This window comes from Panthera onca, chromosome F1 (genome assembly GCF_046562875.1).
Source record: "Panthera onca isolate mPanOnc1 chromosome F1, mPanOnc1 haplotype 2, whole genome shotgun sequence".
In the NCBI taxonomy this organism is placed as follows: Eukaryota; Metazoa; Chordata; class Mammalia; order Carnivora; family Felidae; genus Panthera; species Panthera onca.
Window position 1 is genome coordinate 15,259,561 of NC_138355.1, and position 144,179 is coordinate 15,403,739.

A 144,179-nucleotide genomic window follows, 5' to 3' on the forward strand; every position below is an offset into this window, starting at 1 on the left:
AAAACCATCAGTTTGTATAGGAAACACCCTGTCTAACCTAACCTTTAAATTATTATTATTATTTTTTTTTACTATATTAGTCACTAGGACTATTTTCTGATTGCTATGGTAATAGACCATTTAAAACAAGGCTTTGGGGCGCCTGGCTGGCTCAGTCAGTAGAGCATGCGACTCTTGATCTCAAGGTCATGAGTTCAAGCCCCACATTGGGCATAAAGCTTACTTAAAAGTAAGTAAATAAATAAATAAGGCTTTATTAGGAATTGTCACACCATTGTGTCAGTCAAAACCACCAATGTTTGTCTTATTATTGACACTCAGGGAAACACCCAATTCCAAGAAGGCAAAGAGACCTCTGAACTTTCTAAATGTGGACTCTGAGCGTTCTGGTCTGAACGGAAGCAGTTTGGCAAGATTACCAACCATGGCCACACAGCAAATGGAGTCCCAGCTCAGACTTCAAATGGAAGTAGGAATGAGCCAGGCAAAGATGGATACAGAGGGGGAAGAGTACCCGAGGACAGAGAGCAATATATACAGAGTGGTAAATAGTGAAAATACAAGTCAAAGCCAAGAAGAGTTCAGAGGGAATCTGAAGAGTGAAGGATAAAGCTAGACAGATAAGGAAGCAGTGAGATGCGTGTAAGCCCTAGGTGGTAAGTATCCTGGACATTATTATCCGTGCAGTGGCAAACAGCTAAAGGGTCCTTTGCTCATCTATTCAACACACGTAGATTAAGAGCCTTTTATGTGCAAGATACTATCATAAGCACGAAGGACATAGCAGTGAATAAGACAACTAAAGTCCCAAGACCTCAAGGACCTGGCATTCCAGAGAGGGAAAGGTAGACAATAAACAAGTAAACATATAATTGCACAAGGTGATTTCAGACAATGATATTTCTTGTGAAGAAAATACAGGTCATGGACACTGACGAGGTGAGGGAAGAAAGTCTACTTAGCTTGGAATGGTTGGAAAAGGTCTCTATGAGAAGGTGAGCACATTTGAGCTAAGACCTGAAGGACACCAAGAAGCTAGGTGTGTAAAGATACGGGGACAGGAGTTTAGAGTGAAAAGTTAAGCACACACTCCTTGTTCAAGCAACAAAAAGAATGACAGTGTGCCTGTAGTGTATGAAGTGAGCAAAGAGGGGAAAAAATGGGATATGCTGAGGTTGGAATTATAAACAGGGCAGGATAATATAGTCCCTTATAGGAAAATTTATACAAATTTGTCATAGATTATTTTCCAGCAGCGTTTGAAAACCATTAGAGGTCTTCAGCTAGAGTGGGAGGTTTGATTTATATTTTAAAAAGATAATTGTGCAGAATCAATTATGAAGAGACAGGAATGAACTAAATAAGGGGCCATTTTGGGATTGGATTAGGATTGTAGCAGTGGAAATAAAAATGGCACGTATTTAAGATCTCTTTTGGAGGTGGAGCTAAAACAACGTGTTTGTGGATCATATGTGGAAGTAAGGAAAGGGGGGGGGGGAAATAACAGTGATGCCTATGTCTGTGCCCAAGCAACTGAATGAATGGGTGCTATGAACTGAGATAAGGAGGTTGAGAAGGAGAATGAGGATCACAAGCTTTGTTTTTGCCAAATATATCTTAAGAGGACGTTTAGACATACAAGTGAAGATTTCGATCAGGTACTTGCATATGAGCAGAGCTCGGGAGAAAGGAAAGAGCCAAAGAAAATACCTTGAGGGTCATTGGCTTATGCATGGTATTTAAAGCGGTAGGAGTCGATGAGATACTCAGAGTAGTGAAGAGAAAGAGGTGATGAAGGCTTTAGAGCTCTGGGTGCATTTAGACAGTTATCAGAGCAATATGAACTGAGAAAGGAGATTGAAATCGAGCAGGGAATGAGATGGGAGAAAAGCCAGGAAGGTGTAGCATCATAGAAGGCAAAGGAAGAGAGGGCTTTAACAAGGCAGTCATCAACTCCTGGGCAGTTATGTAATGTAAGGACAGAAAAGTACCATTGGATTTGGAAATATGAAGTGATCAGTCCATTGAGTGAAATGGTGAGACAGAAGTCCATTGAAATGGTGGAACAGAAGGAAGTAACGAAACATGAGAACAAATGAACTGTAAGTAGAGACAATAGAGACTCTTTTGTACAAGGGAATAGAGACATGGAGTCTTAACATATCTTCTTTGTCCATGGGAAATGTAAACAGTTTGGGACATCTAGACTACCTAGCATGCACCTATGCTCTTAAGTATATTCTCAATTCTTACTGGCTGAATGATAGGATGGGTGGGTGGATGAATACTTGTGATTTGCCACAAAAAAGGACACTGGTAACAGAATAAATAAACATTGTAGACGAGAGGCTTTAGGGCTTTGTTCTAACTTCCATATCAGTAAAACATGAAAGTAAGACATTGGGCGGGTCCCTGAAATTTGAATACATTGTTTGCTTAGAATTTTAAAATGTGATCATTGAAATTGACATGTTTTTGGTGGAAAATGTTTGGTGTTTCATTGGTTGTGGCTAATATCTTACAAAGTTGTTTCCTGTTCAGGATAGAAAGCTTGAAGTCCCATTTAGAAAGGTCCAAGGTTCACAGGGGTCCTTAGGATTAACTGTTTCCAGAATTCTGTCAGTAACAAGAAAATTGCTAATTTACTTGATTCGTCTAGACAACGGAAAAACAATCCTCAAACAAGATCTGGTTTAAGAAGACACTTTCCATAGCAATCAGACAATAGTCCTCAGTGACTAACATGGCAAGACAAAGGATGTAAGCTGTTTCCCCCAACCTCTTGCCTTATGTATCTTACCTCTCCGCCCTTTGTTCCCGAAATTGTGAAAATCATAAACTTACCAAGGGCTGAACAGCCTCTGGAGAATTGCTGTATAGTCAGCAAACTTACAATGGGCAGATTTATAAGCCATGATGGTAAGTGACTAATAGGAAATATCCTGAACTGAAAAATGAGGGTTTTTCATTTGCAAATGGAGTCCCTTTCACAGAGCAATTACTGCAGAAAATGTCACGCAAGCCAAATTAATATTTGGTGTCCCTCTTTGGGTGTGTGTGTCTTCTCCCTTCATAGCCTCCACAGGTGTCACTGTCCCTAGGGCTCACCTCTACACATACACACTAAAAAGTGGTTCAATAAAATAATTCAAATGAAACTATTAGTGTCCTAATGTAATTCTATTTTCAAAGGAATCCCGAGAAGAAAACACTGATGCAACAGCAGGCTCTTTACTCCATTTCAAATGTTTTGGACCTTGGGTTGGGAAGTATGCACGAATGACGGTTCCTGGGCCCCCTCCAATCATACCATCTGTGCGGGCATCTCCATGACACCAGATTTTAGACCAAAACTTCCTGGGTAGCGCTTCATCTATTATTGGATTACCTTCTCTGGAAAAGTGCAAGGGAAAACCACTCACGGTTGGCTTTAAGGGGATTATGGCTCTGTGTTGATAATATTTGCCCAACCAATGTTTACTTAACACGTGCTAAGTGCATCTTTCTAGGGACAAGAACCTGGTAAATGTGTAGCCCATATTACTTCATTTAATCCTCACAAAAAACCCATGAGATCAGTTTCATTATCCCCATTTTACAGATGAAGAAACCGGTGCTCAGATTCAGCTACCTAACTGGTTCAAGGTTATGCAGTTACTAAGGTACAGAAGTAAGAGTCAAAGCATGGTTTCGACCCAAAGCTTTTTCTGCTTCTCTGAGCTGCTTCTCTAGGTGAATGAGATCTGAGGTATTTCAGTAAAGAGAAGTGAGATAAAGCCAAAGGAAGACAAATTCTCAAGAAAAGGGAAATGTCTAAAATACATAGGTTTTCTGCTTCCCAGAATCTACTAGCTTAAGATATAAGGGAAATAATTCCATAAAGTTTAACAATTAAAAAATATAGAAAATATGTAGGAATAAGTTCAATAAATTTTTAGGGCTTATGACGAAATAGGGCCTTAGGAGAAAAATCTGGATAACCGGGGAGGTGTGCCATAATACTGAATTAGAATATTTAATATTCTAAGTCTTCCAACTCTTACCAAATGAATCTGTATATTTAATATAACATCAGCCAATATACCAAAGGAATAGTTTATAAATGGTCAGAATGATTGTAGAGTTTACCTGGAAAAAATAAACATATATGAATAGTGAATAACACCCTACCCCACCCTGCAAAAGAAAAGAGTTGAAAAGGAAAGTGTAAGGAAAGACTTTCCTGCCAGATATAAAATTGCATTATAAAGGTACACTGATGAAAACAGTTTGATACCTTTGCAAAAATAAGCCAAAACAATAAAGCCGAATAGAAAATCTGGAAGCATACTAAAGTATGCATAGAGATTTAAATTATGATAAACATGATATTTCAAATCATCATTGAAAGAGTAGCCCTAAATAGGGTTAAGATAACTAGCTAATCATCAGAGGGGAAGAAGAAGAATAAAAGTAGATTCCTACCTCACATTCTACACTAAGATAAATTCCAGATGGATTACCTTTAATTTTTTTAAAAAAGGGAAATCACAAAATACTTGAAAAAAATATGGATGATTAGACATATAATCTTTGATGGGACTTTTTTTTTTGACATCACACCAGTTGTCATAAATGAGAAGTTTTTTTTTTTTCATCTTTTTAATATTTATTTTTGAGAGATAGAGAGAGAGATTGAGAGTGAGAGCAGGGAAGGGGCAGAGAAAGAGGGAGACACAGAATCTGAAGCAGGCTTTGGGCTCTGATCTGTCAGCCCAGAGCCCAACAGGGAACTCACCAACCGTGAGATCATGACCTGAGCCAAAGTCGGACATATAACTGACTGAGCCACCCAGACGCCCGGAGAAGTTTTTAAAATACTGATTTTTAAAAATTAATTTATATCAACAATTTCTATAGACCAAGTTAAAAGGTAAGCAGCAAATAGAAAAAGAACTGAAGTATTTGTGGCATATATATATTTGTAAATACGTATGAACATAAATATATACAGTTGGAAAACAATGAATATTCCCAATAGAAAAATAAACTGTGGGGGTGCCCGGGTGGCTCAGTTGGTTAAGTGTCCAACTCTTGGTTTAGGCTCAGTCATGATCTCATGGTTTGTGGGATCAAACCCTGCGTGGGGTTTTGTGTGCTGTTGAGTGTGGAGCCTGCTTGGGATTCTCTTTCTCCTTCTCCCTCTGCCCTTCCCCCGCTCATGCTCTCTCTCACTCTCTTAAAATAAATTCACTTTAAAAGTAAGAAAAGAAAAACAGTGGAAAATGCAATTCGCAACAAAAAAAAAGTTTTTAAAAATCCAAATTATCATATACATATGTGAAAAGCTTCATCTCACTCTCAAAGCAATAAGCTCTGAAAGAAGGAAATATCCCTTTTTTTCCCCCAGAAAGAGGCAAAATATGTAAAAATACTAAGCTGTCTTTCTGGGGGAAGAAAATAAAACATTTCACGCACAAATGTTGGGCAGGTAATTGGTGCAAATTTTCGGGGTGGTAATTTTTCAATATGGATCAGAAATCTTAAAAAAATATTTATACAGTTAGACCTGATAATCTGGCCAACATCATTAGGAGTGTGCACAAAGGTTTATACACAAGAACATCTGTTGTGGAATTGTTTTTAATACTGAGGATACAAATGCTTTAAAAATATGGATTGAGACTATAAATTGTGGCACCATCACACAATTTATTTTACAAGACTGTTTTTAACTTTCCAACCCCTCTTCAAACTACAGCCTGCCCTAACAGCATTCTGTAAGAATGCTCTAGCATCAGGATTTTTAAAAATTAATTTATATCAAGAGAGCAATAGAGAGTCAGTGTTTCACAACACTTTGCTAAAACCTTAAGTTGTTTTCCATCGTCTCAAAGACAAAGGCAAAGTGTCTTAAGATTTTAGGATTTGGCTCAACCGTTTTCAAGAACACTACCTTCAGCCTTTCTTTAACAAATCTTCTTTACAGCAGTACCTTCTAGAAAGTGGCTTCCCTTTCTTTTTCAATCTAGCTGCTTCTACACCTCAAGACCTACCTCTGTGAAGCCTGCCCTAACCACCCAGACTCTAGCTTTTTTCTAGATTCCTAGAAAAATGTTTTCTCTCATTCACCAGCTAGATATAAAGGTTTTTAGTGCTTAGTACCTACCCAATACAAAGTCATACAAAGTATGTGACTTACACTCATATCAGACAGAGACTTGACAGAGTGGAAGTTTGGCAAAGGTAGTTGATGGGTTAGTCAATGTGCAGAAATTTTCAGAGCCGCCAGAGACCATACGTTATTTCTATCCTCATCAGCAATCAAAACTGAGGAAACAGCAATGCTCTAATATAGGAAAGCCTGAAGCATTGAAATGTGCACGGAAAAATCCCCCCAGATGAAACCAACCTACGTTTTTCATCTTGATCCAAGTCGGCAAGATGCAAAAAAGATATGAAATGCCAATGAGTGGGAAAGACTAGAAGGGTTTCTTATGAAGGACTATATCTCGACCAGATCACCTTCTTAGCACAGTTGGAGGCACCGTACGTGTGTGTTCACACTAATCTTTTATCTCAGGCAATGCACACCGTGCAAGGATTCTGCTAAGTGTTACTATCAGGGGTCTGCTGGGCAGTTCACAGATGCAGTTCTCATACAGATGAGTCACTGAACTCTATGCCATTGGTTTCTCTTGGCTAAATCCCAAAGCTATGTAAATCTCATTCTCTGCCTATTACTCTGTCTCCACCCCTGTGGCTGGTCATGGGTGGAGAAAAGCCACAAAATCTTGCTCACTGGTCTTCCTTTAAATTCATAAGTATGAACTTCAAGTGGTCCCTACACTGTCACCTGCTAATCAGAGTACATTTCCCAAGTTCTAGTCATTCCCCTACTGTCTAGATGACTGCTCACACCATTCCCTCTCTCCTCAGACTTCCAGTATCTTCTTCCCTGCCTTCAGTCTTAACGGATAACATTGCTATTTTCACTGAAAAAATAGGAGCCATCGAATGAAGATTTTTAAAAAAATTTTTTTTTAACATTTATTTATTTTTGAGACAGAGAGAGACAGAGCATGAGCAGGGGAGAATCAGAGAGAGAGGGAGACACAGAATCTGAAACAGGTTCCAGGCTCTGAGCTGTCAGTACAGAGCCCGATGCTGGGCTCGAACTCACGGACCGCAAGGTCATGACCTGAGCCAAAGTCGGACGCCCAACCGACTGAGCCACCCAGGTGCCCCCGAATGAAGATTTCTACAAAGTTCTACAAAGTTCTTCCCCGTACCATATACTTTGCATTTCCTCTTGTTACCATGGATGCACTCTCTGTGTTCGAAGGCCAACCCTTCCACATGGCTTTGAATATAATCTCTTGTCAACCAGGGCCATTGCTCCCGCATTTCCCTTCTTTCTTTCCTTCTCTTCCATCAAGTCATCCGGTGTTTTATTTTTTCCCCAGCTTAGGCAACTCTTCCCCAAATCCCACCTCTCCTTCCAGCCATCACCTTATTTCTCTTCTCCTCAAACTAGGCATACGTGATTTCTGTCCCTAGTTGCCCTCCTCTTGATTTCCTTTGAACATACTCCATGTATGCTTCCCTTTCATCATAATCACTCCACCAAAACTGCTCCTATTAATATCACCCCTGACCTTCACATTGCTAAATTCAACGGCACTCATCTTACTTGGCCAACCGATAGCACTTGACACTGGCAATCTCTCCCTCCACTCATCTGTCCATTTCCAAGATATCATACTCCCCTGCTTTCCCTCTTACCTCTCTAACATACTTGCCCAAGCTCAGGCTTTTTTTTACAGGCTTTTTTTTTTTTTTTTACAGGCTCTCTAACATACTTGCCCACGCTCAGGCTTTTTTTTACAAGCTCAGGCATATTGCTACCTCGTGAATGAGGACTGGCCACGGTCACTTAAGACAGTAAGTGGTCAGTTCCTTTTTAGCATAAAGGTGATTTCCTTCCCAACACAGGGCATGTTTGTACTTCCAATGTCATTCTTCATATTCTTGACCTTTATGTCAGTTGATCTACCATGAAGGAAACTAGACAAACATTTGCATTGGTATAAACAAACGTAGGTGGACTTTTGGCTTGAGTCTTAACTGGATTCACCAAAAGACAACTATGAAGGACCGAGGAGTCCCCTGGGTGTAGGTTTATTAGAATTAGCAGGTATAACAAACACAGGACATACAGTTAAATTTGGGTATCAGATAAACAACAAATTCTTTTTTAGTATTCATATGTCCAGTAAAATATTTGTATTTTTTCTGACAATCCTACCTGGGACAGGACTAATCCATTTTTTTTTTAAATTTGTTTTTTTAACATTTATTTATTTGAGAGACAGAGCATGAATGGGGGAGGGTCAGAGAGAGAGGGAGACACAGAATCTGAAACAGGCTCCAGGCTCTGAGCGGTCAGCACAGAGCCTGACGCGGGGCTCGAACTCACATACCGCGAGATCGTGACCTGAGCCGAAGTCGGACGCTTAACCGACTGAGCCACCCAGGCGCCCCAGGACTAATCCATTTTCAAGAAAGAGCTTGGTTCTGTAGCAGATCCTTAGGTGATGGGAAGAAGGTTTGTTTTCTCACTACGACAACTTCCTCCCAGTTCTGCACCTGCCCATATCTGTAATGAACTCATAACAGAGTCCAGAGGAGGTGGAGGTGAATGCCTTGCTAGAGGGAAGAAAAAAATTCTCAATATACCTGAAGAAGCTTTTGCACTAACAGGATATAGTCAAAAAAGTGGGGGAGGGGGGCAGAAAGTTCTGTGCGTATTCACATCAGAACAGCTTTGGTATCTTGGAGCTGTGCCCTCTGGAAAGTGTTGGTGCTTGGCAAGAGATACTGGAACCAGTGGTGCCCAATGGAAGCCCTGTCAGTGCCCACTAAAGAGAGTAGGGCCTTAAAGGAAGCAATGGTGCCCAGTAAGATATGGCAGTTCCTTAAAGAGGCCGTGCTTTATTTGATTCAGCATAAAATAACAATCAAAGGACATAATGAAGAATAGGCCAGATTTCCTTTGTTTCAGGCTTGGAAATAATCTTCTGAGAACTGACAGCGAAAAGAGTGCATGGATGGTCTACACCGGGCACAACTGACTAATCTGAAGGTCAGAGACCCAGAGGGTACCAAGGCACCAATTGCTGCATCATGTGCCTGTGTCTATCGGCTTGAGATGAAGGATCATGGTTGGTTACAGTGTGACTGTCCTATACTTCCCTGAAAATACAAGCAAGCCAGACCCAAGTAAAATAAAAAATAAAATAAAAAAATTATTTAAAATTCCACTTGCCAGTTTTTCATATATTATCGCCTTTTGCTAACTTCAGAGCAAAATTTGGCATTCAGATGGCTGGAGGACTTTTTTCTGTGCTCTCCCATCACTGGGAGAGTAATGAGCATTACTGTGACCAGGGGGCACTGTTTTGCACACAACAGTCCGAGTTTATACTTGATGTCCTAATTTATACCTGTTTATATCTGATAGCCTGTTATTAAGGCTGCCTCATTTTACTCTCAAGCGTCCCAGTGTGGGTGATAAATTATATGACCATTTTCATTTGGAGTTACGCAGCCATATTACAGAAAAGTTCAGACAAAAGAGCCAATATAGTGGATCAAAAGATTAGGATAGGCTTCACAGAGGGAGGGCTTAAGGTAGACCTCAAATGAGGGGTAGAATGGTAAAATCAAAGAGAAAAATGGGGAAACAGTGTGGAGGTTCCTCAAAAAAGGAAAAATAGAACCACCATACAATCTAGCAATTCTAATTCTGGGTATATACATACGAAGGAAACAAAATCACTATGTCAAAGAGATATCTGTAGCCCCATATTTGTTGTAGCATTATTCACAATAGCTATGATATGGAAACAGTTTAAGTGTCCATCAACAGATAAATAGAAGAAAATATGTTGTACACACATACACACTCACACACACGTACTCACACACGCACATAATGGAATGGTATGCAGCCACAAAAAAGAAAGGGAATCCTTCCATTATGACAATGGATCCTTCCATTATGGATCTTAAGAGCATCACGCTAAGCGAAATAAGTTGGACAGGAAAAGACAAGTACTATAAGATCTCATATGTGGAATTAAAAAAAACCTCATAGAAAAAGAGATCAGATTTGTAGGGAGTGAGAGAATTGGATGAAGAAGGTCAAAAGGTACAAACTCCTAGTCATAAGATGAGTAAGCGCTGGGGGTGTCATATACAACATGATACCTATAGTTAATTCTGATGTGTGGTATGTTTAAAAGTTGCTAAGAGCATAAATCCTAAAATTCTCATCACAAGAAAAAATACACTTTTCCTTTTCTTTCTTTCTTTTTTGGTATCTATATGAGATGATGAATGTTAGCTCAACTTGTGACAATCATTTTTCAAGGCATGTGAATCAAGTCATGCTGTGCACCTGAAACTCACGCAGGGCTGGATGTCAATTATACCTCAATAAAACTGAAAGAAAAAATAAAATTAAGAGTGAAAAGAAGAGCAGGTAGTCACAATGGGGTGAGTAACCTTTGATAATGAAAGATTGCTTTGGGTGGAATAGGTATACCAATATTTTAGAGACAGGACAGCAATGGTAGTTTTTGGCTACATTAAGCAGGATCTTGAATGCAGACTAAGTGATTACAACTTTATCCTTGAGATAATAGAGAGCTTCTAAAATTTCTTAGATAAAAGAGTGATGTGGTAAGACACTGGCCCCTTTTTCAGGCACTTAGAGCTTTTTTCCAGAAGTCTGTCAGGCAGTCTGCCCTGGGAATAACCAGTGGTACACTTTAACATTTTCCCTGGAAAGTCTTCCATGATGGCGCCACTTTTATCGTTCTTTATGAAGACTTCATGAGCGCTCTTTCTTAGAGACATGGTCTTCATGGTCCTGATGTTATATAAAGACAGAGACAGTTATTAGGGGAGTATTCAGAGATGGTACTAACCTCCTGGTGTGTCTTATACCATGGAGATAAATCAAGAATTAATTTCTTTTTATGTTTTACATAAAAAAAATGAATACACGTGTTACGGTCCAGTATTTTCTTCCTGTATTACAACATGGTGTCTTATATCCCCCCATTTGGGGATCATGGTCTTTGAAAATGGGAAGCGATTAAAGATTTTAATCAAGGAAGAGAAGAGATGAAATTAGTGTGCTGTGAAAACTATTGTGTGTGGTATGGGTCGAATGGATTAGCATTGGTTGAATTTGCATTGGGTGAATTGGGAAATCCTCGATTACAGAGAGATAAACAAAGGAAGCAATTAACTAAATAAAGGCAGTGGCAGCACTAGTAAAGTTTGTTTTAGTCAAATATGAGAACAATAAGGAAACATGAGTCAAGACCAGTGGTTTTAAAGACTAAGGTCACAAATTTATAGGAAACCTTAATATACAATATTACATTTGAAACTCAGTGGGGGATAAACAGAACAAATACCAGTATCTGATTGAGGACAAAACTATTAGGTCTTAGTCATTTGATGAAAGGCATGGCCACAGTTACCAAGGGCACAAGTCAGGTCTAGGACTCAGGTCTGTCTGACTTTTATTCCAGTGGCCTTTCTACCACACCACCCAGCCTGTTGCTTTCTTGGATGCTTATCTTGGCTCTGTGCTGCTGGTTCTGAGATGTGCTTAGTGATTAAGGAACAACAGAAAGTCACAACATACTGGTGTGAAAATGTCAGTAAGGTTTCTGTTGCTTTCCCTGAGAGTTTTATAGACATAGCAATCTCTCAGTCAACCAGACTAAATTAAGAGCCTGCGCCTAAGTTTCACTCAGAATACATCACGGTCACCTCCTTGCAAGAAACAAACGCACTCTACAGATTGATCATTACCTGTGGTAAGTGAAACCCAAAGGTTTATGATCAGGGATCTGTTACCGACTTAACAGATAGGATGGGTGGCATTTTCCTTGAATCTTGGGTGTAGGTTGTTAAAAGACTGAACTCACTCTTTAGAGAATTCCGTCTCAATCATACAATTTAAAACTAAAGTACTAACCTGCATGAGATTATTTTACAAGATGCCATTTTTTAAAAGTGTGCATAGAGCATATGGTTTACCTTGGTAAGATGAAGTTTCAAAGAAATTTAACTGATGGCGACCATTAACAGGAAAAATATTGACTTTCAAAGCTTTTATCAGTTTCTGAGCCAGCTTCACATCTGGCTAGGTCATGTAGCTCCATGATTTGGAGCTCTGCTTCTTGGGGTACCGTCCATAATCCAGCAGCATCAGCATCACCTGAGACTTGTTAGAAATGCAGACTCTTCTCCTGCCCCAGCACCTAGAAATGGCGGAGCAGGTGCTCAATAAATATTCAATGAATTAATGAATTAACATGCTCCCAGGGTCCAGTGCTTTTTCACAGACTAGTCCTTCCTGTTAGCACTCAGCTCTCTGCAATTCCAACCCCAGTCCTCAATGAGTCTGATGAAAATCCACTTATCTTTGAGTCCGAGGTCAAGTGTTATCTCTCATGAGAAGTCTTCCCTCACTAGCCCAAAATAATTTTTCCACTATGCTGGCACTAGCTCAACACTGACTGCCATTCTGGCCACTCTCCTGTTGCATGTGACTAGTTTGCTTGCATATTTATGTAAGGGAACTGGTAATTCCCCCTAAGAAAATAAAACCCCTGGCCTTTACGACTGTTAGAGTTAAAACCTAGTTACAACCTAGTTAGAGAAAGACTCTAGATCTAGAGATTGTTACGATCTAGCTAGAGAAAGACTCTAGATCTAGAGGTTGTTACGATCTAGCTAGAGAAAGACTCTAGATCTAGAGGTTGTTACGATCTAGCTAGAGAAAGACTCTAGATCTAGAGGTTGTTACGATCTAGCTAGAGAAAGACTCTAGATCAAGAGATTGTTACGATCTAGCTAGAGAAAGACTCCAGATTGAGAGATTGTTACCATCTAGTTAGACAAAGTCTCTAGATCAAGAGGTTGTTACAATCTAGCTAGAGAAAGACTCTAACTAGAGAGAGGAGGGGAGTGTTCTAGCATTCCCCTTCTTAGATATAGGTTAGTCATCTTCCACTTCTGGCTCCCCATAGCCTACCTCCACTTGGCAGAGGTCGTCTGCCCCTTCAGGACTGTCTTAATTCTTGAAGTTCAGAGCCAAAAGAAGAAAGGCAAAATTTTCTAACTCTGTGATCAATCTTCCAACTTCTGTTTGTGTCTGAAAATCTACCAAGTTGCCACCAGCTGATTGATACTGGGAAATAATCAATATCAATCCTTTCCCCCTTCCATTGTCTCCCTTGTACACCCCATTACAGGCATATGGTCTTCCTCTACAGCTCAAAGGACAAGCTTGTCAGGAGCCTACCCAGAATGTATAACATCTACACAAGAGGTTCAGTAATCGTGTCACTATTTCCACCCTAGATTGGAAGCTCGCTAGAAGCAAGTAACATATCATTTTATCTCATTTTCAAGCTCGGTGCAGTTTTCAAGCTTAATGCCTAACACATAATTGGAGGCTAATACTTACGGAGTGGTTTTTCTTTCAATTACAACTTACTCCACACCATTGTAAAGTTAAGGATAGTGTTGCAGTGGGTTGATAGAAATAGGCTCACCCAAATCGGTAAACTTTTGAGAGTGCAGGAATGTTATTTTATTTTTTATTTATTTTTTTAACATTTTTTAATGTTTATTTATTTTTGAGACAGAGAGAGACAGAGTACGAGCAGGGTACAGACAGAGAGAGAGAGGGAGACACAGAATCCCAAGCAGGCTCCAGGCTCTGAGCTGTCAGCACAGGGCCCGACACAGGGCTTGAACTCATGGACCGTGAGATCATGACCTGAGCTGGAGTCGGACGCTTAACCGACTGAGCCACCCAGGCGCCCCTGAGAGTGCTGGAACTTTAAACCAGACGGGACAACAGGCATAACCCAGGACTGCTTCAAGCATCCTGGGATGTATGGTCATTCTATGTATAAAGCTCAGCAGTGTAGTCCCATAAACCAACACTGGCTAGGACGAAATGCTGTGGCCACTGCAAGGTCATTTGGGCTGGCATTCAATGCTTCTCACTGGCTTCTTACCTTAGTCCCACAACCCAACCCTGTCCCTTGACTGGCTCCTCTGCCATGAGCCACCAGCAATTTCTCCTCTACTCATTCATTTAAAAGTTCAACTACTGGGCAAATTCCAGGCAACTCTTGACTCCCTGATTGTCTGAACTTTTTCCTTGAGTTCTGCCATCTTACCTTTTCCAGAACTCTCTCAGCTACTCTAAATTTTAATTCATGTAATTCCCTGTTTGTCTCACTATCATTCTTAATTTCTCCCCTCTCCTTCCCTGGCTTTGTTTGCTTATTTGCTTGCCTGCTGTCGTACATCTCTCTTCTTCTGAGTCTTGAGTCCAAAGCTACCAGTTATCTAGATTGTTCTGTTTCCTGTTAGTTCATCTCTGATCCCTCATTAATTAAATTTGACAAAGCCCCTTAATTAACGAAGGAAATGCCCAAGTCACAGTAAAAGGGGTACACAGAAGTCAAATATATTTGGGGATTTGTCTCTTCATCGCATCACTTCTATAAAGATCCAGGAGAAATGGGGTGTAACTGGAAGTATGTTCAGTTACTACATGACATGCAACCTTTCTTCCAAGCATTGCATTTCTTTAACAGGAATTATGATTTTTTAAAAAAATTTTTTTAACGTTTATTTATTTTTGAGACAAAGAGAGACAGAGCATGAACAGGGGAAGGGCAGAGAGAGAGGGAGACACAGAATCAGAAGCAGGCTCCAGGCTCTGAGCCATCAGCCCAGAGCCCGACGTGGGGCTCGAACTCGCGGACCGCGAGATCATGACCTGAGCTGAAGTCGGACGCTTAACCGACTGAGCCACCCAGGCGCCCCTAACAGGAATTGTTAAAGACACAAATTGTCTTCTCTGTACAAAGTAAGTACTTGGTGAATTCTTGTTGGAATCAGAACACATTAAGGCTTTAGAGTAGGGCAGAATGCTCTGTGATTTGCAAGTGTTGGAGAAAATTCAACATGAAGGGGTTGGCACCCAGGAGGGGTCAATTCTTCCTCTTGCTAAAATATTTCCAAGAGATAGAAAACTTGTGCATACATGTTTATATATGACCAAATAGTGGGCCCATTCAGGATGTCTTTTTAAACCATTTTGGGTAAACTAATTTTTATTCAGGCTTTCACATTTGGCTTGTCATTTATTTTAAGCAATTGAGTAAAATGTCTATGTGATAAAATGGATGACAGCAAAGTAAAATTACTACAGCCATGAAAATCTCTAATGATTTTCACTTTAACTAAGGTTATTTCTCTTTATGCTAAACTACAGGACTGCAGGAGACAGGGAAGGAGAATTTCTAATGTTGGGAGGTCACAGAATATGATCTTTTTCCCACTCTGGAAAAATAAAAAAATAATCGCAAAGTGAAGAGAGTGGTGGCTTAATGTTTAAAATACAGGTTTGAACATATTTCCTGTTAAAGGAACTAAAATTGAGAGCATTAGAAACATCTGTGCCACTCTTCCTAGAAAATGTTTCTCTGGGGTAGTTTCCTTAGAACAGAGAATCTTTCTGGTTCTTATTGTAAAAACTCCTGGAGAAGCTTGAAAACAGCAAAGGAAACAGGAAACACAGTTCAATTTGTGGAAAGCTCTGGAGAGAAATTCAAATCACTGAAAATGCGACTCCCTCTGAAGATTCTTAAAACACAGAGGCTGGATAATAAAAAAAAGCTGGCATAGAGATGGGTTAATGAGAATGTGGTGTGCCAGTGACCAATTGGGTATGGTTTGAGTTTGTAGGCTTTATTCTAACTTTTCACACAAATTCTCCCCTAACAAATGCCCCCTACCCCAAACAGTCTTCTTCATGCTATTAAAAACAAGTTCAGAATCAAGTTGGTAGAGATCCACCAGAAGTTATTTAGCCTAGGCTAGCAGAGACCTAGAAGAATTTTGAGTTCTAGACATTTTAGACACAAATAAAGAATCTGAATGAGCCAAGACCTTTCCCGCCTCAGATTTCCATGAACAGAATGAGGATAATATTTTTTTCTATGTATCTCTTTGACTGAGTAAATTTCTCAGAGTGGTGAGTTTATTGTCACGTTCTAAGGCATATTGACCTGTCCTTTGTAGCCTCAGATTGAGAGATGGCTGAATGATGAATGTCTGTTACACTGGGAGCAGGAGTTGGCCCTCGCTGGTGGCAGCCTGTTGGAGATGTCAGAGTGGGCTGAGGAAATTGCTAGACCTATACGTGTCCTTTATGGCTAGCTGGAGATGTTAGGTTTCCAGAATTGTGCGCCAGGGCAATAGGGACGGGTTTCAGTAGCCACCTGACTGCAGTGCCCCTTCGATGATCAGCGCTACAGTGTCCAGTGTCCAGGGGGAAGTCACATAGGAATACTTGTCTCTGTAGCTCTAACCACCGGTTCAAATATTTCAGATTCTGAGCAAGGGCCGAAAGCCATCTGTGCCGCTGTGGAAATGGAGCTAAGGATCCAGGCATGTCTGAAAGGGGAAATTTAAAGGCAGACACTGATTATGTGGGGCTGAGTTTTCAGAAACAACTGCACAAAATGTATTTTTCTTCATCCTTAAAGATCTGCAGTGTCAAAGCGTCCGAAGACAGGAACTTAGAAACTGCAAGGTGAGGGGGTGAGGGGTGAAGGGAGAAAATGGAGGTTGGAATGCTCAGTGCAAGGTCTGGAATTTACTTGTTTCTCCAAGTTCTGAACTGGGATTTGTAAACTGTAAAGGCACAAACCCAGTTAAAAAAAAAAAAACAACAAAACAAGAACAAGGCCTCATATTTGAGAAAACGGGATGACTAAATATTATGAGAATTTTTCAAAATAATAATTTCCGTTTATACAGGGAACCATTTGGAAGGAACCATGATAAGTGCTCAATATTAACTATTACTTTTAAAAAGAACTCTGTTAGGGAGACACTATTATAAACCCTGCTTTACAGATGAGGAAACTGAATTTTAACCCAAGGTATTGGACGCCAAGACTCATTGTCTTAATGTATATGCCTCTTTGGATGATTAAGTTAAACTCTTTAGATTAGAAAGCTTATTATGCATCCTTATCCTGAATTAGTAGCCGTAATTTATATCTTAAGTCTTTTTTGTTGTGATATTTACGGTAATGGTACCCCAGGCACTGGGGTACTACGTCTTCTCCGTCACTACACCTGTGCATTGACCTGATAAGATAAAAATTATTTATGACTTTCTTCATTATTGTTTTATATACATACATATGTGTATGTGTGTGTGTGTATATATATATATATATATATATATATATATATATGATGACATATACATAGGGATTTATGTAAATCTGATTTATTTATTTACATTCAAGTTAGTTAACATGTAGTATAGTATTGGTTTCAGGATTAGAACCGCTTACATATATGATTCATCTCTTACGTATGACACCCAATGCTCATCCTTAATGCCCTCCTTAATGCCCATCACCCATCTAGCCCATTCCCCCCCAACACCCTTCCAGAACCCTGTTTGTTCTCTGTGTTTGAGAGCCTCTTAATTTTTTTTTCTCTTAACATTTATTTATTTTTGAGACAGAGCATGAACTGGGAGTATCAGAGAGAGAGAGGGAGACACAGAATCTGAAACAGGCTCCAGGCTCTGAGCTGTCAGCACAGAGCCCGACGCGGGGCTTGAACTCACGGACCGTGAGATCACGACCTGAGCCGAAGTCGGACGCTCAACCGACTGAGCCACCCAGGCGCCCCAGAGAGTCTGTTAATTTTTAATGATGTGTGTAAATACGCTTAACTATGACTTCTGTTTCAGGATAATAAAAGGGTGCTAAGGAACATTTGTGATGAAAAACAGGCATTGAGAAGGTTAAGAGCACTGGGTTGGTGAAAAGAGAAAAGCTTTGAAGAAGATTTCAGTTACAGGGCACCTGGGTGGCTTAGTCAGTTGAGTGACCAACTCTTGATTTCTGCTCGGGTCATGATCTCAGGGATGTGAGATCGAGCTCCTGGTCGGGCTCTGTGCTGAGCGTGGAGCCTGCTTCAGATTCTCTCTCTCCTTCTCTCTCTGCCCCTCCTCTGCTTGTGCTCTCTCTAGCTCTTTCAAAATAAATAAATAAATAAATAGATAGATAAATAAATAAATAAAAATAAAAGATTTCAGTTAAGATTCTGGCTCAAGGTGAGGAATGATTGGGATCAAATCACCTATTTCCTTGAGTCTCAATTCCTTTATAAAATGCAGATAGTAATTATAACCTAGTTCAGGGATGTTATGAATATTAAGTGTTAGTCTATGTAAAGTTCTTCAGCCCAGCATATAGTAAATGCTGAAAACTACTTGCTAACTACCAAACTGGGGATGATAATATACTTCACAAGGTTATATGAAGCAAGATGGTATATAAAGTGCCTACCTGATGTCCGGTAAATATCATGTTTCATTGAGTCCAAGTTGTAGTTTTATTTTAGGTACAGCCAAGAAAAACAAAACAAAACACTTATGGTATAGTTATAGATAGGAAGGCAGATCCCAACTTCAGGAATGTCGAATGTGAAAATTTTCACCCTAGGACCAAAATGTGTTTGTCTCTTCTTTCCTATTTAACTAGTAAGGAGACCATGCTCCCCAGAATCTGGGGTTTTCCTTTGCTAGTCTTTTTCCCTCGGGTCTCCTACTTATTTGGCTATACGGGGTTAATCATAAGCATTACAAGTTTTTTTAAATGCTATTTAACAACAAAAAGGAAAAAAAGGAACAAACCATGGATGCACGCAATAGCCTGCATGAATCTATAGAATATTATATTGACCGAAATAAAGCCAATTCTGAAAGGTTACATACTGTAGTTCTATTTGTGGGACAGTCTTTAAATGACAAGTTACAGAGATGGAGAACAGGTCAGTGGTTTCAAGAAGTTTAAGGAAGGAACCAGAGAGGAAAGTGGGTGTGGCTTAAAAAGGGCAACAGAAGGAATCTCTGTGGTGACGATACTCTTTTATATCTTGACAGGATCAATGTCAGTTTTCTAGTTTGGATATTGTACTATAGTTTTGCAAGATGTTACCATTGGGAGAAAATGGGGGAACAGGTGAAGGTTCTACGAGATCTCTTTGTATTATTTTTCACATATATTTCTTGCATATGAATGCATAGGTATCAAAATTAAAAAGTTTGATTTTCAAAATCTTGCTTTAACACTGTGATACAGAGATTCAAAGGCCTAATTCTAAGTTCAATATATTTCTTTTTCTTTTTAAAAATTTTTTTCTTAATTTTTTTTTTTTTTTTTTGAGAGAGAGAGAGAGACAGACAGAGTGTGAGCAAGGGAGGGGCAGAGAGAGAGGGAGACACAGAATCCAAAGCAGTCTCCAGGCTCTGAGCTGTCAGCACAGAGCCTGACATGGGGCTTGAACCACAAGTTGGAGATCATGACCTGAGCCGAAGTCAGACACCTAACTGACTAAGCGATTCAGGCACACCCCCCCTTTTTTTTAAATGTTTATTTTTGAGAGAGAGAGCAAGCAAGTGGTGGGGGGAAGGGGTAGAGAGAGAAGGGGACAGAAGATCTGAAGCAGGCTCAGTGCTGACAAAAGAGAACCAGATGCGGAGCTCAAACTCACGAACTGTGAGATCTTGACCTTGACCTGCGCTAAAGTCAGACACTTAACCAACTGAGCCACCCAGGTGCCCCTCTAAGTTCAATATATTTCAATATTTGTTTTTATGCCTTTTAAGGTTGTAAGATGCTTTTCAGATGCATGGATGTTAGAGTAGCTATCAAGAAAAAGACAAGAGATAACAAAAGTTGGTAAGTGTGTGTGGTGAGGGTTTGTTAGGGATTCTACTGAATTGGTCAATTTGGGGAATTAACAATAGTATGTCTCCCAACCCTGAGCACAGTGTCTTTTCGTTTAGTTAGATCTTGTGTAATTTCTTTAAAACACGTTTCATTACTATAAGGTCATTAGTAATATCCCCTCTTTCATCATGGATTTTAATAATTTGAGACTTCTTTTTGTTGATTGGTCTAGCTAAAGATTTATCCGGTGTGTTGATCTTTTCAAAGACCCCACTTTGGGCTTTGTTGATTTTTTCCTATTGTGTTTCTATTCTCTACTTATCTCTGTTCTAATCTTTAGATCCTTCTTTCTGCCTCTGTTGGGTTTAGTTTGCTCTTCTTTTTGTTTTCTTAAATTTTTTTTTTTTTTTTTTTGCATTTATTTGTTTTTGAGAGACAGAGACAGAGAACAAGTAGGGGAGGGGCAGAGACAGACGGAGACACAGAATCCAAAGCAGGCTCCAGGCTCCGAGCTGACAGCACAGAGCCCGATGCAGGGCTCCAACTCACAAACTGTGAGACGAAGTCGGACGCTTAACCGGCTAAGCCACCCAGGCGCCCCTTCTTTTTCTGTTTTCTTAAGGTGAAAGTTTTGGTCATCAACTTGTGATCTTTTTGTCTTTTAAAACATTTTTTTAATTTTTTTTTAGTTTTCTGTGTCACTTTAATACTACCATGACTCCCCTTTATTTCCTCCACCTTAGTGTGAATTCAGCTGCTCAGCATTGTTATTATATGAGATAAATGAATATAAAAACAAAACAAAAACTTCTTCCTAGTTACCTAAGGCCTTCAGTCTAATATTTAGGTCCACTAGCATTTGGTGATGTGTATGTATGCCCTTAGAATGATGGGCATGGTGATCTGACCAGGCACTTCATGTAAACAGACACTAATGAAGCCTGGGAAGAAACTCAAACTTGAAATAAGAAGTGTCAGTTTTCTCTGAAAACAAATTTATGTAACGTGAAAGGTGGTAGAAAGGTCAAATAGAATGAAGGTGGGGACAGAAAACTTTCCCACAAAATAACCTCCTAGATCTCATCAAATGCTCGGGACACTATTTCTCGTCTCACTTAGTGACTAGAGTTAGTAGATAGCTGGTATATTACTTGGATAAGCAAACAAATATACTTTCAGAAAAAATAATAGCAAAGCAGAAATCAAACATTCAAGACAAGTTTTTGATTATTCTCTTTATTTCACTTAGGACACTCAGTGGATATTAACTGGGTTACTTAAAAGTCATTTCAATTAGGTATCTCTTTAGTCCTTCTTCAATTATTTCAAGTGTTCTAGTCTCAAATACATTCCTTTCTTCTACAAATTTCTGAAAGAGATGAATACCTCCACCTACACCAAAATAATGTGCTTTGCTGGCCAAAAGCACCCGTCCGTTTTTATCTAATAATCTGAGGAATGTCTGGTGCAAAGAACCATAGTAATCTGGGTTGTAAATGGTTTCTGAGGTAAGAATGAGATCATATTTTTCAAAGAATTCTTCACTACTTAGTACAAGCTTACAAAACTCAGACCACTCCCCTGAAAAGAACCGGCATTTACATAATTCTTGTGCTACTTTGGATTTCCTGCATCTTTTCACATCTGGTTCGTTGACATCATTTCCTTCTTCTTCCAAAGTAGAGTTAGCCACTACATTAGGTAAGGTTACTTCATCAATCACCATACTGTTGTAATCTTGAAAATGAATTTCTTTGGCCCCTCCCTTGAATGCACGTATACCCAGCAACCCTGCTCCACAGCCAAGATCCAACACTTTTTTCCCAGCAAATTTCACTTGGGCCTTTTTGCAATAAGCTAGCAGGTCAAAGGTACATTCCCAGATTTTTAAGCCTCCTTCATAAACACCTGTAATCAGATCAGAGTGAGAAGAACAACTTTGCGAAACTATGTTTTCTCCAGGGCAGTTCTCTCTCAACAAGACGGTTTTCACTACCGATACATTAACATGGGGGAGACCTGGTAACCTTTCTAGGACTTTATTTTCTAACACTTTCTTGAAATCTTCGGGCATAGCATGCTCTTTGGCAACTCTCATGCAGGGATGTCTTTCACATGGCTCTAAGTTACTTGAACTGTTAGCTGCGCTGAGTGAGTTCTCTGTGTCTTGAGAGGGAGCTGCATTTCCCACTGGCTTATGTTCCAACACATGATCCTGAGGCAAGTCAAACTGTTCGGTAGAACATTTTTTGTCCCTACCTTTTTTACTTTCTGAGACTGAAGACTCTTTGGAGGAATCCAGGGCCAAAACTCCATGTCCAACGGGTGTTAATTCATTTTCCAGATTGTTTTCTATAGTGAAATTAAATTGAAAAGTCATTCTCTCACGAAATGTACACAATCCTTAAATTCAAAGGAAGATTCTTCAGCTTCTGGACAGAACTGATGACACATACATAAACCTGCCTCAATTATTCAATTAGTTTTGCTGTGGGTTAAGTTTTCTTTAGCTGCTTATACACAGTTACAAATATTTAGAGATGTTTCCAAATGACTTCTTAGAGATCTCTGCTCTTCTTTTGAATTAGGTCTGCAGAAAAAAAAGAAAATTAAAAAGTAAAATGAGGAGTGCCTGGCTGGCTCAGTCCATAGAGCACGTGACTCTTGACATTGGGGTCTTGGGTTCAAGCCACACATAGAGCTTGCTCACTTTAAAATGAACAAACAAAAAGACTAAGAAAAGGTAAAATGCCATATTTCGCTAAAATTTAACATTAAACAGCCCCCCTCTCCACCATATAGCTGCTTTTGCTGTAAAAGCTGTGAACGGTGAGGGAGATAAGATGCTTTGGAAACACAGGGGTGCCCGGATGGCTCAGTGGTTAAGCATCCAACTTCAGCTCAGGTCATGATTTCACCATGCCTGACATCGAGCCTGGTGTGAGGCTCTGTGCTGACAGCTGGGAGCCTGAAGCCTACTTCGGATTCTGTGTCTCCCTCTCTCTCTGCCCCTCCGCAGCTCGCATGCTGTCTCTCTCATAAATGAATGAATGAATGAATGAATGAATAAATAAATAAATATTTAAAAAGGTTTGAAAACACAGACACACACCCTTCAGGGTCCAACAGACACACACCCTTCAGGGTCCAAAAAATGGAGAAGAGAATACACTGTAAAAACTGAAGGACAACAGATCAACAACTAGGGGGGAAAAAAAAAGTCCAAAATTCTCGGGCAGGAAATGACATGCCTGATTGAGTCTTCCACTTAATCATGACCTTGCCCAAACATGTTTACCTCCTATACCGCCAGAATCTCTTCACTTCAGTCTGTAACTGTTTCAAGTAACAGGTCTTCAAGATTTGATTTTGGCAAATGAGCATCCCTCATAAGAACACGCACAGGGAGGCTCTGGTGTGTGTCAATTCCCCCAAATGAGCCCCGCCTACAAACATTTAGCGAAGACCAGCAGCCCTGGGTGTACGGGAGTAGGAGAATTTTGGAGTACTTAGTAAAGATTCGTTTGGTGGTAGAGAAACACAAAGTAAGGGCACTGACCGGAGAGGCCCCTCGAAAGTGGAAGCAATGTACTGAGCCCCCTCACGGTATCTACCGCGCTGGGTACTTTATACACCATCAGCTTCAATTTGCACAACTCCGGCAGGCGGGGTCTCTGTCCCCCTTAACACAAAATGTACAAAGCCGGGCTGCCCCGCGAAGCGGGTAAAAAGGTGCCTGTTTCGACCCCACCGCGCCTTGGGGCTTGGATTCATTTCTGGCTGCAGGGCCCACGGCCACCCCGGCCGCAGGTGCGCTGTCTCCACGCCCCCGGGGGACAGACGCGAGCAAATCTGGGGGCTTCCGCCCTCACCTCCCCAAAGTGCCTCAGTGCAACGTTTCCGGCACCGCAGCCCTGAGAACGCTCACCGCCCAGGAAGGGCCCAGCTCGCGGCGCAGACCCTCGGGACCGAGAGCGGGCACCTGTGAGTCGAGTCCTCCGCGGGCCAGACAAGCCCGGCTCTGTTCCCGGCCGGGCGCGGCCCGAGCTCACCGCGGAATGGTAGCAACCCGCCTCCTCTCTATGGTCCTGGTGCCGGCGGAGAGCTCGCAAGGCCCGCCGGGACGGCGGCGGTTTCCGGTCTTGGCGTTGGCGGGACGGGTTTGAAGGCGTGTTCCTGGGCGAAAGATGTCGCAGGAACGCGCGGTCGCGGCGAGCGCCGTCCGGCTGGAAGAGTTAAGTGGCTGGTCGCAGGAGCTATGCCGCCGGGAACTGCCGTCTGTCCTGCCCCGGCTCCTTATATCCTTTGTCACCTCCACCTGGAATGGGGTGTGGGGCAGCCCTTCCAGCCTTTCTCCGGCCTCGTCACGTTCGCCGCCGGGCCGTGTTGTGTTCCTGCGGCCTGAACCCTCTCCTTTCCTCGTCGATTGGAGAGATGAGTGAAGGAGGGGGAGCCCAGGGGACCGGGGCTGCCCAGGCCGAAGGCACGCCTCCCTCCGGCACTGGAAGGGCTCGCAGTGGACCCGATGATTTTGGCAGTGGATGTGGCGGGTTTTTTTCCGGGCGTTTGTGCCTTTGGGTTTTTCTGTGCTCGTCACGTGTAACTAAATGTAAATACCTTTCCTTGGGGTAACGGGGGGCGGGGGGGAGGGCAGGTGCTCAGACCTGAGCTATAAGGTGAGCGCTGACTCCCTAAGAGGTAGATACTCTGACCTCCTGTCTCTCGAATGGATGGGGCATCGGAATACCTTCCCCAGTATTAGGAGAATTAAAAGATGTAGTTCTGCCATGGTGCAGAGTTCCAGTCATTAAACATGTTACTCTTCTCAGAACTCTGTTCCATTATTGCTGGTTAGGAGTTGCTTCCTTTTGTAATTGGCTTTCATCTGCCAGGCTCGAATTAGTTAATGCCTCCTTTGCGCAGGTGCATACTGTTTTGTAGTCGTCCTGCGGTTGTAAATGGCGCCTGGAATCCTACCCCTCTGTGTTGAAAGGTAATCTTTTTTTTTTTTTTTTTTTTTTTAACATCTTTGAGCTCACCTTCAACATAAAGCCACACTGAAAAGAAAAAAATGGGCTTCACTTTAGAGAGTCTCAAATAATTTTTTACAACTAAAGCCAAATGTAATGTATTACCATTACGCAGAAGTCATTCACATAGGCAGTGGCAAAATCCCACTTAGGTACCAAAGATCTTTCTTAGTCATTGTGCATTGCCATCCTCAAGGATGTTGACTTGGGAAATATAGCCATCCTCCCACCCCAGAACATCTACTGGGCACATAACACATACCCCGCCAGGGTGTTATGCTTTGGGGGAACAAAGATAAGGAACAGGGCTCCTCTTTTCCCCCTCAGGTTTATGGATGACGTCAATAATTGGAAGTCAACATTCCCGCTTGGTTTTGCATCTCAAACTTAACGTTCCAAAGAACCTAAACCTGTTTGTTCTTCCCCCAGTTTTCAACACTTCTTTTTTTTATTATTAATTTTTTTTAATGTTTGTTTATTTTTGAGACAGAGACATAGCATGAATGGGGAGGGTCAGAGAGAGAGGGAGACACATAATCTGAAGCAGGCTCCGGGCTCCGAGCTGTCAGCACAGAGCCTGATGCAGGGCTTGAACTCATGGACCGTGAGATCATGACCTGAGCCGAAGTCGGATGCTCAACCGACTGAGCCACCCAGGCGCCCCAGTTTTTAACACTTTTCAACAAACGAAAGTTAAGTTTTTAATCTATAGTCCCATCATCCAAACCTAATTATTTTCATGTTTTGCGTTTTACATTTATTTTCCAGTCTTTACTTGCATGTCCAGGTAAGCATAACTTATGTTTAATTTTGGAAGAGGCTGGAACCTTTTGGGCCTTTGCTGAAATTTTTCCATAAGACAAATCCAACCCTACTGAACTAAAATGGGTTGGGGGGTGCCTGGGTGGCTCAGTCGGTGGAGCATCCGACTCTTGGTTCCAGCTGGGGTCATGATCTTGTGGTTTGTGCATTTGAACCCCACCTCTGGCTCTGTGCTCACAGTGCCTGCTTGGATTCTCTGTCTCCCTCTCTCTCTGTCCCTCCCCTGCTCGCTCTATATCACTCAAAGCAAACGTTGAAGCAAGAAAGATTTAAAATGAGTTATGCCTCATTTTGATTGCTGCGGTAAAATCCATATATGCAAAGTAAGGTGTCAGAAGAATCCATTCTTGTATTAGTGTGATGGGATTATACTTTATTCATTTTTCTTGCTGACATATTCTTTAATTATTATTACGCAGTAAAACATTTCCAACAATTCTTGAGGGTTATAAGTGTACAGTTCATAATGCGATTATTGTTAACTTTTGTAATGAACATAGAGTAATTTTTGGTCACTTATTTGCAAGCATCTGCTGTGTGCAAAAGAATCTCAGACTGATCAGGTTGGTAAGATAGGTCCACAAGTAATATGAAAAGAAGGTAGAACGTGTTGAGTGGCTTTAGACAGGTGCAAATAAAGTGCTGGAGAGGTGCTCAGCAGAAGAAATTTCTTTCCTGTGTTAGAAACCAGAAGCCTATGGATTAGTATAGTATTGTTCCTCATCTGTCAAAGGTATGTCGACTACATGTAGTTGGAAAAGACAGTTTTATCCCTGAGCAATTTTGAAAATATTTCCTTGGGTACATTCATTATATTGTAGTTTATTTACCTAATAACATTACATTTTTAAAAGCAAAATTAGGGGCGCCTGGGTGGCTCAGTCGGTTGAGCGCCCGACTTTGGCTCAGGTCACGGTCCGTGAGTTTGAGCCCCTCGTCGGGCTCTGTGCCGACTGCTCAGAGCCTGGAGCCTGTTTCAGATTCTGTGTCTCCTTCTCTCTCTGACCCTCCCCCGTTCATGCTCTGTCTCTCTCTGTCTCAAAAATAAAATAAAAACGTTAAAAAAAAAAATTAAAAAAAAAAAAAAGCAAAATTAAGCCAGTCTAATTTCAGTTTGAGTCTAATTTCAATTTCTTACTGATCATTGCTTCAACTTCAAGAAGGCTACTTTTTAGATTGATTCTTAGTAGTGAATATTCTATTACTGTGATACTCGTATCTTCCTTAATTTTTTTACTCTATGTATCAGCATTCTGACAATTGGATCGAGCATATTCGTAAGTAAAATTATCTTAATTGTTTGATTTACCTTGATGTCATTAAGGTCTGAGTCGTATGTATATCAGTAACAGTTTCATATTCCCTTCAAGTGTCTTCTTCTTGTAGTGCTCCAGCCTCTGTAAATTTCAGCTACTTAAAATGACCAATTCCTTCAAATTATTTAAATTCTATTTTGGGTGGATACCAAATCTATTGATAATGCACATGTAAGAAGCACGTTGTAAATTTTAAATGTTAGTTGTGACACTGTTCAGACTTATATAAAACATAATTTGCGGTCTGCTTTCAGGGTGACTTTCTCATCTTCATCTCTGTTCTTAATCTTAGTTGGCTTATTTACTTATTTAGCTGGGAGAAGGGATGAATTAAAGTCTAGACTCCACAGTTTACTCATATATTTTGAGTTAGCTTATTTACATTTCACTTGGTTGTGGAATATTTATAATTTTCAATCTATGTAGCCTGTTGGGTTTAATTTTTTAAAGTAATAATTACTTTTCATCCTGAGTATAAGAGTTATTCATTGTAGAAAATTTGAAACATGCATGAAAACAGAAAAGATAATGGAACACCCATTAATTTAAAGTGGTCAATAAGATTTTGGTATAGAACGTTCTCATCTTGGTTCTGTATATTCTTCCCAGGCTATCTATTATTCATGTTTATATGTATTAAGATTGGGATTATACTATTTTGGAAACTTTTCACTTAACCTTAAAGTATTGTGAATTTTTTTTTATGGTTTCAAATGATCTCTAATAATAATTTTATTTATTTATTTTTAATAATTTAAAGATACCAAATCCTATTCAGTAGATGTACGCACATCCATTAAGTGGTCCTCAGTGGCTGGACATACAGGGTTGTTTTTTTGTTTTTTTGAGTTTTTGTTTTTGTGTTATTATTTCAGCTACTTAATAGTTTCTCTACATAGAATGTGGCATTTTGAAACTGTACAAAGTTCTGGATTAGTAGTACTTACAGATTCTTGGATTTGGGGAAGGAGCAGTGATCTTTGTTGGCTGATACAACTTAATTTTCTTACAAAATATGTTGCTATTTCACTTTATAGAAATTCTAAAAATTATCGTGGAAATGTTTTTACCTCATATGAACCACCTGACATTGGAACAGACTTTCTTCTCACAAGTGTTGCCAAAGGTATAGTACTATTATTATTTTAATCAATGTACATGTTATAAAGGCTGTTTATATCTAGCCTCAATTTTAGATAATTTATTCTTAACTGTGGCTCCATTTTTCCAAACGTATCACACATATTTGAAATACAAATAAGGTAGTAAGAAATAGATCTCCTGTGAGAACATGGTGTTAGGGTGATCATTAGGTGATTAAAAACTTATATTTTCAAATAGTATAGATCTTTCATTAATTGAATTTATATTATTTGTAGCTACTTTAAACACTCTTGTATTTTAAAGCTATTCAGTGAGGCCTTCCCCGAGTATCCCTGGAAATGGCATACTCAATTTATGAAAACAACGAGCAGAATATATCTGAGGGGGCATTAGAGGGAGAAACTGTGGTGCTCACGTTGGTTCCAGTTAATGAGGAACCTAAGGAAGAACATCAAATGGAGCCAAGTGTTTCTTCAACCTCAGAAGTTGTCATGGAGGTGCCTGGGACAAACGATAAAGTTTGTCATCCTCAAATGAGTGAACAATTCAAGCCTTATCCAAAACATAGCTGTTGTAATACATCGATCCTTCCCTTGCCAACCAGTTTGTCTCCGGTTAATAAAGTATGTTGGGACACATTGCGGAGCTGGTGCCAACAATTTAACTTGAGGACCGATGGCCGGAAAATGGATGTTGATCTGAGGCTCCAAAAACACGCTTACTCTGAAATAAACGAGAATATTCCTAAAATATCACGAGGCCAGATTGCAGTTGTGTTCGACAGAATGCAAGATAGCCTACATTGCCTGCATGTACCTCGGGTTGTTTATTCATTCACATATTAAAAGTCATCTTGGGTGCTTCCAACTTTGGGCAATTATGAATGAAGCTGCTTTATTGTGTGCAGGTCAAAAAATAAAAAAGCTATTCTGTGAAAATTTGGAGATGAATGATGAAGTTAGCTAAGTATCTTCTCTGTAGAGTTTATTAATAATTGTTAAATTTTATTGCCTAGAAAAATGGAGCCAAATTTTATTCAGGAAGGCTTAGAATAACCAAGAGAAAACACTAAGTTCACCATCTACATTATTACCTTTTAGATATAGATATAGATATAGATATAGTATACTTTTTCTTTGAAAAGCACAGGCAATTTTCTTTTTTTTTAACTTAGGAAATTAAAGGTATTTTGGTTCCAAAGTTAAACATTTTTTGAATGATACCTTATCTCTTATTAGAATGGTTTTCTAAATTTACCTTTGAAGCAGATAATCATCAAAATTCCTGTTACTCATATTCACTTGATTGTTCTCTATGTAAAAGTTTCTTAGAATTTGTTCTTGGCCACCAGAAAAAGATCCAGCTGTTATATAGATTAAAATAAGGATGTTGAGTGTTAACTTGCCTTTGGGAAATAACATCCTCTTTAATTACATTGTGTTGTTATTCTTGCAATGTTTGGACCATTTAAATTGTGAGTATTAAGATCTTAGGATAGCTAACTTCTCACAGACCAAAAAACTTAGTTCTGAGGTCACGTACTGTAGCCCTAACCCAGGAATGGTATTTTGAGTTGCTCAAAAAGAGGAACTGGTTAGAATACAAGTGAACAAGTAGTTCACCAATTCATCATCACTAGCAGAAAATACCCTTGTAAATACCCATATGAGTGTTGATTGGTTAAGACCATCAACTTTTACCGTGTAGAGGAGCACTTACCTTTAATGGATGTTATTAAATGGATTCAAACCACAGAAATGGAAAGCAAATAAATTTCTGTCTGAGGCTTTTTTAGAGAGATTATATCATATGAATACTTTATATATATAAAAACATATATTTTTACTTTAATAAGTGCAGTTGTTAAGCTAGATAATATCCCATGGCTGTTAGTAATGAAAAATTGCCTGTCATTTTTTTCACTTTAAAACTATGTCTTTCCCTTTCTTGTGTTTTCTGTTACTCCTATTTATAATGTGCTTTGTTTTCACAGACTGTGAAATCATTCGATGACATGATGTACGAGTTAACCAGTCAAGCCAGAGGACTGTCAAGCCATAATTTAGAAATCCAGACCACTCTAAGGAATATTTTACAAGTATGTCAAATATATTAGAAAGGGTATAGAGGAGGAGCTTAAACAGTATAAGAATTTTTGTACTGATATTAATTAAGTGATATATCCTTTGTGTAGTGGTCCAGTGCTGGAATTAAACTTATAGAATTAAAGATACGAATGCAAAAAAATAAATGTTGAATTTTTTAATACAGTTTCATGCTGAGTAAACATCAAACGTGTATAAGACAGCAAATAATCAAGATAGCATGACCTACCTGTAATTTCCAAGTGTATATGGAGAACACCTACCATATGCTTTGATGTGTGGGTTAGTATTCCAACTTTTGTTTTTTAACCAAATGGCTAGCTAGTTGTCCCGATAACGTAGTTCTGATAGATTGAAGTTCAATGAAAGAAGGAACAGAGTGTCCATTGTGTTCACTGCTGTATCCCTAGTACCCAGCGTATCATCTGATACCTTTATATGTTTGTGCACAAAAACGTAACTGAATGAAACCTCTTCCCTTATTTCCAGACAATGGTGCAGCTCTTAGCAGCTCTTACAGGATGTGTTCAGCATATCTGTGCCACACAGGAGTCCATCATTCTAGAAAATATTCATAGTCTTCCTTCCTCAGTCCTACATGTAATCAAAAGTACATTTGTACATTGTAAGGTGAGTAATGAGTGTAAGTGTACTTTAAATGGCCTAGAATCCACAGGCAAAAGGGCTGAAGAAAATAGTGTTTGTACATAAGATTTTACATATTAGCCTATATTATTGGAATAAACTTTTCCATAGAACAAAGAACCACGAACAGGCATACTTTGTTTTATTGCACGTTGCAAATAGTGCGCATTTTTGCAAATTGGAGGCTTGTGACAACCCTATGTTTAGCCAGTCTGTTGGTGCCATTTTTCCAACATTTGCTTGTTTCGTGTCTCTGTGTCACGTTCTGGTAATTTTTCCAATATTTCAAACATTTTCATTATTATATTTGTTATGGTGATCTGTGATTAGTGATTATAACTTGCTGAAAGCTCTGATGATGGTTAGCATTTTTTAGCAATAAATAATTTTTGATTAAGGTACATACATTGTTTTTTTGGACATAATGCTATTTCGCACTTAATAAACTACAGTGTAGTGTAAACATAATTTTTATATCCACTGGGAAACCAAAAACTTTATTTAACTCATTTTATTGCAGTAGTTTGGAACTGAACCTGCAATATTTCTGAAGTATGCCCGTATGTAAATATTTGCTTCAAAATAAGTGGTTATAAGGAAGTGATTAAAAATGGGCTTTTGCGGTTTTATGTTTGTTGTTTTATTCTATTTCCTTACTATAAAGAAAGAAGAGAGATGGATTTGTGTTGAATCACAGGAATCCCGAAGTTGTTGTGTCATGGCATTGGTGGATGAGATGAGTTCCTTAATGATTGGGTGCCTCTGAAAGGACACCAGCCCTTTTTCAGTCCATCTCTACATTCCTGAGGCAGCTTTAAAGCACCAAAGCTGGCCTACAATTTGTGGGTCTCAGGCAGTTTTGATACTGGTATGGTTCGGTGAATAAAAATCACTAGTTTAACACTTCTCTTTGGTGACAGGGCTAAAAGTCTGCACCTGACCGAATGTTGTGTATCTCCCTTTTAGTTTTTTTTATATTTGCAAGGTCTCAGAAGTCAGAAATCCTATTCTAGGGGCACCTGGGTGGTTCAGTTGGTTAAGCGTCCGACTTCAGCTCAGGTCATGATCTCGCGATCCATGAGTTGGAGCCCTGCGTCGGACTCTGTGCTGACAGCTCAGAGCCTGGAGCCTGCTTCGGATTCTGTGTCTCCCTCTCTCTCTGCCCCTCCCTCGCTCGCACTCTCTCAAAAATGAATAAATGTCTAAAAAAAAATCCTATTTTATATGTGCCTGCATCTCTTGAAGTACACTGTTCATAATGAATGGTCATTTGTTTAATGAATAAATACGTGGTTCAGTAAAAAGCACTAAAGTTATGAGCTCTGATAGAATGAGTTAAAGTAAATTTGGCTCTTGAGCTTTTCATGATTTGCCGTTTCTTTTATTTTTATTTGTGATCAGGATAGCGAATCTGTCTATTCTGGGCATTTACACCTAGTTTCAGACCTTCTCCAGGCTCTTTTCAAGGAGGCCTATTCTCTTCAAAAGCAGCTAATGGAACTACTGGATATGGTTTGCATGGACCCTTTATTAGATGACAATGATGATATTTTGAATATGGTGATAGGTAAGTGAAGAAAACTTCCTACTTAGTATATGACATATATTGACTAAATTGCATATACATTCAGTTACTGGACCCAACGTTGTTTCAAATGATTCATGGTATCTTATTATGTATAAAAAAAATTAAGTACTACCTGATAAGTTTTTAGTCTTCTAACTTTTAGAACTTATAAAATTGCTATGTGATGCCTTAACATAGATTTGTGTATTGTCAGTGTTCGCCATACATGATTTTTCCAAGAAAGTTGTGCAACTGTATACCTTGTAAAATAATTTAGATTTTGAGGCAGTAGTTTTTAGAGTGTTTAAAGCATTAGCACGGTAGGAAATGAAGTTTGCATTTCTTCCCAGAACACATCTAGTTACATATATATGTACATGTTTCTAAATGTGTATGTATGCATGTTCATTTATTATACATAAAATAATAACCTGTTTTACATGTTTCATTTTTAAAGAATTGCTGATTGCTACCTCATAATTCTACCACCCAGAGTTTGAAAAACAGCAATATCAGGGCAAAGATTGCATACATAGCTTCAGCATAAAGAGATAAGTTGGTTTTGTGCAGTATGTCAGGAGTACCTCTTGGTCTGTAACAGACCACCCCAAAATCTAGTGGATTAAAACAGCTACTGCTTTATTTATTCACGGTTCTGTGAGTCAGCAGTTTAGACTGGGTTCAGCTTGGACAGCTTTCTCTGCTCCACATGGTGCACCTGTCTCACTTGTGTTTTTGTGGTCAGTGACCTCACACGTATCTGGCTTTTGGCAGAGGCGGAAGCACCGAGCCAGCCCTGTGTGGCACATCGTCCAGGAGACCAGTCCAGGCTCGGTCATCAAGAGAGAATAAGCCCCAGTGTGCAAGCACTTTTTAAGTCTTTGCTGTCCTTATAGTTATTATCCTGTTGAACAAAGCAAGTCATGTGGCTAAGCCCCAGATCAGTGTAGAAGGAAACTGCCCAAGAGTGTGGACACAGAAGGGGAAGTTACTGGCCATTTTTACAAATAAAATGGAAGAGTAGAAGCTTTCCTTAAACACTGTGCAGATTTACTTTCATTCTTCCTTGTTGGGAGTTCTTTCCTTTGCAGCTTATTTTGTCATTTTGGATTAGAATATCTATAGAATATTTCAGTCATAATAGGGCACAACTTTTATTCCACCGAACATTTTAGTTTTATTTAGATCATTTAGTTTTATTTAGGTAGGTGTAAATGTCAAAAATTAATTTTCTGTATTTATAAAAACAATAAATCAAAAGTGTGATACTTATTTTTAATAATGATTCTGAACCAGTTTTTTTCTAATTGCATTACCTAATTTAACAGATGTCAAAATTCTTCGGTAGATATGTTTAAATAGAGGGCAAACTCACCCCATATGACATTTGAATGTCCTAAGAGTTCTGTTATCTTTTTTTTGTAGTTATTCATTCATTGTTGGATATCTGCTCTGTTATTTCCAGCATGGACCATGCATTTCATGCTAATACTTGGAAGTTTATAATTAAGTAAGTTGTTTTTCTTTGCTTTTACTTTTTGTAATGTATTTTCTATATTCCAATTCTTAATTATTTGTAAGTTTTTGTAGATTGCATTTTAAAACATTTTTGTATGGGTATGTATAAATAATGTTTACTGGCGCTGCTGTCTGATAATTCACATATTGTACATGTAGCTTCCACACCAAATTGGACTTATCCACTCTGCTACTTCTAAAATTAAAAAAATATTTAGACTTTGTTACTAGTACTTCTGAAATAATGGGCCGTGGGCCTTAACCACTTGACTACTGCTACTGTAATTTAACCCATCAAGTGTTTTGTTTCCAGGCTTAGATAAATAGTCATAATTAGAGCTAAATATAATCCCTTTGTTATATGCCTTTGAGTTGTTGAAGTTTAATTTCACTTATAAAGTAATTTTAGCTAGAGTGTTACGAAGGGTTACCAGGGAGAGTACCCATCAGATTCTCGGGGGTGGGAAGAGGTAGACTTGAGATGTAAAATGGCTAAGAATCTCTACTTTATACACACGCATAAAACATTAAAGGCCAGTGTAGTATTTTTAGGTCTTAGATACTTCTCTTGCACCACCAGGAGGTTACTAATTTGCCAACAAGTAAAGGTGCAGTGGTTAAAAGTGTCAACCCAGAGCCCATACTGCATGTGTTTGAATCCATTCTGAAATCACTTCCTCTTCCTGAGCACTCGGACAAGATGGTTAACTTCTCTGAGCCTTAGTTTGCTTATATGAAAATGGGAGTAATAACAATAGCACCTTCTTGGTGGGTTTATAGTGAGAGTTAATTTGAGTGTATCGATATGAAATGCTTACAACTCTGCATGGCACGTAGCAAGTGCCTAATGAACTACCACATTATCATCATTATCAAATATTTTCTACTCCTGGACCCTTCCAATTCATTTGCTAGCCAGTGTTCAGTCTGATCTTTTGAAAATGTAAATTAGATCATGTCACTCTACTGCTTAAAATCCATCCCAGTTTACTAAGAGATACAACTTCATCCTCTCCAGCCTCTGCCTTCTTCACCAGCTCATCTCTGCTGCTCTCTCCCTGCTCTTACTTCCTCAAACATACCAAACTCTCCAATCCTGGGGCCTCCTCATGCTCTTTCCCTCTGCCTGGGATGTTCCTCTCCCATAGTCCACACCTAGCTGACTCCTGCTTATCTTTTCAGTTCGCAGCTTCAGCGTTACATCCTCAAGATAACTTTGATATTCTCACCCTGAGAATAAGTTATTTCAGGTCTCTCTTTTGTAGCACCCTGGACTTTTCTATCTCAGCATTTATCACAACTGTAATTATTCTTAAAATTATGTGATGTTCTCTCTTGTGCTAGACCAGAAGTTCCATGCAGGCAGGGCAGAGATTGTGTTTTCATTCACTTCTCCATCCCCAGGGCCTAGCAGAATATCTGGAGCATTAAATTCAATTAACATTTTATAAGGAGCAATAAAAAAATAGCCACTTACTAAGCTAACATGACACCTTCAGAAGTAGCATCAGCATATCTTAATTATGCCATGTCTAATATATATATGATCCATTGTGATTTTTACATGTTACTTCAAGTCCTAGTTCTTTTTTTTTTTTTTTTTTTAAATTTTTTCACGTTTATTATTGAGAGACAGAGAGCATGAGCATGGGAGGGGCAGAGAGAGGGGGAGACCCACAATCCGAAGCAGGCTCCAGGCTCCGAGCTGTCAGCACAGAGTCCGACGCGGGGCTCGAACTCAGAAACCGTGAGATCATGACCTGAGCTGAAGTCGGACGCTCAACCAACTGAGCCACCCGGGTGCCCCTCAAGTCCTATTTCTATGGTCCTGTGTTACTTGATGTATTACTTGCGATTGTTTCTTTTTATTCATTTAGGCAGAGCCTTAAGCACCAGTCGGTTATAAAGAGTCAGCTGAAACACAAAGATATAGTTACCAGCTTGTGTGAAGACATTCTTTTCTCCTTCCATTCGTGTTTACAGTTAGCTGAGCAGATGACCCAGTCAGATGCACAGGTAAAATAGTGTCTAAACAGCACGTTGAACAGTACTTCTTTTTTCCTTTGGCAGTTAACTAAATCTCACTTGAATCTATGGATCGGTTTACCTTAAAGGATTTTCACTTATTTTGTTTTTGTTTTTTTCAATCTAGGATTATTTACAGCCCGTGATTACTTTTCACCCCAAACATTGCATTAGACTCTGCCAGCTCTCATTCCCTCTAGAGACTAGTTGTTCCCTTTATACATAATGACTGGTGGGTTGAGGCACTCCCCTCAGAATCCTTTGATTCTTTTCTACCCTCGGACAAAAATCTAACTCCTTAGTCCTGTGTTCACTTAAGGTCGTCTTGATACAGCCACAGTCAGCCTTTTTTTCACCAATCCATCGCAACCTGTAATGATGTGATATATAACTTTCCTGGGCATATGTATGTATCGGTGTTTTCAGACGTTTATTTTGATTTCAGAAAGTCACAGCGTTGAATGGGCATCCCATTCATGAAACATACTGTACTCTAAAAATTTGTAATAAGCTTATTGGGAATTATAGTTCATTTTCCTAAATCGATTTATACATAGTGCCTTTTGTTCTCAGACTAGCCCTTTAAATTTTATTTAACTCATAATGACCCTAAATTATAGGACTGATAGTGGTCAGGACCTGAGAGTTGTATGTAATAACTTCAGTGGGAAAATGAGTTAAATATTTCTTCCTTAAAGTAACCGTAACCTCCTTTCCTGCTGTGGACTTGCTAACTGATACAGGCAATTCCTTTGTACCTGTGCTCCTTCCTGCCTTGCCTTCAGGCGGGTGGGCATGTAAGGATTCATCCCTTTCCTAAGCACTGGTTGCAATTCCTGGGGCAGAGATGATCTGGAAAGACAGACCCTAGGGGAGGATGGGAGTTTGAAACTGAAGTTGGTAAGAACGAACTGAGGAGTGGCTTTAGGAAGGGGCTAACCTTTTCCTTCTTGCTTCTCTTTCTCTTATCTGTTCTCCCCTTACATCTGTTTTCCCCTGTTGTTTTCCATCCCCACTTCTGCCCTTCTAGTGCCCTTGCCAATTCCCCTCACCTTCCTGTGAGGAGGAGACATTTGGTTGGGTATCTTGTGTCAGTAGCAGGAAGGCTGTTTTCTTCTCCACCTTTATCCTCAACCCCGACCTTCTCTTTTCCCAGTTTCCTTCTTGCTTAACTTGACCCCACAGACTCTCCAGCTAGTGCTGGGAAAGTAATAGAGATTGCGGGACAGGAGAGAGACAGGGAGAGCCCAAGCAACAGTATAGTGGAAGAGAAAAGAAGTCCTGAGGCCTGACTAGGGTGGCTCTTTGTACACAAAGTATTTAAGTTCAGCTTGTTAGAAACGGCTTGTATATAGAAATCAAAGAATTTATATGGAGCGCTTGGGTGGCTCAGTTGATTGGGCGTCTGACTTCGGCTCAGGTCATGATCTTAAGGTCCGTGAGTTCAAGCCCTGCGTTGGGCTCTGTGTTGACATCTCAGAGCCTGGAGTCTGCTTCAGATTCTGTGTCTCCCTGTCTCTCTGCCCCTCCCCTGCTCACGCTCTGTCTCTGTCTCTCTCAAAAATAAATAAACATGAAAAAAGAAACTTTTTTTAAAGAATTGAAATTATAAACTTTCCCAACTGCCCAAGGAAATTTTCATGTATTCCCTTGTGAAAATTTGGGACTGGTAAAGTGACTAACACTACTGACTGCCCACTGCCTGAAAGGGAGCTTTGAGATGGTCTGTGTAGGTTGTCCGTTTTGAACTCATAGTTTTGGTCAGCAGCGCCCTCTGCTGTCCACTATTGATATTTATTGAGGAATTGACCGATTTATATTAAAGTCCTGAAGCAGTTTTCTCACTTCGTTTTCAAAAACATCAAAATAAAACCACCAGATTTAATAGCTAATATACTACTTTTGGAAGCATACAGATGTATCAGTCCCTGTATCAGGTTCCCTGCGCTGCCATAACAAACCACAAACTGGGTGCCTTGAAACAGCAGGAATTTATTCTCCCATAGTTCTCGAGGAGAGAAGTCTGAGATATAGCAGGAGGACCATGTTCTCTGGAAGGCTCTAGGGTAGGGTCTGCTCCATCTCTTAGTTTCTGGTGTCACTGACATTCCTTGGCTCGCAGCTGTAGAACTCCATGCTCCGCCTCCCATCGTCATGTGGTGGTCTCCCCCAGAGTCTTCGCCTCATCTTCATGTAAGGACACCAGTCATTCAGAATTGAGGGTACACCTACTCCAGTGTAACCTCATCTTAACGGATTCTATCTGTGATGACCCTGTTTCTAAGTAAAGTCACATTCTTCGGTACTGGAGATTAAGCTCCAACATATCTTTTTAGGGGACACAGTTCAACCTATAACAGCTCCTAAGATTGATATTTATTTTCTGGTAAGTCTTGAACAGGTTCAAAAAGAGAATGCCATATTAGATTTTTTAACATACAGTTTTTTAACCACAAATGATTTAGTTTTTCTGTAAAGATAAGGAAATTTATTTGTAAAGCTCTTAAATATAAATTTAATTTCCACTGTAAATGCTACTTTTGTCTATATAATGCTTGTAAAATTTGTATTTAGAGAATATACTTTTTTACATATAAATATATGGCTTACTCTAAATATGTAAATATAAAATACCTTATTTTTAAATGAAGTATCGTTGACTTACTGTTTAGTTTCAGCTGTACAACAGTGACTTGACATTTGTGTATACATTATGAAGTGCTCAGCACAATAGAGTTACCATCTGTTGCCATGCAGCGTTATTACAATGCCATTGATTATATTTCCTGTGCTGCACCTTTCATCCCTATAACTTTTCATTCCATAACTGGAAGCCTGTGCCTCCCACTGACCTTCACCCTGTTCGGGCATCCTCCTACTCCCCCTCCCCACCCCCACCTCTGGCAACCACCAGTTTGTTCTTTACACTTATGAGCCTGTTTCCGTTTTATTTTGTTTGTTTTGTTTTTTAGATTCCACATATAAGGGACATCATATGGTGTTTGTCTTTCTGTGACTTCACTTAGCATAATATTCTCTAGTCCATCCATGTTGTCCCAAAGGGCAAAATTTCGTTCTTTTTTGTGGCGGGGTAATATTCTGTGGTATATATATTTATATACTACATCTTCTTTAGCCATTCATCTGTAGTTGGAAACTTAGGTTCCTTCTATATCTGGGCTATTATAAATAATACTGCTATAAACCTAAGGGCGCATGTATCTTTTTGAATTAACATTTTTGTTTTCTTCAAAAACCCAGACATGGAATAATTGATTGTATGGCTTCTATTTTTAATTTTTTGAAGAACCACTCTACTATTTTCCATAGTGTCTGTACTGATTTACATTCTGACCAACACACACTGTGGTCAGTTTGTGTTCCCACCAACAGTGCATGAGGATTCCCTTTTCTCTGTATCTTCACCAGCCCTTGTTATTTCTTTTCTTTTTTTTTTTTTTTATACGAGCGTTTCTGACAGGTGTGACATGATATCTCATTGTGGTTTTGATTTACATTTTCCTGATGATGTGTGATGCTGAGCATCTTTTCACGTGCCTGTTGATCATCTGTACGTCGTCTTTGGAAAAGTTATCTATTCAGGTCCTCTACCCATTCTTAATCAGTTTGTTTGTTTTTTTTGGTGTTGAGTTGTAGGAGTTCTTTATGTGTTTTAGATATTAACCCCTTATTGGTTATATCATTTGCAACTATCTTCTCCCATTCAGTAGGTTGCCTTTCGTTTTGTTGTTAATAAACGTGTACTTTTATATCTATATGCCTATGCTTAACTTTATTGCACGCTGCATTTAGATTTTATTAGTATTTTTGTTTTATTTAAAGAAAGGATGCTCAGTATTTTGAAACACTGAAAATGATCTTCCTTGCTTATATCTTCACCCCTTTTCGTTGACACTGGGATGCAAACTTTTTGTTTTGAACTGTTCAGTAAATCGAGATGGGATAATCAGTTGTACAGTCACTTTTGAAAATGTCAGAATAAAAGCTTTATATTTAACTAGTATGCTTAGTAGTGAAGGAAAACTAGATCCTTCAACCAAATCTGTACAATGTCTCCTTGAATGAGAAAGAAAAATTGAAAGTAGGCAAAAATAATAAGTAGTGTGTCACTGGCCATTCATTTCATAAGCATTTCCAGAGTGCTTATTCTGTGTAAGTTAGATTTTCTGCCTTCAGCAATTTATAGTCTAGGGCAGGAGAAAAATAAACAGGTAATTATAGAATAATTATCTTTGGAGAACTGGGTGTTGGCTTGTGGGAGTAGAGGTAGGAATCCAGTCATGAAGTCAGGGAAGATTTCTTGTGAATGACATCTGAGGTTAACATTTCTTTTTCTTTTTTTAATGTTTATTTATTTTGAGAGAGAGTGTGTGCAACTTTGGGGGAGGAGCAGAGAGAAAGGGGGAGAGAGAATCCCAAGCAGGCTCCACACTCCGTGTGGGGCATGTCACAGGGCTCCATCTCACACCCGGTCTTACGACCTTGAGAGCATGACCTGAGCCAAAACCAAGAGACACTTAAGCCCTTAAGCTTAAGATTTCTCATTGAGTGTAGGGGTACTGGGTGGCTCAGTCAGTTAAATGTCTGACTTCTGCTCAGGTCGTGATCTCACAGTTTGTGAGTTCGAGCCCCACATTGGATTCTGTGCTGATAGTGCAGAGCCTGCTTGGGATTCATTCTCTCTCTTTTTCTCTCTCTCCCTCCCTCCCCATCTCTGTCTCCCTCTGCCCCTCCCCCACTTTCCCTCTCTATATCTCAAATTAAATAAAACTTAAAAAAAAAGATTTATTAAGTGTATTATAAGGTCAGTGTAGATTCATAGCACTCTGTTAAGAAAATTCATGTTTGTTATTATCAGGAAGGTAAATTTTCATCTAACCTATTTCTGCTGAGGACTGTTTACTGTTTCCAGATATTTTTAATAAAGGTCAAAATGAAGGGTTGTATTTAATTAATGAATCATCCATTTCTGTTTTGATTGGTTTATTTAAGGTTTTGCTGTATTGGAAAGGAATCCAATGTAATCGATTAACATTAAAGTCAGTATATGCTATTTCATATGAAATTATTCTCAGAATTAAAGACAATAAGGAATCTGTTTGGCTTAAGTTTATGGTACTGATTAAAGCTTTTTGGATTATACTGTGTGTTACACATTGGAGTGACAAAGCAACCCACGTTTATTGAGTTAAGTTGCCCAAAGTGTCAGGCACTGTGTAAACCTCACTTTAAACTATGGTATAAGCCACACATCGCAGCCTCATAGAGAGGTTTAATAACCTTCTCAGGGTATGTAGCAGTTGTGATAGGGCCAGGATTTCAATCCAGGCAGGATGACTCCGTAGTCTCTACCTCCCCTGCAAGCACATAGCTAACTTGGCATTACCCACTGTTGTATCATTTTACAAATGTAATATATACTCACAAAATCCTCACGTTACAGAAATATTTAACGTGGAAAGTGAAATCCTACTTTCATCTTCTAGAGAGAACCGTAGGTAAAGTTTTGATTTATTTTTGTGGGGTTAAGAAGCAAATATTAACATTTTATAATGCATTTTAAAATAATAATAGGATTATATACATATTGTTTTGCAACTTGATATTTTACTTAATTACCTCAGGGCTTTGTATGTCTGTGAAGATAAATCTACCCAATTCTTTTCTTTTTTTAATGAATTCATTTTTAAGAGAGAGCAAGTGGGAGTGGAGCAGAGAGTGAGGGAGAGAGAGGACCCCAAGCAGGCTCCGCACTGTTAGCGTAGAGCCCTACACAGGACTCGAACTCCTGACCTGGGAGATCATCACCTGAGCTGAAACCAAGAGTTGGCCATTTTACTTGACTGAGCCACCCAGGCGCCCCACCCCCAATTCTTTTATTAATAGCTTTATGCAATTATTTATGAAAATACCTTGAATTTATTTACCCATTCTCTAGTTGATGGATACTTGGTTTATTTCAGTTTTCACTATATAAAAATGTTGCATTGCATTTCGGTGCTAGCTAGTATGTATTTCTTCTGTTTTCTTTTTTCTTTTTTTGAGAGAGAGAGCCTGAGTGGGGGAAAATGTCAGGGGAAGAGAGAGTTGTTGTGTTTTAATTCTTGTTTTGTTTTGTTTATCCGTTTTGAGAGAGAGAGAAAGAGCAGGAGCAAGGGAGGGGCAAGAGAGAAACCCAGGCAGGTGCCGCGCTGTCAGTGCAAAGCCCAACACCAGGTTTGAACTCACACCGTGAGATCATGACCTGAGCCAAGAGTCAGGCTTAACTGACTGAGCCACCCAGGTGCCCTGAGAGAGAGAGAGAAAGAGAGAGAGAATATGAATCTTAAGCAGGCTCCCTGCTCATTGTGGAGCCCGATACAGAACTCCATCCCATGACTCTGGGATCATGACCTCAACCAAAACCAAGAATTGGACACTCAACTGGCTGAGCCCCTTAGGCGCCCCTATGCAAGCTGGTATTTCTGTAGGATCTAAGTGGAACTACTACTGTGTCAAGGGAATTCAATACTTTAGCTTTTAAAAATAACAATGCAAAGACTGTATTTTATGCTCCCATGAACGATAAAGTGGGTGTTACCCCACTTCTTCAGCAACTTTTCGATATTATCAGTCTTTTTTATGTTTGCTAATAGCCCGCCCCCTTTCCCTTTAAAAGATATCTAATTAGGTTGTAAATTGAATTCTTTCAATGTTAGTTTATTGGCAACTTGTATTTTCTTTGAACTGACATGAGTCTTTTATCTGTTTTCTTTCATATATCATTCTTTTATTGGTTGGAGACTTTTTTGATCATCTGTTTGCTCTCCATATAGCAAAACATAATAAGGTAGTTAAATTTCTTTTACTTTCAGATCAACCAGGGATGACCACCCCTTTTGCTATTATAAAGTAAAATTTATTTTCAGTAGAGTTTAATTTTTTGAAATGTCTGTATCATTTAATGTTTCTGTTGCTCCTAACGATTCAGAGAGTTATGTTTACTTGGAAAATGCTTATGCTCTGTTTATTAAGAAATCTTCTTAGAAAATACTGTCTCATTTACAAGCTTAGCTAATTTCTTACTCTTTTCTTATTTATTATGCTTTTTTCCTTTTTTGGAACAGGATAATGCTGACTCTAGATTATTTCAGAAAACACTCAAATTGTGTCGCTTCTTTGCCAACTCCCTTTTGCACTATACTAAGGTAAGGCTTATTTTGTTAAATGTGTAAATGTGAAATCTATAATAAATTATAAATTGTCCTGTTTTTATCATTCCTGCCAAAAGATCAATCTGTTGAAGTTATTTTGTGAAGAATATGTTTTATAGGTTTTTTAAAAATACTGTTATTAAATGTTGAGCACCTGTTATATCATTTAAGTTGCTACCATCATCACGTTACTATTTTTATTCAAGTCTCTGGAAAAATCAGTTCTTTAAGTATAAATACAAATAAAATTACTTCTATAAGCACAAGTCAGTTATCAGAAGATAATTCAATTTGGCTTTAAATACTGTTCACAAATTACTTTTACTATATTTCTGAATTTTTTAATTATTAAAGTTGAAATGTTCAAAGTTGTAAAGCTGTATAATAATTTAAACTAGACTTGCATATTTGGGAGTCCTTAAGATAGTAGTGATAGTTGAAGATATCTGGATGGAGTAGGTAAGTTATCAAGGAAGATTATTTGGAGAGAAGAGCAGAAAATGGTTATAGCACCCGGTCCAGGAAACGTCACTAATACATATTGGTGATTTAAAAAAAAAACAACTGTTGGTTGTCTGTGTAGAATTTGTCTTTAACTTTGTCTTCCTGTCTTTGGAGGAAAAGATGAGGGTCTCCAGTGACTGTTGATTGTAGCTGGGACTCCCGCGCAGGCACACAGACTACCAGCACATTGCCCTCCTATTGGGTGTGCTGCCCGAGCTGGTCTGGGCATGTGCCACTTCCCGGTTGGCTGCTCGCACCCTGGGTTCCCTGCAGCTGGCAGGGCCCATGGTGGGAGGGTCCTGGCACCAATGGCACTTGATGGGTGGTTACCCATCTGATAATTTGCTTCGTGTGTAGGAGGCAAAATTACACCCAGTCATGCCGTTTTTAATCATTTCTTTTCTCTCAGGAATTTTTAATTTTTAAAAAAGAAAAATCAGCTTTTTTCTGTACCCTATATTACACCAGGAACTATTTATTTTACTTCCTGAGAGGTAGCCTAACCATAATGGAGCTGCACAACTGTGCTTGAATCCTAGCCATGCTGGTTTTTAGCTGTGAGACTTGACTGAGATACTTGATACTTTAGCTTTAGCTTTCTGTTCTGTGAATTGAATCTAAGATTTTTGAGAGGACTAAAATTAAATAAAGTGATATGAAGTCACTTGCTGCATGTGTACTGAGCGCTTAGTAGGTTCTCAGGAAGCGATCTCTGCTAATTGTGGTTGTAGTGACAGTTTTAACAGCAAATTAGGTGCTGATTAGCCTCATCCTCCTTGTTGTCCTCGTGCAAGAACCTCTTTTTTTCTTTAATGCAGCACATCCAGGATTTTATTTTATTTTGCATGTCTTTGTGAGGGGATGTGTATTAGAAAACCACAGCTCATTCAAAGAATGAATAGAGTTGTTTTATTTTAGGAATTTCTTCCTTTACTCTCTGATTCTTGCTGCACATTGCACCAGCTTTATCTTCAGATACACAGGTAAGAAGAATGCCATGTGATCATTAAAATGTAACAGTGCCATTTGAACTGTGCAGAGATCAAGCATATGCCATTTAAAATAAAACATGAAAATAATTTTTTTTTTTTACTGTTTCAGTAAACTTTTAACTGCTTGCTTAAAATAATTAGATGTGGAAGCTTTTAAAGAATAGATTCCATGTGAGTTTTACTTATTCTTAACTAATATCTTGTACCCGAGTGATGAATAATTGGTATGGTGATAAATACTAAAGGCAAAAAAAAAAAAAGTCTCTGTATACATGGATGTATTGTTCTTTATCGTTGTAAATTTTTATTTTAACTTCTGTGAGATTTAAGATGTGTAGTAGTTAACTCCATCTGAGGGAAAACGTTGAAATCCAGAAAAGTATTATTTAGATAGGGGCTGAGCGACATGTGAAATTGACAGACCCTCCAAAGAGCCCTCCGTTTGACATTAAGATACTCTGTCATCTCATTTGTCCAGCAGTGCTTTCTAGTCTTCTGGACACCTTTTTCATACCTCTCCCTCCTCAAATTTCCCACGTCTCTGACACCTCCTCCCCAGTCCCCATTGCCAGTTAACGTCCTCACTGAGTATGTCACTGAGAAGGCATGGCTTCCTCCGCTCATTGACTGTTGCGCCTGTGTCTCGGTCCATGTGGTCGCTGACCCGTGAGTGAGTGTCCGCGCCCGCCTAAGGCCGGCCTGTACGCGCTGGTCCCCTGAACTCGCCTGCTCAGGGGTCTCTCTCTAGCAGTTGTTCCCTTCCCTCTTGCATCACCAGTCTTCCCTCCTACTAGGCCTCTCTCATCTGGATACCAGCATGCGGTTACTTTCCCCGTGGTCGACATCGTAAGAATACAGAACAACACCTCTCGAGTCCACAGCCTCCTCCAATGCCTTCCCGTTTCTCTGCCTCTGTTTACAGCAAAAGTCCCAGGAGTTGTCGGTCTATACTGCTGTCCTACCTTTTTTCTTGAGGCCATTCTAGTCAGGCTGTCCATGCCACCACTTCGCCAAAACAGCTTTTGTCAAGCTCGTCAGTGACGGCCACGTCGCTACATCTGGTGGTCAGTTTTAAGCCTCCGCGTATGTAACCTGTTCACAGCGCTTGACCCTCCCTTTTGCACTTCCTTCCTTTGGCTTGTAGGTACCTCTCCCTCTTCTCTTCTGACCTCATGGCTGTGCCTTCTCAGTAGGTCCTCTTCTCAGCTTCAGCTGGGTGGCCAGTCCCCAGGCAACTTCATTCTTCAAACTCATTAGGCCGAAATACCTGGTCATCTCTGACACTTTTCCTTGTTTTCATATCCACGTCTCGCCCAATAACAAATTGTCAGTGTCACCTCCAGTATAAATAGATATGCCTAGTATATGGGTTCAGTATGTATGTATACAGAACCCAGCCAGTTCTCACCACCAGAACTGCTCACATCTGATGTCACCCATTATTGTTTCTTACCTGGGTTTCCACGGAGAGCATCCCACCCACTGTCTCCCTCCTCCCTTGCCTCCCTCTAGTCTGTCGTCCATACCATAGTCAAAGTGAGTGATAAGACATTAAGGAGATCATGGGACTTTGCTGTACAAACCTTCAAATGATTAATATTTGTTATATTATTATGGATTTACTTGCTTCCTTGTTTGCTAACTGCCCCCCTTCGTTAGCATGTGAACTTTGTAAAGGCAGTGATCTGGTACGTTCTGTTTACCACTGTGTTACCTGCTTCTGGAACAGTGCATGGAGCGTATACACAGGCATTTAATAAACAGCTGTCACATAAATCAATTTAAAAATACACCATTTGATTGAGGGGCACTTGGGAGGTTCAGTCAGTTAAGCATCCGACTTCAGCTCAGGTCAGGCAGTTCGTGAGTTCAAGCCCCGCATCAGGCTCTGTGCTGACAGCTCAGAGCCTGGAGCTTGCTTCAGATTCTGTGTCTCCCTCTCTCTCTGTCTCTCCCCTACTTACAATCTCTCTCTCTCTGTCTCTCTCTCTCTCTCTCTCTCAAAATAAGTAAACATTTAAAAAAATTTTTGATTGAAAAACAAGTACTTGCTTTGATGCTTAGTAGCTATAGTTCAAGTCTGTGGAGTTTCATTACCTTTTATTTATGTATATCTTTCACCTTACTTATAATTTAATCTTCACAGCCACTCTGAATCAACACCACAAATGAAGAAACTGAGGTTCAAGGAGGTCAAATGAATGAGCCAAACTCAAGCAACTAATAATTGACAGACTGTTGCTTTTTCCCTCACACTTCAAAGGCCTCAAATGTGTGTCTTAAGTGCATCCCTTCAAATGCTGTCATCTCCTGCTAGACAGGGTTTTCTCAAGTACCCTCAAGTTTGCCACAATTAAAATAACATGGCAGAAAGTACTGAATACACATCTTATTTCACATAAGTTTGGCTGAAGTTTCGTTTTAACTGTACCTCCTGAAACATCTTCCATGAAAAAGTCTTTGCATCTTCCTTCAGGACTAGTATACCATTTAATTCTCACAAAGCCCTTGTTTCTGAGCATTATTTCCTAGTAAATTCAGCATTCTGCGTTATTTTAAAACAACTTTTAATAGAAGTGTGTAAGCCAGTATTTATCAGAAATACCTTTCTGTATGTAATGTTTTTACTGGTTATTTGATAATTCATATTTTCATGGTCTTTTTTTTAAGGGCACTGCTGTCAAAATGGTATTAAAATGCATCAAAACAATACCAAAGATTTCTATAAGGTTATAAAACTTAATTTTGTGGAATTATAGTCATGTTACTTAGTTTGGAGGTCCTCATACAATTGTGGTATCAATTTAGTACCTTGAATTTTGTTATAAAATACATGCTACTTATTTTTTCTATATTTTCACTGCTAGAAGATGAATTTACAATACTTATGTCTACCTAAAATTAGAAGAGACCTATTAATGGATGCATTTTTTCCCTGCCTTTCCAGCAAGTTTCCTCCAAGCCTATATGCTGCCAGGATTTCTAAAGCACAACAGGAGGAAATAGCAGGGACTTTCCTAGTTACACTGGATCCGCTCATCAGTCAGCTTCTCACATTTCAACCTTTCGTGCAGGTGGTTTTGGATAGTAAGTTAGGTAAGCTTCAAAACATTTAATTTTAGGGGCGCCTGGGTGGCTCAGTCGGTTAAGCGGCCGACTTCAGCTCAGGTCATGATCTCGTGGTCCATGAGTTCAAGTCCCGCGTCAGGCTCTGTGCTGACAGCTCAGAGCCTGGAGCCTGTTTCAGATTCTGTGTCTCCCTCTCTCTGACCCTCCCCCATTCATGCTCTGTCTCTCTCTGTCTCAAAAATAAACGTTAAAAAAAAAACATTTAATTTTAAACCCTTCAGTAATTGCATGTTAGAGATAGGGTTATTTCCCTTACATAATCAATCATCCCTTTTAAAAATTTTATTTAAAATTCCTTCTATTTTTTTTCAAGTGAAAAATATGTTCCAAGAAAACAATTATGCCTCTACCTTCCTTTACACATCACGATCAGATTTCTGTTGAAATTACGTAGAGTATGTTTTTACCAATTGGTTGTAACGTAACGAATGTGTTCTTATCACGTGTGAGAGCTGCCATGTGAACTGCAGTTCCCGCAGTGTCTTCTGCTGGTTGTCGTCATGGACAAGCTGCCCTCCCAGCCCGAGGATGTGCAGGCCCTGTGGTGCACAGAACGCCAGCTCCTGGAAGCGAAAACCAGGTAGCTGACACGGTGGTGGTGATGTTCGGTCATGCTAGAGAGGGTTTCGAATGTCCGCCATTGGGAATGAATTTGAAGTTAAGGTCTTCCAGTTAATTACTCCTGTGTAGACCTCATCTATATTGCTACTTATAAATATAGATTCAAAATATATAAACCTGTGACAGATGCTAAAAATATTTGCAGTGTTTTAGAAGGTTTTGTCTAATACTCAGTGTTATAAACGCTGAGAGTAATTGGGCAGATGCGTTTACTAACATTTAAAACTGAGCTCTGAGAAACAGAATGCTCTGTGCTGTAAGTTCCCTCCCGGGAGATTTCACGCGTATTTGTCCCCCTTGCCACCGCCAGGCAGTAGTCTTACTCCCTGGGTTATACCTGCTGTAACGTCTGCCCTCTCCTCTAGCCCGTGCCGCGTGCCACCCACCCGGTTAGTCCCCCTGACGCCCAACTGTGAGCCTCCTGTTCTCCTCAAAAACAAAAGCGTGATGGCGGAACCGCTTAGCTTTGCATCTTAAGTCCATCGCATTCTGCCGCCATCAGCCATTTTTGCTGCTCGTCCTGTCGCTTGCTTGCTCTAGTCATGCTGGTTACTCCTGCCTGCCTTTTCCTCGTGCTTTGTCTTCTCTGCCTGTTTATATTTTGCCTATTTCTAACTTGTTATTTAAATCCTCTATGAAGATTTCTTAAATCATTTCAATCTTACAATGACCCCTCTATCTTTTTATTTTAATGTTTATATATTTTTGAGAGAGCAAGAGACAGAGTGTGAGTGAGGGAGGGGCAGAGAGAGAGGGAGACACAGAATCCGAAGCAGGCTCCAGGCTCTGAGCTGTCAGCACAGAGTCTGACACGGGGCTCGAACTCACAAACCACAAGATCATGACCTGAGCCGAAGTCGGATGCATACCTGACTGAGCCACCCAGGCGCCTCAGAATGACCCCTTTCTTATACCTATTTTCTATTTTATATAGAGTATCTAATCCATATTTAAATTTCAGGTTCTTTGATGACTTTTGTCTGTGACTTTGTGTAGTTCAGTACTACGATAAACATTTGGTTAGAAAAAAAAAGAAAAAAAGGTACAGAAAATTCTTTTCCTTTAAGAAATTTGTCGAACAGGGGCACCTGGGTGGCTCAGTCGGTTAAGTGTCCGACTTCAGCTCAGGTCATGATTTCGCGGTCTGTGAGTTCAAACCCCGCGTTGGGCTCTGTGCTGACGGCTCAGCCTGGAGCCTGTTTCAAATTCTGTGTCTCCCTCTCTCTCTGACCCTCCCCTGTTCATGCTCTGTCTCTCTCTGTCTCAAAAATAAATAAACATTATAAAAAAAAAAAGAAATTTGTCAAACAATGATTATATTTGGTTTTTATGGTTATGTATTCACACACAGTGGAAACTGTTGTTGATACATACCTCTTGAGACATTTTGCTTTGCTAAAATAACCCTCCTTATGTCATATTATTATTATACCTGCTAATTATTAAAATGTTCATAACGTTCAGTGCTCTCAATGTCCCTGCAGGGTATCTCTATTCAAAGCCATTTTCTACAGTTTTGAGCAGTGTTCTGGTGAACTCTCTCTCCCTGTTCACCTACAAGGAGTAAAGAGTAAAGGGCAAGCGGAGGTTGCTGTCACCTTGTATCAGCATGTTTGTGTTCATCTGTGCACATTTGTCGCTTCCCTTCATCCCTCACTGTTTCCTGAGCTGGTAAGTTTGCTATCTGCTGGGCTACACTGAGACTACCCTCTACTTTCTTTTCACTGAAGTTTTGATTTATATGCAGAAGAAAGGAACAGTTAATGTTTTCAGATGTCATTCTCTGACTTTGCACATTTCACCCTATAATTCAGTTGTGTCTTAGGAAGTGGTAATCCTAGAGCCCTGTGGTATTCAGATGTAATGGTCAGCCAGAACATTTGAGAAAACATTTTAGGTGGCAAGATACGGAAATATGGAGTGAAAAGAGAAAAAATGTTCGGACTTTACCTAATTCTGTTCCATAAAGAGAAGGAGAAGTAAGTAGTAGATTGTAGTACCAAGTCTGTAGATCTTAGGCATAATGTTGATTTTCTTTAACGGAATTAAATTAGAAAAGATGTTGAGACAATTGTGGGGAAGAAATTCTTAGGATTTACATAAGGATCAGTATCCTTTAGGATGTTTTACAGTGGTTAATATCTAGCACTAGAATCTTTGTGGATCCTAATGATTGAGTAAACACATTTAAAATCACTTTGGAATCTCCATAGCCCAGCATAATGCTTAACATACAGTAGGTGCTCATCAACGTTGAGGCAATGGTGCTATAGGTTCTTTCAGATACTAGAGAGTTGAACCTTCCCATTGAGGATCTGTTGTTACTTGGATTGTGATGGCGTTTTGTTGTTTTATTTTGAGAAATGTAATAGTAATAATTTATCATGAACTTTCTGTTTTTCATTAGGATGTTGCTCTGTTGAATGCTGTGCTTAGTGCTAATCTGATCACCTCTTTGTTAGCTATGGATACATGGTGCTTCCTTTCACGGTACGATGTATTTTTTTGGTTTTTGGATTGATTTATAGTAGTAACTGAGAGTAAATGATGTTATAATGTAAGCTTAAAGAAAATTTCTGTCTCAATAACGCTTTACCAGCTGCCCAAAATGGTTTGATTTCATAGCATAGCACGAATTAGGAACTAGGTTCCCATTTTTGTTTCTGCGGTTCAAGCCAATAGATAACTGTTGCCTAGGTAGTTTTGTATATTGTGCTGTTCCTTGGCCATGGATAAAATTGCAGGTTAGAATATTTAGTGCTTTTTAGAAGTTCATCTCCTTGCTTTTCTGAATAATTGTATGAATTATTTCATAAAGATTGTCTTCTCTTAAATCACAGGTATGGGACTGCTGAACTCTGTGCACACCATGTCACCATAGTGGCTCATCTGGTGAGGAGAAGTACAAGGTCTAAAACACCTACTTTCCATGCAGTTCCTTTAAGGATACGATAGTCTTAAAGAATGTGAATATCAAAAGGAGAAATAGTTTGATTATCTAAATTGTTTTGGCAGTTTCTTTGCTGTGCTTTAATTCTGACGTTATTGAGAAAGATGTATCAGAAACAGTAAAACTGCGGAAATTGTCTCATATTTTCAAAATCCTACAGGATTTCATTAATTGGTCTGAGAAAGAAAGACCAGGTTAACTGAGAATAAATTTAAAATAGAATGCAAAGTCGAAAATATAGTTGTAATGTTGCTTACTGAGAGTTACTCTTTTCTTTCTCCCTTTAATATAACTTAGACAAGGTGCCTCTTGATTTTATTGTCTCTCGGTCAGAATGATTTGAGAGGAACTAATGTGACAGAAACTTATGCCTTTTGGGAAAGAAATCATGCTTTGTGAACGGATATAAAGAGAAAATGATGTAGTGATGATTTAATCTTTTCAGTGTTGATCTTTTTTTGTTTTCAGATTTTGAGATGTTTGATATATTCCATATGATATGGTCATGATTTGTTATTTTGGGTTTTTTGTCCCTGACCTGTGATAAAGATCTTATGTGGGTCCATGTGTCTTTCATTTCTTGGTAGCTATTATGCCATATATTTCTTAGTTTACTGTTGAAAGATGTTGTAGACTAAATCCAGTGAGGTCCAGTGACCTGAACAGCTGGTCTGTATGTCTCCATGGCTAGCGGTCTGGAGCACTTACCCACTTCTGAATCCTTAGCACATCTTGTACTAAGCAGATCCATAGTAGTTTTTATGTTATGTATATTATTTTTCAAATAAAATGAAAGCTCTAGTACATTATGATAGGAATTGATTGCCGGAACATTGATCTTATAAAATCTTTTAATGGAGCTTCTGTCTTAGAGTTATACCTGTCTCTGCACTGTTGTGCTTAGATCTTACAAAATTCCATGAACTGTCATTGAGTAGGGGATTAACATATCAAGTTATCATCAAAATAGTGATTCAAAATAGAAATCCCAAAGGGTTGTTTTTATTTTTCTTTATTTTTCCTTCAGATTTTTATTTAAATTCTAGTTAGCTAGCATGTGGCGTAATATTTTCAGGAGTAGAGTTTAGTGATTCGTCACTTACATATAACATCCAGTGATCAACACCAAAGGGTTGTTTTTAAATACGGTGTCAAAACCCTTTTCTCATAAAAATAATCTAGGTTAATGAAAGAAAAACAACTTATTTAAGAAAAGCTCTAAATAAAAAATCTGAATTATTTATAATCTTATATTCCAAAAGAGCTGCTGCTAATATTTGGGCATATGAAAGCTTGTAAAAACTATGATTTTAAGTCTACTCTCCTCTCCTGTCTTTTCCCAGATAAAATCTTGTCCTGGAGAATGTTACCAGCTCACCAACCTATCGATACTATTCAGGCGGCTCTTTTTCTTCATGGCCCCACCCCAGCAGGCAAGGATATTATCTTAGTCACTGTCTTTGGGTAGCTGCTGAGAATTGGATTCAGACTCTCTGAAAGCTTCCCATTGCCCCATTTATGGTACATTTGAATGTTGACATGATCTGAGTATAAATTTTTAACGTATTGATTGCTTTGCTTATCGCTTTTAGGTGGGTTTAGATTTTGATGTTGTTAAAGAAAAATCAGAGCCATCCAGTGTAGTCAAAGTGATAAAAGTGGATTTTATTTTGGGATTGTTGCTATAGGGAAAAAGAGGCCTCAGTGTAGAACTGGGCTCGAGTCTGAATACAGCACAGACTGGGAGGGATTCGTATTCAGGGAGCAAGGTGTAGGTCAGGAGGTGAAAACTGCTGAGAGGAAGTGGTGATTCTTGCTAAACACAGACCAAGGTGATAAAATATCAAGGCTGAGGATGCTTTCTAAAAGGACTTAGCAGAATTCTTGCTAAACCTGGATGCTGCAAGCCCAGGGATGGACACAATCCCAGATGGAAGACGAGTTGAGAAGAGGCTTGGAAGAAGAGCCTGACTTAAGTTTGGTCAGGAGAGAACCTTTGTCGCTGTCTTTGCTGCAAGTTACAGACAGTCATTGTCTTCCCGAAATATATCTTTCCCCTTGTTTCTCAGCCATTTAAGATATTGACATGAGAAAGTTCTATATGCCCTTCTTCCCCTTTTAATTTATTGTGAAGACCGAGAATATCTGTATGCCCTTAATGATGTCTCTTATTTTTTACGGCAAATAAGCTGAACTTTTTTGGGAAAATGGAAAGTACGATGAGCTTTAGTTGATTGCTCTTGTGAGGAAAGCCAGCTTTGCCACAATAAAGGAGAGTCTCTGGCTACGGACACCTGTGTCGGCCAGTGCAGTCCCTTGGACTAGCGCTTTGCAGCTGTTTCAGGAGCTGCTTAGGGCTTTTTGAAACATCTAGGCTCCTGGACCTTCTCCTGTGAATGGGGTGGGTGCAGAGTGGAGGCAGTACAGTGAGGCCCAGGCATTTGTGTTATTATTGTCGTTGGAATTCCTACATGATTCTGACATGGATACGAGCTTGGGAACCACTAGGTCAGTGAAGGGGGTTTGAATCCTGTCTAACTGTGACCTTGGGCACAGCATCCTTTCCAAACCTCTTTCCCTGTCTATAGAATGGCGGATACGTGTTAACTATTTTGAAAAATTTTGTAACGACCCAGACGTAATATAGGCGAAACACTTAGCATAGTGCCGTGCTTAGAAGGGTGCTCAGTAAATATTGGGAGTCGTTTCTGAATAGAGTATTTGCCTCAAGTCTGTGTCTCCTTTCCTGCCCGAGAGAAGCTGGACAGGCACCAGAGGAGCCGTGCTGGCCTCCTAGCCCCCTTCCTTGCAGGTGGTGCCGATGCCGAAAGCACACCAGGCCCACCTGCTAGCCTTCTAGAAAACACAGAAGTGTTGCTCTTCTCCTTTCCAAAACCCCCAAAGAGTCATCTGCTCCACGTCCCTTCAGATTTTAATCCCTTTTATTCCCCTCTCAGGGGTCTTCTCTTGGTTTCTGGGACACTGTTCTTCACAGGGGCCCCGTGAACTGGGAAGCCCTTCCTGAGGGTCCGTTTAACCTCAGTTTTCTCATTTATTAAATGGGAATAAAATTGTCCTTTTCCCAGAGTTGTTGTGAAATTTTAACTTGTAGAATACTACAACTCAGGATGAATGATCTAAGTGAAGTCTAGAAACGTGGTTGTAAATAAACTCTAGTTAATGTTTAGAGACTTCTTAGACACTCCTCAATTGTCTAAGTTTTTCCAAATAATTGAGGCTATCAGATTTGGAAGTTAGGAATATTTGAGAGGTTACTTTTAACTTTTTCCCTCGGTTATCAAAAATACTGGTTTCCTCGTCAGCTTACTGTGCTTAAATTTAAAGGGACATGTCTGAATTTGAATTCTTGTCTGACAGTCCGTGGCATTTAGCTAATCCTAAAACTGAGGTACTAACTAACCTTCCCTAGATAGAGCTGAGACTTGAGATTCGGAACGCGAGCTGCTCGAAGGGAACACTTCACAAGTGTTCCTTCTTCTGCCAGGCTCTGCTCTTTCTCCTTTTCCCTGAGGACGTGATCCCTCCTCCTGAAGGAAGGAGGGAGGGAACGGGCCTTCTTTGAGATGGACTGGGCTGCGTTCTGGGCACTTCAGTTCTTGGAGTTCCCGCGTCAGCCTGTGGGTGGGATCCGTGCTGTTAACGTTCATTCTGCACGTGAAGACACAGTAGCTCAGGGAAACTCACCATGACAAACGGCTGGGTCGGGGTCTGTGCCAGGTCCGTCTTACTCCATCCAAAAGCTGTGCTTGTATCGCCCCGGCCCCGGCTCCTGTCTCAGCTCTTCTGCAGGCGGCTGTTCCGGGGCTTCCTGTTCGCAGGGTGCCGGTCTGCCTCCTTGTCCCTGTAGCTGTGAAATCTGCTTTTCTTGTTGAGGTGTGTAAAGCTCTCCATTAATTTTTAGTAGTGCTTTGTTTAAAAGAAAAAACTTGGAAACCACTGTGCTATATATCATGATACCAGAAAGAACATAAAATCTGGTAGAAACTACAAATTTATTAAAGTGCTCATGGTGAAAGGTGCTACGTAAGGAGTACCAAAAGTGGCACAAATCGGGTTTTGTTGGGTGTTCATAGCTTAGAAGATCATTTGTGGGGAGGTATGGGTGGGAACGGGGGAATAGGGGAAGCTGTTGGAGATGGAGGCATTTGTGACATAGGCTAAAGGATGGGGGAGGAAGGGCGGCTGGGACAGGGGTGAAGGGGGGAGAGCACGCGCTGGGGAAAAGGAGAGACAAGCAGCGAAGCTGGAAGTAATTACTGTTTGCACACAGGATGGTATCTTTTTAAAAGGTGAAATAAAAACCTAGATTTTGTATTAGTGGTGCAGCATTAACATAGTGAAAATAGTTGATCCCAGTTCAGTGATGTTTTACTTAAAAAAAAAAAAAGTGTGGCAATAATTTGGGGGGAACTGCCAGTAACTAGGGAGATTAAAATGTGTTTCTGTTTCAGTATGGAGAGTAATTATTGATATCCTATTATCTCTTTCAGTGTGTAACTGTTAATAATATTTCTGTTTTATAGAAACGAGCAAAAGTACAAGGTTACTGAGAGGAAAGGATTTAATATACCTGGTTTAAGTAGACTGGTAGTTGTGTTGCCATTTTTATCTAAAATAAAAAGTACTATGAAAAGAAAAAAAGTAGTGTCAGTATTTGCATTTTAAGCCCACTGTTGTATTTTTCCTCTCTTCTCAATTTTAACAAGGGAAGTCCTAAGTCTCTGCAAATTATTCACTTCTACTTCACTCCTTATGAACTGTTAACGCTGGCAGTTTTAAATATATTTTTTTAAGTTTTATTTATTTATTTTGGGAAAGAGAGAGAGAGCATGGGGGAGGGGCAGAGAAAGGGGGAGAGAGAGAGAGAGAGAGAGAGGGGGAGAGAGAGAGAGAATCCCAAGCAGGTTCCACATTGTCAGTGCGGAGCCCAATGTGGGGCTCAAACCCACAACCACAAGATCATGACCTGAGCCGAAATCAAGAGTCAGACACTTAACTGAGCCACCCCAGTGCCCCTGAATATTTAAAATTGTATTGAGACTGGGGTTTTCAAACTCAAAATAGTAAATAAATCACTTTTTCTATGTAATAAATTTTGTCAACACCTACCCTTTTATGTTGTCCAGGGCATTACTATTTGTATTTTCTATTTTGGCAAGGGAACTAGTTCATTCAGTCGCTGGATTTTATTATAAAGAAAGGTCATGTTCAGCTGATGTCTATCAGTTGGCACATTTCTCTTGGCCCTCCTGATGCAGTTTGGTTTCATGAATAAAGCTGCTTATTATAATAGACACATAGCTCATCAGAGGGTCCATTTTTCTGGCTTTATCAGCTGTCCCAGAAGATAGCCATACAATTTCTCCCTTGTTTTGACAGCTAAATATTGTCTGCAAACAAAATCCAAATATAAATGTAATACACAATGTGAGAAAATTACTCTGTCAAATTTAACATGGTAGGGTTTTGTTTTTTTTTTAATATAGGAAGTTTTCATCAAGTAGATTTGAGATACTACAAATTGAATTATTCCTCTTAAAAAATTACATTAATATACTTCCTAGGTTATATTTCATTTAGAAATTCAGTGCACCATTATTTTTGCTGTTTTTCCACTGGAAACTATTATTTTAACTTTTTGTTTTTTTAATGTTTGTGTTCTGTTTTTAGCTAGTCTGCTGAGGCCTCATTTTTAACAAACTAGTGCTGTTTTTCTGTTAACTTGGCAAAGGCTTTGAATTATTTCAGTGGTAGAATGGATTTGCTAGCCACATAATTCTGAACTGGTGGCTTACGTTTGTGAAACAAATTCTGTGTGTCCTCTGAGAGCAAAGCCAACTAGCCTAGTGGAAAATCGAACCGATGAGCTTTGCTTCTTTCTGTAGGTCCTTTGTTCCAATCAGCTGAGATAACGGTAAGCCGCCAGGGTTGGCCGAATCCCTCTTTTGGCATACCTTGGAATATTACTTTTGACTTAACAAGGTCACGAGCACACATGTTCTTAGGAAAATAATAGACTTACTGGGTAGGATAAAACAGCTACCTTACTAATAATGAAATAGATTATTTTTAACATCTCTCAGTGCCTACATATCATGTTCCACTTAAACTGCGTTTTGCATTTGCAAACAAATGCAACAACAGCAAATACAATAATGCATGTTCGTGTCATTTACCTTGGTCTGGTCCTTGTCAGTTAAAAGCTTTTTAAAAACATAAACCATGGGAGCCAGTTCTCCGCTTTTGTGTATCCATTCATCAGATCGTCTTCTGTTACTCTTCAATTTTTTTCAGGTGGAGTTCATCCAGAAATTTTCCCCCAGAGAAGCAGAAAATCTGTCTCTGTGGCAATATATTTCCTTCCAGGCGTTACCTGCCGAGCTTAGGAAACAAGCTGCACAAGAGGTCGTCGGAGTAGGCATTGCACGGTGTACGGAGTGGCTAAGCAATAGTCGTACTTTGGGAGAGCTTGACTCTCTGGTAAGAAAAGAATTTTGATTGATTTGGTTCATTTAGTAACTGTTTATTGAGCACTACTTAAGGTACTAGTGATGGGTTGTTAATAAGAAGGATACAGTCTCTGCCCTCAGGTTAGAAACTAGCAAGCTTTCAGATTCTACATTGTAAAGGGGTCTGTGAGAAACTTACTCCATCTTGATGTAAATTACATTGGGGGCTGAGGGTCTGCAGTTTAAGACACACTGGACCAAGATGAAACTCAGTATGAAATATTTTATGTGCAGTGATTTTGCTGACACATCATTAGATTAGGCAGACATGACTCTTCTGTTTGACAAAATGCAGCCCTCGTTTTAGACACACCTATTCTGAGTCTTTGTGTAGTTCTTAGGAGCTTTATGTTCCCTCTTAATGAAACGTAAAAGAAGTTCATCTAGAAGAAGTAAAAACTACATGATTTTTTAAAATTGATTGAAAAATTGACTATACTACATGTGGTTCAGTTTTCCAGTTTAGTATCATTTTCTCCTCATTTATTTCATCCAGCAAGCATATTTTGGACACTCTTGTGTGCCAAGCACTGTTCTAGGCATTGGGGATAGAATAGGGAACAAAACAAAAATTCCTGTTCTCATGAACTTGTACTCTAGCTCAGCTGTGGACAGTAAAATAAGTAATGAATATATTTGTAAATGTTTTAGATCAGTTTGGGATAAGTGGAGAAAAATCAAGCAGGGATGGGGACAGGATATTCAAGGAGCTGGGGGTCTATTTGCAATTTTAAATTACGAGGTCAGGGTTTTTTCAAGGCTTAGATCTCCACACTGAGTGTAAGTGTTCTGACGCTCTGTTCTATTCATGGCACTTGATGATAATGAAGTCTAAAGGAGCTGAGGCCCCAGAGGTTATGAATAACTTCTAACTCTGCGTAAAAACCTGTGTCAAATTTGTATTCTAAGACCCAGTGCCATCTTTTCAGCTACTTCATTAATACATTTTATTAAAAAATAATTTTAATAAAATAAAATTTTATTAAAAATAATTTTTTAAATTATCAGGATAATTTAAAACATATACACACATTAAAGGAAATACAAGTTTTTATTTGCATTTATTTTGAGATAACTTTGAAATACACAGGAGTAGCTTAGATTGTTCAGGTTTTACATTTATTGTGCACTGATTTTTGCAGTTGAAGATAAAAAATTTTTTGGAGTAGGCAAAATAATGCACCTGTTTTCTAAACTTGAGTATATCTTTGCCCTGACCAAAACTTTATTTCAGCAGGTCATTTTACATGCTTATTTGTAGAAGGAAATAGGTAAATCTTAAATAAAAAGCTGTGCGCTAATCCTTCAAACTTAAATGTTGTTGAAGTATAATGGGTTAAAGGCATTGTTACTAATCATTACGTGCAGCCCACTGCACTCCTGGCCAGAGAGAGAGATTCCATATATAGATAAGAGCAGATCCAGATAAGACGGTTTTTAGTTTCAAGTTCTAGATAGTGTACTTCTCAAGTATTGTATTTGTTTATTGAATGCAGAGTGTTGTTGAGGAATTTTAAAGGTTAATTATGAAACAACAGCAATAATAAAAATCTAGTAATGGTAAAAGATTGCTAGGTGCATCATGTGAAAAAAATAGAATCTGTAGTTGATGAATATTATAAAATTAGCTTGATTATATGGACAGTCTGTATCATTGTATTAAAATACAATGCTGTTTCCATTTTGATATTAAATTTTAACCTAAAAGGAAAAAAAAAAAATGTAGAAAATGAAGCAGATGTTTGTCTATAAGGAAAATTATTTTTAATAAAATGTATTAATGAAGTAGCTGAAAAGATGGCATTGGGTCTTAGAATACACATTGGCCACGGGTTTTTATGCAGAGGTACAAGTTACCCATAACCTCTGGGGCCTCGGCTCCTTTAGACTGGGATCTAACCTCAGTTCTTTCCCTCTGTCTCCACTTACAGAACACACAGCTTTCTGCTTTGCTTGCTGTGTGTAATTCTGCTAGTGAAGCTTTGGAGATTGCACAGCAGACTGCAATTCTGGAAATCGGGAGTCAGCTTTGGGCATTTTTAAACACTACACTGGTAAGGAAAGCAGCTGATAATTTCTCCGGAGAACAAATAAAATACTGAAAAAAGAATAGCACCAAAATTTCCGTGTGGAGTGAAATGTATGTAATTTCTTTAGGTGCTTGATAGAACTTGCAGTCAGAACTTAAAATACCTATTTGTGCTCTTTCAACCAGTTCTTTTTGAGTGTCACAGGATTCCACTAGTAAAACTAGAGCCTAGTAGAGTGACTGACAGTCCAGCTAACTATTTTCATGACCATTTGGACCCTATTAAAAAAAATCAAACCCTTCTTGGTATTGTTTCTCTTCTCTGTTGGGTTAGTATAGCCTGTTTCTGTGGTTCTGGGGTCTTCCATGAAATCTTTTGGGCAGTGGAGAGTGACCTGGCCTAAAGGCGGCAGGGACAAGTGGATGGCTATGGCTGCTTTGTGTTCCTCTTCCCCAGCGATGGCAGAGGCCAGGTGACAGGCTAGAATTGGGATGATGGGTGTCCCACAGATTATTGTGGTTTCCAAATGACATTTAGTTTAAAAATCTAAATAGGACATTTGGTTTCTTTGAGTAGTGCCAGCTGCTGGAAGCTGAAGGCAACATTCACACTTTTGGTAAATAATAGAAATGGTTTTGCAGATAATGTTTTATCATTAAAATTTACGTATGGTTAAATTTCCCTTCTTTAGTATTTTAACTTCAGGAAGTGCTTTCCCCCAATCCTCACAAATCATTCAGTAAATATTCATTGAGGATCTCTCTGCTGGTGATCTAGCTTACCGTATCATGATAGAAACCACAGTTACAGAGAAGAGAAATGGAATTTCTGGTCATGGGATCTTGAGCAAATTATTTAACCTCTCTGCCCCTTTTTCTTATTTTTTGGTAAAGTGAGGGTAGTAAGAGCTACTTCGTAGAGTTATAAGGTATATGTGAGGTAATATAAAACACTTAGCATATTGCCTAGTGTATAATAAATGTTCATTAAAAGGTAGCTATTTTCATGTAATTGAAAATTTTCACCAAAATTATTTTGTGTTTCTTATTTAAGGTAACAGGTCAACCTTATGTTCAGCAGACACTTAGCCTTTTACTTTCACTGTTGGGATTTTTCGTTCAAACTCTAGATCCTCATCTGATAAGTCAGGTAAGGACAGTGAACAAATTGTTGATACTTTGCTGAGGAAATTATTGAACTGGTATGACCTAAGATAGCTTTGTAGAAACAGCCCTTTTTAGCGATCTGTTGCTCAGTTTGCTTGTTCCCCCTTTCCTGCTGGACTGAATGTAAACGTCACAGGTTTGCTTTATCTTAGGGCAGTCCCCTCGTTTCTTTCACTCATCCAGTAGAGTATGGTTAGGATACAGGCTGTTGGCTCAGCCCATATCTGTTCTTCCCTATCTCCCTGATGCCAAATAGTCCAAGCTTTAACTGCCCCAGAACATCCCTGAGGCCAGGAGTCATAGCTCATGTGTGAACTTTGCATGCATACCGTGCTCAAATGTATTTCAGCAGCTGTGGGAGTGCGGAATATAAGCAGTGTGGACTTAGGGACCGTCTTCACTGTCTCTTTGAAAGCATGATTCTGACATAAAGGACTACTGAATTTTCTCTCTGGCCCCCAGCCTGCATGGCTGGAGCCGGCAGGACGAGGTCACTGTCGGGGGGATCCTTTTGATGCTGCCTAGTCACTGCCTGCCTTTGGCGTTTCTAAGCCGATACAGGGAGGAGACGGCAAAAGGCCTCCGTCTTCTCTGAAACGATTCCAGAGGCTTTGGAATTAGTCCATCTTGGACAGAACTGATCCCCCAAATCGAGAGTTGGCTTAAGCTTACAGGCACATTAAGAAATAAACAGTTACGAGGTAAAACTAATCATTCCTTGGAGGAGGATGGAAGGAATAATACCTTATCACAGGACCATATATGCTGGAAAGCAGAACTGCTAACACTTTGTTTTTAGTAGCTTGGTTAGTGGTTGTGCACATTCACAACTTGGCATTAACAAATACATACTAATGAGGTGCAGTTTTAAATTACATATTTATAAAAAAATTACATATTTATATATGCATAATATGTATATGTGTATGTATATGTGTATATATGTACCTATGTATATGTATTATATTAAATATATGTATATATGTATTATAGTAAATAAATTACACATTCTATATGCATAACATGGATTAACTAAATTACAGAGAATGAGAATACAGTAAAATCATTGACTCAGACTTTGTGGATTCTGAAGTTTCTAATAATCTTTTTTGAAAAATCATATGGATAATTTTGATAGAATTGTGTCTACCTTTAAAAAACCCACATAACTAAAGTTCTAAAATTTCAGCATAAGTAAATTGTTCATTTAGGTGTTGCTTCTTTTATAGGAGACTTTATCTCTGTGTTCCTTTAAACCAGGGATTGGCAAACTATGGCTTCCTGGCTAGGTTCTCCCTTCCTGTTTATAGGACAAGAGCTAAGGATGATTTTTACATTTTTAAAGGTTTGTAAAATAAAAACTAAAAAACAAAAAAAAACAAAGAGTATGCAGCAGGGAACATACTACCTACAAAGCCTAAAGTATTTACCACCTGGCCCTTCATAGAAAGTTTGCCGATCCCTGCTTTAAATAATGAATTTCCGTCACTGTAATTTATAATACAGAACAACTATTAAGGATTTGAAAGGAGAGCACTGGTATGTAGTTTTTCAGGAAGACACTTTTTTTTTTTTTTTTTTTTAACAGCAGTTGGGAGGATGAATACTGTAATAAATGGGTCAGGCATTTGTTTGTTTTCTTCAAATTCCACTTGTGAAGTGTAGGCTTTGTTGAGTGTTCAGCTGTTTTGGGTTTTGTTGTGTTTTCCCTTCCACACATCCATCAAAATCTTACTCATTAGGTCTCTACAAAATACTTGTTTTCATTTCTAACTGTTCTTTGGTCTTTGCCACTTTAGGTAGTAACTTTGCAGACCTCACTGCTTAAATTAGAGCCTCCTGACCATGTTTGTTTGGCAGTGCTCGATTTTGTATCTTCTCTGGGAAATTTTTTTATACCTCAAGCTATCCAGGTAATATTCTTCATGCTTTTGTTCCCCAAATTCCTTTAATTCTTTTGTTAACAAAATCTCTGTAAGAATTAGTAAAGTTTTCAGGCTTCTGATTTCTGTCTGAAATTCTGTGGATTGTTGACAATGAAAGTTGGGGGGGGGGGATGTATTTTGTGAAGAGAGGATGACTTTGTCAAAATAGAACTCATTGTAAGTTTTTTTCTTTTTAGAAAAATACATTTTGACATACAAATAATTTAGAGTTGGTGGTAGCCTGAGAGGCTCATTCCAGTTGGCCTTTAGTACACAATGTCTCTGAGGAAGGCAGACATTTATGTCTTCTAGGGAATAGTATATAATGAGGAAATTGGGTAATTTATCAAACTGTATATACTCTGGGTTTTATATCCATGAAAAAGAACTTGTTAAGACAATGTTTTTGAAAATGTTGCAAAGTATATATAATTGGCAAATGGATATTTACTTATAAATTATACTGCAGGGGTCTGACAATATACTACTTAATTTCCAGATACAACCTCCTGAACTGAATTTTGCCTTCCTTATTACTGTGGTCAGTCTAGATAGTTGGCTTTTTTCATGTCCATGGGTGATGACAACCTTGTCATGTAATTGGAGCAAAAATATGATGGATGTTATCTCAGTAGATATTAAAATCTTTGCAATAGAAACATTTAACTGGCTAGTTTCTAAAGGGCTCTTATTTGCTCACAAGTAAATGGTATCATACTATTTTCACCACACAAGGTTATGTTTCATGAGAGAAAGGTAGATGTTGACAGCTTCTTTTAAACTCTGGACAGAAGTATGCAAAGATCTTTGCATTCGAGCTGTCTTCTTTTTAGCAGAAGATAAATTCCAAAATACTGTCTCATTTATGAATAGCTATGCACCCTGATGGGCCCAGATGTGGAACAAATGGTTTATTAGCAGAAATTATATATTCCCCGGAGCAAAGGCCTGAAAAATTTGGTGGATTCATCGGCATATAAGAGCCTTTAAAGCCAGGAGATGACATTTTATTCAAGAAAAATATTGCTGAGTTTTTGCTGTGTGTCAGGTGCTGTTTTAATCACTGGGGATTCATTAATGAACAAACTAATAAATATCCACCCTCAGCCTGTCGGAAGGCAACTAAGAAGGAGTGACGTAGCATATGAAATAGTGTATGTGCTCTGGAGAGAAAGCAAGCAAGGGTGGGAAGGAGAGAATGTGTATGTGGTACGGTTTTAAACGGGTTATTGGCAGTGGCGTCCTCACCGAGGTGAGCTGTGAGTAGAATCCTGAAGCTGAGAGAGCAAGCCATGCAGGTATCTGGGGGAAGCGTCCTGCACGTGGGGGAAATCGTAAGCCTGATCCCTCTTGAGAGCATGTCTGATACATGGAGGGAAGCCAGTAGAGCTAACACACCGGTAGTGGGGCTTTCCGGGCCATTGTAAGGACTTCAGCCTTTACTCCGAAGGAAATGAGAAGCTGTTGGAAGCATTTGAACAAAGGAGTGACATGACCTAACGTGGATTAGTGTGTGCTCACGGGGACAGAATTGGGGAAACCTGACGTTAAGAATAGTGAATGTTGGAGCGCCTGGATGGTGCAGTCGGTTAAGTGTCTGACTCTTGATTTTGGCTCAGGTCATGATCTCACGGTTCGTGGATCTCACGGTTCATCGGGCTTCCTGCTGACAGCGTGGAGCCTGCTTGGGATTCTCTCTCTCCCCTCCCTTCTACCCTTCCCCTGCTCACTCGTGCTCTCTCTCAAAATAAATAAAGAAGAGTGAATGTACTCTACTGAGATTTTCCTCTAATAAGGTTTGGTTCTCTTTGTAGGACAAAATTCTGCCCAACCTATCTTCTATTTTTGCCTTACTGTTAGCTGACGGGAACTGGATACTAGAACAACATACGTTAGAGGCGTTTACTCAGTTTGCCCAGGTAATTATAAGACCAGCCTATCATAATGACCTCCAAAACAGTTTAATATTTGCAATATTTTAAAACGTTCTAGAAACATTTATTGAGCTACTTTTGATCTTGGTCATTAAAATTTTCTGCTGGAGGAAGTATTGCTAACGATCTATTTTACAGGATCTAAAAATGAAGCATAGAGAAACGAAGGGACTTTCCTAAGGTCAAGGGTGGTAACAACCAGAACCGAGCATTCAGACCAGGCCTACTAACTCGGACACGGTCTTCCAGACAGTATTTTTGAGTTTGAAATCAGTAACACGTTTCATCTCAAACTATCGTAGGAGTTAGGGAGATAAACACAGAGCCCCGCGAGCTCAGGTCCATGGAGAAGGTGAGCCTTCTTGCCTGTCGCTGTGCAGTCACGCCTGTGCTCATAAGGGGCCCAGAGACCGGGCAGAGGTGACTAAAGCTCACAGTGCCGTGCCCGTGCAGAACGCTGCGTCGTCCTGAGGCGCCCTGAAGGGACTGTGAGCTGACGGTCTTCTGAGTGTCCTCGGATAGTTTTCTTTTAAAATGCATTCTTAAGTTGCTCTTAAAACTCATGTATTTGTCTTTGCAAGTTGTTGAAATACATTAAAATCGATCTCGTTTATCAATCTTTTGATAGGGAACAAATCATGAAGAGATAGTCCCACAGTGTCTCAGTTCCGAAGAAACCAAGAACAAAGTTGTATCCTTTCTGGAGAAGGTATTTATTTATGTAGATCAAAATAGTGGGATCACGTATTTTGTCATTTTTTAAAATTGTATGATTGTAACCGACTTAAGTATCTTCTTAAATTGTTCATAGCACTCAGCACACAGGTGACACAAGTTAAACAGCCGGGGCCAGATGACAGGTCAGAGACCGGGCGGAGTCGCTGTGAGTTCAGGCAGTGAGAGGACCGAGGGGCCCCGAACGTTACCCTCCTAGATTCGCATGGAGAACTGGGGGCCTGAGAGGCCGCGTTTACTCCTCTCATTTACGTAGAATTTTACGTGGCTTTCCTGCGCCAACGAAAGACCTAGTTTTCCAAACTGTGACATTGCTAAAGCTGTTTTTAATAGTTAGAACCCAACTGTTGAGTCATTTGGCTCCCATGTCTGTGCATACCTTGGAACTTCTGTGGGGGCAGTTCTGGGGCATAAGGGGCTAATTGCAACACTAGCAGGACATTAAGCCACAGATTTCGAAGACCAGAGAAAGTGCATTATGCTCAACTACTGATTTTTTTTGTACCACGCCCATTATTAAACGGGGCCATGTGGCTGTTTATACGCACGTATACCTCACACATCAGCTGGTGAAGTATGTGTGTACATGTTGTTTTTACCAGTTTCTCACCCTGTACAATGAAGGTTCGCAGACTATCAGTTTTTCCTGGAAAGAAGACACTTTGGCTTTTCTGTGGGGAAGGAGAACACTGGAGAGTGATTTTATCCAAATTACACGAAGATGGTGCATTTACAGATGAGTCCACCTTCCAAAACCTGCCCAGCTCACAGGCTAAGCCAGAATAGTTTAATACTGGGTGCTTACACACACATGCACGGCGTCTTCTCATTTTCTGAATATCACAGCATTTTCTGTCTGTCAGAGAATGCTTGGTGTTTACTTGATTTTTCACGATTTGTGGCAGACTGGGTTTGTAGATGAAACCGCGGCTGCCAGGGTGGAACGTGTGAAACAGGAAAAAACCATTTTCTGGGAACGCTTTGCTAACGTCGCTGTAGAAGAAGCAAAGCGGTCGTCTTTACAGGTATGGACTTTATAGTATGGGTCAAGCTTTAAGAGAAATTCTGCCCTTCTTACTGATAAAAGTGAAAAAAAAAACCAGGATGGTTCCTGGCCTCCTATTGAATATCAAAATATAATCACATCGGGGCACCTGGGTGGCTTAGTCGGTGTTAAGCGGCCAACTTTGGCTCAAGTCATGATCTCACAGTTTGTGGGTTCGAGCCCCCATTGGCTCTGTGCTGACAGCTCAGAGCCTGGAGACTGCTTTAGATCCTATGTCTCCCTCTCTCTCTCTGTCCCTCTCCCACTCAAGCGCTCTCTCTCTCTCAAAAATAAGCATTTTTAAAATATAATCAAATAGATCTAGAAATGTAAAATTCTGTTTTACAGTAGCTGCTCTTTAAAAAATCACATTTCTTCTTTCCTAGCAGGCTCCACATTGTCAGCACAGAGCCTGGTGTGGGGTTTGAACCCACGAACTGTGAGATCATGACCTGAGCCGAAACCAAGAGTCGGACATATAACCAAATTTAGCCTCCCAGGCACCCTTGCAAATAAGTTTTAACATCATACTGTCCCTGCTCTTTCAACAGGACTTTCAATTGTTTGTAGTAACTTTTGGGAAAGTTCTGTATTTGTTATCAGTGAAGTGACAAACAGTAGTTTCTGAACCACGGAAAACCAATGAACTCACCTTCCAAGATGCTTAGGCTGATCCCTTGCTTCATTCATCAACCCAGCCGGATAATTCTGGGCAGTGTCTAGAAATCACATCTACCTATTAAAAGGCAAAAATCTGATACCCCTAAGGATATTCAGAATATTGTTTTGAGCACTGATATACACATGTATATAGAATCATAGTCCAAATGAACGATATTCTGGTGAGTTTAGTTATAACTTTTGTAAAAAGAAAAGTTTGTTTATAACTAGTCTTCAGGAAAGACTTAGTTTTACAGATTTCAAGCCTGAAAGTTACATATCAGTGTAAATAAGCCCTCAAGAATTTATTATGACCATGGGGCCCTGGATGACTCAGTTGGGTGTCCGACTCTTGGTTTTAGCTCAGGTCACGACCTCATGGTTTGTGAGTTCAGGCCCCACATTGGGCTCTGCACTGACTTACGGAGTCTGCTTGGGATTCTCTCTCTGCCCTTCCCCTGCTTGTGCATGGTTTTTTTTTTTTTCTCTCTCGAATTTATTATGACCTTCCTTAGGAAGGCCGTGATCACAAAAGGTGGCTCAGCCCCAGTTCCCACCCCAGTGCGGTGATGCTAAAAGCCTGACAGTTTCTGGAATTGGCCGTAAAAGTTTCCGAAAGACCACAGCTCTCCTCATTTATAAACTTAGCATTAAAAAGTAAACTGGAACCATTTAGAAAATTCATACTTGGGGCTTTTTTGTCAGGACAGATTGCAAGATAATCCCAAAGAAACTCACTGGAAATGACTGGATGAGGCAGGCGTTTCTCTTATTTTCCTTGGGCCCTAATGTTAGTGGAACTAACCAGAAATGCCTTCCCAGAGTTTTCTAGGTGATTTCAGGGGTGGTGGTTCCCTCCTCCCCTGGTGAACCAATGACTAAATAAAATTTGCACATAAAACTTCACAGTTCAGAGCTCCAGAAAGAAAGTTCTTTATCATCTTTGAGATGGGTATCATGGCATTACTTATCGCAGCTTATTCTCATTTGCCAGCCTTGCGCAAAAAGAGCCCGTCGTGAGCTCCCTGCGGAAGAAGAGTGCGGGTCAGCACTACAGGCAGCATCCGTGGCCTTGGAGGCGGTGGAACTATTACTCCAGAAGTCTCCTGCTCCAGACTGGCTTGTAGTGAAACTGGAGATGCTCCAAGAAAGGATGGATAGGCTAAAACGACTTGTACTCTCAGGTGGCCCCTGAATGGACCGATCCCACCCCCCCCCCACCCCCCCGAATCATCTTTGTCAGCCTGCTCTGTGTTTTGTAAATGAATGCACTGATGGAACTATGCGTTTTCTAGCACATATAAAACAACTTTTGTAAAGTTGAATCTAGCGAAAATAGTCTTTATTGGACATTTATTTAGAGAACAGGTCGAGGGGGGAGGTTTCTCATGAAGAGCTTTGGTACAACGTGATACATGTGGAACAGTCAGGAACCGCCCAGGTCCCCACAGGGCCCCTCACTCGTACATCTGTAAACAAATAAATAAGCTGCCTAAGGAAACCTCAGCAATCTAAAATCATTTATATACTTTATAGCTAAAACTTTTTCAGTAAGTTGTATCTCATAGTAAAGCTTACTCTTTTGTTAAAGAAATGGCACAGAATTAAGCTAATCAGCTTGAATTTTTGTATTTATTTTCTTTACCTCTGGAATTGTCCTGGAAAACAAGCAGTAAATTCAACCTTTCCACGGCTGCTTGCCCTTCACAGAAACTGGCCTCAGGCAGACGCGCCCAGGCCCCTCCACAGGACCGGTGCCCGGGCGCCGCCACTCGGGGGCTCACGCTTCAGTTGGCACAGGCGGGGAAAACGGTGCTTCTGGGTTTTCCGGTCTGCAGAGCCCGCTTTTGAGGTATTAGTTGGATTTTTTAAAGAAATCCTTTGCCCTAAAGTTCCGCCCGTTGTCACCAGTTGTGATCTTCCCAGTTCAGCTCCCCTTCGTCTCCCCAGCCTTCGGACTCTCCCTGCAGCAAGATAAAGCAAACCAAGGGCAGCCTGCTGAAACCAGTCATTTCTGAATCGAAAGGAGCCTAACGCTTGCCTTTCGACGCCAGAACAGACTTCCTCGTGCTCAGTACACTCCCTCCCTCCCTGTGAACAGGAAGCCGAGGGGAGGCTCGCTTTGGTTCCAGAATCATAAAGCTGCAGCTTTGTAAGGTAACCTCCCGAGGACCGTATCAATCCAAAATCAATCTGAAGACACCCTATTCTTGGCTTAATCCCTCTCCCCATAAAGAGGTTATCCTGGTCATAACCAGTGGCCAGTTAAACACTTTGCTGAGCACGCTACATCCTTCTGGGGAAGGAAAGCCGTCGGGTACAGGAACTGCCCGTATCCTCATTTTAAGCAGCTGTGCGCGTCAGTCGCTTCCCTCCCTGGGAAAACGGCAGACGTGACAAACGAGACCGGGCAACCGGCACGGACGAGGACACCCTGACGCTAGCGACGCGATTTACCGATCCTCACCTCGGTAAGGTCTGCTGCAGCGAATTTCGAGGAAAACTGCATCGCTGGTGGGACGTCATCCTCGCCGGAAACCATCATTTCTGTCCTCAGTTCAGGCAAAATGAGAATAGCAGCCGAAGGCTTAATTTCTGGGATCATATCCGCAAACCAGTCCAACTCTGGATCTCGTACTGGCTTCTTTTTCACTTGAATGGTAAACTCCTCTCCTAAACCCAGTTCGGACGGAACCTTAAGGCGTCCTTCTGGTGACACTTTTGGGGGCTCGGTGTGGCCCGGGTCATCCCCGCTTGGCGCAAGACCGGCCTTCTGGCACAGGCCGGGTTTCGAAGGCTTGGGCTCTTCAGTGAGTGAAAACGAGGCAGGAATGGGCTCAGGTCCCCCTGCGGCCCCAGGTCTCACAGCGGGGACTCCTCCTCCCGCGTTTGTTTCACTGTCTAAGCTGCTGGGCTCAAAGTCATCCCATGACGCCTCCTCCGTGTTCAAGTTAGGGAGCGGGGACGTGGAGGCATCGCGGGGTTCCGCGGGACCAATCTGTATGCTGACAGCTTTGTTTTCAGGCTCCTCCGGCTCGCTCCAGTCGGGCCACTCCTCAGACTTCTTAGAACTTGATGAGAAGTTTTCACGGTCTCCTGAGGTACTTTTCACATCGGGGAGTCCGTTCATGGGGAATTTGATAGGCTGAGAATATTGATCACCTGTGGCGATAAGCACAAAAGTTACCCTCATAAAATGTTAAGAGCAAGCCATATATTTAGGAAAAGGTTAACACGCACACAAGGTCTGGCTCTCATTTCGTAGAAATATCCAGGCTACTAAACTGTAGCTACAGAAGAGAATCCCCGCAGAACGTAACAGAACTAAGTTACTCAAATGCTTAACCCACACTCTGAGGGAAGCACACCAAGCAGCAGGCGGAGCGTCCGATCCTTTCCCAGATGTTCAACGTTTGTTGGCGTAACTGTCTATAAACGGATAGAGAAAGGTTCTAAGCCAGGCAGTGTCACCCCCAAAAAAGTGTCATGTGCTCAACCGGACACACCCTCATTTTAAACAGATCTCTCAAACGTGGGCAAGGCCGTGGAGTCTGGTGCAACGCGGCCGGACGCTACTCCTAACGCTTTCCCAAACGTAACCACGCCACTCTGTCTCTCACGGAAAACCTACTGCCATCTAACAAAACTGTCCTCCTCGGACCCAATTTGGAGAATGCTGCACCGAAGACCCGTCACCAGCTCTCCTCACCAGTCACGAAGAAATTGTCGGCAGGTACCCTGTAGTCCAGGAAAAGCAGATGTGACCCCAGGTGACTACAAAGTCCAAAGTGATACGAGAAATCAGCCTCAGTATTCCCGAGGTGCCCTTAATTTTCAGAATTTAAAACTTAATACTCAGGAGAACATTCATCCAAACAGTGGAAAAGCTACATAAATTGAGTATTTCTCCCTGTCTGTGTAAGAGTATTGGAACAATCGCTCTGCACATGCTTCTTGCTGCTGGACGTGCTGCCAGAAAAACCCCAGAGGAGGGGTTCTCCAAGATTGGCGCATCTGAGCCTGCTGGCTACAGACGATGACGTACACGGGACAGTATGAAGATACATAAAAACTCCCCAAAGTAAAAGGGCTAAGAAATTGCTTCTTGTTCTAACAGGGTAGGTGAGCAACAGTTAAGAGAAATGGGTGTATTTAACACAGACAAAAGAGAAGTTGCAGGAAGAGAGCATCTTCAAATATCTGAAGAAACACCTGTCCTCCGGGTGTTTACGGACGGGCTGAGTGTCTAAGTGGCGGTAAGGGACTCAAAAGGATTCAAGAGCTAGCTGAGAAGCTGGATTAGACAGAACCTTTAGGATACCTACTTATAAGAGTTAACAGCTTTTGAACACTTTGGTGATTTAAAACCATAATTGATTCTACTAAGAATAAAAGTCCGAGAGTACAAGAACGCCAACGTGAATGTACTTAATGCTACAAAACTATACAGTTAAAATTGGTAAATTTTATGCTATAGACATTTAACTTCCAATTGGGGAAAAAAATTGTTTCCAGAAAATGCAGTCTTTAACAGTTTACCTAAAAGTTCATATTCCACCGTGGACATTGGTCAAAAAGTTTCTAGCAAAATTTTTGGCTTAGTACTTCCTCTTCCTGGAAGGGCCTGGGGTAAGTCATCACAGTGAGGCCTGCCGGGCCCTGCAGGGTCTGACCTCTACAAGCCCAGCACCTTCTTGCTTGCTTCTGCTACCATCCTCCCCGCGAGGGCCTACCAGTGTCTCTTACCAATGTTCCCTTCTCCAATTCTCTTCCCTTTTCATAAATCTATTATCCCATATTCTTAAGTCTGACCATATAGGTAAACTGCAAGGGAGCAGAAGGAGGAAAAAAAAGTCCAAGGGTACCCTCCTATGGACATGCTCCTCCCCAGCATTCCCCCACATTGTTCAGAAGAAGGTCCACTCTTAACTCTAAACTTGAAATGCTTCAAAAAATGAAATGCAGGCAGTCACCAGGGCTCGGCAGCCATCTTGGATGAAGAGCTCAGCTAAGTCACTGAAAGTCTTTAGAAAAATCTATTTTAGTAAAAATTCATCCCGGGGCACCTGGGTGGTTCAGCTGGTTAAGCGGCCGACTTTGGCTCAGGTCATGATCTCGCGGTCCGTGAGTTCGAGCCCCGTGTCGGGCTCTGTGCTGACAGCTCCGAGCCTGGAGCCTGCTTCGGATTCTGTGTCTCCCTCTCTCTGACCCTCCCCTGTTCATGCTCTGTCTCTCCCTGTCTCAAAAATAAGTAAAACGTTAAAAAAAATTAAAAAAAAAAATTCATCTGTTCTACTTTGGTGCCTTTTCGGTTTCTTACTAAGATTATAGGTCAACAGTTTATAGAAAGTCCACAATTAGGAAACTGCATCCAATAAATAAAACAGATTGGAGTGGGGACTCAACATGCAACAAAGCTGCCCTCGGAGACCGATGCCCCCAGCCTTATCCCAAAACTGCATCCCAAAACCCTTCCTCCCCTACAGATTCCTCTGGTATGAAATATAAATAAATCTCTCATTTGCTGTTTGGTGTACTCTGCTTGAAAACAAAAAACAAAACAAAACTACCTGGTACCACACAGACTCCATTCACTCAACGTGCTCCAAACATATCCTAGTCAGTGAGCGAGCAGCTTCGTCACCCTCGAGTTCCTGACTGACAATGATTTATTTCATCAGCACCAAGAAGAGTTGGACCTATCAAAACCTCAGGAAGCCAGCGTTGCTTTAAAAACCCTCCTGGAACCACAAGGAGGTACCACCTCCCCCCTGTCAGAATGGCTAAAATGAACAACTCAGGAAACAACAGATGTTGGCGAGGATGCGGAGAAAGGGGAAGCCCTCTTGCACCGCTTGTGGGAACGCAAACTGGTGCAGTGCTCTGGAAACCAGTGTGGAGGTGCCTCAAAAAGCTGAAAATAGAACCACCCTACAATCCAGCACCTGCACTACTAGGTTATTTATCCAAAAGACACAAAAATGCTGACTCAAAGGGGCACACGCACCTCCATGTTTACAGCAGCGCTATCGACAATAGCCAAAGTATGGAAAGAGTCTTAAATGTCTATCGACTGATGAATGGATAAAGAAGGTGTAGTAAATATATACAGCGGAATATTACTCGGCGATCAAAAGAATGAAATCTTTTTGGAACTAAAGTATGCTAAGTGAAATAAGTCAGAGAAAGGCAAATATCATGATTCCACTCGTGGAATTTAAGAAATAAAACAGATGAACATAGGGAAGGGAAGGAAAAATAAGATAAAAACAGAGGGAGACAAACCATAAGAGACTCTTCAATACAGAGAACAAACTGAGGGTTGCTGCCACGGTGTTGGGTGGGGGGAGGGGCTAAATGGGTGATGGGCATGAAGGACGGCACTTGTTGGGATGAGCACTGGGTGTTCTATGTAAGTGATGAATCACTAAATTCTCTTCCTGAAATTATCATTATACCATATGTTAACTAACTTGGGTTTGAATTAAAAAGTTAAAAAAATAATAAATAAAAAAATAAAATTAAAATAAAATAAAATAAAATAAAAATTCTCCTGGCATGAGAATTAGAGAATAGTCTATCTGATAGTTCTTTTCTACTGTAACGTTTTCCGTGCTAATTCACCATCCGTGAGAACTGAATCAGAGATCCGCGTTTCCTAACAAGGTCACCATCCTATCAGGGTTGTATCAAGGAACAAAGAAGCAATGCCGTTGATATAAAATTTTTATTCTTGACTTTTTACAATCTATAAAGACCAACAATTATTGCTACGTGCCATGTAATATCCAATTGGAATATGCCAGAAATAAGTATTTCTTGAAGTTCTTAAAAATCAACAGCTACTTACCCAAGAGGCCATCAAAATCAAAAGGACTTAAACATCTAGTGTTGTTAAGAGCTGCTACAACCTCTAGAAACTGACAGAGAGTATCCATAAAACTTTAAATACATTCTTTGACCCAGTAAGTCTACTTGTGGGACCTTATCCTCTAGCAATAAAAGGCAAACTACATCAAGATACAAGTACAAGGACATCTACTGCAGCAATGTAGTGGTTAAAAATCCAGAAATGAAAGCAATATCCATCAACAGGGAAATCACTAAATGAAAGGTATTCAATGAAATATTAGGCAGCTGTCAAAAAAGTGACATTTCTACGTATTGACCTGGAGACGAGTCCCTGAAAAGGCACTACACGAAAAAATTAAGTTGTAGAATTGGGCACAGTATTTTCTCATTGTTTTGTTAAAAAATCTGATATGTGGGTGTGTGTGTGTGTATATACACAGATACCTGTGTATCTTTATGAGCCTAAGAAAAGGAAGAAAAGATTCCCACTAAACTATTAAAACTGATTACCTTATACACCCAGAAGGAACCGGGAGAGGGAAATTATGCTTTCTTTACAGTTGTCTCTATCCTCCGACTGAAGACAACCCACCTGCCTTACTTGTATAATGTTAAAAATTTCGTTAAAACAACAATATTTAAGATAAAAAGCTAGCCCATTTAATCATTCTTACCTTCTGGGGAAAGGTCCACCATTTTAGTAAAACTTGGGGCAGTGCGTTTGAAGATCTTGGTTCTTTCACCTCCCACAACCACCTCTGGTCCAAGTAAGGACACCAGCACTGCTAGGCTATGAAGAGTAATTGCCACAATGGAATCACTGGTATCACGCAGGCCCAGCAAGACCTAGGAGTAAATCAGGTGGTAAGTGTACACGACCACACGGCCTGTCTTTTTCCCCATAAGCCAGCACCTGGGCTGCAATCAGACCGCGCTTGTTCAGATGACTTCATTTCTTACACACGTGCTCCGAGTCGGCAGCTGTCAAACTACTGGTGGGCAAGGCCCAATAGGTCCCCCTCCCAATCAATCACAGACCCACACATTGTAGAAAACACAATAAAAGCAAAAATAAATCTATTGGAAATCGCATAAAATTATTGTGTTGAATTGCTATGAAAGGTTCTAGGCTTGTTCATGATGCCTGTCAGCTCCCGCCCCAGGACCAAAGGCAGCTGAGTGCTCTGGAGATCTCCAGTCTCTTAAGCCGACAGCACCCAGTACTCCCAGGAGGCCTCCCAGCAAATACCAACCAGGCCTGACCCTGCTCAGTGTCAGATCGGCTAAGACGGGGTGTTCAGGGTAGTACTGCTGTAGAGGATTTTCCAAATTCTTGGGAGAATCTAAATACTCCAGTCAAAAGACACTGAGTGACAAGAGTCCATAACTGTGGCAGAGGGGTTAACTGCAGACACCTAGACTGACCAATCGTTTAATTTTTCTAGTTTCCTCATTTATCTAAGATCAAGACTTCCAGCAAGACTAAGATGATGTTCAGGTCCAATGCTAACAAATCAGGCACGTTCTCAGAACAAAGCTGTACAAATAAAGTGTTTCTTTCACAAATGATGAGAATTCCATCAAGTAGGCTAACTGTACAATAACAAACCACCCAAGCCACAAACCTCAGTCATCCTCAAGCCTCTCCTCTCTCGTGAGCAGCTGCGTCCTACCCTTCTACCCTTTATACGTCCCTCTCCCATGACCACTGTCATATGTCCCCCAGACATTGTCTTCTCTTAGCTGGACTATTCTAACAGCCTCCTACCTCCTCTCCCCTCCTACGGTCCATCTTCCACACTGCTACCAAAAGGAACTTTCTAGCACATAAAAATCGGCCAAGCTATTCCCCTACATAGGACAGAACTCCAGTGAGAGTCTTCACGGTCTTTCACATGCTGAAAACCCACGCATTCTTTGACCTCAACTCAGGGCCAATTCTGAGACGTAGGAGGACTCCTCTCAGAGAGAGGATGCTTCGTCCCTCGTCTATATGTTCAGAGACCACTACATCAGGGTAACAATTGCTGCTGCAAATGTAAATACAAAGTGCCATGTTGTGCTTGCTTGGCCCTAAAGCCGGCCAGGCCCCCGTGGCCCCCAGTATCCATGCCCTATGCAAACCCACACTTAATGAACCTCAGCTGACTTCTGCGACTCGCTCGAACCAGGAGAACATAACAGAAGTGACACTGTCCACTCCTAACCTATGCCTCCAGAAGGCTGCTCTGGCACTTCTGGTAGCCCTGGGCAGCCCTGTAAGGAGTCCACCTCCCTCGCTGGAGATGGGACGAAGGGGAACAGCGGCCCCGAGACATCCTGAGACCACGTGGGGAGAGAGACCCAGCCATCCCCTTCAAGGTGTCAAGGAACCGTTCTGCGTGCGTCAGCCTCAATGGGCCCCAGGGGACTGCTCATCAGCTGACATCATGTGGAGCAACAGAATTCCCAACCTGAGCCCAGTCAATGCAAAGAATTCTGAGAAAAAAATGACTTTTGGGGCACGTGCATGGCTCAGTCGATTACGCATCCGACTTCAGCTCAGGTCATGATCTCATGGTTCACGAGTTCCAGCCCCACGTCAGACTCTGTGCTGACAGCTCAGAGCCTGGAGCCTGCTTCGTATTCTGTGTTTCCCTCTCTCTCTGCCATTCCCCTGCTCATGCTCTGTCTCTCCCTCTCTCAACAATGAGTAAATGTTAAAAAAAATTTTTTAAATAAAAAAATGTTTTAGGTACTAAGTTTTGGGGTGGTTGTACAGTAACAGGTGACAAACACCTATCTTTCCCACCTCCCAGCTCCTTGAAAGCAAGGTGTGTTATATACCCCTATGGCCCCAGGACCTATGCACAAGACCTGGCATAACACCAGGCCTTACAAATAATTTATAAATAAATTAATCTCATAGGAAAACAAATTATTTGAAAGATACCACATGGCTGACAAAATCTTTTAAAACCTCATACTGAGGGAGGGGCCAAGATGACGGAACAGCAAGGAAAGTTTTTTTTGTCTCTTGTCCCTGAAATGCAGCCAGATCAACACTAAACATCTTGCACACGTAGAAAACCGATTTGAGGGTTAACAAAACGATACGCACAACCTGAACCACAGAACTCAGCAGGTACATGGTGCAGAGAGGTGAGCTGGGGGAGAGAGAAGCCACAGAGGGCAGGGAGCTGTTTGCTTGTGGAGAGAAGAGGAAGAGTACACAAGGGACTGAACAAAAAGGGGGAGAAAGGAGAGGGTTTAAATTCCATTAAGACTCTAAAAAGGGGGAGCGCAGAGTCTGAGGCTCCACAGCTCAATACCTGGCGGTGCTGTGGTGGGAAGGGCGAATCCCCAGGGGTAGAGAGTGTGGCCTGAGGATGCCACGGGCCACAGAAGGAGAGGTGGTTCCCCTGCTGGGAGGACATTTGGTAGAGGCTGTGTGGCCCGCACACAGGCAAAGGTGCCACCGGACCCTGGAGAACCACATTCACTGGAACAAGGATGATAAGGGGGAAGCTCGGTGCCAGATGTGCGTTGTGATTTTCCATAATCACTGAAACGCTGCTACACCATCACGTGAACTTTTTCTGGGGAAGGTGGGCACCCGGCCATTGCTTGGTGAGACCCTCCCCCGGAGGGTCAGAACAGGTCAAAGCCGAAGTCCCTCAGAAGTGAGGGGTTGGGAAACACAGCCACCATCTGAGATAAAACTCAGGAGGAGGTGCCGCTTGGCAGCCTGATGGTTTGGTCAAGAACAGTATAAAAGCGGGGAGTGGACAGAAGTTGGAGACAAATGAGGCTTGATTGCCAGTTGGGAAGAACACAGAGTTCTGATACTAGAGACAGGGTGAAACCGGGTAGCTGGGTTATGCCATTTTCATCTGACCCGCACATGCGCATACATGCCTACGTGCGCCAAAACAATCCTCCCCAGTAAGTGAAGCAGTGCCACCTAGTGGAGAATGGAGCCGTTACACTAAGCCCTGCTCAAAAGGCAACCACACATTTGAGGAACACCAAGAATCTCTCCGCCTGCTTAGTTTATGCACTACAAACTTCATAGTTTGACTTTTAGGGGAAACCGATGTAATTTCAATCATATTTCAGTCTCTTCACTGATCCATCTATTCAATCTTTTTTTCTTATTTTTGAATAAAGACAAAACATTTATTTTTGTTTTCCATTTTTATTAAAAAGATTTTTAACTTTTTTCTACTACGTTTTTTAAAATTTTTTAAATTCTATTTTACTTCCATCATTTCATTTTATTCTATTTCATTGTATTCATTATATCTAATTTTCAAACGTTTTCCTTTTTTTTTCTTTTTTCCTTTTTCTTTTCTTTTCTTTACCTTTTTTCTTGAATCTACCAAGCTCCTTTAAACAACCAGACCAAAATACACTTAGGATCTAGCATTATTCGATTTTTTTGTGTTGTTTTTACTTAAAAAAATTTTTTTTTTTACTAATTCCTTTTCTTCCTTCAAAATGATGAAATGAAGGAATTTACCCCAAAAGAAAGAATAGGAAGAAATGACAGCCGGGGACTTAATCAACAAAGATACAACCAAGATGTCTGAACCAGAATTTAGAATCACGATAATAAGAATACTAGCTGGGGTTGAAAACAGATTAGAATCCCTTTCTGCAGAGATAACAGCAGTAAAAGCTAGTCAGGATGAAACAAAAAATGCTATAACTGAGCTGCAATCTTGAATGGTTGTCACGGTGGCAAGGATAGATGAAGTAGAGCAGAGAATCAGTGAGATAGAGGACAAACTTATGGAGAACAATGAAGCAGAAAAAAGAGGGAGACTAAGGCAAAAAAGCACGATTTAAGAATTAGAGAATTAGGTACAAGGTTTATGTGAGCAAATCATAGAGGAAAGCTTTCCTAAACTGGGGAAAGACACAGACATCAAAATCCAGGGAACACAAAGGGCTCCCATTAGATTCAACAAAAAACTAACCATCAACAAGGCATATCATAATCAAATTCACAAAATACTCAGACAAGGAAAGAATCATGAAAGCAGCAAGGGAAAAAAAAAATTCCTTAACCTACAAAGGAAGACAGATCAGGTTTGCAGCAGACCTATCCACAAAAACTTGGCAGGCCAGAGAGGAGTGGCAGGATATATTCAATGTGCTGAATTGGAAAAATATGCAGCCAAGAATTCTTTATCCAGCAAGGCTGTCAGTCAAAATAGGAGAGATAAAACATGTCCCAAACAAATATTAAAGGAGTTTGTGACCACTAAACCAGCCCTGCAAGAAATTTTGAGGAGCATTCTCTGAAGGGAAAGAAGATGAAACAAAAAACAAAAACAAACAAACAAACAAACCAAATAGACCAAAAACAACAGACTAGAAAGGACTAGAGAACACCACCAGAAACTCCAACTCTGAACACAACATAATGGCAATAAGTTCATATCTTTCAGTACTCACTCTAAACGTCAGTGGACTAAATGCTCCAATCAAAAGACATAGGGTAACAGAATGGATAAGAAAACAAGACCCATCTATATGCTGTTACAAGACACCCACTTTAGACCTAAAGACACCTTCAGATTGAAAGTAAGGGGATAGAGAACCATCTATCATGCTAATGGTCGCCAAAAGAAAGCTGGAGTAGCCATACTTATATCAGAAAATCTAGACGTTAAAATAAAGACTGTAACAAGAAATGAAGAAGGGCATTATATCATCAAGGAGCCTATCCACCAAGATCTAACAATTGTAAACATTTATGCTCCAAATGTGGCAGCAAACAAATACATAAATCAATTAATCACAAACATAAAGAAACTCATTGATAATAATACCATAAAAATAGGGGACTTCAATACCCCACTTACAACAATGGACAGATAATCTAAACAGAAAACCAAAAAGGAAATAACGGCTTTGAATGACACACTGGACCAGATGGACTTAACAGATATATTCAGAACATTTCATCCTAAAGCAGTGGAATACACATTCTTCTCCAGTGCACATGGAACGTTCCCCAGAATAGACCACATATACTGGGACACATTTCAGCCTCAACAAGTACAAAAAGATCGACATCATACCATGCATATTTTCAGACCACAACGCTATGAAACTTGAAATAAACCCCAAGAAAAAATGTGGAAAGATAACAAATACTTGGAGACTAAAGAACATGCTACTAAAGAATGAATGGGCTAACCAAGAAGTTAAAGAGGAAATTAAAAAGTACATGGAAGCCAATGAAAATGGTAACACCACAGCCCAAAACCTCTGGGACACAGCAAAGGCAGTCAGAAGAGGGTAGTATATAGCAATCCAGGCCTTCCTAAAGCAGGAAGAAAGGTCTCAAATACGCAAACTAACCTTACACCTAAAAGAGCTAGAAAAAGAACAGTAAATAAAACCCAAAACCAGTAGAAGACGGGAAATAATAAAGATTAGAACAGAAATCAATGTTATCGAAAAAGAAAACAAAACAAACAAAAAAGAAAACAGTAGAGCAAATCAATGAAACCAGGAGCTGGTTCTTTGAAAAAATTAACAAAATTGATAAACCCCTAGCCAGTTTGATCAAAAAGAAAAAGGAACCAAATAAATAAAATCAAGAATGAAAGAGGAGAGATCACAACTAACACAGCAGAAATACAAACAATAACAACAGAATATTATGAGCAATTATACACCAATAAAATGGGCAATCTGGAAGAAATGAACAAATTCCTAGAAATATATACACTACCAAAACTGAAACAGGAAGAAATAGAAAATTTGAACAGACCCATAACCAGTAAGGAAATCGAATGAGTAATCAAAAATCTCCCAAAAAACAAGAGTCCGGGGCCAGATGGCTTTCCAAGGGAATTCTACCAAACATTTAAAGAAGAGTTAACACCTACTCTCTTGAAGCTGTTCCAAAAAAGTAGAAATGGAAGGAAAACTTCCTAACTCTTTCTATGGAGCCAGCATTACCTTGATTCCAAAACCAGACAAAGACCCCACTAAAAAGGAGAACTACAGACCAATTTCCCTGATGAACATGGATGCAAAAATCCTCAACAAGATATTAGCCAACCAGATCCAACAATACATTAAAAAAATATTCACCACGACCAAGTGGGATTTATACCTGGGATGCAGGGCTGGTTCAATATTTGCAAAACAATCAATGTGATACATCACATCAATAAAAGAAGGGACAATAACCACATGATCCTCTCAATAGATGCAGAGAAAGCATTCAACAAAATATAGCATCCTTTCTTGATAAAAACCCTCAAGAAAGTAGGGACAGAAGGATCATACCTCAAGATCATAAACACCATATGTGAAAGACCCAACGCTAATATCATCCTCAATAGGAAGAGAAACTGAGAGCTTTTCCCTTAAGGTTAGGAACAAGACAGGGATGTCCTCTCTCACCACTGTTATTCAACATAGTACTGGAAGTCTTAGCCTCAGCAATCAGACAACACAAAGGAATAAAAGGCATCCAAATTGGCCAGAAGGAAGTCAAACTTTAACTCTTCGCGGGTGACATGATACTCTATATGGAAAACCCTTAAGATTCCACCAAAAAACTGCTAGAACTGATGCATATTCAGCAAAGTTTCAGGATATAAAATCAATGCGCAGAAATCAGTTGCATTCCTACACACCAAGAATGAAGCAACAGAAAGAGAAATCAAGGAATTGATCCCATTTACAGTTGCACCAAAACCCTTAAGATACCTAGGAATAAATCTAACCGAAGAGGTGAAAAATCTATATACTGAAAACTATAGAAACTTATGAAAGAAATTGAAGAAGACACAAAAAAATGGAAAAAGATTCCATGCTCCTGGATAGGAAGAACAAATATTGTTAAAATGTCAATACTACCCAAAGCAATCTACATATTCAATGCAATACCTCTCAAAATAACACCAGCATTCTTCACAGCGCTAGAACAAATAATCCTAAAATTTGTATGGAACCAGAAAAAACCCGAATAGCCAAAGCAATCTTGAAAAAGAAAACTGAAGCTGGAGGCATCACAGGCCCGGACTTCAAGCTGTATTACAAAGCTATAATCATCGAGACAGTATGATACTGGCACAAAAACAGACACTCAACTCAATGGAACAGAATAGAGAACCCATAAGTGGACCATCAAATGTGTAGCCAACTAATATTGGACAAAGCAGGAAAGAATATCCAGTGGAATAAAGACAGTCTCTTCAGCAAATGGTGCTGGGGAAACTGGACAGCAACATGCAGAAAAATGAACCTGGACCACTTTCTTACACCAGACACAAAAATAAACTCAAAATGGATAAAGAACCTAAACATAAGACAGAAAGCCATCAAAATCCTAGAGGAGAAACCTCTTTGACCTTGGCCACAGCAAGTTCTTACTCAACACGTCTCCGGAGGCAAGGGAAACAAAAACAAAAATGAACTACTGGGACCTCATCAAAATAAAAAGCTTCTGCACAGCGAAAGAAATAATCAGCAAAACTGAAAGGCAACTGACAGAATGGGAGAAGACATATGCAAATGACATATGAGATAAAGGGTTAGTATCCAAAAAATCTATAAAGAACTTATCAAACTTAATACCCAAAAGACAATCCAGTGAAGAAACGGGCAAAAGAAATGAATAGGCGCTTCTCCAAAGAAGATATCCAGATGGCCAACTGACACATGAAAAAATGCTCAACTTCACTCATCATCAGGGAAATACAAATCAAAACCACCATGAGATACCCCCTCACACCTGTCAGAATGGCTAATATTAACAACTCAGGCAACAACAGATGTTGGCGAGGATGCGGAGAAAGAGGATCTCTTTTGAACTGCTGGTGGGAAGGCAAACTGATGCAGCCACTCTGGAAAACAGTACGGAGGTTCCTCAAAAAATTAAAAATAGAGCTACCCTATGACCCAGCAATTGCACTACTAGGCATTTACCCAAGGGATCCAGGTGTGCTGTTTTCAAGGGGCACATGCACCCCCATGTTTATAGCACCACTATCAACAATAGCCAAAGTATGGAAAGCGCCCAAATGTCCAGCGATGGATGAATGGATAAAGAAGATGTGGTATATATACACAATGGAGTATTACTTGGCAATCAAAAAGAATGAAATCTTGCCATTTGCAACTATGTGGATGAAACTAGAGAGTATTATGCTAAGCGAAATAGTCAGAAAAAGACAAATATGTGATTTCATTCATATAAGGGATTTAAGATAAAAAACAGATGAACATACAGGAAGGGAAGCAAGACTAATATAAAAACAGGCAGGGGGACAAAACAGAAAAGACTCATAAATATGGAGAACAAACAGAGGGTTGCTGCAAGGGTTGTGGGAGGGGGGATGGGCTAAATGGGCCAGGGGCATTAAGGAATCTGCCCCTGAAATCACTGTTGCACTATATGCTAACTTGGCTATAAATTTAAAAAATAAAGAAATAAAAGAACTCCTACTGAGTCGAATATTATCTCCTAAAAGTTCGCAGCGACCCAGAATATGGCCTCAAAATGAGGTCACCCTGGGTTAGAGCGGGCCCTAAGTCCCACGAAGCGGACGGGCCTGAGTTATGAGCCAAGACACAGCAGGGACCAGTGGGAGTCAAGCTGACACCTGGAGTTCAGACCGGCCTCCAGACCCGGGAAAGAACTTCTACTGCTTTAAGCCATGCAGTTTGCGGTCATTTGTTAGGTCAGCCATGGCAAACCGACATAAACCGGAGCCCCAGAGTGGGTGACTCATTACCTGGTTCCCCAGAGGCTGATAGACAGTCTGAAAACCACTGGTAGGAATAATCTCACCTTCCTCTCGGTTATTATTTAATTTGTTGATGGTATTTAATTATGGACACGTATACTTTCTGTCACAAAACATCCACAAAGGGTTCTTGGTCCTTTCCCCAAGGGATCACACCTGGGTGGCTCAGCCGGTTAAGCGTCTGTCTCTTGACCTCAGCTCAGGTCCCGATCTCACAGTTTGTGAGTTCGAGCTCCACATCGGGCTCTGCGCTGGTAGTGCAGAACCTGCTTGGGATTGTCTCTCCCTCCCTCTCTGCCCCTCCCCTGCTTGTGCTCCCCCTCTCTCTCTCAAAATAAATAAATAAACTTAAAAAAACAAAAAAAAGAATTAGCAAACAGAACTACGGTTTTTCCCAGCTTAAGACCAAACACCTTAGTTTAATCGATCTGCCTATGTGAATGGGACGGAAATGTAGTCTGAATTTCAGCCCTGGGTATCCGAGGAGCTTTTCGACCCGACGGGGGCCTCCCGACCCCCTAACCTATCACCTCAGCGCTGCGAACCCGCCCCCTCCTTTCAGCCCCCAAACGAGCAGCGGCCGTCCAGCCTGCGCCCGCCGGCCGTCTCTGACCTGTGGCAGGATGACTTTCTTCAGCTGCTCCGGAGTGAAGTGCTCCACATAGGCCTCCAGGTGAGACAGCAGCACCATCCGCACGTGCTCCTCGTGCACCTCAAACAGCTGCAGCAGCACAGGGATCACCCGCGACCGGAACAGGGCCGGCGACAGCAGGCAAGGCACTTCTCCCCGCGCGCTGTCTACCCCGCGATCAGAGGCGGTTCCGCGTGAAGAAGCAAATGGTCATTTCAGCGAAAGGAGCATGAAGGATAATTTAGAAACTGAGCCCAGAGCTTCCCACACATTCTAGGCCCCAAAGCAAAGGACACCTTTCTGGTTGACTCAGATTACTCAAGGGTCAACGACCTTAAACACGCTCTGCCTTGTGAAATACTGTGCCACGCTGAACCTGCAACAGAGAAAGCTTGCGTATTTTAAGGGACTCCTGAATCAGGAACTCTTTATACATCCGTGTTTAACCAGTGAGGAATTTCATATACTAGGGTAGATCAAGGACCGTGGCTGCAATTTCATCTGCAGAACCAGGAGGTGTTAAATGTCACAATGGGATTTGATGCCGGGCGGTCCTCTCTTCCTGCCAGTTATGGTAGTGGTGATCAGAGATCGCCGTCACAATCATGTGGGGGCCTTTACAAACAAATAAATACTAAATAAATATATAGTCCTGCCCCGGCTGTCCCACCATCAGTGGATCGGCCATACAGGCACATTTTTAAAAAGGTCCCCGGGTGATTCAGAAGCACACCGCCATCTAAGATCTACTGAGTAAAGGGATGGCAGCTGGGAAGAAAAACTCCAGGACCTGAGACGGATGTAATGTGTGTCAGCTACCGTTGAACTGAAAACAGACACAGAAACAAAAACCCTCAGGGAATAACAAAGGCTGTAACAAAGTTCTATGCTGTAAAACAGTTACCTATGCTGCTGCTTTGTTGGGTGGAGATCTTTTAAGAAAATAAATTCTGAAAATAAATTCTCTAACCTGGTACGTTCCCATCTACAGTGCTTATGAAGTTATAGAGTATCAGAATAATAACCTTAATTGCACATGCAGAAAAAAACTGAAGCTCCAGGTAGGAAAGCCATCTCCCGCCTTTCAGTCCTTCCACTGAAAATATAAAATAAGTGGGTTGCTCTTGGGAAGCCAGAAGGCACAGGCCTAGGTGCGCCTGGGTGGCTCAGTCAGTTGAGTGTCCAGCTCTTGATTTCAGCTCAGCTCATGATCCCAGGGTCATGGATTGAGCCCTGTGTCGGGCTCTGCGCTGAGCGTGAAGCCTGCTTAAGGTTTTCTTCCCTCTGCCCGTCCCCCGTTTACACTCTCTCTAAAAAAAAAAAAAAAAATTAAAGGGGCGCCTGGGTGGCTCAGTCAGTTAAGCTTCTGACTTCAGCTCAGGTCGTGATTTCACGGTTCATGAGTTTGAGCCCCACACTGGGCTCTCTGCTGTCAGCACAGAGCCCGCCTCAGATCTTCTGTTCCCCTCTGTCTCTGCTCTGCCCCACTCACGTGCACGCTCTCAAAAATAAACATTAAAAAAATACATTAAAAAAAAAAGAAGGCACAGGCCTAACTGCAAATGCAAAAGCCCTGTGAGGACGTACGCCTTATCTTAAAACTTCATGTGCGTTGCATACTTGAATCTTACGTGTTTATGTGTGTGTGTGTGTGTATGTGTATATGTATGGTTTTTCCAATATACCACCTTCTACAATAAATCTGACTCGCCAAGAAGATGCTCCTTATTTACCCCGCGGGCTCTGGTACCCAGGTTTGAGTCAAGTAATCACCTCAGAGACCAATGACTCTTTTGGAGCCATACTCTAACTACACCACGCAGTAATCTCAGTCTGCTCAAATAAGGACTAATAACGCCCGAACTCCTTAATTACCAATAATCCTTTGAAAAAAATTCACCTTTTTTGGGGCCAAGCAGATGAGGCAGAAAACTCTTAACGGCTACTGGCTCTGCAAACACCAACTGATTAAGCAGAAGAGGCACCAACCGCGAGGCGATCAACTCCTCGGACAAGCAGCTGACTCTGTCCAGCAGGAATCTGAGGGGAAAGAAGAAAAGCCTGGGCAGCCGGTGGTGCCACTGTATCCACTTGCTCGTCCAGTGTAGACACACGCAGCCCTCCCCTACTTCAGTCAGAAGGAGGCACGGGGAAACGTGGCCAGAGGAGGTGAACGGTCGATGCAGGGGATCTAAGAAAAATGCAGGGGGCGCGAGACAAGGCCGCCAGCGCGCAAACAAGGTCCCATCCACGCTACGAAGGATGCAGGATGTTAGATTATCTGAAGTTTCCATAGGAAACAAAATTCAGGCTTTTCTTACCAACTCCCTAAGGTCACACCCGTCAAAGCCCTCTGTCAAGAACACACAGGTAATGGGGGGGCGGGGAGGACAGTATCACAGCCCCTGCACAGCCACCGTGTGCGGACGGTCCCGCTCCTGCTGCGCGGAGAGGCCGTCAACAGGGCTCCCCCGGGCTCCTTCCGTTCCCGCCACCTCTTCTGATGGCCACCCCCACGCAGCTGTCGCCCCAGCATCCCGGCCCCTTCCAGGACCCCCAGTGGGGCTGCCCTCCTCCGCGAGCCTGGTGCCCTGGCCCACGAACGTGCTCACGGCTCTTCTGCCCTTAAAAAAGTCCTTCCCGACTCCATCCCCTTCTTCGGCTACTCTCCGCCAGCCCTTCTCCAAACCTTCCCGCAGGTCTTCCCCAGTGTCCGCGCTCTCGCCTTCCGAGCGCATCTCCGCCCTCCACGGGCTCGCCACGCCCTCAAACAGCTCCTCAGACGGGGCGCTCTCCGGGAGCCTGACGGCGTCCCCTGCCCTTCCTGAGCTCTACTCTGCCGGGGACACCAGCCTTCCCGGCCTCCCCCGCACCTCCTCCGGCCATCAACGGCTCCGTCTCATTCCTCGGCCACCGTCTTAGAAGGCTGGGTGGGGGCCCCAGGGTCAGTTTGGGCCTGCCGTGCCCCCCATGCTACCGCTTTCTCCGGGAAACCGTCACCAACGGCAGGCCGGTGAACCCCAATACTCCTCTCCGGCTCAGAGGCTGCGCGCGTCTCGCCCGGGCTTCAGAGCCACCTGGTCAAAGGCCCACGCGCATCTCCGTCTAGAGTCCCACGGCCCCTTCACGCTGACGCCCTGGACACCCAGCTCCTCACATTCCCTGCGCGCGAGGGCCTCTCCTCGGGTATCCTCCGGCGCTCTTGGGGACGATCGCCGCGGCCTTGCCAGCGTTAGAAGCGGGGCTCATCTGTGTCGTCCTCCTCATACCATCGCCGCCTCACCTCGGGCCTCCCATCGAGGCCCACCACAGGCCACCGGCCGACCCGAGTCCCGTAAGAGATCACTCTGCGCCCTCCAAGGGCAACAGAGGGAGCCGCCTCCGAGGAGATCCGACCGCTTCACAGCCCGCGTGCACCGCTCACAGACAGCGGCAGTGCTCCTCACGGCCGCGTCCGAGGGTGCCCACCTCTCTCACCCACTGCGGTGTGGGAACGCGCGGACTCACCCGCCTGCCGCTCCGTACACGAGGCGCACACACGCGCCTCCGTGCGTTACTTCGCGTTGCCCTCTGCCCGCCATACCTCTTCTCTAACCACCTCCTCCCTCGGCCTCTGGGCCGTCGGGACGTCCCCCGCGAGCTCGGTCACCGCTTAAGCACTAACTAGCCATCCCAGGGCCCAGCAGAAAGCCCAACACGCAGGCAACGTTCGAAGAACTTTGCCCAAGAAAGTAAACGTCGGACTCATCTCTCCGGAGAGGAGTCATTACGCGGACTTAACCCAAATTACTGAATTTTAAGCCCTTAACTTTCTGGACTTACTTGAAGAATTCAGTTTTTTCCTCTTCACTCTTCAATGTTAAACTTTTCAAGAAATTCACAACTTCTAGAAAATCATTCCTAAATGCCAAAGAGAAAAAAAAAACATGCAGGATAGCAAATTAGAGAAGGTGTATTCAATACCGAAGCCATAACCACAGACCGGGCTGTAAAAATACTCAAGGAAACATTCTCCTCTGCCAGTTAGAAGACTCCATTATATAGGGGCGCCTGGATGGCTCAGTTGGTTAAGCATCGGATTCTTGATTTCTGCTCAGGGTCACAATCTTGTGGTTTTTGAGTTCGAGCCCTACGTCAGGCTCTGCGCTGGCAGCACAGCCTGCCTGGGATTCTCTCCCTCCCTCTCCTTCTCTCTCCCCCTCCCCGCCGCGCGCACGCTCTCTCTCTCCAAAAAAATAAACGAACGTTTAAAAAAAAAAAAAAAACCTCTTAAAAAAAAGAAGACTCTCTTATAACTGAGTCGCTCAAGAGACAAATACTGCGAACGAGCCCATGGAGCATCCGGCGTCTTAAGAACAGCAAAGAGATGCGCGAAGACGATTCAGGCTCCGGCACACACGGTGGGCACACCGACGCCCGCCACCTCGGCGGTGTTTTTGCAACCACAGTCACGGGAACCTGCACTGCCACACGATGTGGTGAGCGGAGCCGTCCTGGCAGAAATGGAAGTGATGCAGTGAAGCACTGCAAAACAGCTACTGAACCTCAAGTCCGCTCCGGTGAGAGCCGTGAAACGGGCCGGGGAGACTGGAGGCTCCCCATTTCTCCTGCCGGAAGCCGTGCAGTCATCTCCTCAGCCAGATGGGGGGGGGGGGGGGGGGGGGGGCTGTGGGCCCCCCGGGGGGAGGGCGGCTTGCATCGAGTCCGGTGGGAGGAGGCTGCCAGGCCGGGGGGCCGACGCTTCAGCACACGGCCCCACCGCATGGCCAGCCACCTGGGGCTCCCCATTTACACCTGCACCTCTTTCCCTCTGGCTTTAGTAGCAGAAGAAAAGCACAAATGTCACAACCGAAGCCTAATCGAGTTCGCACAGCTGCCTCGGCAAGAGATGCCGGCCCGGGTCCTCCCGCTGGCTTCTCCTCACGGGCAACCATCAGATTTCAGGAAGGGGGAGCTGGTGTGCGTTCTGGCTTTCTCTCCCGTCTCTGTTTAAAACACAATTCTTGGGGGGCACCTGGAGGGCTCAGTTGGTCAAGCGTCTGACTTCGGCTCTGGTCATGATCTCATGGTTCATGGGTTTGAGCCTTGCATCAGGGCTCTGTGCCGTGTGCGCGGAGCCCGCTTCGGATCCTCTGTCCCCCTCTCGCTGCCCCTCTCCCATCGCGTGCTCTTTCTCTCTCAAAAATAAACAAACGTTTAAAAAAAAAATACAAAAATACAATTCTTACTAAACAACTCTTTTATCAAACAGTGGAGAGAATCTATTTGCTATGAAGGATTCTTTGTAGAGACCTTGTATCAAGGTAAGTAAGATATTGCTATGAATCCTCTAAAAGGACACAGAAACACCTTGGTTAAGACTCCTGTAACGGGAAAGGTTTTGAACAGTTTCTTTGAAACCAGAGTGGCCAATAAAATCCTAGTAATTATAGTGAAACTACCCCTCTGCCCCATTTAATAACATGGACCCTAGTCCTATGGGAGAGGTAATTCACCCCCTCGGAGGAGAGCACCGGCTTTCCCTCCGCTCCGGTTTGTCTCGGGCTCTCCAACTGCTGACACGTAAGGATCCTTAGTTTCAAAAGGACATAACATCAATTTTGCTACTAAAAGTCATGAATGTGAAATTAACCCGTGCGGAATTTCTGCGGTCACAGAAATGAAGAAAAGGAGGACGCGTAATTGAAACTAACCTTGAAGAGAGGTCCAAAACCATCCCTGAATCCAGCGGCAGTATTAACCTTATATTGTGCCCCTCCCTCTAAATCGACTTCGGTGTGTTTCCATCACGCATTACCAAACAAAGACGACAATCTTCTGCCTGAAGACAAACGAGCTCCTTCCCCCTCCCCCAACAAGAAAACTTTTCAACAACAAACTCCTAGAACACAATGGCAGCAGAAAGGAGCGGCCGTGTTTATGAAGTTTCTCGATTACCTGACCAGTGCCACCCACTAGATGCAGCGTGGCTTCTAAGGGCTCTGGTTGTAACTTCCAGACCCAGGCCTTCACCACAGTTAAAGATTTCTAGAACTTCCTGTGGTAGGAACCCGAGAGGCAATCCACTCTCGCCCCCTATCCTCCCATGCGGATGTGACTTGACCTCTCCTATGCCAACAGAAGGGACCGTGTGACCCGGGGGCCCCGAAACCCCACCACGGGACGCGGCACCTGTGAGCGGCCGGGGAAGCCCGCCGGGTGCCCTCACCTGAAGAAGTCATGGGACAGTAAGGTGCGGAGCGGCGGCCGACATGTGGGGATGGGATTCAGCAGGGTTGAGTGCAAGGTCTGTTGGAAGCTGGAGAGAACGTCCGCTGAAACTGAAATCCAGAGGTACAGTTAGTTTCCAAGCCTTCTCCCTCCTTTCAGGACCTCTATAGCTGGAGACTGACGGGAGCAAAAACCAACCTGTAAAAAGCCCAAACAAACAAAGCCCTGGCTGTTGCTAAACAGCTTCCGGCTCACCTGAAGCCACACTCCTTGGCAGGTGTAGAAAATTCATCTGCCAACACATCCAGCCCCACCCCCACGGGCCTCACCTCTGTGTCCTTATCTCCCAGCTGCAAGTGTAACTCAGCTCGGGCCTAGAGGAAGTTTAAGAAGTGGCTGGTCGGAGGGCCTTATGGACCAGGGTTCCCCACCCACAGAACAAGAAAAGTTATCTGAATGACTATGTTTTCTATTCTCTCCAGGATGGTGCATAATTACCACCATTCTAGACACAGAGGAGTAGTGAGTTCATTCCCCACAGGGCATGCCTTAGGGCCTTAATGGGGTTTAATTCTCAAGTATTCAGGCTGAGACAATTTAGAGAGAGCAGCCGAAGGGTGCTTGTAACTTGAGGATGCTGCAGAAGCCTGGTAAAAGAAGTTGCGTTAGAAGTGCCCCAAGCTTCGGCAAAGTGCGAGCGAGGCCAGGAAGGGGCCTATTGAGGCATGTACCCCCCCAGGCCCATTAAGGGGCAGACAACCTAAGGCCTGGGGTGGCTGGACCGGAATGAAGCAGGCCACCATCAAAGAGCTCGAAAGAGAGAAGAAAACAATGTGTTCAGGAGCCTGGGCTCTTCGGGGCAACAAAAGAAAAGGTAATGAGTAAATTACATCAAGAAGAAAAAACTCAAAAGGACTTGGAAAGAATAAAGATAAGGAAACGTCCAGCTTGATTCAGATTAAATAAAAAGTGCCGAATCCTCCTCTCTTCTTCAGATCATTACATATAAATCGGTAACAGCACTCATTTACTTGGCTGACTCAATAAGGAAGAGTCTTTAGACCACAAGTACCAATACCGATTGATAAGATTATAACACGTGATATAAACAGAGTCGAAAGTGGTTCCTACTTAAAGTTCTTTAAAACTCTGCAAAGAAATCAAAGCTTCTTTCCTCAGTGCTGTTAAGATCTGCCATACACAAGTTATCTGGTAAGCAACAGGTTCCTTACTATGGTCAAAGACTGTGGTCCTCTGAACCCACCCAGAACAGGCTGTGAATGACCTTCCTGCTTATTCTGTGGATGTAACAGTGCAACAACTCACCCTGTCCACTTAAGACTGTGAGCAAACTTTCCACCAATGTCCCAAATGAATAGGCATCCCGGGCATGTCCATGTGACTCTGGCAGAGTTGTGAATTCTGGAGACTAAAAGCAGTAAAGATCATTAAACCTAGAGAATCTGCCTTAGAAACCCGATCTAAATTTTCTCTGAAGCACTCTCTCCCATTTTTGCATTGATTATACTCAAAGCCAACTATAGAGTACCATACACTGGCTTACAGCCTCTTAAAACCATGAGGGAATGCAATTTATCAAAGATTTTAAAATATCAAACAAGGGCCAAAAGAGAAAAAGGGCCTAAATATGATATATGTCTGCGGCTTTCAAAAATATTTTTGACGGACGGCAACCCACATTTTTAAAAATTTTATTATTATTATTATTATTGTTAGTGGTGGTAGTACACACACACACACACACACACACACACAAATACACATAATGGAAACAAAACTTTTATAAAACAATACTCAGACTTACTGATATTTTCTATTTTATTCCCCCCCCCCCCCCCAAATAACTGTCAGGACTTCTAACTTGATTTAAAACCCACAAGTCAGTCTGAAAAACACTAGTACATACACATAGTACTGATTTGGAACAACCTGATTTATTTCAAGTCTTAGGTCTATATTCAAGGTTATAGTTGGGTTGGTATTTCCTGTATGTCTCTGGGGATCGTGGTCTGTTTTACGGTAATTGTAAGAAAAAATTTAGAGGGAGCGACGGCCTTCGCGTGTCCTGGTAAATATAATCTTTCTTCACCGGCAGCTGGTGGTGAAGATAAGAAACAAAAACAGAATAGAAAGGTTCATCAACCTAGGGGAGAGATCTGTAGATGGACCTTTGTCAGACAAGATCATTAACGTCAATAATCACGCTTGCGTGCACGTTGGAGCCCTACCTCACGACCGGCGGGCAGACGAGTGGCTTGGGTGCAGCTCAGGGACGGGTAGGGCTGCTGCTTCCCCAGCTCTTAGGGCTTCCAACAGAACACCAAGACCGTGAAATGGGGATGAAGCACCAACCCTGTTCACACTGAGGTATTTAATGGTAACACAGGGGTCTGTACGACCCAAAAATGTACGCAGACTGTCCAGAAAAAGGCTCCCTGCTGTGGTGATAAGATTAATCTCAGACGCCGTCACGGCCAAAGGAATTATGAGGCATCTACAACTTAGCCAAGAAAGAGGGGGGCAGACGAAAGGTTCTTTTAAGTTTCATACAAAGAAGCCTTCGTTACAGCTGAAGCGTATCATCTTACCATCTCTTCAGGAGGGATAGATGCTGGGTCTCTTACTGACTGAATACTCCTCAGAAACTAGACAGAGAAATAAATTAGGGAAAATAATTCATACACAGGTTTGGTGAACCAATGTCTTACACCAAGTTACAGAAGCAACCAGCAACGCAAAAAGCAGCAATGAAGCCTTCTAACTGACGCACATGTTAAATACAAACTTAAAATCTTGCTACTTAAAAAATGTGAATACAGTACCTGGCACAGCACGAGGCTCAGTAGAAAACACCGGTAAGTGCCCTTTCCTCTCCCCTGCAGCTGGTTTAGGATGCCCTCTGCCGGTCAGAGGCATCTCTGCACCCGCTTTCCTTACACTGATAATTAGGAATACTTCTTTCACACATCCTGCAGAGTTATTAACGAGTGAAAGCCTTTTCTAGCATAGAACAAATCTATCAATAATCTTCCTGCTGAATTAGGTCAATCTTAAGGCCTGCTGCCACATGAGATATAAAAGTTGAGGACCTTGTCAACTACGGAGATAACATCCACAGAACAAGTACATTCATTCACCGATTCAAAGATTAGTTTTCAAGTGCTTCTATGTCCCACACACCACTTAGGGCACTAGGAGCACAAAAGGAATACGATACAGTCCCTGCCGCCGGCCAGGTGCTCACAACCTAGAATGTAAACTGAGAACCGCAGTAACAGGTGCTGAGTGCCATACGGAAGCACAGAAGGAGAGACTGAGTTCGTTGGGCGGGGAGTACCCAGGGGAGGGCTTCACAAAGAGACTGAGCTAGAACACAGACTTCAGCTTCATCTCACATGCCACAGAGAGCCTGTGGGAAGAAAGCATCTCAGCGACAGAAAGGCACACACAGGAAGAAGCGGGTGAGAGGCACCGCCCACCCAAGAGCACAGCTGAGCTGCGTAGACCGGGGTGCGGGTGCGGCCGGAGAGGAGCTCGGTGACTGTAAGTGTAGGTCGAGCTGAAGGCAGGCTCGGGGAGAGCCTGTGAAGGGCCTTACACGCCATGGTAAAGAATTTGGAAGAGAAGTCAAGGAGTGAGTTACAAGCCATTATACTGAGATGTAAGGTGAATTCTGAGAAGAAAGGGACCACCTGGGGCAGAAATCATCAGAGGAACACCTCTGTGGGGAGAAGGAGCGTCTGACCTCGGCGAGAGCCCATGAAGGTGCGCATTCAACATGGCCCCCCTGTGGAGGCCCCACGAGAGAACGGGGAACCGGACTGAGTCAGTATGCCAGTGAGCCAGCACTTTAGTAGGCTACCGTGATGGGACTGGGTTTGTTATTGTTGTTGTTTTTAGAAAGAGCAAGTCTAGTGGCAATGTGCAAAACGATTAAAAACAAGAAACAGAACAGAAAGGTTCATCAACCTAGGAGGGCAACGTGTAGAACCTGGTCAGGCAAAACCATTAAGAGGTACCAGAAGCAGCAACAACACAGCCCGCGAGGAGTTGAGATGTACGCGTCCTAACTCCGGCTGTCAGCGCACGATGGAGGACTTCGGACAACTTGGACGCCTGTTAACGAACATTTCCTGACTACCTAATGCGTGCCAGGCACTATCCCGGGTGGAGATGTAAAAATAAGCCAAAGAGACTCTCGCACCCTCAAGAAGCTCAAATACTGGGGAAGAAATCAGACACACAAAGGTAATTTCAATATTAAACATTAAGTGGTGTCATTAAGGACAGGGTATTACAGGAATAGAAGGGAGGAGCATTTCATTAAAAATCTGACCGAGCCATTTTACCCCTCGGTCTCGAGTTCCCGAGCTACCAATCGAGGAGACGAGAATAAAGGAAGCCTCTGAAAGAATAAACTCCTACAATTCTGTGAATCCGGCATCAACAACAAAGTCCAGTGTCCAAAGCTAGGATCACCCGAACACCGAAGGAGGGTCCCGAGGTAAGAACCGCCCGCTAAAATGCTATCCGATTCCGGGTGCCACAGAGGGCCTGTCCCCTGGCTTACCTCGGGTGTGGCCTGAGGAACTTTGCAGACGGTCTCCATCCCCCCCAGCTTCCAGTGGCCGTCCTCACTCACAAACACAGACGACAGGCAGACGTTGTTGTGTGTCAGGTGTCCCTGGAGAAAAAGAAGAGGAAGAGGCTGCCGCTAGAATCTGTGAGGCAGAAGTTCTAAAGAGCTAAAAACTGATCACTGAAAGAAGCTAAGGCAAGTCCGCCCACCTGAGGCATAATAAACGAAGCACAACTTTAAGGAGTGACAAACCGAACAAGCCTGCGTATGCATTACGAGGTCAGAGGGAAGGAAAAATGCGACGGACAGGCTTCTGTTCTCTCCCCTGCCCAGTGAGGCAGGTTAATGAAATAAAGGCATGACAGCAGGGCACAGATTCTGCACGTCCCCGCCTCCACGCCAGGCAGGAGGGATGGTATGCACACAGGTACACGTCGTCATGGCCCGAAGCGTGTGCCTCCCTTTAAAGGTGAAGTTTATCTTTGCTCCCCTAGGCTGCTGTACTAACTCTCTCCTCTAAATTCTTTCTCACCTACATTCTAGCACAAACCCAGAAATCTTCCCCTGAAATCTTGTCAGGAGGCCTTAAAAATTTCTGCCGGAAGAAGAGGAAAATGGAATAACGGTAAGGCCCACTAGAAATATCTCACAGAGCACAGATGTGACAGAATACGGGACCAGAAAACATAGTACAGTCAAATAAGTAAGAAGGAAGAAGGCAATGAGAACAGAATTCAAGTACGTGTATGTTTTTTCCCCCAAACTGGAAATCATTTCAGTAGACAAGTGCGTTTTAAATATCCTACTTGCCAGAAAAGTGTGTACATATTTTGATATAAAACATTCCAAGATATATATATCCGTTTTAAAGGAAGGTTCAGAATAGTACGGATGGTACTTTCGCATTTGAGAAATAAAGGAGACTAGGCGTAGGGACATTTGCTTTATGCACACACGGAACATGTCCGGACGACCAGGCTCATCACTGTGGTCGCCCCTGGAAGGAGGTGGGGTCCAGGACTCACGGTGGGGGGCCTGCTCTTCCCTCTATGTGCTCCCACACTGTCCAAGCTTTTCACCACGTGCACGCACTTTTTCCAACAAAGAAAATATACCTCCACATGAAGCCCTAACAATTCTTTAATGTTTGTTTGGTTTTTTTGTTTTTTGGGGTTTTTTTGAGACAGAGAGAGACAGAGCATGAGCAGGGGAGGGGCAGACAGAGAGCAAGACACAGAATCCGAAGCAGGCTCCAGGCTCCAGGCTCTGAGCTGTCAGCACAGAGCCCGACACGGGGCTCGAACTCATGGACTGCAAGATCATGACCTGAGCTGAAGTCAGACACTTAACTGACTGAGCCACCCAGGCGCTCCTGCAATTCTTTATATGCATCTTAGACAAGCTTTTAAGAGATGATAAATCCAAAGTGATATTTGGAATCTGTCCCCCATTAATAGGCAAAGTGAAAAAAACCCCAAAACATACACTGAGATGAGTCATATGCAAACGTTTCTAACCTGTGACTGGTCATTTTAATCTTGGAGGACGACCAAAGGCTTTCTTACTTCAGAACACAAATTCCATTAAGAAACAGCTCCGTAATACTGTCCAGAAACAGACCAGAAGTAAACAGAGGAACTACCCTTATCCCCGTGACAGTGAACCTGACCGCAGTGTTACCAGGCTGGCTCTCAGTGGCACCACCTACTCAAAAAGAAGGGAAAGTCTCTTCTGAAGAAATGGTCATTTCCTTCTTCAAAATCTAAAATGGAACAAAACTCCTGGAAATGCCCACAGCGGCATTAGCGTCGAGGCTTTCTCTCTGTCTTAAGAACAGTCATACAGCTGCAGCTATTTTTAGGGAAAGGCTTACCCCAAACTCGAGGGAGACCATCGTCAAGCGAGTCAAGTACTAGGAAACACTGCGCAGGGTCAGAGGGCTGGCCGCCCGTCCACAAACCATCTGTCTGTGGCACCCCCGTGCCTTCCGACGTGCGGGTTTCCGTCAGGAAGCTTCTGAGTCAGAACGGTGCCTTAGGATTTTGACACGTCCCGTGACTGCCCCCGCCCCCCAACCCGGTCTACACCAGAGCCTGTGAGCACACTGCGTGCGGGCCGCTTACTCTGTCGTGAAGGAAGACGAGGGCCAGCAGTACGTCGTAGATGCCGGCACAGACCTCCGCCGAAGACAGCACTTCCAGAGCCACTTCCAGAGGCTGCACTCGCTCGGTGACCAGATGGATCCCATCCGCCTCCACGGTGCACGATAAAAATCTCAGCAGGCAAGGGTGACGAAGGGTCTTCAGATGCTTTAAACACACAAACAGAAGGGGTGGTGAAGTTAACGACTCAAGACCAGACTGACGGCAGTCTCACGTAAGTCGGGGTGAAAGTCAGAAAACGTATCCTCGCAGTCAAGGTCCTGTCCAGCTCCCCTGCCCCCAAGACTCCAAACAAGGCGAAGGAACATCTGTGACCTGTTCTGACTTTACCAACATTTAAGTCACTCTACGGAGACCTGCAGCTCCCTTAGGGCAGTGTGAGCCCCCCAGGAGCCCAGGCCTCCCGAAGATCACTGCTATCGACTCTGAAGCAGGTGCCCAAAATAATGACCGGAGAACTCGACAGAGCACTCAGATTCCGGAGCAGAGTCAAAATGAGGAGAAGACACATCGTGGGGGTCCACGTCCTGGGTGAGGGATGGCACTTCTCGCAGCTGCGCACGACGGCGGGCCCCGCTCGCACAGCAGTGCAGCAAACGTGACTAGAACTCTGACAGAGACCCTGCCACCTTTCCGGCCAGAAGAATGACGGGAAGGAACCAAGGCAAGCCTGAGTCCGAGGCCATCCCAGAGGCGAAAGGAGTGGAGAAGGAGACGTTCGAGGTGTCTGTCCGCGCACAGGTCTCAGACCAAGTCCCGAACCGACGTGGACAAAGAGGGCCGACACCAGCGCAGCAGAGTTTTGAGAAACGACCTGGGGTTTGAGCACCACGCACAGCAAGAGCGGGTGGAGAGTAGCTGGAAAACTTGAAGCCTGAACCTGAGGGGACTGACGGCCTGCAGTCAAAACCTCAAATACCAGAAACACCAACAATCTCCGGAGGATTAAAACAGAACCAAGAGTCTATGCGACAGGACATTCAAAATGTTCAGTATGCAATCCAAAATGCTCTCACTTAACAACAACAAAAAAAGTGAAAAGACAATCAACAAATATCAACCCCAAAATATACCGGATATTAGAATTATCACAAAGAATTTAAAACAGTGTAACCATTATATTATAACCATTCTCCCCTAGAGGTAAAGGAAAACAGTTACGAAATCAATAGAAGTTCTCAGCAGGAAAGAACTGTTATTTAAAACAAGTGGAAGTTTCATTATTTTTTAAAAATAATTGTTTATTTTTGAGAGAGAAAGAGAGAACATGAGCGGGGGAGGGGCAGAGAGAGAAGGGGACAGAGGATCCAAAGCAGGCTCTGGGTGGACAGCTGACACAGGGCTCGAACTCACGAACCGTAAGATCATGACATGAGCTGGAGTCGGACGCTTAACCGACTGAGCCACCCAGGTGCTCCAAAATAAGTAGAAATTTTAGAAAGGAGAAATAAAATATTAGAAACTAATTCAACGAGAGAGAAACAGAGCACGAACAGGGGAGGGGCAGAGAGAGAGGGAGACACAGAATCCGAAGCAGGCTCCAGGCTCTGAGCTGTCAGTACAGAGCTCGATGCGGGGCTCGAACTCATGAACCGCGAGATCATGACCTGAGCCGAAGTCGGACGCTTAACCGACTGAGCCACCCAGGCGCCCCAAATGTTCTTTTTTAAAATAATCATAGCCTCGGGAACCTATGTGACAATAACAAAAGGTCTAATGTATATAACTGGACTCCCCCACCCCCCCCAAAAAAAAGAATGGGGGCATAAAAATTGTAATGGCTGAGAACTTTCCAAATTCAGCCAAATACTAAAGTTTACAGATTTAAAAAGTTCAATGAACACCAAACAGGAAAAAGCAAAGAAAACCACGGCTGTACATGTTATCATCAAACTGGTGAAGATCAGATAAATAAAAAACCTCAGGAGGCAGCTAGAGGGAGAAGCCTGTGCAACCTGCAGGACACCGAGCAAGGCTTGTAAACCTGTCATGGCACGAGGGGGGGGGGGGGGGGGCATGGAAGACGTCACTTGGGACAAAAACCCTCAATATAATGTTCGGTTTCATCTCATAAATGAGCACTCAGCATGGAACATTCCAAAATACCTTCTTGGAAGAATGCGAGCTCCCATAAGAGTCTGGAACACAGTGCTGGTTCAAGGTTTATATCAGTCATTTCAAACTAGCCTATTAGGTGAGACCACAGGAGAATCTTCTGAGGAAATGAATTTGCCCAGTTTCTTTTCTTTTCTTGTAATAATCCCAAACTTCGACAACTCTAGGAATAGCTCCAGTAGGATTTCTTGTTTGTTTTTAAGAAGAAAGCTGTTACCCTCCCTGAGTCACTCTAATAACAAATAATTAAGAAAACTCTTGGGGTGCCTGGGTGGCTCAGTGGGTTAAGTGTCAACTCTTTGTTTCAACTCATGATCTCACCGTTTGTGGGTTCGAGCCCCACATCAGGCTCTGAGCTGACAGTGCAAAGCCTGCTCGGGATTCTCTCTCTCTCTCTCTAAATAAATACATACATACATACTTAGAAAATTCTTTAATTCTTAAACTAATAGTTTAAATACGAACTATTAATTCATACATATAGACGCAAATACAGCAAAGACCCAGATGAGCCAAGAGTCATGCTAGCAAGTTGGCTGAATGTCTGAGCTTAAGTGGACAGAACTGCTTGCAAGGGTCTTTTGAGCTATGGTTTCTGAGTAAAATTATGCAACCTCTTTCATATTTTTTTCATTTTAAGAATCATCTCAAGTAATCTGCAAACCCAGCACGGAACACTTTTGAGTTTTTACTTTTGCCTGTTCAGGAAAAATTATTCATTCAGCTTTTATTTCTTAAGACTCTAATTATTTTCCTTTGGTTGTACGTAAAAGAAGTTTTATGCTTCTAGTAGTCAGGGCAGACTAGTAAGTCAGAAGAAATATCACCGGGCTGAGTACTGGCATTAAATAAAGAGTCAGTGAATTTCACCTAATTAATACATGAAATAATAAATTGCAATCTGCTTATTTTTTTAACCCTACATTCCCAGGAAAATTCTTAGTCCAAAGTGACTTGTGCGTTTAATAAAGGCAGAAAGGAGTAACTCATAGCGTGATTCTGAACACGGCACTTAACTGGCCGAGAACGTCATGTGTCTCTCCCCTTCAGCACACACGATATTTTGCATAAATTATGCATACAGACTCACAGGGAAGTCAGCAATTACGAATCAAATAGAAACACTTCTTGACTCAAGATTCTGTTGCTCCAGAACAGAGGGGGCGACAAGATGCGACCGGGAGATGTTCTCAGGGAGCATCGACCAAAGAGAGCAACGGCTCTTGTGGTGGAGGGAGGCGACTTTGCGGAAGGAGTGCCGAAAGTACCTGCCCCTGAGTCACCACATCCCCGTTCTGCCCATTCTGCTCCAGGCGAATCCTCTCAGACAGTGGATTCCGAGCAAGGACTTTTATCGTTCAACATGAGCAGCACTGGATAACCTGTCAACATCTGTACTTATCCAGGCCCACACAGAGACGTTAGGTGTGAGAGTCAAGTCGTGAATATAAACTACGTCTACTTTTTAGGACGGGTTAGGATGCAGCTATCCAGAGAATTAATTCATGCCTTAGCAGCTTAACTTTTCATTACTGTAAGTTCTATCTCTGGTTCGCTATTTCACTTTGGGAACTGCACAACATAGTAGTTACCAGCTCACGTCCACCTGCAAGTTTTTCGACAGGAAGCAAGCCATAGTTTCATTCTGTTAAAGAAATATAACAAAGTAACCAGGACGCCTAAAACGAGAGAGCAACAACTCTCAGGGAGAAATACTCTGGCTGCTTCTGCTGAGATGCAAATCTGAGACAAAGACAGAAGCACACTCTGTCTTTGAATGCCCACGAGCTAGAGGTTAGATGAGACACTAGGAATAAAACGCAGGAAGACGAAGGGCTAAAGAATCCTGTGTTGGAAAGCGTGTACCTGAGGTGCTAAGGGAGTATCCAGGTAGAGATATTCCACAGGCAAGTGGGAATGTGGACCTGGAGCTGAGACCAGAGGGCTCAGCAGTTACTTCGTCGGGGGCAGAAGGCCAGACATAAGCACCAGAAGAGAAAGGACGAGAACCCGAAGTCTGGAAATTGTTGGGGAGAGCCGAGGCTGGGAAGGAGCCTGCACCATCTAGAGGTGGCCCAACACACCTGGGGGATGGGGGCACTTCTTAAGTTCTTCTGAATGGATGATGATCAGGAACCTTGGAAGAGAACCAGCTGACACTGGAGGGCGGTTGATTTATTAGAATAAGGGTTGTAAACAGCACAGAAAAGGGCGAAGGGGGAGAGGAACAGAAAGAGCATGTCAGTATATAAGGAAGAGCGGTAAAGCATTCCCCAAGGGGAAGGCAAGCGATCTTCTATTTCTTCCTCATGACCACACACTGTGCAGCCCCAAATATATTGACCAACCCTTCCAGAAAGTGGCCTGAGTCATGGAGAAGAGCACAGTGTCTCCCAAGGCAGGTGCACGGCGTCCACAAACGCACTCCTCGAGTTAACGTGGCTGCCTGGTTACGAATACACTCAGGGTCATTCACGAGCTTGTCCTCACCACGAGGTCCCACCTAAGCACTGGGATTAGAGCAAACTACGGGAACCACACTCTGACTTAGGAGTTATCATTCCTTACTATTCCTCAGAAATGAGTCCTAACCACTGGTGAGAAAATTATACTATTATGGCTAGTGGATTCAAGATAAAATGACAGGATCTGATGGACTTGAAGAACTTTTAGTATCATTTTGTTCAACTTTCTTGGCACACATATCATAAAGAATAACACAGTGCTAAAAAACCTTGGGGCTCAGTTGGCTAAGCGTCCAACTTCGTCTCAGGTCATGATCTCATGAACCAGGAGATCAAGCCCCACATCAGGCTCTGTGCTGTCAGCACAGAGCCTGCTTCAGATCGTCTGTACCCCCCCCCCCCACCTCTCTGCTTGTGTTCTCTCTCTCTCAAAAATAAACAAAACAATGTTAAATAATCTCATGAACTTATTTAGAAAAAAAAAGCTGAGAAAGATGATAAATCTCTAGTACTTCACTAATAACAGTCACCCTCATTTTTTTACTTAAAAAACGTGCTACCTTATGAGATGAAGATAATAGGAAGTATGTCAGATATTAACTGCAAGTAAGAATACGACAGTGAAGCAAGGCATTTTATCTTTTGCAAAATTACAATAAAAGAAGTTTTAACAGGGGCAGCTGGGTGGCTCAGGTGGCTGGGTGTCTGACTCTTGATTTCAGCTCAGGTCATGATCTCGCAGTTCGTGGGTTCAAGCCTTGCATCAGGCTCTGGGCAGTCAGTGTGGACCCTGTGTGGGATTCTCTCTCTCCCTCTTCTCTGCCCCTCCCCTGCTCATACACACTTGTGTTCTCTCAAAATAAAATGAATTAAAAAAAAATAAATAAAGACGCTTAGGGTTGTTCTATTGAATTATATTCCAAGGTACAATCACGTTTTCTAATCAGAGGCTGGGGTCCCCCGACAGTGCACAAGCACCTGCTAATACACTGGTCCCCTTCCAGGATCAGCATCTGGAAGGTGTGAGCCAGGAGGACCCCCTCCCTGAAGAGGAAACTGAAGCCTCTAAAAGTGAATGAAGCGACTAAGGTCCCTCAGCAAGAACCAGAACCCGGGCCAACATTCTTTCTGGGACATCGCAATACTCCTGGAAAAGAAAAAATAGTACCTGCAGTTTCTAAACTACTTTATTTCTAGGTCCGTCATCAATATGCTAAAGGCGAGCACAGCATGTTGTATAGAGAAGGTGGATCAGTATGTTGTACGCCTGAAACTAACACTGTCAACAACTATACTCAAATTTAAAAACTGAAATGCAGAAACTAAAAAGCTAAAAATGAAAATTTAAAAGACATAAAATAAATATAAATAAACTTTACAAATTAAATCATATACTTACCAAAATGTCAACACTTACAGATTTTTGCTAAACTCGATTAAACTCTACCTTAATTTAGCCATGGAAAATTACCTTCCGAACTTCCTCACTAAAACAATATGATAAAAGCTCTCACCCTGCGTTTTCCGAAGCTTTTTGGTTCCAACATGTCCTGCAAGTTGGAGATTTTCCCACGAGGGAAGGACAACTACGTTCTTTTGTTGTTGTTGTTTAATGTTTATTTTTGAGAGAGAGAGAGAGAGAGAGAGAGAGAGAGAGAGAGAGAGAGAGAGAGAGATACAGAGCATGGGCATGGAAGGGGCAGAGAGAGAGAGGGAGGCACAGACTCCAGGCTCCAGGCTCCGAGCTGTCAGCACAGAGCCGGACGTGGGGCTCGAACCCACGAACCGCGAGATCATGACCCGAGCCGAAGTCGAGAGTCTGACGCGTAACCGACTGAGCCCTCCTTCCTCCCCGCCCCCGGCGCCTCAGGACAACCACGAAGGTCATGAACAAAAACACGAGTCCTCAGGATCGCCCTCCTGTGACCCTCGTTAAGTTCCGCTTCGTATTTCTTAACAGGACTCGAGCCAGTGACCCCCCCCCCCCCCCCCCCCCCACCAAACGCGAGCGCCGCCGCGCACGCGGTACCTTGGCGGCCTTGTTCACGCGGTCCTCGTGGTCTCTCCGGTACACGAAGACCGAGGCGCGCCGGCCATCCTGCAGCGCGGCGGGGTGCACGGCCAGGCCGGCCGGCAGGGTGAACGCGGGCTCCGTCAGCGCGTAGCTCTTCAGGGCGCTGCTCTCCGAGCCCATGCCTTCCGCCGGGAGGCCCGGCACAGCTGAGGAAGGAGGAAAACACCTGCACACATAAGCCTCCACCTGCGGGGGGGGAGGGGGGAGGGGAGATCACTGCGTGCGGGGACCCCGCCGCTCCCACCCACCCACCCACCCACCCGGCCCTCCAGTCCCCATCGGCCAGGCCGCCCACAACAAGGACGCCAAATGCTGGCCAAGTGCTCCCCAAGTCACCGGCGGTGCCTGTCAAGGAACAACTGAGGCTCTAAGAGAAAACGCACCTACCAGGCCACGTGCAGTTACTGCCCCTCGCGACCCTCCCCCCACACATGTGCGCGCACGCGCACACACTCACTCACGGAACGGTCACAGCGCCAGCTGATCAAAACCAGAATAAGATCACCCGCGCTCCCTAACCTGCTCGCATATCCTGCCTCACAGGAGCCTGTTGCAAAACGTCATTATTCACCAATGAGAAAACTGCTGTATGTCTATAATAACTTAAAATTAGAACAAGAACCAAACAAACTGGAGAGTAGTTCTCTCAATGATGAAAAACGTGTTAACAAATGGAGAGTTCACGCGCCGGGCAACGGCCCGGGAGCACCAGGAAAAGAGTGGGATAGAGACAACTCTCTGAACGCGATGACAATAAACATAAGAAAGAGGGTGCCTGGGTGGCTCAGTCTTGGGACTCTTGATTTCCTGCTCAGGTAGTGATCTCCTGGTTTGTGGGTTAGAGTCAGGGTCAGCGCTGGTAGTGTAGGGCCTGCCTGGGATTCTCTCTCTCCCTCACTCTCTGCACCTTTCCTCTCTCTCAAAATAAGTAAATAAACAAGAAGGAAGGAAGGAAGGAATGAAGGAAGGAAGGAAGGAAAGAAAGAAAGAAAGAAAGAAAGAAAGAAAGAAAAGAAAGAAAGAGAAAGAAAGAGAAAGGAAGGAAGGAAGAAGGAAAGAAAGAAAGAAAGAAAGAAAGAAAGAAAGAAAAGAAAGAGGAAGGAAGGAAGAAGGAAAGAAAGAAAAAGAAAAAGAAAGGAAGGAAGGAGGGAAGGAAAGGAAGGAAGGAAGGAAAGAAGGAAGGAAGAAGGAAGGAAGGAAAGAAAGAAAAAGAAAAAGGAAAGAAAGGAAGGAAAGAAGGAAGGAAGGAAGGAAGGAAGGAAGGGTGCACTCCCACTGCTCTTCAAAGTCGGGCTAGGTAAAAAGGGGAAAGTGCAAAACTGTATCATCACAGATGCTAAAAAACCCACACAGACAGGAACACCTAGAAAACGCAGTGATAGAAAACAGATGAGTGGTTGCCTGGGTAGGAGCCCCGTTACAGGGACCAGGAGAGGGGAAAGGATTGCAAGGGGTGTAAGGAGACTTGTGGGGGAACAGATTTATTCACTAACTTGATTATGGTTAAAGGTGATAACAAATACCAAAACTTTTAATTGTAGGGTTTAAATATGTTCAGTTTATTGTACATCAATTATACCTCAATAAAGTTGTATCTGTGTATGTGTCTATATACATACAGATACACACAGACATAGAAAGGCCTGAAAAAATGCTCAAGTATTAACAGAGGTTTGCTGTCTGTGTTGGATCACGAGGAAGTCACAGACAGACATGCACCTGCATTTCCAAACCTTCTACACTAAGCACCCACCTTTCTTTACAACGGGGGTACAACCTTCCAAGGCTACAACAGGCATTGCAAAGTGGCCCCACGGTATCGGGGGAGGAGCAGAGGGCCCTGCGTGCGACAGGCACCTGCTGACAAGGCCTGCACTCTGCAGGGAGAGGCCGTCACACTGTCTCAGCCAGGCCTGCCAGATCAGGTCATTTATCATAAGGATCCAAGAGCCTGAATATTTATGTGGAAATCTCCGCGTTTTTCAGTGCTGGCTCGAATGTGTTTAAACCTGTACGGGCCAAATAACACACGTTTGAAAAATCTGTGGCAGTCAGTCTGCAGTTCTGGCTTTACCATAATATAAAAAATAAAACATAAAAAGAGTTCTTACTAACTCTGGTGGACGTGGTAAGAAGTTGCCAGTTCTAAATAACATGGCCAAAAATTCTACGGAGACCTTTAAAAATTTCAGTTTAAAAATTGCACGCTTTGAACAAACACACACCCAACAATCATTATACATAGACCCTCTACTTAGATTTTTCTGTTCCGCTTTGGAGAAGTTCCACACAACACTTTCTGTGTTACCAAAGTATGAGGGGCTGCTGAAGACACATGCCTAAAACAGAGAATTCCAAGTGCTTACAGACCCACACACATCGTTATATAAAGAACACAACATGGACAAAGCTAAAACTATCTAAAATTGAAACTGTTCAAAAATCCAAGAATACTTCTGAGGATAAGAACGAAGTCGTCTTCGTAACAAATCCACTGGGCTCCTCCCTATTCTGCAGTTGACCTCAACAGCAGGGGGATAAACAGTATTAAAAATGCCAAGTATCCAAACTATGTGTAACGCTCACCTTTCTACCGGGACTACAAATACAGTGTCTACGCGGGCTCACGGAGAAAAGCAGCTCCCGTTAACTCCCCTGTTCTGGAGACGGCATGGTACCTGTGACAACACCCCCGCTGAACAGCGAAGGTCACGTTCAGCAGTTGGAGGTTGCCCCTCTCCTCTAGGACACAGTTAACGGGTCAGGTGCCTACCCTGGGCCAAAGGGCAGTCAACTCACACATTAGCCATCTCTAGGACCCATGGCCAGGTCTTTATCTGCCTCGGGAATCTGAACGCGCAAGACATATTTCTATTTGCTGAAGGTAAAAGGATGCCATGAGGTGGAGTCAGGGCCATGGCCGGCCAAAGCCACGAAGAAGCAGAAACTTGGCAAGCACAGAGGAAGGCAGCTGGCAGAAGGAAGAGCAAACACTGGGAGTAGCTTCGTCAGATCTGCAGGGGCGCACTACTACCCTCCATCTCGAGGCTTCCAGAAGCCCAGCTGGAAATGCACTTCCTCACCGCCAATGGACAGACAGCCTTACAACCAGGGCTGGCATGAGGGGGCAGCTTGGGTGGTCCATGTTCTTTGACCCCAGCTGCCATTTCATCAGCAGAAAATGCCTACTTCTCTAGCACCCCTCTGTGAGAACGGAGGCATTAGTCAGAGAAGTGTTACTTTGAAGAGTGTGTAACGGAGGCCAGTCTAACTTCCTTCTCTCTTAGCCGCAAAATACAGCTTTTCAAAACCAACACGGGGAACTGCAAGAAAATGAAAATCCTCTTGGGAGGAAAGCACGGTGTTCGTGTAGTTTTAGCATTCGTCCTCAAAGGAGATAAGACGGCCACCAGGATGCAGGGGCGGAGCTCTGGCTGACTGAATGGCACTCGGCAGAGGCACAGCAAGGGACATATAGTTTACTCGGTCATTTCTCAATAGCAAACTACGTCGTTGCCAGAACACTGGGCCCAACAACACCTAGAGTTAGGAAAGCTTTAAGCGGTTAAAACCAGTAGTTTTTCTTAGCAGTGGATATATTGGGTCTAAGACCCCAAGAAATACAACTTAAAAAAAAGAAAGGGGGGGCGCCTGAGGGGCTCAGTCGGTTAAACTTCTGACTCCTGGTTTCAGCTCAGGTCATGGATCTCATGGTTTGTGGGACCGAGGCCGTGTCAGGCTCTACGCCGACAGCACGGGGCCTGCTTGGGATTCTCTCTCCCTCTCTCTGCCCCTCTGCTGCTCGCACTCGCACTCTCTCTCTGAAAATCGACAAACATTAAAAACAAGAAAAGAGAAAGAAAAGAAAAAAGGCAAGACGAGACTCCCTTTCTGGGGACAAAGGCTGCCATTTTACTGTTTTGAAAGCGTGATTAACGTGGACAGAAGTCTTCCCACGTCAGGACTGCAATGCTCACAGAAGAGTAGGATTACAGCCTAAGTGCAGGGCAAACTTCATCAGGTGGCAACAAAAAGATGTCCTGTTGTCTGCTTTGAAGTCAAGAAGTCACGAGAAAAAAAAAGTTACAAGAAGACAGAAAAGGAGAGCGTGGATATTCTGCAGAATTTACCATCCCCTCTCTCTCTATAATTATGATGTTGGGTCGGCAAGCTCTGCTCTTTAAACATGGGTTCACCTACCTTCCTCCACCCTTTGGCTTCCTTGGGCAGCACATCACATTTCTGGGCCACCTGTGGACTATGCAAGCGCTTGTCTAGGTCACCCGGCAACTCCTACTAAGAAATCGATGTCATCTGGGGAACTCTCTCTCCCTCTGTTCTTCCACAGCAATTAATCGAGATGATCTTGGTTCTAGCTCTCTTAGCTTGGAGGTTCCAAAGATAAAGGCTTGCACCGTGAGTTCTAAGGACGCCCTATACTCATCGATACTTTGGTATCTGGTGCTAACATTACTCGGGCCCTTTGCTGTGATCTGTTTCAAGTACACGTCCCCCTGTAATGAACTCAGTCCAGCATTGCTAGCTGACCAGCAATACGTAAAGACGCCTTTACGGACCAAAACAAGTAAGTATGATTTCAGCTAGGATTTGAAATGTCACGTGGGTACGCACACAGGTCCTTAAAAACAGCAGTAACGGTGATTCCCGAATTCAGGACCCGACTCAGTATTCACATGGTTTCCTAAACACGCTCTTCCGAGAAATGTTTCATCTTTATTCTTTAAAAAAAAAAAAAAAAAAGGCACTAGGCAAGGACACAGCCGGCTGGGCCTCCGGGGGCCCGGCACTCGTCTTGGAGCAGGAACGCAGGCGGTTTCCCGGCGCGGGCGCGACCCCCGGCTCCCTCCGGCGGCACCGCGCACACTCGCCCGACCCGCGGCGGGGATGGCTGCCCGGGGGCCAGCGGGGTCCCACCGCGACCCGGCTCGGGGTGGGCGGGGACGGCGCTCCCGCTCGCCGGCCCCTCACCTTCCACACCTGCCCGCGAGGCCCGGCTCCGCGGCTTCTTTCGCTGGCTCCGGCCGCCAGCAACGCGCCGGGCGGGGGTCGCCCCCGAAGCCCAGAGGCGAAGGGCGCCCCGCACCAAGCAGGGGGAGGCTGCGCGGAGGCGGAGGGCACAGCTCAACCGGCAGCGGCGCCGCGCCGAGCGCGGACCCGCGAGCGGGGCGCGCGCCCACCGTCTCCGCTCCCGGCCCGGCCCCTCCCCCGCGGCCCGGTCCCGCACGGACGGAGGACGCGGCGCAGGGCTCCCTGTTACCTGCGGGAGGCCGGCGGGGGAGGCGGCCGAGGGTCTTGGCTCCGGTCCCCTCTTCGCCCCCTGTTGACACCAGCCACCCTCGCCTACCCTGTGAGGCTGTGGCCACTACACCCACAAATCTTCGGGGGGTATGCTCCCTCCGACACCATAGAGACGGGTCCGGAAACCGGACAGAACGCCAGCCTTCAGCCCTCCGACGCCACCACTGAGGCGAACGAACCCGGAACCGAGAGAGAGAGAGGCGGCACAGGTGACGCTCAGGCCGGCGCCATCTTGAGTGTGGGCGCCGGTGCCGGTCGGCACTTCGCGCCCTGCTCCCAGCGGCCTGGATGGTTTGTGAAGAAGTCTCCTCTCTTGGCGTTTGAGTCGAACTCGCGATTTTGTCTTGATTTTAAGTTTTAGGCTTTTAGCCGCGCGGTTTTAATTTGACACCCGCCCGAATCCAAAATGGCCGCCGTCGCCTCCAACAAATAGTAAAGGGGCTGGTCGCAGAAAAGAAGTATGGAAATTGGCCTGGACTTTTAGGAGAGTGACGTCACTCACCCCCGCAGCCGCGATTGGTTGCGCCGCGTGGGCTGAAGTCGTGCGGAACTGCGGCTGAAGCTGGCGGAGGTGATGGCGGTTCAAGCTTAAACCTTTGAGTCGGGAAGTTTGAAGTTACGCTTAATTCAGCGTACATTGGGCTTAATCATGTTAATAGTACCTGTTAATGGTTTCTACTTAATAGGATTCTGTGTGTGTTTACCTGTTCTCATCTGTATGGTCGCAGTAGTGGCAGCCATCACTACTGCTTAATACAACCTCACAGTTGACAGCTGACCTCAATAATTTGATCATCCAAAACTTGTAGTTTCTTTCTGGGAACTGAAAGTTTCTGGTCGCTGAAAAGGTTTAAGATGGATAAGGACACCACAATTTCCTCCTGAGGTTAAAAGAAAGCAACTAGGCCTAATTTTGCTCCATATTCAGAAATGTATTAAACGCATGTTTATTGGGAGGTAGGCACATACAGTATTTAATCTGCCGGATAAGCTTGACAAAGGCTGAGCTGTCTATTCTGGGTCAGCACTGGCCTATAGAAACTGAATTCAAGCCACATATTAACTTCGCTAGAAGCCACCTTAAAAACATTTCATCTTTTTAAAACTTTTTAATCTTTAAAGAGTTAAGTCTTTAAAACTTTTAAATCTTTTACTAAAGAAAAAAAGATGAGGTGAAGTTAATTTTAATATATTTAAACACAGTATATCCGGAAGATTGTCATTTAAATATGCATTCAATAGTAAAAAAAAAAAAAAAAAATACTGTGTTACTGACATTTTTTGTGCTGTCTTCAAAATCTGCTATGTATATTTTACAATTTGGACTAACCATATTTTAATGCTCAGTAGTCACCTGTGGGTAGTGACCATCATTTTGGAGAATACAGCCCGAGGCCGTGTGACCACCACCTTGCCCTAGAAAGTTGAGAGGCAGAAATGGGTTCACCTACCTCCCTCCACCCTTTGGCTTCCTTGGGCAGCACATCACATTTCCGGGCCACCTGTGGATGATGCCACATAGTCACCATCTGGCAACCAGAGATCTTACAGACCAGTGGTAGAGCCAGCACCATTAGGGATGCAGCCTCCAATGGAATCTCCGAAGGCTGAGGACACCTTGAATTTTTAGACCCTGTTCATTCAGATGTGGAGAGCATTTTCTAAAATATTTTAAACAATTCACCCAGCTTGAATTCTTTTGGGAGCCCATTTCTACTAGTCATCATGATAATTAATAAGTTGTTACTTTTGCCAATAAATACTCACTTCTGACACTCATCATGGTAATTAGCAAAGCATCCAGTGCCATCAGCGATCCAGTTGGCTAAAGTGTTTGTAGCTCCATCTCTGGAATGTAGCCTTTCTGGAATGATTCCAGCTAGCAACCTCTGGAGTGTAGATTCCTGATTACTAGAGTGCTGCGTCTAGGGCATAGCTTCAACCAATTAACCCACGCAGAATATTCCACTGTCAATGCGGAAATAATTTAAATCGCCAACAGACATCATGACACCCATGCTTTAAGGAATATTGGCATCACTTTGGAAACTGTGAACACTATACAAATGTTGCAAAATTTAAACTTCATGTTGTTACACACTAATATTTATTCCACAAATATTTAACATATACCTTTTCTGTGTCATGTACTATGCTGACCACTAAGAAGGAAGAAGACACAATCATTGCAAAAACGTGGGTTCAAGGGGCCCAAATAAAACGTGTTTTTTTTTTTTTTTCCTTTTTAAGTGATTGAGGATGTGTGAGTAGCTTAATGCTAGAAAAGTTATCTTAGTTTTGGGAAGTTCCCTGCCCCGGCTTCAGTATGTAAGTTTCAAGCTACTGTTGTGTGAGGCTAGATAGGAACTAAATGACTCTACACTTCCCTGATTCCTCTAAGGCTTTCCTGACATTTGCTCCTTGTTTACTTACTCAGTACAGCAAATACTTTTTTTCTAATGTTTATTTATTTTTGAGAGAGAGAGAGAGAACGCACAAGTGGGGTAGAGGCAGAGAGAGAGAGAGAGAGAGACACAGAATCTGAAGCAGGTTCCAAGACGCAGGGCTTGAACCCACAAACCATGAGATCATGACCTGAGCCGAAGTTGTATGCTCAACTTACTGAGCCACCCAGGCTCCCCCAGCAAATACTTTATAAATGCTCATGGTGTATAAACCTCTGCTGTAAAGACTGAGGAAACATTGGCAAACGAAACAAGATTAATTCCCTGTTCTCACAGGCCTCAAATTTTAGGGGTTTGATGGATGAGGGGAGAAATAGACACTAAGTGTATAAATGAACAAAGGTTAGTTTCCACAATGGTAAGTTCTATTAAAAAACAAAACAAGGTGTTGAGGAGGAGGAATTCTACTCTGCTCTTCAAGATTCTTCCAGCTCTACTAAACTGACATGAAACAGATGAACAGGAGAAAATCAAACAAAAGTTTAATAACATGAGTACTTCCTATACACATGGGAAAGACCCAGGAAAACTAAGTAACTCACCAAAATGGCCAAAGCCATCACCTTAAATCCCATCTCCAGCTAAAGACAGAAGGGTTTGTGGTGGGGGAGACATTTCTGGAAGGTTACCAGGAAAAGTCCAGTAAACAAGGATAAGGGTAGTAGGTAGATTTAAATCCATTTCTTCTCCATTGATAACAGTTTCTAGAGATTTAGGGTCATCCCTCTTTTATGAATGGAGATTTCCCTTCTACATGTAAATATCTCTTACAAAAGGGTAATTTCTTTTTTTTTTTTTAATTAAGTTTATTTTTGAGAGAGGGAGAGAGAATATGCAAGTGAGGGAGGGGTGGAGAGAGAGAGAGAATCCCAAGCAGGCTCTGCACTGTTAACATCAGAGTCCAATGTGGGGCTGGAACCCATGAACTGTGAGATCATGACCTGAGCCAAAATCAAGAGTCAGATGCTTAAACGACTGAGCCACCCAGGTGCCCGCCCCCCTCCCCCTTTTTTTAAAGAATAGTTTTCCAGCCCCACCCTCCTTCCTATAAAAAAAAACCTTCCCTTTATACAGCTTTTCAGAGCTCCCCTCTGCTTGCTAGATGGTATTCTGCCCCATTCTGGAATCGTTTAAGGAAGCCGGCTAGATCTCCAAATTTATTCGGTCGAATTTCGTTCTTAACAGAATGAATGGAAATATAGAAGGATATCTACTAGTCTGTTAATGGTCCCTGTATAGGGTTAGAGAGGGGATTACTTCTTTTGCAATATGTATCTGCATATTGCTTTGTGTGTTACAGTGAGCATATGTTACTTCTATAATTTCGAATTTAATAAAGGACTGAGGAGCTGAAATGTAGACTTATATTGGAAGCTCTTGCGGTCTTACATCTATAAAACTGGCCTCGTGATTCTTCATTATGTGGTAACAATGTTGCGGGGGAGGGGAATGCAATAGTAGCTGAGAAGCATTTGATAGGAAAGACGGAAGGATACAGCACGTGCACATTTCCTGATAAGGTACAGATGGCAATTGAGTTAATGTCACACACTTAAGCCGAGAAATAGTGATGCATGATTCTCTGCGATTTTCTCAGTTGTCTTCAAAGCTGCACTTCTAGCTCAGAATAAGTTAAACATTATTTGCTCGATTTCCTTAAGAAAAAAAAAAAAAGTCCCTCTTCTTGCCACTCCCCCGAGTCTTCCTGAGTGACTCCTGCTACCTCCCGAGTTACCCCCTGCTCCCTGCAAACACTCACCCCAGTCTATGTTCTAAATCGAGGAAGAAGCATCGAGATGGAACAACGGAGTGCTCAGACGACAAACGGAGTCTGCAAAGAGTCTGTCCCATGGTCAGCAGACATGTTTTTAAAAAAAGTAAGCAAAGCTCTCCCAGAGATTTCAGAGCTCCTCCTGCAGGCTTTGGCCCCCACTTTAGGCACCAAAGTTCTTAAAAAATCATTTTCACTTTTTCTACCAACGTTTTTCTTCACTGATCCTCTTGATTCTTTCATTTACTTTTTCCCACCGTATGGGGTAAATAGAATCCAGTGACACTGTCACCACACTGGTTTGGACAACGAAGTGGACAGGAAAGACGCCTGTGTCACAAAAGTGCAAAGGATGGCACCACCACTGCTTCTTGTTCTTTTTTTTTTTTTTTTTTAATGTTTATTTATTTATTTTGAGGGAGGGGGCGCAGACAGAGAGGGAGAGAGAGAATCCCAAGCAGGCTCCATCCGGCTGTGAGCATAGAGCCTGATGTGGGGCTCGATCCCACAACTGTGAGCTCATGACCTGAGGTGAAATCCAGTGTGGGATGCTTAACCGACTGAGCCACACAGGAGCACCCTCCCACCCCCACCCCCCCCCCACCCCCCCCCACCCCCCCCACCCCCCCCCCCCCCCCCCCCCCCCGCTCTTTCCAGAAGAGGCAAGAGTGGAAGAAGGGCTCATCTGCCTTTCCTACCTTCAAGACACCGAGAAAGACCTGATGGAATCAGGTAGACGAGTGCTGAGATCAGAGTAACCCTACACAAAGTTTGTAAACAGGCATTTTAATAATAGAAAATCAGACCAAGGAAGAATGACTAGGTATTATATGAAAACGTGATCACACGAAAGAGTTTGGGGAGAGAACAACTAAAACAGAGGGAGACGCCATCAGACAAACTCACAACAAAGGCAAGGCTGGGGAATAAGCTTGGTCAGGTTTCAGATGGGGGCTCAGTACCCCGGCACTCTTCTGCTCCCCATGGTGGTAACCACATCGCTTAGGTAGATGGGTGCTCTTGGAACTTTACCGTGTCTTCATTCTGAGTGCTGCCTAAGGGGTGGCGACAGTGATGAATGGAAAAACAAGATGTGGTATATCCATACAATGGAACATCATTCCTCCATATAAGAAGTATTGATACATGCTACAACACAGAGGGAGCCTGAGGACCTTCTGCTCCAGGAAAGAAGCCAGACGCAAAAAGCCACACATTGTCTGATTCCATTTCTATGAAATGTCCAGGACAGGTAAATCCATAGAGACAGAAAGCAGACGAATGGTTGCCAGGGCCTGAGGGTAGAGGGGAAATGGGAATTGTCAAATGGTATGGCAATTTTGGGGGGGGTAATGAAAATGTCCTGGAATTAGATCATTGTGAAGGTTGCACAACCTTACGGGTATACTACAAAACACTGAGAGAACAAGCATGAGCAGGGGAGGGGCAGAGAGAGAGAGAGAGAGAGAATCAGAGAATCCCAAGCATGCTCCGTGCTGTCAGTGCAGAGCCTGACACAGGGCTCGAACTCACAAACCTGAGCCGAAATCCAGAGTGCGATGCCTAACTGACTGAGCCACCCAGGCGCCCCTGAACTGTACTTTTTTTCTTTTTTAACTATGGAAGCTTCAGGAATTTGTGTGTCATCCTTGTGCCGGGGCCAGGCTAATCTTCTCTGTATCGTTCCCATTTTAGTATATGTGCCGCCCAAGCGAGCACTGAATTGTGCATTTAAATGGTGACTTTTACATGAATTATTTCTCAATTAAAAAATAAAGCCCACGTAATGTGTGTGAGCAGGCACAGGTGTGCATGTGAAGGAGAATGGATATATTCATCAGGTCATTGTGCAACACTTGTAACAAAAGAGAACCCTACATTGATAGCAGGGACTTGTGTCATATTCTGTGTTATTGTGACTGAACTCACGTGAGTTCACAGCGCGGGAAGTCCCAGATAGAAACTACATCAGGTGGAGTTGCCGCACAAAGTAAATTTATCTGCAGCACATACAGAGATCACCGGGAAAGGTTTCCAAAGCCGTGATTCCTCCAGCAAGGGTGGATGGGTTAGAAGAAACCCTCTTTAGGGTTAGGACGACTACTCAGATAAGGAAGCCTTGTCCTGGGATGTAGGGGCGGGCCTAAGGCTGCGCATGCGCCTTAAGGAAACAGGCCTATACATACTTTGTATATTACGTAAACGAGGTTTGTGCTCCTTCTTGGGCGGAGATCTTAGTATTATAATGAGGTACAGGTAGTTGTCAGTCATTCTAGTGGTCGCCCTATCTGCGCAGGCGCCAGTCAGGGGTTTTGCTCACACCGGTCTGGGTGGTCCGGGCCTGCTGGAGGTCGCTATCAGTGGAGGGGCAGTTTCAGTTCCACTTGACCTGTATTAAGAGATAAGCTGGAGGGGCGCCTGGGTGGCTCAGTCGGTTAAGCGGCCGACTTCGGCTCGGGTCATGATCTCACGGTCCGTGAGTTCAAGCCCCGCATCGGGCTCTGTGCTTACAGCTCGGAGCCTGGAGCCTGTTTCGGATTCTGTGTCTCCCTCTCTTTGACCCTCCCCCATTCATGCTCTGTCTCTCTCTGTCTCAAAAATAAATAAACGTTGAAAAAAAAATTAAAAAAAAAAAAAGAGATAAGCTGGAAAGAAGAGCTGAAGGAAAAATGTGGGACAAAGGTCGGTGAGTACTGGCAGGTGGGCGGTGAAGGTCGGGTCTTGGGGTCTAGCTGGTGACCTTGTTGAAAATCAAGTGTCAGAAAAACGGAAAATTAATTGGCAAGTCATAAAGATGGCATTAGAAATGCTCCAAGTAGGTAGACTGAACTAATCTCAATGAGAAATGATTGCCAAGCTCAGATTCCCTTTCCAAAGTGTCTCATTGCATTTCTGGAGTTTGCAGATACCTTGAGCTCCCCAAACTTGCGTGGGTCTCCTTTTCAAAATCACTGAATTAGAACAGATTCCCTCATACCCAGCACTGGAAGTAAATGAGCTCTGAAAGTTAAGCGAATCGAAAAGCAACACTTCCTTAGCCAGCCCTCCTGGGATCTAGGCCTTGACGGGCAGCCCCACGTTCACCTGGCGCAAGCTCGGATATTCGTGTTCTGTGGGGTTTGACTTAACAGTCACACACTTGCCCAGTGCTCATTACACAGCCCACTTGAGACGTTGGTAAATTGCAGGTTAGGAGGAAAAAGCGGACTCATACGAGATACTTATTCTGCTTTTAAGTAGCAGTTACCAACCTCCAGATTCCAGAATCATTTCCTTCAGTTCCCCAAACTGCCAACCTAGCAAGATTAGGAGCCTTGGAAGAGAAAAGGAGTAGAGGAGGTGATGTGCATGTTAAACATTTCTTCTCACAGTTAATGAACTGCAGAGTTTCTATATCGAGTGGTCATGATGATCAAATACAAATATTTTTTAATTATTTTTATTTTATTATTATTATTTTTTTTACAGTGGAAGTCCTGTATATTGGACATCTGGCAAACAAGATCTTTCTCAATGCTTTCAGAGATCATGATTTGTAGTAACTGATAATTTTGCTGAGAGATGAATTTAAATTATTCGCACTTCAGAGTGGTAGGTTCTCTAGTGGTCTTCATTTGGGTAATAACTCTCATGAATTCATAATCTTCGTTATCTATGGAAAATACCTGTGGTGGTGATGGATGTGAAGAGAAAGTGAAAAGGCTTAAGGAAGTCCTAGTACTTGTGATTTGGAGGATTTCTATAGGCCTTTGGATGTATCCCTGATAGAAGCAACTGTCGCATCACAAACTTAGTACATAAGACACCGCGTACTTTGCTCACAAATTTGTAGGGTTTGGGCAGGGCATGGTAGGGCAGCTCATCTTGGCTCATGTGGCCTCAGCTGGGGTAGCTTGAGGGCTGGGGGCTGGGATCACCTGAAGCTCGTTCGCCTCTGCCGGTTGACTGGTTGTCTGCTGGGACCTCAGCTGCAGCCACCTGCTGAAGCCCATACACGTGGCCTCTCCATGTGGCTTGGCCCTCTCACATCATGGCAGCTGTCTTCCAGAATGAGCATCCCAAGGGAAGGAGGCAGAATTGAAAGTATTTTTATGACTTAGCCTTCACCTTTATGACTTCCGCTTAACTCTATTGGTTGAAACAGTTAAAAAAAAAAAAAAAGTCCATCCATGTTCAAGGGGAAGAGGCATAGACTCCATTACTAAATGGAGGAGTATCAATGTCACTTTGTAAGATGAGCGTGTGAGATGGAATATATGGGGGCGGACATCTTTTGAAAATACAACCTGCCGCATCAGCCCAAAACTACAAAAATTGAAACAACAGCGATTTATCATTTTTCACAGAGAGTCAACTTTCTGTGGTTGGCTGGGTGGTTCTTCTTCGGGTCTTGCTTGAATTCACAAGAGTGTGTTTTGGTGAGAGGTCAGCTGAGGGAGTGTGCTCAGCCGAGACGGCAGGGCTTCTGTCTCCCAGTTTTTCACAGCATGTCAGTCTCAGGGGGCGATCCACAAGGGCAAAGGCAGAGGCTGTGGGTCTTCTTGAGGTCTAGGCCCTGGACTCCCACGTCGTTTCTGCCACATTTTGTTGGCCAAGGCAAGATACAGGGTGAGCCCAAATTTAAGATGTGATAAAACAGTCTACCTCATGATGAGAAGAGCCGACGAATACCACGGCCATCTTTTTCAATCAATACACATTGCCTTCTGGCCCCAATGATTGACTTTCTGTTCCCATGCAAAATAGGCTCACCTCTTCCCCCCAAAGTCTCATATCATTGTGGCATTAGGCTCTGGCTCGTAGTGAAAGATACCATCGTAAAATCGTATTCAAGTGAGGATGAGGCTTCTCGGGTGTGGTTTTCAGGGTCTCCTCTAGCATGGTTCCTCTTGATTCAGAGACTTGTGAACTGAAAGAAGTTAACTGCCACCTCCCCTGTCCACTCCCACCCAACACACAAAGGTGAGACAGGGACAGGATAATCACCAAGGATACTTGCATTCTGAAAGGGGTGCAATGGGAAGTTATTGTTCATTGCAGATCTGAAATCCTGCTAGGTACACCTGCAACTTACTCTGGGGTCACAGGATATTCTTGGGGCCACTTAATGTCAAAAGTCTGAGCGCACTCTGTTTCTTGGAAGGCATTTTTTTCTTTCTTTTCAGGATTCTCAAGGAAATTTCAGTTCATTTTCTCAAGAATTCTTCCAGAATATGTCAAGATAGATGTCACACCCATTTTTTAAAATGATTCATATGTTGTAGGGAACAAAATCCTTTTTAGCTCAGGGATGTTTTCTTCTATTATCTTCTTGGCTATTGTTCCTATACCTTTTTATTTATTTATTTTTAATGTTTGTTTATTTCTGAGAGACAGAGAGAGAGAGAGAGAGAGACAGAGAGAGAGAAAGACTGAGCACGAGCAGGGAAGGGAGAGAGGAAGACCTAGAATCTGAAGCAGCTTCCAGGCTCTGAGCAGTCAGCATAGAGCCTAATGCAGGGATCGAACCCACAGACTGTGAAATCATGACCTGAGCCGAAGTTGGACATTTGACTGACTGAGCCACCCAGGCACCCCATTCCTATACTTTTTAAAAGGACTCTTTTATTGGAAAGTCAACCAGTCAAATGTTGGTGCTCTGATTTTTACCTTCTATATTATTCATATTTAATCTATGTTCTTCTCCTCTGCTTTCTCAGAGAGCTTTTAGAATTTTTCTTTCATATTACTGATTTTTTTTCAGTATTAATTCTATTCTTTAATGGCTCTCTATTTCTGGCAAGTCTTTATCCCAAACAGTAGGGAGGTTCTGCTGTACTCCAAAGAGAACGTATGTTGAAGCCTAATGCATTATCACTCCAATTTAGTAGACTTTCAAGAACGTGGCTAAAATGTATATGTGGGATTTTTGATATCTGAGGACATACCAGTGTTTTCTACATTCCCATTAAACTAGCAAAAACACAAAACTAGCAAAGACACAAAAGAACCCAACAACTCACCTCACTGAAAACCTCAAGGTATCCTCAAAGACAGAATTTGGGAAGACTTGCCAATAATCAAGAACAGCTGGGTGGATTTAGACCAGACCCCTCCAAGAAACGCTTGGAAAAAAGTAGGAAGATCAGTTTATCTTTCTCTTATTCTCTGTTTCATGACTAAAGACCAGGAGGTTAGTCACAGCTAATCTTGTTACAAGAAACAAAGACTCTAAAAGCAGCCCTTCAACTGTGTTGAAGAAAAACCATTCTTTTCTGTGGGACCTTCTGACCATCTGGCTTAGGCCTCTCCTGAAGATTCTTAGCATACCCCTCATGGCCTGGAGCGAGCCCTGGCACGCAAGGCCGAGTGACGGGCTTCTGACTGCCAGCTGTGATCAGAGCTGCAAGTGGTAATAGTACCAGGTTACTTTGTGTGATGTACCCCATCTGTCATTTCTGAAGCTTCCGTAAAGTCATGGCAAAATTTATAGCTTTCAGTTCTCTGCTGTGCAGAGTTAAGCACTAGGTGCTTATCCCACGTATGGAAGGCAATAGGAAGGGGTAGAGAGTGTCCTCCTTCCCCAAGTCCCGACTGGACATGGTAGCTCTCCCATGTGGTAGGCATCATGAATCTTAGGAAGGTGACCAACACAGATGCAGCCGTGGGGGGACAGGAGGAGGAAACCGAACATGAGGAACCTATTCCTGGCCCTACGTGAGAAAGGACCTTCGGGAACTCTCAGAAAGAGCAAAAAACTCATGAGGAGAAATAATTTCCAGCTATACACCAAGGCCTAAAAGCCATGGCAATTTAGTCATTGAAGTAAATGTGACTTTAATCGGTAGTCAAAATTTAGTGAGGCCAGGATATTTGACTTACATATAAATGGTATTTCTAAGTGTCCAAGGCCAAAATCTTTTGTTGTCTGAAGTAAGACTTTTAGATATTCTTCCTTATTCCTTTAGTAAAATATTCCTTCATAAATAACGTAAAGGTAAACCAGCCCCTGCCTGAATGGAGAGTTCACGATTTCTAACTTTGTGAAGTTCCGGAACTAATGCAAAAAAACAGAGACAGAGAGAGCACGTGCAGGTAAACCTCAGGGAGCACAGCCCTGGAAATGTTAGGAATCGTTGGTGACGCTCTTCCTAAATCAATTTACAATAGTATGAGGAAAGTTACACCTTAGAATGTTTGCTTTATCTTTCTATTAATGTCACTTATTATATTGCATGTTTTATACTTTGTAGGTGTGATAAATAATATTTAGTATTGAGGTTACTGCATTGGACACATGGAGACAGGTCAGGTACTGACCAAATATGTAAGCTTGGTCAAGTCTTTTGATGTCTCCTGGCCACAATTTTTTTAGCTGAAACAGCACGACAGGGTTTTGCATCAAAGACCCTTACCAGCTTTAATATTGTGTGGTTAAAATGGAAACTAAGACAAATAAATGTATGCTTTCAGAAAGATCAATTAGGTTGCTGAGTTCAAAGACACAAATCATATCTTAGATTCACATATTCCCTGGAAGCATATATACTTCCTTATACATAGCAGGTAATTAAGAAAATCTGTTTATGATATTTAAAATTTTTATGTGTTTGGTTTCTCAAATACATAGATAGACTGGGTTATTTAAAAGGCCCTTTCCAGCTCTATTATTCTACTAAAAACATGAATCAAGCCAAATAAATTGTGTAGTAGATCAATGAGATTTTCAATTCAAGGACAGAAGTCTTATCTTTGATCTATAAATTCCCTTCAAAGCCTCATATAATTCCTTCCATAGCAGGCACTCAAGCAAATCTCTCTAGATTATAGTTATTCATTTTGCTTTGTTTTTCAAGTAAATCTCCAACACTGTAATATGAATCACTTTCAAACCTCATTATTAATTATAATGTCTATTTCTAACTACCTAAATCTTATGAAGACAAGTACACAAATGGGAAATGGGTGAGAAAAATATTCTATCCCTTAATTGTCCTCAATGAGACTTACAGCTTTTCCATACTTTAGATTCCATGAGTAATAAAATTTAAAAGCCCAATACGAATCTAGGTTCATGTGCACTAACAGATGTCTCAGGTGTTCTGCCTTAAAATCAGAAAGACAAGAATTCAAATTGCGAAGAGACTCCACGCATACATAACACAGCCTGTGGCACATGTTCCACTGTAGATTGAAAACTCATTGTTAACTTTGGGAAGCAACCCTGAAAAGGCAGATGGAATGGAAAGATGAGGTGACATTCTTTTTATAAACTTTAAAGTAGCACACATCACACAAAACACTTAAGAGTTTACGAGGGGGGAAAAAGGGCAGGGGAAAAGAAAATTCACACGCACCCTATATAAGCATGAAACTCTTAATGATACACATTAAATGGAAACACATGACTTTTGCTAATTCATTTGTACTTTATCCTTCTTTTTAATAGAAATTAAATTAGTCACTTAATGTACATAATGTAGTGTTTGTTTTCCAGTCTAGTTGCTTTTCAGCATTTTCTTTTGCGTCTCTTTGAATAACATGGGCAATGTTATTCATCATCAAGATGTGGTTTGATGAGTGAACAAAGTCAAACATCAACTATACTTAACAGAGGACAGAGGGGTCAGAGTTAATTTGTAGCTAACAACATGGAAAAAATAAAAAGAAGCACAGACCCACAATAATATCAACATGCATTATTAGTCAAGATTCAAAGTTAGCCCAACCCACACAGATTTCTTCTAAGCTGAGAGTACATATGGAAAGGGATGACTTTATCGAGTTCCATAGCCGTAGTAGTAAGGTTCATCAGGGCGGAATCCATAAGCTGTGGCAGGGCGTCCAAGAATGCCAACTGATTGGCCAAAGCCATCCATTCCAAGGCTGAAAAGAGAAAAGGGAATGATAAGTTATATTTTTCATCACACATCCACACGGGAGGCCGGGAACTTTACACCTCCAAGATTTTCTTCCTAGCAGCAGAAGTGATTAATGTGGCTATCATTAAGCATTTTTCTTCTTCATATATATATACATATATATGTGTGTGTGTGTATGTATGTGTATATATACACACACACACACACGTTATATATATAATATATATTTAATACTAATTTTACTGAATTAATATAGCCACAAAAATGTGCATAATAAATATTTCTAACAGTGTGTGTTAAAAATGTTGGAAACCTCTGTCATCAGGTAGTATTCAAGACAAAGAGGAGGACAGATCAGAAAAGTTTTCATAAATTACATTTATATATGGCTTTTATGCCAGAATATGAAAAGATTTTATGTGCTAGCAATTATCAGTATAGTACTGTTAGGGAACGACAACACTAAAACTTGTAAAATGAGTTTTGTTATTGATAATACAATTTTTTTCATATAGGATTGTTAATAATCATGCATGCATTTTGAGTTTTAGCAGTAAAACTCTCACTCAGGGTCAAATCATACCATAAGCCTATGACTAGAACAGGACAAGGAATTTTACAACATTTGAGTTAGTCAGATTTGATCTGCAAATCCTTCTCTGACTCCTCAAAAAAAAAAAAAAGTCATACATCTCTTTTGAATTACAACAAGATAATTATAAATTTTGTCAGTTTATTCTATGGAAATAATAGAAGCCTAAAGATGACCTTCGGCGTTATAATGACATTTGATACATGGATAAACTTTATTGCTTTAAAAATTATTCTTTCATCTATTAGTAAATTTAAAAGAAAATCTGTTCTCCAAGGCACTTTTTAAGGATCAGAGAATTATCCAACACTTAGCCAAATGACAAGGTCCTTATCTGGCCAGGCAAAGATGGCAGCTAGAACATGCTCATGCACAGCTCATGCAGTGAATGCTTCTGAGCTTATTTGCAATCAAAGGAAAACAATTTAGAATATAGAAACATGAACCTTGAAAAAAATAACACATTTAAATGATTTAAGATTATTTGAGGCATATACTAGATGGAAACATACTTTATCAGTGAAATCTCAGTATGATTAAAAAATGTACTCATGTAGGCACTACCTTCCTCTCAAAACTCAAAACGAGGTTAAGTTAAAACACAATAGAAGTAACAATTAAAATATTAAAGGTTTTAAATGATTTGTGTATGCGTGTACACATATGTGCATGTGTATACTGAGATAGGACTGAATAGTAAATATAAAAAACCTAACACATATAGGGCGTATTATTCATGTGAATCTACTGCTCAGGGAAATGGAATTTCTGAGGTTTAAGTTTTAGGTCAGCATTTGTAGTGAGTGATCCTGAAGGAAACAAACTTTTTGGGCTTCTTCTAAACATGTGTCTATGATTCTCCCAAAAATTGGTTGCAATTTTTAAGTCTGAGTTTTATTTTGAAATGGCAAAATAGAAGTACATCCTTCCTACCTTGGCCTCCTGGGAAGAAAGATTAGTTTTATGATGAAGGGAAACACTGCTCTAGAGGTAGCTTTAAAGATGTTACAGAAATTAATGCAGTCCATGAACACAGATACACCTGCATCAGTTTAAAATTAGAGGAAAAGTCGGCCGTTGACATTTTTTTCTTCTGAAGCATTAAGGCTAACAAATACTCATGTATCCAGACAACTCTCAATTACGTAAAAGTTGACTGGATAGCTTATGCATTTCAACTCCTTCCTTTTTCATCTAATTATTACCTGCCTTCAGACACTGCTTATGTTTTTTAGCATCTCTTCCGAGGCCTAATAGCAGGAGACTTAGGTTAAGCTCGAGTTAATTTTATCTTTGTTTCTCAATCAATCTAGAGGCTTCCAAGGGCTTGGAAACAAGAGGCACAGAGTAGATCAGTAAAGAGAATACACAAAGACACCTTAAAAACAGAACATCTCACAGAGGAACTCGTAGCACTATTACTGTAATTCTATCGAAAAGAAGAGAAGCCTCAGAAGGGAGACTGTCGGCCATGTTGGCACAGAACAAGATGCTCCCCAGTGGCAATGTTGGTACCAACCCAAGCAATTCCTTGGGGTGACCTATAACACTATTGGGAATATCTGATTTTTGGCAGGCTTGTCCTCATTGAGGAAGGGACCTTAAAAAAGGTTCTGAGAGTGTGAGGTCATTATACATGCAAACTGCAAAACTGATTTCTATGATCAGTAGGCAAACTTCCGATCATTGTATTTCCATGTGGCTTGACAAGAGGGTAAAGAATACACTCGGACATTATCCAATCTGCCTGATGTAAATTGACAAATGGACATTCAGCTGTTTTTTTAAGGACATTCTCTGTCACACTGTTGGTAAGAATTTGCACTCCAAGTCAAGTTAAAGTAAGATCGAACCTTGAACACTGGCGAGTTTCAGTTTCTGAGCCTGCAAGTTTACTGTGATAAAGTTCTATTTATGCAGTCAACGGTTCACCCAGAGACATCTGTGTGTTCTGGCCAAATTGTTTGAACTTCCACAGATACCATTTGCAAAAAAATTTTAAGGAGAAAAATTAGAAACTCTAACAATGAGTTTTTCTGTAATGATCCATCACATATCACAGATGAACTTGCTGTTTAAAGAAAAGAATATCTGAAACATTATGACCAGTTTGAATGGTACTTTGACAGAAGTCCTAGGTCCTTTTGTATTATGAAAGATCAGCTATATGTACACAAGATCTTCTAAATAAAATTCACTCTGAAACAGAATAGCTTGATTTTCTAATCTCTCGTTTGGTTCTAATACAGAGGGGACACTGGACTATTCGGGATGCTACAACCTGAAGCTAGATATTCTTCTGGGATATGTGGATACATGCTGTGCTTTCTCCCTCGGAATAAAGATGTAGCCTTGTTACTTTTGAATCTGGTTCAAAACCAGGAACACCTAATCATAAGTTTTCCTTGAAACAGGAACAGACAGATTCTTTATGTAAGTTTGTCTAGAAGGAGATAGAAATGTGAATATAAAAGGGAAGTGTGGCAGCAAAACTTGTGCTTTCCTGATCCACTAAGGACTCAGAGTACACAGTAACTTGCATGCCCTCACTAGGGACCCTGAGAACCCAGAGAAACTAAGCTGTGATACGGTGCACCTGCCCTTGCCCTGTATGACTGTTCTTCAGATGAGAGTTTGCACATTTGACTATTTATATTGGAATTTAATCTAACAGCTCACATGTGTTTCCATGTGTACATACTTTCTTCCAGGCATTCCTAACCTACAAAAAAAGCCGTGTGTCCTCTAGATCAGAAAATGCCACTACTAGACCACTATTTTTTTTTAATAGGACTGTGTAGTGTCATTTAACCATTATCCTCAATGTCTAGATATCATTTTTAGACCTTTAAATTAGAAAAATAACAAAATGCAATCTCTTCTTAAAAATATCTTATTTCTAGTTCAAAGAAAATGGTTACTGTGTGTTGTGAAAAGACAACTAGGAAAGGTAAGGGCCCCCCAAATCCATCTGCTACTAAGTTTTCTGTCCCAAGAACAATGATTTGGAGGTGCCTAGAAAGGAAAATGACAAACTCTTTGTAACTAAGAAATTACATTTAAAATTCAACAACAAATATAGAAATCACATCAGGATTTCATTTTTACATGAACATTTAGAAACCTAATTAGCATTCAGCAGGCAGGAGGCGGAATTTTGCTATAATATTTACAAGGCTTCAAACAAATTTTTAACAGCATTCATTATATTTCTAAACTTGCGATGATTCAGAGAGGGGGGAAAAACGGAATCGAGGCATGACAAGTGGCCCTTCACATGCAGCACATCACAAGGGGACCGGCAGCCAGTAAAGAATCGTAAGCACTCTGAGGCTCTACTTAGACTTCTGTGCCAGGGTTGACGTTCCTGTAGGAAGGGAAGAAAATCACCTACCTCTAGCTGTTTGTGAGGCTTAATTAGTGCATATTTGTAAAGCACTTTGAAATCCTTGGATGGAAAGTGCTGCATAAGTGAAAAGTATTATTATTTTATTAAAATTCGATGAAAGCAACACACGTCTTTATCTTCTTTGAAATTTCCAAGTCAGCAAAATGAATGCAGAGCAAATGATGACAATATTAAAGGATGTTAATAAAAATAAAAAATAAATTCAAGCCAAGTTCTCTTTTCACAGGTCACAGAATCTTTGGCTTGGAAATATTTTTAGAAATAAGCTAGACTGTGCTTCCATTCACCACATCCTTGACAGGGTCTATCGAATTCTTTGCAGAACATCTCCAGGAATGGGAGTACTCACAGGGCAGTTCTTCCATTGTGGGTCCGTCACACTGTTAGAAAGTTCTATATCTTGACCTGTAATCTGGTTGTATTAGTTCTAGAATTACCATTTGGAACCACAAAAGAAATCCAATTCTTCTTTAATATGGTTACTTCACAACTCTTGTTTACTCAATCCTCATGACATGGTTTCTCAAATCTTTACTAGCTGATTTGCTCTCTAAATAACTTTTGAGGGCTGCTGGGGTGGCTCAATCGGTCAAGCGTCCGACTTGGGCTCAGGTCACGATCTTGCGGTTTGTGGGTTTGAGCCCTACATTGGGCTCTCTGCTGTCACCACAGAGTCTGCTTCAGATCCTCTGTCCCCCTCTCTCTCTGCCCCTCCCCCACTTGCACACATGCTCTATGAAAAATATTAAAAAATAATAAAATAATGATTTTTTTCAATGTTTATCTTAAAATGAAGCTGAAAATAATGTGATACTGTACTTATTATGTGGTCTGAAACCAGCACAGAATACAATGAGATCCTGTTTCTGACTCTCTAATAATGTAGGCTAAAAATGCACTGATCTTAAATTTTTTAAAGAGTCGTTACCACAAAATGGCTCACATTGAATGTATATGTGTGTGTATAGTTGTGCGTATGTACACACAGAGACACACACATGAAATTTTCACACTGAATTTCATCTTTTTGATTTGCGTCTTTTTTTTTTTTAAGGAATTCTATTCTCCCTAAGATAAAATCCTTCAGAGTAATATATTTATAAGTAGAGGGTGGTGATTCTTATTAACTACCTTTGTGATCCATGGGATAATATCGAAGGCTAGAATTCTTTTGGGATTGTCAAGTGAAAGGACTTAACATAGGCTAACCTTTTTCAGAGGAAGGATATTGTAGAGCTGTGTGAAATGTGATCTGATAATAGTTTTCTAGAACAGTTCATTCTTTTTATCAAATATTCCAATATATTTATCATAGAATCAAAATCAGTATTTTTATCTTCCTAAGTAGATTATAAATTGATCAGAGTAATTTCAGCTTTACTATGATTTGTCATGAGAAATTTAGTAATACGTAATTGTGGTAGTGAAATGTAATAGTGATCCTTTGTATCCATCCATCCATCCATCCAAATAGTACATGAGTTCCTACAATGTGTTAAGTATAGTATTGACAGTCAATGTTAAAAAAAAAAAAAGATGTGGTACTGGAAAGGCAATAAGTAAGACATGATCCCTTGGCCATGCATTGGAAGCAAATAAACATGGAACAAAATTCTGATAATAATATGATGTTGTATTACCCGTAGTACATTTATAAATTGCTACAAAAGAATAGAAGAAGAACAAATATTTAGTATAAAGTTAGAGTATAATAGAGGTATGTACAAATTGTTCCAAAAGAACCTAGGGGACTAGAAAGTCTTCACAGAAAATATTTTTATTTTAATGCATCTGTCACTTCCTGACTATATCTATACCTATCTATGTATCTTTTTACTTTATTTCCTATGAGACTATAAGTACCATGAATAAAGTTAAAGACTGTCACTGTCTTATTCATTGCTATATCACTAGCATCTAGCACTGTATCTGACATGCAGTGGGCATTCAAAAAGTATTTTATTGTATGAATGGATGAATCTAAAAGGACAAATTGGATTTCACAAGTGAAGAGAGAGTATTCCTAATGTGGCAGCCTGAGCAAGAGAGAGAAGGCACTGAAGAACAGCCTCTGGTTTGTTATGGTTAAAGTCAGGGTTACGATGAAAGCTCAACCCAAGTGGCAGCAGATAAGGCTAGAAAGGGATGTTAAGACTAGATTTTGAAAGCTCTTCATATGCCATGCTAACTATATACTTTGGGAAATCTGTCTACGATTTTTTAAAAAGGGGAGCAACTTACGTGTTTTAGAAAGAGAACTGTGGTCACTAATGGTGTTAGACAAAAACATGGGGAGCATTTAATAGAGAATATTGCGGCTGTCCATATGTGAAACAGTGAGAGCCCATAGAGGCAGCAGCAGAAATAACGATAATCAAATATGCTACCTTTCATGATAAAAAAAAAAAAAATGGTATCACTGGGGTGCCTGGGTGGCTCAGTCCATTAAGCAGCTGACTTTGGCTCAGGTCATGATCTTGCTCGCAGTCCGTGAGTTTGAGCCCTGCATGGGACTCTGTGCTGACAGCTCCGAGCCTGGAGCCTGCTTTGGATTCTGTGCCTCCCTCTCTCTGCCCTTTCCCTGCTCGCACTCTGTCTCTCTCTCTCTCTCTCTCTCTCTCTCTCTCTCTCTCTCTCTCAAAAACAAATAAACATTTAAAAAAAATGGTATCAATTTATCTTTTGAAATGGGTTTTTTAGTTATACTTTTACCATTTAGGAACTAAGAATGAGAAGAAAGAATATCAAAACTGGCTGAAATTTTAGAGGTTATAGCTAACTGGCATGAAACAATTTTGCCATAGAAATGTGCTTCATCAAATAACTAAGAGGGGTGCCTGGGTGGCTCAGTTGGTTAAGCGGCCGACTTCGGCTCAGGTCATGATTTCACGGTCTGTGAGTTCGAGCCCCGCGACTCAAAGGAGGCAAGAATTGGAAGGAGGCAAGAATAGAAATAGGGAGATTAATTAAAATGCTATGGAAGTAGTCAAGTAGAGGCATAGTGATTAAGAAAAATAGGCAGAGCTATGTGTCTGGCCCTGTGCTGGACACGGTGGGAGATATAAAAGTGAATAAAAAGTATATCCCATCTTCTGAAAAAGAAAAAAAAAAGGCAGAACTTCAAACTTACTTTTAGGATATAAAAATCTGGACAAGATGTTGTTCCCACCCTAGCTGGAAGAAAATTCCAGATATAAAATCATAACTTAAAAAAAACAAAAAACATTGGGGCGCCTGGGGTGGTTCAAGTCGGTTAAGTGTCCGACCGGCTCAGGTCATGATCTCACGGTCCGTGAGTTCCAGCCCCGCATCGGGCTCTGTGCTGACAGCTCAGAGCCTGGAGCCTGTTTCGGATTCTGTGTCTCCCTCTCTCTGGCCCTCCCCCGTTCATGCTCTGTCTCCCTCTGTCTCAAAAATAAATAAATGTTAAAAAAAATAATAAAAGGGGCGCCTGGGTGGCGCAGTCGGTTAAGCGTCCGACTTCAGCCAGGTCACGATCTCGCGGTCCGTGAGTTCGAGCCCCGCGTCGGGCTCTGGTCTGATGGCTCAGAGCCTGGAGCCTGTTTCCGATTCTGTGTCTCCCTCTCTCTCTGCCCCTCCCCCGTTCATGCTCTGTCTCTCTCTGTCCCAAAAATAAATAAAAAACGTTGAAAAAAAAATTTATAAAAAAAAAAAAATAATAATAAAAAAAAAAATAAGAAGCCATAGTATTCCATGTAGATGAATACCACAGACTGTAGAAATAGCTTGCCTTTGAATTCAGTAGGAAGAACTAGACTATTCTGGCAGAAGAGAACATATTTTTCTTGAAATTCTTATATATAGTAACAAAAGAAGTATAAACTGAATGGGATAAAGCCTATAAAATTGCACCCAGCATTAGATGTATGGTTAAATCAAGATCTCAATGCTTGTAATTTATAAACCAAACACTAGATGGAGAGCTTGTCTTATCACTGAGCATCATTTACTTTTACAAAGTTTTAAAGCAAGTTTTAAGTTTTATCAAATTGAAACTTCTTAGCATACTTAACATGTAGAGAACGTGGTTTCCATTGCATTTATCATATAGTCCATGTTCTCATTTTATAAATGTGAAATAATTTAGAGCTAAATAGGAATGTCATTCATATGCAAAAATGTTGCGAAGGTGGGGGCCTATGAGTCTTGGACACTGAAAAATGTAATGTGCGTGCATGTTAAGTACAACTACTATAGGCACAGCTTCTAACATTTTCACTGAACCTGTCAAAAGCACCTTGTCTCTCTAAATTTATATGTGACAAATGCATCTTTTAGGTTGCTAATAGGTGTTAGTTGTTGAACTTGAGCCTTTGTATTACTGAGGTGAACACAATTAAGCATTCTGATGAGCTTTACCAATATATATCAAGTTCAGCTGTCATTTCCCGTTTAGTTTTTATTCTTAATCTTTTACATGCATAAGTATCAATTTTCCTTTTATTATGATAAAACTAAATGGTTAATGACTCTTAAAGAATATTTTAGTGAAATCGAACCAAGTAGTATTTTCCCCCAAATCAAGGGCAAATGATACAAGTAGTGGGAGGTTGTACTTAAAGTACTCATCTGGAATTTATTTTAAAAAAGTTTTTTAAAAGACATCTGTCAGTTCTAAGGGGATATATACCACCTTAGGGACAGATCCTTTCAATTTAGTTACAATACTATGATGCTTCAGATAAAAACTAATTTGTAGTAATGATGGGAGAAGCATGTGTAAAACAGTCACTGATTTGTTCCAAATGGTAAAGAAATTCCATTTTACTGATGCTCTTCTAATTTCATTTAATTCACACTTCTCTTATTATGCATCTTAATCTGTTGTTTAACCCATCTCCAGGACCTATTTTAATGACTGCATTTTTTATGTTGAGATGTTATAGCTGGCACTTTTTCATATTATGACATTGCACTAATTTTCCAAATTCCTTTGTCTTTTTAAAAATGTTATGGTCTAATTGAGAGTCTTCTATTAATTCTAGTTCCTGGGCATCCTAAGTCTCTTACTGTTATGCCTGACAGTTCTCCTTTGTGAGAATACTTTTCTTCATGAGCTTTGCAATTTTTTTATTGTGTTCAATTTCAAGTTGCCTTTATTTATTCATTTGCTTTTGCCTGTCTGTTAGTCCTTGAACTTGAAAATATTACTATAGTGAGGTTCTGTATTTGTTTATAATACACTGAGGCTCCAGGGGGTTCCACTGTCCCGAAAACATTTTTAATGATAATTACTTGATTTGGGGTTCACTAAATTGGATGAATAGTATAAATTCTGAACCCACACACGCTCATGGAGAAAGCTTGTGATTTCTTTCTCCTGGGTAACTCTCCTCCTAGGGCCTTGGGGCAGAAGATAAGTTTTGGCCATTTCTCTAGGCTGGTGAATTACAATCATCTAGTCCTTTTTTCAAATGATGAGAAAAAGGCAGCCCATTGCAGTTGCAGGGCTTATACAGGAATTCAGTTTCATTTTCCTTTACTATATAACCTATACCGAGTTCATCATTATTCTCATGCGTGGTTATTTTGCGTGTGTGTGTGTGTGTCCTACCTTTGTGAATTTGGCTGTGAACTGTAAATTTTTGTTAACATTTAGTCCACCTTTTTAATATATCTATATGGGGGCGCCTTCTAAGTCAGCCGGGTCTACCATGGTGCTGGAAGTCCCTTCCACTTTACTCATTATCTGCTCTGCACACTCAAGAAAAGAATTTATCAACCTTGTGTTCCTGTGACTCCGAATTGGCCCGCTTGAAGAGAACAATGACTTGAAAGAAATAACGGGAGCTAGGAGAAGGTATTTTCTTTTTCCTTATTTGTAGCAATTAACAGGAAAAATACTCTCATAGGTGCCTCATGGCAGCTGTCAAATGTGATTATCAAGCTGCAGTGAGTATTTACTCAAACCTATAATGGTCTTGAACTTTTAATAATAATCTTTTAGGGAAAGTATGCCATTCTAGTCATCTTTAACTTGTTCTTCAATTAAGTGCAAGGACTTCTTGAAATTGTCAGTTCTATACTATCAAGCAGTACCTCATTTCATAACACCAAATGTTCAGGGAACCCACTGAGCTGCTTAAGTAACCCCTAGGTCAATAAACCGAGTCATTAGCACCTCCTTTGAATAATTGTTTGTCTGTTACTGGTTCAACATTTATATAATCTGTCATAATACCTTGGTTTTTTAAGGTACAAAAATTACTGCTGTAGGCTTAAAGTAGTGAATATAACATAAGTAGCAATGTTTTCGCAGTGATAGTTTAACCATATTGTCTGGTACTGAGTGAGTTAAAGCCTGAACACCACAGCTAATTACTATGTAATGCTAACCTTAGTTGCTGGTTCATTTTGAGACTTTTTAAAATATGAACTGTGTATTTTACCCCTATGCACTCTCTTAATGATTTGTTTTTTTAGACTGAAATCACTTCCAGCCATCAGTTATACTCTTGGTCTCTACATATGCACTTCTCCAAGCACAAATATTTCTTTTTCCTATTGGTCTGCCAGCCCTGTCAGAGCAAATTTCACTTTAAACTAAATGCTATGATACTTAAAACCTCTTGGATTACTCAGGCTGCTAGTGTGATCTATGACCTTCCAAGAATGACAGCTGAACTTTCCAATTTGCTTATACTGCTTGGGGAACTAGAAAGCACATGCCAAATAGGAAAATGTTTCTGATGTTGAACAGAGAGAAGTTCTTGTTGGAGGTGAGAGCAGGAGACTATTAAGTACTGAAAAATACTAATAAGAAATGAAAAGAAACTAAACATGCTGCAAAGTCTAAGACCTTGAGCATAATTCAAACGTTAATGCTAGTACTCAAAACTTTTCAGTCCAGTAAAAATATGAATAATGACCTTCGGTTACTGTAATTTAAGCACAATCCAGAATCTTAAAGTGATAATGCACTATCAAAACGAACAAGTTCAAGATACAGAATAGAATCTAAAATTATCATGAGTACTATGTAAAATGGGCTATATGAACTCCCCATCTTTCTTTATGAAACAGACAGAAATCCGACATATGGACACAATCAGAGTAAACAGGGCTATCTAACATGCATGCTACAGATCACTCTCTCATACATGAAAAATTAATGTTAAGCTTCTGTTAATACCTTGTCTCTCAAATCCCCAAATAAATAATACAGTTTGGGGATATTTTGATATACTTTAAACATTTTCACTTTCTTTTACTACCTTACAAAAGAGGTAGATAAGTGTTGTAAAAAAAACCAATCTCAAAAATCTTATCAAATATACGAAGCTTAGTGTAAAGTTTCCAATATATGTCATACTCTACTTATTCGTTTGTCTCAATAATTTTTAGGCTAATAAAAATCAAATGGTGGTTGATAAGTAAGGACTTTTTTTTGTACCTAAAATCAAACCAAGTGACATTTTTCTAAAATTGAGGGCACGAGTATATATATATAATAGAAACTATGTTTAGACAAATTAAAAGTGTGTATTTTTATTATTTTATTTTTTTAATGTTTATTTTTGAGAGAGAGAGAGAGAGAGAGAGAGAAAGAGAGAGAGCACAAGCAGGGAAGGGCAGAGAGAGAGGGAGACGCAGAATCTGAAGCAGGCTCCAAGCTCTGAGCTGTCAGCACAGAGCCCGACATGGGGCTCAAACTCACAAACCATGAGATCATGACCTGAGCCGAAGTTGGACGCTTAACTGACTGAGCCACCCAGGTGCCCAAAAGTGTGTATTTTTAAATAGCTAAGCATGGAAGTGTGAAAATATGATCCAAAATAAGTTTATAATATTAAATATACAACAAAAGACATTGCCTTACATTGTGATATTTTAAAACATCTATGTTGGACACTGTTACATAAATACTTTCAGCCACTAAGTCAGGAATCACTACAGGTCAGATAAATATTTCATAGCTATTTAGTGTCTTCTAGAGCATTTAAAATCTCAGTATACTATATAATATACCAACACTGTATTTAGCACTAGAAAAACAGGGACTAAAGTAAATCTCTACTCTTAAGTTTTTATGAGCTCTCTTGTCCTTGAGAATATGTTTGTTATGTCATGGGTCTGTAAAAAAACAAAAAACCCAAAATCATTTTCTGTTTATGTCTACGGCTAATTGTAAGATGACTGTCAAGATATGGACTGATTTAAATCACTCTGTTCAACCAGATTGTAGTGTTCTGATGATACAGCCAGGTATTTCTATACCATCTTCACAGAACGGGGCCAGCACAATTTGGGCACATGCTGCAATGATACCAAGCAAATTAATTCAGTGTAGACTGGAATGTATACGATTCTAACAATTACTTTTCTGACTTGTACCCTATTGCCATATTTAAATTAAAGTTATTTTCAAAGCAACATAAGAAAACACCATACTTTTTTTAAAATCACTGATGTACATGGGCATTTTTCTCCCTTAATTTAAGAAATGGAAAGTATATTTATTAGCAAAACTAACTTAAGTATAAACTTATCAACAACTCCCGAATTTTATTAAAGTTAGTGGGGTGCAATGACCTCAAACCCAGAATATCTGGATATGTTTTCTGCTTCTACGGATATAACTTGTTTCAGCCTATATTTGTAACTGTCATAATTTCTTCTTGTAAAATAAGAATAATGGCTATCCCTTTTAACATCTGCCTTGAGATTATTATCCGTCCAAGTCTCTTATGAGAACAGTTAAGAGATTATATATTTGGTGTTGTTAGTGTTATGACATATGAAAATGATAGAGCCTTCCCTAAAAATACTTATGAAATTCTGGCTCCTGCCACATGATCTAGACAGTTAAAAGACACTCGATCATATTTGGCATGCTTCTTACACATGCTTTCCGTTTGCTTTTATAGGGCTGTTACATAATTCATAGAGATTTATGCCTATACGTAGGCAACTAATTGTTATTGCACTAAAATAATGCCAAGGCCAATCATATCTTCCTTTTACCATAGTGAGACTCGACTGCTTGTATAAATAAGGTTATTCAAGCAAAACCCTTCAGATTCTATATCATGATTGATGCAAATGATACAACACATGTTGGGATGAAAATACCGCGAATGTCTCTCTGCATGCTTTTCTACCTTATTTTATATTCAGTGAGTTTATTTTGAAAGCAGTAAATCAAGGGTAAGGTTTTTAGTTATTCCACACAAATCATCACTTCCCAAACTGCATACATTTCTGTACTCAGGTTTACTGCTGTTAGAAAAGGGCACAGGTCACGGACGTGTCTAGGATAGGGTATTTTCATTCCATGATGTTCATTATCTTGGGGTTGTGCCAGCCCGACAATCTGGGACTTATAAGCAAAGTTGGGCAACTATCAGGAGAAATCTTCAGGGACACGGTAATGCACTGACTGTACATTTTTGAGATTATAGGCAGTATAGAGTTTTAGGCAGTATTTAAAACTAGCATATAGGTATAGCTAGATTAGGTTTTTCAAGTATGCAGGACAAGGAAAGATTACAAACTGACTTCTTTAAAATGACTATGGTGCCCACTTGCTGATGGCAAACAGTACCCCCCACCCTAAGACTTGAGGGGAAAAAGGCAAGATGCAACTGTAAGAAAGTGTAATAGTTTCTTTTTTCCCCTTAGTGTATACAGAGAACAAGGTGAATTACAATAGTCCAATATTTATAAAGTCCTTAAAACCCAGAGAACTTTAAAAAAAAACAACACAACTTTTTGAGACTTTTAAGAATTCCTGTGGGTTTTTTTTTTAACCACTTAAAAAAAGATCCTAGCATTAGGTTTGAACACCCATGTAAATATAGTTTTATGGGGTTTCTTGTATCAATTTGAAAAGATGTAAGTTTTAGGTTACAGTTGCAACTTAAAAATTTACTTGCCTAACTATGTTCATAGAAGCCTCCTCCCATCCTTTCACATTTGAGGGGCTCTAAATTAGCCACCTGATACTGTCCACACAAATCTGGATTCCTTTTTAAGATTGTATTGCCTTTTAATTTCTGACAGGCCAAGGTGCTTTGTTTTTAGCTGGAAGAACCTGAAATGGAAAGAATTTCTGAAAAAATGGGATGTATCAACTTTAGATAAACTTTAGATATTACTTGAAACAGAATGCAGATATATGTTCACAAAAGAGAAGATATTCAGGAAATCATTAATTATGCTCCTGTTTATAAGTCTATTCAAAGGACTAATTATTTTATAATATTTAACTCAATCAAAGGGAGTAAGAAATAATTTGTTGATCGTACCTCTCCAGTCTGAAATGAGACTGTAGAAAGGTATAACTTTTACATGAAAACCAACATAGACATACACAGATTTTAAATTGACTAAGAATTAACAGTTAAATAGATATATACATTTTAGAAAATTACCAATCATTTTTTCTCAAATATAAAAACAAAGTAACATTTGAAAATTGATTTTATTACAGGGGTGCCTGGGTGGCTTAGTTGGTTAAGTGTTTGACTTCAGCTTAGGTCATGATCTCACGGTACGTGTGTTGGAGCTCCACATTGGGCTCTGTGCTGACAGCTCGGAGCCTGGAGCCTGCTTGGGATTCTGTGTCTCCTTCTCTTTCTGCTCCTCCCCTCCTTGTGCTCTCTCTCTCTCAAAAATAAACATTAAAAATTTTTTTTAAAAAGAAAATGGATTTTATTACAGACTGTCCCATTTGTCTCTCTGAAGTAGGTCTGAGTTCTATTTATTTGCTAGAGGCACTAAGCAGTTATAAAATTACTAAGTGGTCTGGGCTACTACTTAAAGACTGCATGTTGGCCTAAAATCCTTACACGATTATAATCTGCAGGATAATAGTACATAACCAATCCCCTTAATTCCAGACATCTCTTCCATTTCCAAACAACTACCAATGGAGGTTTATTGTCTTTTTTTTTTTTAATGAGAAAACCTGAAACAAATCATGTGTAATCTGAAACTCTTTCAATTAAAAGCTTTGAGAATTTATCAATAGCTATGATATCAGTGTAAATCAAAGACTAAAATGTAGGGTCATGTATTCCCTTGGGAACAGCTATCTGCCTACCTACCTTCCCACCTACCTACTATGTAAGAGGAAAGGTTTCTATTCAGTAAGAGTAGAGATAGGTGGCATCAGAAATAAACATTCACATCAAACTCTGATACAATGCCTTTCCTCAAATCACACAATTATTCAAAGTATGTTTTGTAGGACACTGATGTGTTTGTAAAGAGGCATTGTCTCTATTACAAAGCCACAACAAGCTGCTGTCTGGACACTTTCCAAAGTGCTTATTGTTCTAATGAAGTAACTAAATTCTAGGGAATTACCAGACCATCAAAGAATAATGTTTAATTAAACGGTCTATATAATTCAGGGGCTATATTTCAATAATAATGTGATTCTTTGTCAAGTATTGCAATGCTTAGCTTAAAATGCAAAAAATCTGAATCTATCACTCTATTTACTTTGTTATCTAAGAAAATTCTTCACAGTATCTTTAACATTTTTTAAAATTTTACTTTTCTCCAGCTTCTAGATATAATTGACATAAAACATCATCAGATTATCAGATTTTTTTCCTTAAAAAATTTCTAAAGGCATACTTTTGTAATGGAAGTTAAGAAACTGCAATATTCTAAATAGCATACTCTTAAAAAACTGTTTATTAAGGTAGAGTGGCATTCTTTTCTAAAGATTGTGTCCTCTAAAGATTAAGGACAATTCAGAAATGTATAATACATATATGTACAGAAATGTACATATACAGGAATGGGGCACCCCTGGCTGGCTCGGTCTGTTAAGTGGCCGACTCTTGACTCTGGCTCGGGTCAGGATCTCACATTTCGGGTCGTAGGATGGAGCCCGGTGTCAGGCTCTGTGCTGACTGCATGGAACCTGCTTAGGATTCTCTCCCCCTCTCTCTACCATTCCCCCCTGCCTCTCTCTCTCATGTTTTTTTTTAAATGGGCAGGAACATGTATTAGACCAACCATGTCCAAATACTGACAGCGTACTTAGTATTAATTCCTTAATTCCTTTTCTAAGCCTGCTATTACCCTTAAACGTTTTCAAAAAAAAGAAAGTTGATATAAAGAATAATAAATAGGATAATGTAAGTTATCTCAAAAAATTATATTTTAACCCTGAACTATAAGCTTCTCAAAGGGAAGTGATTTTGATCTCTTTATCCGTAGAAACTAGCCAGTGCTCGTCAAACAAAAAGGTTACTGAGTATAGGGAAATTTAAGTATTAAAACATTTAATGCACATCCTTACCTTGATTGTATCTTTATTTTATACTCTATAAAGTTGATTTCATTTATCATTACTCTATAAAGCTAATTTCATTAAATGTCTTTAATTCAAGTAAAAGTTAAAGGTATCTTTTGGAAATAACAAAATAACCTCCAACATGTTATACTTCTGATTTACTGACTGCTAACAGGTCATTTTTATTAAGACCCAGTAATAGGAATGAAACAAGATCAAAGAAAACCTTTATTCATTTTAAGTATAACATAAAATTTGTTTCTCACAGAACATAAGCTATTTGGTAATGAAAACTAATGCAAAACTTGTAATACTGGGACGTTAAAGTTTCTTTTGGCATTAACACTTTTTTATGGTACAGAATGCTTACAGTCAGTAGAGATGAGTACTTCTTAGTAGATTCAAACAGATATGTAGTAGAGTACATGTGAACTGAGAATTTCTTAATTCAGTCTTAACTACAAAGGCAAGTATCTTTATCTATAAAATACTGCAATTCAGAAGACAGTTTTTTATCCTATATAGAATTTTCCCATATAGCATGGGTTCCTATCCCAAATTTTATAATACAAGCACATAATATATTTTGATTGCATATTTAATACGTTGCACATTTGAAAGAATACTGAAAAAGTAAAGATTAAATATAAAACTAAGACTGTAACAAAACAACACTGAAAGTAAAATACAGCATGGGAAATGGAGTAAGACATATATGTGTTTAAACTAATGGCTCTGACCCTTATAACTCATTTATTAAACAAATATGTACTGAGAAGCTAGTGTATGCCAGGCACTGTAGATGCTACTTTGAATAAGAAAGTCTAAGTTCTTGGTCTTCTGGAGACGACATTCTTGTGGAAGGAGGGAGATGAACAAGGGAACAACAAATAGATGATTAGGGTGCTAAAACCGACAGTAAGTACAGGATCGGGGAGAAGGTGCTACTTTTGACAGTTTTGTCGGAAAAAGACTCTTTGAGGAAGGAATATATGAGGAAAAGGGAGGAATCAGGAAAGACTCCCAAGTCTATGCCTTGACCTACTGAATGATGGTGACACTCACTGAGATGAAGATTAGGGGAGGGACCTATTTGCATGGAGGAAATCAAAACTTATGTTAGATCATCTTAGTAAACATTCAATTGGGTAGTTAAACAGTGACAGGAATGGTGGGTGCTCAGAGGAAAGGTCTCAGATAAATATTTAAGCTAAGATTGTATTTAAGGCCATGGAATCTGGATGAAATCCTTTAGGTAGTGGATGTAGGTAGAAGAGAGGGCCCTCCAAAAGGGTGTTGTTAGAGAACAGGGCCGAAGCCCTGAAGTAACCAGTGTTTAAAAGGGAAAGGGAGGAGGAATATACAGCACAGAACACTGGGAAGGAATGGAGAAGTGTTTAGAGGAAAATCAGAAAAATGGGGTATTTTGAGATGAAAGAAGGGAGATTCAAAAAGCAGGGCCCGGACATCTGTGCCGAATGCTGCTGGGTTAAAGATGAGAAAGGTCCACTGGATTTGGCAACATGAAGATTACCGAGGATTCTGACTAGACTGGAGAAACTGAAGAGTACATGGGAGTCTTTTGAGGAGTATTCTATGAAGAGAAGTGAGACATGAGCAGTAGTTGAAGTGTGCTGTGGGGCCCAAGAGAATTTAACGAGGGGGATTCCAGATTATGTTTGTAAGCTGACAGGAATAATCCAGAAGAAGGGAAAATAATGATGAAAAGTCATGAAAAATGATGAAAATAATGAGAAGTCCTTGAGAAGGCAAGAAGGGATGGAATTCGGAGCAAAATGAACTGACTGGACTTTGAAAAAAAAGGACATTTCCTTCATTCTAGCAGAAAGGAAGAGAGAAAGATGGGTAAAAGTAAGAGAAGAGATTAGGTGGTGGAATGATTACCTGTGGGCAAGTTGCTTAACCTGATAAGCTTTGGTTTCCTTAATAATAATGTCTTCTTCCCTGAGCTGTTAAGATTAAATTAGATAAGGAATGTAATAAACAGCAACTGGCATATTGCCTGGCACTCAGCAAATATATTTCAATACATATCATAATTATTAATCAACATATCTGACTGCAGACAGATGCAAAATCATTTTAGAGAATAACTTTCCAAACAATACAATTAGAATAAAGATGAAGTCTATATGGTATTGAAGCCTGCATTGTTTCTATTCCTTTCCAGTAATTTCATTTAAAACTGGACTTGACTATTCATGTTCCAGAAACAAACTTTTGTGGGCAGCGTCACTTTAAGATTTTTATTTTATTAAAAAATTTTTTTGTTAAGTTTATTTATTTATTTTGAGAGAGAAAGCATCAGTGGGGGAGGAACAGAGAGATAGGGAAGGAGAGAGAGAATCCCAAGCAGGTTCTACACTGTCAACACAGAGCTCAATGCAGGGCTCAAACTGAGGAATCAATCACGAGATCATGACCTGAGCCTAAATCAAGAGTTGGACGCTTTAATGGATTCAGCCACGCAGGCGTCCCTAGGTTTTAATTTTTTTTAAAGAACAACAAAAACTGAAAAAAAAAAAAAAATGTTTGTTTTGTGCAGAAATTTTCTGTGGACTTTCAAATCCAGAATTTTGGGGGGCTTACGGACTAATGGTCTGATACAGATTTAAAGTTGTAGAAAAACAAAGAAACAAACTATAGAACAGTCTTCCCCACAGATAGAGTCTAAAATTTTGTTTCAGCCTCATTTTTTTCACATTCAAACTATGATGTTACAGTGAAAGTACACCTAGATAGGCTTATTTGAAAACATAATAATTCTAAGAGAACTAAAATTTTAAAGTTTAACATTTCTACCTTATATTTAACACCTGCTGAAAAAGGCCTTGGGCAGTAAGGCACCTCTCTTAAAATTTTCAAACCACTCCTTTCCAACCCCCCCTTTTTTTTTAATTTTTTTTTTTAATGTTTACTCATTTTTGAGAGAGACAGAGACAGAATGCAAGTGGGTTGGGGCAGAGAGAAAGGGAGGCACAGACTCTGAAGGAGGCTCCAGGCTCTGAGCTGTCAGCACAGAGCCTGACGCGGGGCTCAGGCTCACGAGCTGTGAGATCATGACCTGAGCCAAAGTTGGATGCTCACCTGACTGAGCCACCCAGGCGCCCCTCCAACCCTCCTTTCTTACTGTGGTATCTAACAACTGGTACTGTCCCAAAAGTGGGTTCTCTTCGGTTTTATCGGGAGATGTGACTTTACTGCCTCCAATTTAGAAATATTCTGAGTTTCAATACATTTTTAGTCATTGTTTTTATGAGAGTTATATAAATCAATGAATGGATGTTACACACTATTGATTTATCCCAACATTTTGATTTTTATGAGACTAGAAATACCTTGTCCTGTGAAAGCAGAAGTCCTGTGACTTCAATGATGAGGAACTAAAACCAGCTTTCTTTTATATTTAATTTAATTTTATAATATATATATATGATCTATATAAATACATAATATTAATAAAGTACATATATCAATGGCTATCATCTAAAATGGCCTCTAAGTGTGAATTTCTTGAGCTATAAGTTCCAGTTGCCAACTACAAAACAAGACCGAAGATTAAAGGTGTGAGTGAAAGAAATTTAACATAGATTAACTGAATCAAATAATGCCTCAACTGAGAGATCTCACTGTAGCCAAAAATGAAAAATAAAAAATGTAAGATTTTCTTGTACTTCAGTATGAAGATATATGTATTTAATAATGTACAAAATTCAGCTTGCTTTATGTGATTTTTAATTTCCATTGGTTTATTCAACAGATATTTATATATCACCAGTATGTGTAAGGACCCATTTGATGAGATGGTTCAGCAGATGCTGGTAACAATGTTATTTTTACTTTAAGGACAGCTCTTGTAATGTAGGGATCAAAGTTTTTGAAATCCTTTAAATTCCATTAAATACTATAGACTCAAAAGAAATGTATGCAATCAAAAGTGAAAAACAATGTTCTAACCTATTAAATAAACTCATTAGGTACAAATTTATGTTGAAACGGAATATACAACATAATCAAAGTAATAATAAACCAGCTTGTTATTTGAGGAGGAAAAGAGGCTTGGTCTTTAGAAAGCATTAAAGTAGACCCAATTTGAATCTCAACGGTGGTACAGGTCCACGTGCACTCACCGCTTCACCCCTCCTCCCCAACACACACACACCTTTCTCCTCTCAGTTTATTAAACATTCTAAATCTTCCTCCCAGGTTTGGCTTTGGAACCACTTACTTGATAAAGTAGGTCACTTAAAAAGGAAGAAAGCCCAATAAAATGAATTACAAAGACAACAAGATTAAATTGATTGCGCTGTTTTCATACATTGTAGCTAAAATTTTGCAAATATGCAGTTGGCTGTGGTTTGGCATTTAACAGCATGAGATCAGTAAGAAGGAGGAAATTTTATTCTCATTAACTGTTGCAGATTTACTGCAGTGAAAAAGGGCTATGTAACCCGAGATGTGACAGTACAGAAAGATCAAAGCCATGGACTGGAAACTAAATAAACCCTCTGGCTACTTCCTGCAAGGAAAATTCACTTTGGCAATGTAAAACAGAGCCCAGTTAAAAACTACTCTCAGTTTTATGAGCTGTCATAGCAGCTCAAGTGGTTTGGACCGGCTGAGTTTAGAACATTATATTTCCTTGTTTTTGTCTTAGATACTTCTGTAAGCAGTTTTATAGACCTTTTTTTTTTTTTTTTTTTAAAAAAACACAATAACCAAAAAAAAAAAAAAAAAAAAAAAAGGCAACTCTTTTCTTTTGGTTGAAATTGAGAAGGTAACCCACTCAACTTATTAAAGCAGGCAGGTCTTCATTGCACATTCTTTTCTCATTTACTACAGTTTAATATTTTGCTCTTAGATTTATTTGGCAATTATAAATATAGTTTAATAATTCATCTGCAATCTATACAATTCCTATTCAAAATAAGTGCAAATCAGTTTACAGAACCCATATGGCTCATATCTGAGGGGTGAGCTATTTGTAACAGCACATCTGGAAGGACTATGGGCAATATGGAAAATATGGGAATTAATTAATATTATGTTTAAAAACCTATAGGCTCTAGATTTCATGTTTTTTAAAACAAATAAAAATATTTGGTTTAACATTTCTAACCTAAGGAATTTTTTTAACAATTGTTCATAAATACTTAAATCACATGGTTAAA

General features: G+C 41.4%; 4 protein-coding genes and 1 non-coding gene across 20 annotated transcripts in view; 1 reads left to right on the forward strand and 4 right to left on the reverse strand.

Annotated features, from left to right (window-relative positions):
- Positions 1-21,085: 21,085 nt before the first annotated feature.
- On the reverse strand, positions 21,086-24,000 carry METTL18 (methyltransferase 18, RPL3 N3(tau)-histidine). Of its 4 annotated transcripts, none has more exons than XM_060643478.3 (2): positions 23,842-24,000; positions 21,086-22,449 (listed from the first exon to the last, which is right to left on the reverse strand). In XM_060643478.3, the coding sequence occupies exon 2, from the start codon at positions 22,237-22,239 to the stop codon at positions 21,133-21,135; it is 1,107 nt and encodes a 368-aa protein (XP_060499461.3). In that variant the 5' UTR covers positions 22,240-22,449; positions 23,842-24,000; the 3' UTR covers positions 21,086-21,132. The 4 variants fall into 4 exon arrangements, with proteins under 4 accessions (XP_060499461.3, XP_060499462.3, XP_060499463.3 ...); XM_060643479.3 differs by having other exon boundaries at positions 23,732-23,842; XM_060643480.3 differs by lacking the exon at positions 23,842-24,000 and adding an exon at positions 23,419-23,725.
- On the forward strand, positions 23,984-68,751 carry FIRRM (FIGNL1 interacting regulator of recombination and mitosis). Of its 2 annotated transcripts, XM_078440629.2 has the most exons (25): positions 24,078-24,093; positions 24,783-24,852; positions 26,961-26,988; positions 28,065-28,153; positions 30,125-30,229; positions 30,726-30,866; positions 32,283-32,448; positions 33,874-33,958; positions 35,844-35,982; positions 43,119-43,199; positions 44,628-44,692; positions 47,649-47,797; positions 48,281-48,410; positions 49,936-50,122; positions 50,859-50,941; positions 51,292-51,343; positions 52,745-52,834; positions 57,717-57,902; positions 59,863-59,985; positions 61,015-61,110; positions 62,927-63,040; positions 64,867-64,971; positions 65,615-65,695; positions 66,627-66,746; positions 68,421-68,751. In XM_078440629.2, exons 4-25 carry the CDS (start codon positions 28,088-28,090, stop codon positions 68,619-68,621), a joined length of 2,565 nt encoding a protein of 854 aa, XP_078296755.2. In that variant the 5' UTR covers positions 24,078-24,093; positions 24,783-24,852; positions 26,961-26,988; positions 28,065-28,087; the 3' UTR covers positions 68,622-68,751. The 2 variants fall into 2 exon arrangements, with proteins under 2 accessions (XP_078296754.2, XP_078296755.2); XM_078440628.2 differs by lacking the exon at positions 24,783-24,852 and having other exon boundaries at positions 23,984-24,157; positions 26,949-26,988.
- On the reverse strand, positions 68,752-110,015 carry SCYL3 (SCY1 like pseudokinase 3). Of its 11 annotated transcripts, none has more exons than XM_060643472.3 (14): positions 109,575-110,015; positions 108,929-109,035; positions 104,252-104,442; positions 97,604-97,789; positions 95,472-95,585; positions 93,490-93,546; positions 92,207-92,309; positions 90,879-90,990; positions 88,493-88,570; positions 86,571-86,710; positions 84,653-84,837; positions 74,953-75,124; positions 69,894-70,588; positions 68,752-69,390 (listed from the first exon to the last, which is right to left on the reverse strand). In XM_060643472.3, exons 3-14 carry the CDS (start codon positions 104,414-104,416, stop codon positions 69,331-69,333), a joined length of 2,067 nt encoding a protein of 688 aa, XP_060499455.3. In that variant the 5' UTR covers positions 104,417-104,442; positions 108,929-109,035; positions 109,575-110,015; the 3' UTR covers positions 68,752-69,330. The 11 variants fall into 11 exon arrangements, with proteins under 11 accessions (XP_060499455.3, XP_060499453.3, XP_060499459.3 ...); XM_060643470.3 differs by having other exon boundaries at positions 104,252-104,482; XM_060643476.3 differs by lacking the exon at positions 108,929-109,035 and having other exon boundaries at positions 109,662-110,015.
- A 5,448-nt stretch (positions 110,016-115,463) lies between these two features.
- LOC132687012 (U6 spliceosomal RNA) lies at positions 115,464-115,570 on the reverse strand. Its single transcript, XR_009613954.1, has one exon. It is a non-coding gene; the product is annotated as a U6 spliceosomal RNA (small nuclear RNA).
- A 6,669-nt stretch (positions 115,571-122,239) lies between these two features.
- Positions 122,240-144,179, reverse strand: part of KIFAP3 (kinesin associated protein 3) — a 174,059-nt gene continuing 152,119 nt past the window's right edge. For both annotated transcript variants that reach the window (XM_060643482.3, XM_060643483.3), the window contains one exon: positions 122,240-122,716. In XM_060643482.3, coding sequence (XP_060499465.2) covers positions 122,608-122,716 — 109 coding nt within the window. In that variant the 3' untranslated portion in view covers positions 122,240-122,607. The remainder of the gene's footprint in view (positions 122,717-144,179) is intronic.

Bases quoted from the DNA above. Each gene is read 5' to 3' on its own strand.
- METTL18 (XM_060643478.3), bottom strand. From the start codon at position 22,239: ATGACTTTTCAATTTAATTTCACTATAGAAAACAATCTGGAAAATGAA.
- FIRRM (XM_078440628.2), top strand. From the start codon at position 24,047: ATGTCGCAGGAACGCGCGGTCGCGGCGAGCGCCGTCCGGCTGGAAGAG. The intron at 33,959-35,843 runs GTAAGTTGTTTT...TTATTCATTTAG, and splicing joins ACTTGGAAGTTTATAATTAA to GCAGAGCCTTAAGCACCAGT. The intron at 52,835-57,716 runs GCAAGGATATTA...AATTTTTTTCAG, and splicing joins TCATGGCCCCACCCCAGCAG to GTGGAGTTCATCCAGAAATT.
- SCYL3 (XM_060643467.3), bottom strand. From the start codon at position 108,531: ATGTGCTGCCCAAGGAAGCCAAAGGGTGGAGGAAG. The intron at 92,310-93,489 runs GTAAGATGATAC...TACTGCTTTTAG, and splicing joins CTATCCCTCCTGAAGAGATG to TCTCCAGAATTCACAACTCT. The intron at 69,391-69,893 runs GTGAGGATCGGT...ATCTTGCTGCAG, and splicing joins CTGCAGCAGACCTTACCGAG to GGAGAGTCCGAAGGCTGGGG.